Here is a 143,560-nt window from a genome sequence, read left to right as displayed (position 1 = left end):
GTCTCGGCATGGTGATCACATAGGCTCTACCATAAGAATACTTTAATCAAATTGGTGATTTGTTTCACTGTGAGGGCGACGAGACATAAATGTTTAGACATTGGATGCAGCAGCTGGGTTGCCCCTTTACTTTTCCTACCGTCTCAGTCTTTCTTTAACCTTCTCTGCTGGTGTTGCAGGTTCGATCAGCCATCGCCGTTCAAGGAAGCCTGAGAAGTCCATCAGGGGATAGTACAAGAGACAGAGATAGTGAAAAAATAGAGAAATGCATGCAAAGAAATTGAAGGTTATAAATAGAATCATACGATCGTCAAATAGTCGCAGCACAGAAGGAGGCTATTCGGTCCATCGAGCCCGTGCCGGCTCATTGAAAGAGCAATCCAGTTAGTCACATTCCCCCGCTCCTTCCCGATAGCCTTGCATTTTTATCCCTTCAAGTACTTATCCATTTCCTTTTTGAAAGCCACGATTGAATCTGCTTCCACCATCCTTTCAGGCAGCGCATTCCAGATTGTAACCACTCGCTCGGTAATGAAGTGTTTCCCCATGTCGCCTTTGGTTCTTTTGCCAATCACCTTAAATCTGTGTCCTCTGGTTCTCGACCCTTCCGCCAATTGGAATAGTTTCTCTTTATTAACTTAATCTGAACCCTTCATGATTTTGAACACTTCTATCAAATCTCCTCTTAACGTTCTCTGCTCGAAGGTGAACAACCCTAGCACGGGGTAAATGCGGTCAATTAGCTTCAATTCATTTATTTGAGCATTAAACAGCTCTTCAAACATTATGTGACATTATGGTAGCTTGGCCTCGCGGTCGAATTTGTTCCATCAATTTTCTATGGAGGCGTGGGTTTGAATCCCACTGCTGTTAGAATTTCTGGCAATGTTTATTTTGACCTGTTCACAGAAAACCCGATTGTCGTGCGATGGAGCGGAGGATGTGAAAGAAGCTGACAGTGAAAGTGCAGATATTATTTTCATCACGGGGACAAGACACGTTTCCACAGGTAAGGACATCTCACCTTAATATTCTATCCAGCAGCTTGGGGCAGGTGATCAGAGTGGCCGGGCTCTCGCGGCGCAATCAGTCAGTGCGCGGTCCTAATATGACGGTCCAGGATCGGGAAATGCCGAGGTTGTTATTCGAGTCTCACCTAGATCAACCAATCCTTTTGCTTGTGAACATTTCGACCGGAGTTGAACGTCCAATTGGTGTGTTCCAAAATGCATCGACTTATTTGTATTGCCATGTGGTTTCTCCGGCCTACGCTGTTGCAATAGCAGATGAGATGTTTAGTGTTATTCGTTTACAGGAGGGAGACTGCGGAATTGGAGCCACAAACTATGATTTCGGTCCATTCACAAATTATGGGATTTAGCTTGAGCTTTAAACCAGCGTGTTTGACCGCTGCCGCGATACTTTCCATCTTGCGATCTTCAGGAGCTACTTTTACGGCAATAGAATTAATGCAAACAAGAATTCTACCCCTCAAGCACCAATGCTCGCACGGCAGCAGGATGCATGTGTCCAGTTAGAAATCTGTCTGAAGGAACATGCAGTCTGACAGAACCGAAGTTCAGCAGATTGACTTTTGCAGTGAACAGATGATGAGCCTCCTTCTTGAGAGTGTTTCGCCAATCCAGCTCAGAGTGGATTAAGCATTATACTTCCGGTGGGACTGGAGTCACTTGTGTAAGAGGAAGTGGAGGGTGTTATTTCCCTTCCTTGACGAACATTAATGGTGATGTTGCGGTTTTGCTGCAAAGTTTTACTTTTCAGCACCGAAATCGCTAGTTTTAACAGCAGGTCAACATCGTAAGCCTTTGGGAAAATGAGGGCTCGTCCGGGATCTCTCGCATATTTCAATCAACAAACCCGAATCGAGAATAAAACCCCGAGACCATCGAGCCTGCTGAAAAAAATAGCACCAAGTAGCGATACGTGAGGGTGAGTTTCTGAGTATCAGCCCCCACTTTCCCCAAATCTCCTTTAAAGTACAGGAAATAAAAATGTGTCCGTACATGAGTGAAAAGTTATGAAGTTAATTTCTTCTTTGTTGGGTTTTGTTTCGCGTTTCCGAAGCTGTTATAGGTGATTGGGGACGGTTAATGAGTTAACAGGTGTTAGGGTGCAGATACTCCGGTGTAAAGGTGCAGATACTCCGGTGTATGGGTGCAAATACTCGGATTTAAGGGTGCAGATACTCGGATGTAAGGATTTGTTGCCGCGACTGAAATGCGGCTTCGAACTGTTGTTATTGTCCGATGATGTGCAGATGCCGGTGATGGACTGGGGTGGACAAATGTAAGGAATATTACAACACCAGGTTATAGTCCAACAAATTTATTTTAAAATCACAAGCTTTCGGAGATTATCCCCTTCGTCAGGTGAATGAGTGAAAAGGTTCTCAAAACGCGTATCTTATACTAGGCTGGGACAGCATCACACCAATCAAAAGGTGTCGTTGTTATTCAAACAGGCCAGTCACGGAGAACAGCACGTCCCAGTACACTGGATATACATTGTGTCAATTACACAGACAGACGAAAAGAAACCCAAATGGCAGAGAGAGAGAGAGAGGAAATATTAAAAACATAATTTTTTTCCCCTTTTTGCTGGTGGGGTTACGTGTAGCGTGACATGAACCCAAGATCCCGGTTGAGGCCGTCCTCATGGGTGCGGAACTTGGCTATCAACTTCTGCTCGACGATTTTGCGTTGTCGTGTGTCTCGAAGGCCGCCTTGGAGAACGCTAACCCGAAGATCAGTGGCTGAATGTCCTTGACTGCTAAAGTGTTCCCCGACAGGAGGGAACCCTCCTGTCTGGCGATTGTTGCGCGGTGTCCATTCATCCGTTGTCGCAGTGTCTGCAAGGTCTCGCCAATGTACCATGCTCTGGGGCATCCTTTCCTGCAACGTATGAGGTAGACAACGTTGGCCGAGTCACAGGAGTATGAACCATGTACCTGGTGGGTGGTGTCCTCTCGTGTGATGGTGGTATCCGTGTCGATGATCTGGCATGTCTTGCAGAGGTTGCCGTGGCAGGGTTGTGTGGCGTCGTGGATGCTGTTCTCCTGAAAACTGGGTAACTTGCTGCGAACGATGGTCTGTTTGAGGTTGGGTAGCTGTTTAAAGGCGAGTAGTGGAGGCGTGGGGATGGCCTTAGCGAGTTGTTCGTCGTCATCGATGACATGTTGAAGGTTGAGGAGAACATGGCGTAGTTTCTCCGGTTCGGGGAAGTACTGGACGACGAAGGGTACTCTGTTGGTTGCGTCCCGTGTTTGTCTTCTGAGGAGGTCTATGCCATTCTTCGTTGTGGCCCGTCGGAACTGTCGATCGATGAGTCGAGCGTCATATCCCGTTCTTACGAGGGCGTCTTTCAGCGTCTGTCGGTGTCCATCGCGTTCCTCCTCGTCTGAGCAGATCCTGTGTATTCGTAGGGCCTGTCCATACGTTTTGAAAGGGATGCTAATAACGGCTGGTTAGCTTGCTTCTTTCAAATATGCTATAATGTCGTGATCGCGGGTTTGATTCCCGTATGGGCTGATAAGGAGCTTTGTTTTGGGTTTTAGTAACTTTTAAAATCCAAGCTTCACGAACAGGCCAACAGAAAAATTCACGGGGACAGTTATTTGAATAACATCCATTGTAACTTTAACCCTGGGCCGGAGAAACACGTCTTTCTTTTTATTCTTTTTATATAAGCATCACACTCATATATACGCACCCACAGTTCATATATAAACATCGGACCCACATATACACTCCCACAGTTTATGAAACAGCAGCACACTAAAACTTAGACACTGAGTTTATAGGAGGGAGATCGGTTCCCACCGCCGCTCGAGCTCCCGGAGTGGCAGAGGCGGAAGCAGCGGGAGCGGAACAACCTCTGGATCTCATCGTTAACACAGGCAGGTAGATCGCCCAGTGAAATTGCATCGCACTTGGGTATGAGGAAGGGTAATCGTTTCTGAGAAGGAATCAGGGAGTCTAATATCTTCTTAGCTGGCGATCCGAAGGGGCAAGGGGATCTCAGAGAGGGGAAGGGATTGTCAGAGAGTATCAGAGTGTAAGGGGATCTCAGATCGGGGAAGGGATTGTCAGAGAGTATCAGAGTGTAAGGGGATCTCAGATAGTGGAAGGGATTGTCAGAGAGTATCAGAGTGTAAGGGGATCTCATAGTGGGCAAGGGAGTGTCAGAGGGTACCAGAGAGTGTAAGATGGCTCAGGGCGTATGATAATGGATTGTCTGAGGATATCGGAGAAGATGAGGAGCTCAGGGAGAATCGAAGAGGGCAAGGCGGGGGGCGGGATATCAGAGAGGCGAATTGATCCAGAATTGTCATCTTGTAAATATTACATTTTCTAAACATTAACACATCTAATAACAGCAAAAAATGAAGCCGATTGAACCGATGATCTGCCGTGTCCCATGTGGAGAGATTGAGAAGGTAGAATCGGGAGGGAGTGGATATTTGGCAACGCTCACGGTTTCTTTTCACACAGCTCAGTGTTGTGTGTTATATAACTGGAGATAACTGAGTGTGATAATAATTGTGTGTTTATATAACTGAACCAGAGATAAGAGGTTGCACTTTGAACCTTTTATCAGCCAGTTTGAGAAATAAAACACAAAACGCCCAAAAGTTTCATCCGCAGTTCAAGATCAAAAGTCGAGGGCAGAATGAGGCGCCTTCCTGAAATTTGAGAACTCGGGAAGCAGACTTTACAGCAAGGTTCTGTTTATTGTGAAAAAGCAAATCAAACATTCATTCCGGAACGAGCCAGAATCCGAACAGCTGAAAAAGCAACGGTTACCCGTGATTTGAACACGCAGCCTTCTGGTGACGCAATAAGTAATGCACATAGAAGCAGGAAGTCAATATGTGGGCAAAACTGCGGCAAATAGAGTTCAATGTGTGGGAGAGCGAGGTCATCCACTTTAAATCTAAGAAAGATCAATCAGAGTATTTTCTAAATGGTGAAAAACTGGGAACTGTGGAGGAACAGAGAGATTTCGAGGTCGGTGTACAGAAACCGCTGCCAGCCAGCGTACAGGTACAAAAATTAATTAACAGCCGAATGTGCCGTTAGTACGGCCGGTTAGCTCACTTGCATTGAGTATAACGTAATGTCATGATCACGGATTTGATTCTTGTAATTTACTTTAATTATTTCGGGTTTTTGTAACTTTTAAAATCGAAGCTTTACCAAAAAAACCACAGACAGATTCGCGGGGACAGTTTTTTGAATAACATCCATTGTAACTTTGCCCCTGGGCAGGATAAACACGTCTTTCTTTTTATTTGTCTTTCTCCGATTTGCAGATAAACGTTTAACTCGCGATCTGTTCCCATTAATGATCATCAGCAGCAACAGACAGACAGAGCGGGTCTAGGCATCAATTTCGAACAAATGAAACAAATCAAATAGTCCCCCGGCACCGAGAGAGACAAAACCAAGAGAAAAAGGCAGAAGATATTCGAGAAATAAAAGCCAAATACAGACGATATAAATATTTCCCATCCTTGATGTCTCTCTATTCCATCCCTAATCCTTCATTGGCCGGTATGAAATTTCACTGCAAATAAATGCGACAATCGAAGCAAGGAAGAAGAAACTAAACAACCAAAAATTGCCGAAACTCGGGATTTAACCAAGAACCTTAACGCTCTCCCAACTGGGCTATTTCGGCTCCACAGCTACACTTTACTTTATGACATTGTCTTGAAAGAAGATATAACCCCAGAAGGAATTGCCTTTCCTGTTCATTCTGCAATTCATAATAAAAACACCGCACTCATATATACACACCCACAGTTCATATATAAACATCGCACTCATATATACACACCCACAGTTCATATATAAACATCGCACTCATATATACTCACCCACAGTTCATATAGAAACACCGCACTCATATATACATACCCACAGTTCATATATAAACCTTGCATTAATATATGCACACCCACAGTTCATATACCACATCTCACTCATATATACACACCCACAGTTCATATATAAATATCACACTCATATATACACTCACACAGTTTATAAAACAACAACGCACTCATACATCCACACCCAGTTTATAGGAGGGACATCGGTACCGACTGCCAATAGAGCTCTCGGAGTGGGAGAGACGGAAGCAACAGCGACCGAACAAATTCTGGATCTGAATCTTAAGTCAGGCCGGCAGATCCACCTGTGAAGATGCACCGCATTTTGATAGCAGGGACGGTAATTGGTTCTGAGAAGGCCTCAGGGCGTCTAATCGCTTCTTCGTGGCGGTCCACTGGGGCAAGGGACAGTCAGAGGGCATCAGAGAGCGTAACGGGGCTCAGAGTGGGAAAGGGGCAGTCAGAGGTTATCAGAGAGTATGTTGAGATCTCACAGAGGGGAAGGACTGCCAGAGGGTATCAGAGAGTGTCAGGACGCTCAGGGCGTATCAGTGGGTGAGGGGCACTCAGCGGGTATCAGAGAGTGTAAATGGCGCTGACAAGGTTCAAAGAGGATAATGGACTCTCTGAGGGTATCAGAGAAGATGAGGAGATCAGGGAGAATCAAAGAGGGTAAGGTGGGCTCAGGAGGTATCAGAGAGGCGAATGGATCCAGAGTTCGCATCTTCTAAATATTACACTTTCAAACTATCAACATTTTTAATAACAGCAAAAATGAAGCCGATTGAAACGGTATCTGCCGTGTCCCATGTGGAGGGAATGAGAAGGTCGAATCGGGAGGGACTGGATATTTGGCAACGCTCACGGTTTCCTTTCACACAGCTCAGTGTTGCGTCTGTTTTTTAATTGGATTTCATCAACTGGAGATCAGAATCTTTCATCACCCACTGTGAAAAATAGAACACAAAGCATCCAATGCGTGGCTTGAACTCACGACCACTGAGCTAAACGAGTTATCGTGCTTTACCGACTGAGCGAGCCATACCAGTAACAGTGTTTTTTCCCAACCTATTATTGCAGAGAGGCAGGTGGTGACGTTGCTGCAGGGGTTCAGTTTGTCCGACAATCTCAGGGTGGCTGCCTCTGAACGCCCGCTTTTCATTCTGGAGTCAGTCTGATGTCATATAACAGTCATTCAGCCCCGCGCTGAGCAGTATAGGAACATCGGGACAAGAGAAGACCATTCAGCCCCTCGAACCTGCTGCCCCATTCAATTAGATCATGAGATGATCTGCAACTCAACTCTGTTTCCCCGCCTTCGACTCATACCCCTTGGTAAACGAACCGAAGAAAGATCGATCAATATCAGACTTGAAAATTTGAATTGAGCCACAATCCACATCGTTTGGGATGAGAGAGTTCCAGCTTTCGGCCGTATTTTGTTTCCTAAAATGATTCCTGATTTCTTGCCTGATTAGTCCAGCTCCAATTTCATTTTGGATTCGGCCAACAGAGAGAGAGAGAGAGAAAAAGGCCGCCTTAACCGGAGATTGATCCTTTAACGATCTCTCACAAATCAACTGAAATCTGTCGGAATGTGAATACCTTTTTATATTTCCAAAATAAAGGGAATGTCATTGTGGAAACGTTCTGGTGTGGCTCACTGCAGAAATATCCAAGTCAGGATAAACAAGCTCGCCTGCAACCTTCGGAACTTGTCTGTCAAGAAGTATTCCGATTTCCTTCAAGCCAATCTCGGTTGTTTTAGATATTTTTCAGATGCCTGTTATCTGACCGCAGATTAAATGGTGGAAAATCAGACGCACACAGCTGGAAATGTTTATGGTATAGTAGACTCGAACATTTTCCCTACTGCTGATGTTTGGCCAGCCTGTCTGTAGTTCCCCGTTTTCTCTCTCCCTCCTTTTTTAAATAGTGGGATTACATTTGCCACCCTCCGATCTGCAGGAACTATTCCATAATCTATAGAATTTTGGAAGACAACAACTAATGCATCCACTGTTTCCAAGGCTACCTGATTTACTGCTCTGGGATGCAGATTATCGGGCCCTGGTGATTTATCGGCTTTCAGTAATTTATTGGCGGGGGAAAAGGACTAGCTGGATTGCTCTTGCGTAGAGCAGGTGCGGACTTGATGGGCCGAATGGCCTCCTTCCATGCTGTAACTGTTCTATATTTCTATGATTCCATGTGCTTTTAGTCTGAGTGACTCATTTTCTGCCAGCCTCCTTCTGTGCCTTAAATTTTCGATGATTCCGTTTCTACTCTTTGTTTTCTGTCCGTTAACCAATCCTCTATCCATGCTAATGTATTACCCCCAATCCTATGAGCCCTAATCTTGAGCAACAACCTCTTACATGGCACCTTATCGAATGCCTTTTGAAAATCCAAATATACTACATTCACTCGTTCCCACTGATCAACCCTGCTAGTTGCACCCTCAATAAACTCTAATGGATAGCATACACGATTTCACCCGGATAAAGCCGTGTTAATTCTGCCGAATCATATTGTGATTTCCTATCTGCCCTGTTGCTGCACCTTTAAAAATAGATTCCAGCATTTTCTCTGCTACTGATGTCAGGGTAACTGGCCCATAGTTCCCTGTTTTACCTCTGGATAGGAGACGCCTGGACCTGTGTAGGAGCCGTTTGTGTCTGTGTAGGAACAGTCTGGTCTGTTTAGGACCTGTCTGGGTCTGTGTCGGATCTCTAAAGGTCTGTGTTGGAGATGTCTATGTCAGTATATGTGCTCTCTTGGTCTCTGTAGGAGCCGTCTGGGTCTTTGTGGGAGCTCTCTGTGTCTGTGTAAGAGCTGTCTGGGGCTGTGTTGGAGCCGTCTGTGTCTGTGTAAGAGCTATCCGGGTCCGTGTAGGAGCCGACTGTGCCTGAGTGAGAGACGCCTGTGTCTGTGTAGAATCTCCATAGTTCTGTGTTGAAGCTGTATAATTCTACATGTCTGCTGCCTGGGTGTGTGGGGGAGTTGCCTGGGGCTGTGTGTCGTTTGTCTGGGTCTGTGTAGGAGGTATGAGGGCATGTCTAGGAGTTTCATCGGTCTGCTTGGGAGCTCCATAGGCCTGAGTAGGAGCTGTCTGGGTCTGCGTAAGTGTTGTCTGGGTCTGGGTGTCAGCTGTCTGTGCCTGAGTGCCTGTTGGATAGGTTTGTGTAGGAGCTCTCTGCGATTGGGTATGAATTGTTTGGGGCTGGGTAGGTGCTGTTTCCGACTGTGTAGGAGCTCACTGGGTCTGTGTCATGTTTGTCTGGGTCTGTGTTGGAGTGCCAGGGAATGAGTAGGATTACATAGAATGTACAGCACAGCACAGACTCCGGCCATTTGGCCCAACAAGTCCATGCCAGATCTGTCTGGGTCTGTGGAGGAGCCATGTGGGTATGTTTCGGAGCAGTCTGGATCTGCGTAGGAGCTCGGTGCGTCTGTGTACTAGTGCCTGTATCTGTCAAACGAGCTGAATGGGCCCTTTAAAGCAACTGAATGGGTTTGTGCAGGAGGTGTCAGGTTCTGGTCAGAACTGTCTGCGAACGGCTAGGAGCTTTCAGAGACTGGCTAGGATTTGTCTGGGCCTGGGTAGGAGCTATCTGCGTCTGCTTGGGAGTTGTTTGTGTCTAGGTAGGTGCTATCTAGGTCTTCATAAGAGCTGCCTGGGTCTGGATGAGACCTGTCTGCGCCTGGGTAGGAGATACCTGCGTCTGTGGAGGAGTTGTCTGTGTTTTGGTAGGAAATGTCTCGGTAGGAGATGTCTGCGTTAGGTGCTATCTAGGTCTTCATAATAGCTGTCTGGGTCTGGATGAGACCTGTCTGCGCCTGGGTAGGAGATACCTGCGTCTGTGGAGGAGTTGTCTGCGTTTTGGTAGGAGATGTCTCGGTAGGAGACGTCTGCGTTTGGTTGGAACAGACTGTGTCTGAGTAGGAGGTGTCTGCGTCTTGATAGGACATGTCTACATTTCAGTAAGATGTGACTGCCTCTCGGTAGGACATATCAGTGTTTGTGGTGGAGATGTCTGGGTATCCTTAGGAGGTATCTGGTTCTGTGTAAGATCTCCATACATCTGTGTCGGATCTCCATATGTCTTTAAATGAGCTGTGGGGTCTGGGTGGCAGTTGTCTGGGTCTGTGTCGCAGTTGTCTAGGTCTAGGTGACAGTTGCCTGGGCTTGGGCCAGAGCTGTCTGGCTCTGTGTAGGATCTCCATAGGTCATTGTAAGATCTCCATAATTCTGTGTAGGACCAGTCTGGATCTGTGTAGGAACTGAATGGGTCTGTCTCGACCAGTCTGCAGCCTTTGATACGGTTGACCACACCATCCTCCTCAAACGTCTCTCCGATGTCGTCCAGCTGGGTGGGACTGTGTAGGAGTCATCTGGGTAAGCTTAGGAGCAGTTTGGATCTGTGTAGGATCTCGCAGCGTCTGTGTAGGAGTGCTCGTGTCTGTTTATGAGCTAAATGGGTCTGTCTCGACCAGTCTGCAGCCTATGACACGGCGAACCACACCATCTTCCTCCAACGCCTCTCCTCCATCGTCCAGCTGGGTGGGACTGCGCTCGCCTAGTTCCATTCTTATCTATTCAGTCGTAGCCATAGAATCACCAGCAATGATTTCTCTTCCAGCTCTGGCACCATTACTTCTGGAGTCCCACCAGGATCTATCCTTGGCCCCCGTCTATTTCTCCCTCACATGCTGCCCCTCAGCGACATCATCCGTAAACACATCAGATTCCACATGTACGCTGATGAAACCCAGCTCGACTTCACCACCACCTCTCTCGACCCCTTCACTGTCTTTGATTTGTCACAATGCTTGTCCGACCTCCAGTACTGGATGAGCAAAAATTTCCTCCAACTCAATATTGGTAATACTGAAGCCATTGGCTTTGGTCCCTGCCACAAACTCCGTTCCCTGGAAACCGGCACTATCCTTCTCCTTGTCCACTCTCTGAGGCTGAGCCAGACTGTTCGCAACCTTGGCGTCCTATTTGACGCTGAAATGAGCTTCCGACCACATATTCACTCCAGCACCCAGGCCACCAACTTCCACCTCAGTAACATCGTCCGTTTCCACCCCTGCGTCAGTTGATCTGCTGCTGAAACCTCATCCATGCCTTTACAGGGTGGATAAAGGGGAACCAGTGGACGTAGTGTATTTGGACATCCAGAAGGCATTCGACAAGGTGCCACATAAAAGATTATTGCTCAAGATAAAGAATCATTCGATTGGGGGTAATATTCTGGCATGGGTGGAGGATTGGTTATCTAACAGGAAGCAGAGAGTTGGGATAAATGGTACATTCTCGGACTGGCAACCTGTAGCCAGTGGTGTTCCGCAGTGGTCGGTGCTGGGTCCTCAACTCTTTATAATCTATATTAACGATTTGGAGGAGGGGAACGAGTGTAACATATCAAAGTTTGCAGATGATACAAAGATGGGAGGGAAAATAGAGAGTGAGGAGGACATAAAAAACCTACAAGGTGATATAGACAGGCTGGGTGAGTGGGCGGAGATTTGGCAGATGCAATACAATATTGGAAAATGTGAGGTTATGCACTTTGGCAGGAGAAATCGGAGAGCGAGTTATTATCTTAATGTTGAGCAACTGGAAAGTACTGCAGTACAAAGGGATCTGGGGGTCCCAGTGCAAGAAAATCAAAAATTTAGTTTGCAGGTGCAGCAGGTGATCAAGAAGGCAAACGGAATGTTGGCTTTTATTGCTAGGGGGATAGAATATAAAAACAGGGAGGTATTGCTGCAGTTATATAAGATATTGGTGAGACCGCACCTGGAATACTGCATACAGTTTTGGTCTCCATACTTAAGAAAATACATACTTGCTCTCGAGGCAGTACAAAGATGGTTTACTCGGTTAATCCCGGGGATGAGGGGGTGGACATATGAGGAGAGGTTGAGTAGATTGGGACTCTACTAATTGGAGTTCAGAAGAATGAGAGGCGATCTTATTGAAACATATAAGATTGTGAAGGGGCTTGATCGGGTGGATGCGGTAAGGATGTTGCCAAGGATGGGTGAAACTAGAACTAGGGGGCATAATCTTAGAATAAGGGGCTGATCTTTCAAAACTGAGATGAGGAGAAACTTCTTCACTCAGCGGGTGGTAGTTCTGTGGAATTTGCTGCTCCAGGAAGCTGTGGAAGCTACATCATTAAATAAATTTAAAACAGAAATAGACAGTTTCCTAGAAGTAAAGGGAATTAGGGGTTACGGGGAGCGGGCAGGCAATTGGACATGAATTTAGATTTTAGGTTAGGATCAGATCAGCCATGATCTTATTGAATGGCGGAGCAGGCTCGAGGGGCCGATTGGCCGACTCCTGCTCCTATTTCTTATGTTCTTATGTTACCTCCAGAGTTGATAATTCCAATGGTCTGCTGTCGGGCTACCCATCTTCCACCCTTCATATACTTGAATTCATCCAAAACTCTGCTGCCTGCATGTTAACTCGGACCATGTCCCGTTCTACCATCACTCCTGTGCTCGCTAACTAACATTGGCTCCAGTTCCGGGAACGCCTCGATTTTAAAATTCTCATCCTTGTGTTGAAATCCCTCCATGGCCTCGCCCTTATCTCTTTAACTTCCTGCAGCCCAACAACCCTCAGAGATCACTGTGTTCCTCTAATTCTTGCCTCTTCCATATCCCTGATTTTAATCGCCCCACCATTGGTGCCTGTGCCTTCAACTATCTCAGCCCTGATCTCTGGAATTCCCTCCCTAAACCTCTCTGCCTCTTTTCCTCTTTCTCCTCTTTGGAGACGCTCCTTACAACCTCCCTCTTTGATCAAGCTTTTGGTCACCTGTTCTAATATCTCCTTATGTGGCTCGGTGTCAAATTATGTTTGTTAATCGCTCCTGCAAAGCGCCTAGAGACGTTTTACTACCTTAAAGGAGCTATATAAATGCAAGTTGTTTTTTTGTTGTTGCGTCAGAATATATCGGGTTCTGTGAGAGTGAATCAATATATAAAGGGGTACAATGGGCTATAGACATTCAGGAAGTCGCCAGAATGTTACCGGGGTCTGTGAGAGTGGGTTATTATATAAAGGGGTACAATGGGCTATAGACATTCATGGAATCACCAGAATGTGTCATCATTTACAGGGGTCTGTGAGAGTGTGTTAATATATAAAGGGGTACTAAGGGCTGTAGGTATTCTGAGAGCCTCTGTATTGTGTCGGTATGTACGCGGATCTGTGAGAGCGGGTTAATATATAAAGGGGTATCAAGGACTGTCGACATTCAGGGAATCCCCAGATTGTGTCAGTATGTTCAGGGGTCTGTGAGAGTGAGTCGATATTTGCAGCGGTACCAGGGACTATAGACATTCAAGATGTACCCAGATTATGTCAGCATTTATCGGGGTCTGTGGGAGTGATTCAATATTTACAGGCATACTAGACAGCAAACATATTTATACAGTCCACAGATTGCGTCAGGAATCGCAGTAGCCGAACAATATTTTTCGAAATATCCAGAGCCTTTATCATTGTCTGTAGGAATATTCGCAGGGAAATCCATAGACTATGCGAATATTTACAGTAGAATCCAAAGACAGTGCCATTTTTTGCAGGTAGATCCAGAGACTGTCCCAATGTTTACAAGAGGGTCCATAGGCTTGCCGATATTGACAGGGTATCGAGAGATTGTAAAAATATTCACGGGATGATCTCCAAAATGAATGGTAGAATAGTTCAGTTTCCATCTCAGTGTAAGCTCAACCCTTGAGAATTGGTTAGAAACTCTCTGAAACTAAACGATTTCACTCGGAAATAATCTGCAATTTGTAAATGAAGCTGCTCTGGCTTCACATCCGTGCTGTCAGACTGCGGGTCTCATAGTTTCGGTTCTTTCAAACATTTATTAAAATAATATACTGGGCTTTGGGCATTCTATCTGTGTAATATTTGGTTAAATATATGTTGTGATATAAAAATTGTTGGATTTAAAGTTATTAACTGAATCTGTTTGTTCAGCGAGTGTAATTAATATCAGTCTCCATGGGCCCTAATTGTGTCATTGAAGTGTTTCTCTCTGCTATAAATAATCGACTTCTTTCAACATGTTCTCCCATAGTGTCAGTTGGAGCATAACCTCCGGCACGAACAGAGATCAGCGGCTCTACAGAAAGGGAAAGCATAGATCGGAATCGAAGAGCAATAGATTGGAATGTTACAACAATGGGTCGGAATCTGAGAATAATAGATTGGAATGTTACAACAATGGGTCGGAATCTGAGAATAATAGATTGGAATATTACAACAATGGGTCGGAATCTGAGAACAATAGATTGGAATATTACAACAATGGGTCGGAATCTTAGAACCATAGATTGGTCTAGTCCATTCTGGGTTTTTCAATATCTGCATGACGATTATGATTCAATATCAATAGAGTGGTGGATATTTTATGCGCTTATGGGGATAAAAGTAATTTATTATCCTCTCCTCGTTGCTGTTGGTGTTCCTGGTAAGTCTCTGTATCCAGTTATTAATTCTATGAAACATTTTTCTCTTTATTACTGTTCTTGTCATTCCCTGTCCAACACTCGCTGCTGTTGGTGCGCCTGGTAAGTATCCATATCGAGCTTAATATTTAGAGGCGGTACCCGCGATGGGAGATATATTGATACGGGGAACAGGAGTGGGAAATATATAAACGCAGGTTTTCTGAATGTGAGATTTAAGTTACAATGTGTCCTTGGGGTGTGTAAGTATTTACAGGGGATCCAGAGATGGTGCTAATATTTACAGGGGTTCCAGAGACGGCACGAATGTTTACAGGAAATTCATAGATAGTACAAATATTTACAGGTGATCCAGAGGCGGTACTAATATTTACAGAGGGTCCAGAGGCGGCACGAATATTACAGGAGATACAGAGATAGCATAAATATTTACAGGGGATCCCGAGATGGTGATTATATTTGCAGGGGATCCAGAGGCGGCGCTAATATCTACAGGGAATCCATAGATGGTACTAATATCTACAGGGAATCCATAGATGGTACTAATATCTACAGGGAATCCATAGATGGTACTAATATTTACAGGGGATCCAGAGATGGTAGTAATATTTACAGGGGATCCAGTGACGTTACTAATATTTACAAGGGATCCAGCGACGGTACTATTATCTACACGGGATCCACAGACGACACGAATATTTACAGGGGTTCAAGAGACAGCACTACAATTGACAGAGAATCCAGAGGTGTTACTCATATTTACATTGGGTCCAGAGACGGTACTAATATTTACATTGGGTCCAAAGATGATACTAATATTTACAGAAAGATATAGAGAATGTATTAATATTTACTGGCGATGCAGAGTCAGAACTAATATTTACAGTTGATCCAGAGGCAGTAATAATAATTGCAGTGGGATCAAGATATAGTACTAATATTTACAGGGGATCCAGAGATGGTACTAATATTTAAAGGGGATCAAGAGAAAGTACTGTTATTTACAGGGGATCCAGAGATGGTACTAATATTTAAAGGGGATCAAGAGACAGTACTGTTATTTACAGGGGATCCAGAGATGGTGCTAATTTTAACAGGAGATCCAGAGACACTACTAATATTTAGAGAGGATCTAGAAATGGTGCTAATGTTTACAGGAATCCAGAGACGGTACTAATATTTACAGGAACCCAGAGATGGTGCTAATATTTACAGGGGATCCAAAGATGGCACCAATATTTACAGGAATCCAGAGACGGTACTAATATGTACAGGAATCCAGAGACGGTACTAATATGTACAGGAATCCAGAGACGGCACTAATATTTACAGGAATCCAGAGACGGCACGAATATTTACAGGGGATCAAGAGAAGGCACTAATATTTACAGGAATCCAGAGACGGCACTAATATTTACAGGGGGTCAAGAGAAGGCACTAATATTTACAGGAATCCAGAGACGGCACTAATATTTACAGGGGGTCAAGAGAAGGCACTAATATTTACAGGGGGTCCGAGCCTGATGAATAATTTCCTTGTTTATTTCTCTTCCTTACAGTTAACTTATTGACGATTCTGATCATGTCTCGGGGAAAGTGCGGTCTCTCGAAATGTGTCACTCGCTACCTGGTGGCGATGGCAGAGGCGGATCTACTGGTCGTTATCACCGATCTGATACTCAGGCAGATTCCGATTGCTTATATGTTTCACTTTCAGTTCGTGAAACGGTCCATTCCTGTGTGTAATATCCACGCCGTCCTGCTTTTCGCAGCCACAGACTGTTCTGTCTGGTTCACCGTCACTTTCACCTTTGATCGATTTGTGGCCATTTGCTGCCAAAAGCTGAAAACTAAATATTGCACGGAAAGAACGGCGGCTGTGGTTCTCGGAACCGTGACTGTACTGAGCTGTTTGAAGAATATTTTCTGGTACTTTATGTTCACGGGTCGGTATATGCTTGTCAATGAACCCTGGTTTTGTGATGTAACACTCAATTTTCTGTATTCACGTGTGTGGGCAGCAATCGAACTCCTTTATTATATCCTCACTCCGGGGGTCCCATTTGTTCTGATTCTACTGCTCAATGCCTTAACCGTCAGGCACATCTTAGTGGCCAGCAGAGCCCGCACGAGACTCAGAGGCAACAGCAGTGGGGAGAATCCCAGAGACCCAGAGATGGAGAACAGAAGGAAGTCCATCATTTTACTGTTTGTTATCTCAGGAAACTTTATACTGTTTTGGGCGCTGTATATGGTGTTTTCTATATGCAACCGGATATATTATTTAGGGTATTCTTCTGTATATCTACATTCCTTTGTACAAGAAATAGGACTCATGCTTCAGCTTCTGAGTTGCTGCACGAACACTTGTATTTATGCCGTGACACAGACTAAATTTAGAGAGCAGTTGAAGAATGTGGTGAAATATCCCTTTACTGTGATTGTTAATTTCATTAAATAATTGGAAGATGTGAAGCAGAGTCAGTGCTTTGCCATACGGTGTCTGAATCTCTCTACCAGGCTACGGCACTGCAAACACTGTATATTCTGCAATCAGAGAATCGTTTATCAACTGAGGCTATTTGTACAGCATTTTACAGCGTTTCTCAGTTAACATCTGGGAACACAGGAACATAGGAACAGGAGTAGGCCATTCAGCCCCTCGTGCCTGCTCCGCCATTTGATAAGATCATGGCTGATCTGTGACCTAACTCCATATACCCGCCTTTGGCCCATATCCTTTAATACTTTTGGTTGCAAAAAGTTATCTATCACAGATTTAAATTTGGTAATTGAGCTAGTATCAATTGCCGTTTGCGGAAGAGAGTTCCAAACTTCTTTTTCTAATCTCGCTCCTGAAAGGTCTGGCTCTAATTTTTGGACTGTGCCCCCTACTCCTGGAATCCCCAACCAGCGGAAATAGTTTCTCTCTATCCACCCTCTCTGTTCCCCTTAATATCTTATAAACTTCGATCAGATCACTCCTTAACCTTCTAAACTCTAGAGAATACAACCCGAATTTGTGTAATCTCTCCTCGTAACTTAACCATTGAAGTCCGGGTATCAAGCAAGTACAAGTTGTAAAATATCAAGTGGCAACTAAATGCACCAAATGAGTTACTATATTGGAGAAATTTAAGGTCATAAAATAAACAAGCATACAAGGTTGTTAATGAGGCGGGATGTAGAGGAGATGCTGGGAATGTGGGTGCCGGTGACCAGTGTGTAAATGGTGCGGGAGGTAAAGGAGATCCCGGGATAGTAGGTACCGGTAAACAGGTTTATAATGGGGCGGGAGATAGAGCAGATCCCGGGAGTGTAGGTGCCGGTGACCAGTGTGTTAATGGGGTGGTGAGGGGGGAGGTAGAGGAGATCCCGGGAGTGTAGGTGCCGGTGACCAGTGTGTTAGTTGGGGGTGGGGGGGGAGGGCGGAGGTAGAGGAGATCCCGGGACTGTAGGTGCCGCTGATCAGTGAGTTAATGGGGTTGGGGGGGGGGGGGAGGTTAGAGGAGATCCCGGGACTGTAGGTGCCGCTGATCAGTGTGTTAATGGGGTGGTGGGGGGTAGAGGAGATCCCAGGAAATTAGGTGCCGGTGATCAATGTGTTAATGTTGCTGGAGGTAGAGGAGAACCCGGAACTGTCGGTGCCGCTGATCAATGCGTTAATGGGACGGGAGATAGAGGACGTCATGGGAATGTAATATCCGGTGACCAAGAGTGTTAATGGGGCTGGTGTTTGAGGAGATCCTGGGACTGCAGGTGCCGGTGAGAAAGGGTTTCCTAACTTCACTCCTGAAAGTCCTGACTCGTGTTTAGGCGATGTTCGCCGAGTCCTAAAAACCCCACCGAGCGGAAATATTTTCTCTCTATCTATCCCATCAGTTCCTCTTAATATCTTGAAAGCTTCGATCAAATCAGCACATGATCTACTAAATTCCCGGGAATACAACCCTAGTTTGTGTAATCTCTCCTCGTAATTTAACCCTTGGAGTCCAGGTATCATTCTAGTTAATCTACAGTGCAATCTCTTCATGGCCAATATATCTTTCCTAAGGTGCGGTGCCCAGAACTGAACACAGTACTCCAGGTGTGGTCTAACCAGAGCTTTGTGTAGCTGTAGCATAATGTCTATCCCCTTGTATTCTAGTCCTGTAGATATGAAGGCCAGCATTGCATTAGCCTCTTTGATTATTTTCTGTACCTGACCATGACGTTTTAATTATCTATGTACATGGCCTCTAACTACCTTTGGAACTCCACAGTTTTGAGCTTTTCACCATTTCGAAAGTATTCTGTTCCAATTTTTTTAGGTCCAAAGTGGATGACCTCACTCTTGCCTAAATTGAAATCCATTTGCCACTGTTTAACCCATTCATTAATTATATTACTGTCTCTCTGTAATGTTATGCTTCCATCTACACTGCCAGCAATGCTGTCAATCTTGTTGTCATCGGCAAACTTCGATACGTGGCTTTCTATCTCGTTATCCAATATCAACGAGATGGACTAAATTGGAGTAAATTCACATTCGGCTTCAACCTCCTCGTCATCTTGAGACATTTTATTGACTTCACCTGTGTTGTGCATTGGAAACTTCTGCAGTCTGTCCTCTGGAGCTCAAACATGCTCTGGATATAATTCAATTCTACCAACAGCAACACCGAAAAGATGTCAGAAGCCAATTGGTGACTTTCCACTAAAAGCAGTGAAACTCCAGGGCTCGTTCGGGATTGGACCTGCGACCTCTAGCATATTAATTAATATTACCCCCTAAACGAGAATCAAACCCCTAGACGAACGGGCCGCTGAAACTTAAGTTGTGCAGCCAGTGTAAAGGTTCGGTGCCTCCCACAGCCGCTCGGCCATTCTTTCAGTCCTCTTCTGTCCATCCAATCTCGTTTTCTATTCCGGTGTAGAGCAATATCAAGTTGTACATTAACTATTTCCAGTCACGAATATAAGTCCCACTTTACCAAATTGGTTTCGACTGTACGACTTGAATTATGACGTAAGACGTTTCAGAATTAGTTGCTCTGAAACCACATTGCTTGGGAGGAGACTGAGAGATGTAGATCAACAGCGGGAACTTGGAGTGCATGTCCACTGATCCCTGAAGGTAGCAGGACAGGTAAATAAGGTGATTAAGAAGGCATACAGGACACTCTCCTTTATTAGCCGAGGCATAGAATATAAGAACAAGGAGGTATGATGGAACTGTATGAAACACTAGTTAGGCCACAGTTAGAGTACTGCGTACAGTTCTGATCACCACATTATAGGAAAGATGTGATTGCACTAGAGAGGGTAAAGAGGAGATTTACGACGATGTTGCCAGGGCTGGAGATTTATAGCTATGAGGATTGTATGGATAGGGTGGGGTCGTTTTCTTTGTAACCGAGGACGATGAGGGGAGATTTAATTGAGGTGTATATAATTATGACGGGCCTAGATAGAGTGGATCGGAAGCTCGTATTTCCTTTAGCAGAGAGGTCAATAATCAGGGGGCATAGAATTAATTTAATTGGTAGAAGGAGTAGAGGATAGCGCAGGAGAAATTTTTCAACCCAGAAGATAGTGGGGTTCTGTAACTCACTGTCTGAATGGGTGGTAGAGGCAGAAACCCTCATCGTTTTGAAAAAAAAACTTGAAGATCCGTAACCTACAAGACTACGGACCAAACGCTGGAATGTGGGATGAGGCTAGATACCTGTTCTTTTTCGGCCGGCACAGAAATGATGGGCCGAAGGGCCTCCTTCGGTGGCATTAATTTCCATGATTGTATGATTCAATGATATGATTGCCGTCTGTCTCGGCATCGTGATAATATACAATCTACCATAAGTATACTTTAATCAAATTGGTGCTTTCTTTCACTGTGAGAGCGAAGAGACATAAGTGTGTCGACAATAGCTGCAGCAGCTGGGTTGCACTTTTACTTTTCCTACCGTCTCAATCTTTCTTTAACCTTCTCTGCTCGTTTTACAGGTTCGATCAGCAGTCGCCGTTCAAGGAAGCCTGAGAAGTCCATCAGGGGACAAAACAAGAGACAGAGACAGGGAGAGATAGAGAAATGCATGTCAAGAAAATAAAGAGTATAAATACCATCATAAAATGATTACAGCACTGAAGGAAGCTATTCGGCCCATCGAGCCCATGCCAGCAATCAAGTTAGTCCCATTCTCCCGCTCCTTCCTGGTAGCCCTGCATATTTTTCCCTTCAACTATTTATCAAATTCCTTTTTGAAAGCCACGATTTAATCTGCTTCCACTATCCTTTCAGGCAGCGCATTCCAGATTTTAACTACTTGCCGGGTAAAAAAGTGTTTCCTCATGTCGCCGTTGGTTCTTTTGCCAATCACCGCAAATCTGTGTCCTCTGGTTCTCGACCATTCCACCAATAAGAACAGTTTCTCTTTAATTTAATTTATTTACTTTATCTAAACCCTTCATGATTTTGAACACTTCTATCAAATCTCCTCTTAACATTCTCTGCTCTAAGGTGAACAACCCCAGCACGGGGTAAATGCGGTCAATCAGCTTCAATTCATTTATTTGAGCATTAAACAACTCTTTAAACGTTACTGTGACATTATGGTAGCGCGGCCTCGCGGTCTTATGTGATCCATCAAATTTCTATGGAGGAGTGGATTTGAATCCAACTGCTATTAGAAATTCTGCCAATGTTTATTTTGACCTGTTCACAAAAAACCCGGTTGTCGTGTGATGGAGCAGAGGATGTGAAAGAAGCTGAAAGTGAAAGTGCAGATATTATTTTCATTATGGGGACAGGACACGTTTCCACAGGTAAGGACACCTCACCTTAATATTCTTTCCAGCAGAGTGGGACAGGTGATCAGAGTGACCGGGCTCTCGCGGCGCAGTCAGTGAGCGGTCCTTATGTGACACACAGCGTCGGGAAATGGCGAGGTTGTTATTCGAGTCTCACCTAGATCAACCAATCCTTTTCCTTGTGAAATTTTCCACCAAAGTTGAAGGTACAATTGCTGTGTTCCAAAATTCATCTACTTATTTGTGTTGCCATGAGGTTCCTCCGGGCTACCCTGTTGCAATAGCAGATGAGATGTTTACTGTAATTCGGTTACAGGAGGGAGGCTGCGGGATTGGAGCCACGCACTATGATTTTGATCCAACTACAAATTATGGAATTTAGCTTGAGCTTTAAACCAGCGCGTTAGACCGCTGCCACGATACTTTCAATCTTGCGATCTTCAGGAGCTATTTTTACAGGAATAGAATTACTGCAAACAAGAATTCTACCCCTCAAGCACCAATGCTCGCACGGCAGCAGGATGCATGTGTCCAGTTGGAAACCTGTCTGAAGGAACATTCAGTCTGACAGAGCCGGAAGTTCAGCAGATTGACTTTTGCAGTGAACAGATGATGAGCCTCCTTCTTGAGAGTGTTTCGCCAATCCAGCTCAGAGTGGATTAAGCATTATAAATTCGCGTGGGACTGGAGCCACTTGTGTAAGAGGAAGTGGAGGGGGTTATTTCCCTTCCTTGACGAACATTAATGATGCTGTTGCGGTTTTGCTGCAAAGTTTTACTTTCCAGCACCGAAATCGCTAGTTTTAACAGCAGGTCAACATCGTAAGCCTTGGGGAAAATGAGGGCTCGTCCGGGATCTCTCGCATATTTCAATCAGCAAACCCGAATCGAGAATAAGACCCCGAGACCAACGAGCCTTCTGAAAAAAATAGCACCAAGTAGCGATACGTGAGGGAGAGTTTCTGAGTATCAGCGCCCACTTTCCCCAAATCTCCTTTGAAGTACAGGAAATAAAAATGTGTCCGTATATGTGTTGGGATTTGTTTAGCTGTTTTTGGTGACTGGGGACGGTTAATGAGTTAATGGGTGTAAGGGTGTGATACTCCGATGTATGGGTGCAGATACTCGGATTTAAGGGTGCAGATACTCGGATGGAAGGATTTGCTGCCTCGACTGAAATGCGGCTTAGAACTGTTGTTATTATCCAAGGCAGCGCTGCAGGATCCTTTCATGATCTCTCACAAATCAACTGAAACCCTTTGGAATGTGAATACAATTTTGCGTTTCCAAAATAAAGGGAGTGACATTCATTGTGGAAACAGTCTGGTTTCAGAGTGAAGCGGCTCTCCTGCAACCTTCGGACCTTGTCTGTCAAGAAGAATTCTGATTTCCTTGAAGCCAATCAGAGGTTAAATGGTGGAAGATCAGCCGATCTCAGCTGGCGATCGAAACCGGGCATTTCTTTTGCAGCCAAAGCACACAATGGAAACCAGGAAATGCGAGACCATGAATCTTAAGGTAGAAGTTCCCCTCGCGCCTTTGGGCGGACTCGAACTAATATTTTTTCTGCGAATAGCCGAACGCGCGAACCGATTGCGCTACAGAAAAGCATTACGTTTACTTTTGAACCACTAATTCAAAGAGCTAAAAATTCTGGTTGCGGCGATCAATATAACATCTCTGTACTATCAGTTTAATTTTCCAAAATAAAGTGTGTGAAGTTTTCACGAGTGAAAATCTGTGCTGTATTATTTCTCAACATTAAACTCACCTTGCCATTAAACACCTGTATGTTGGAAGACTCGGTCCCCTCGTGGTCGAGACGATTGATTTATCGAGCTGTGATTCGCCATTCTTCATTCTTTCCCAGTCATATTCGGCTTTGCTGAAAATGTGATGAGTTGACATGAGCAGGTCCAACGAGCTCTGACACGACACTGTCTCTACAAAGTTGTCTCTTGCACTAACATTCAGGCGGGCGGCAGTTTTCACTCTTAAACCAGTAACTATGATGTTAAGAAAAAAAAAAGAGGCTGAGAAATACTCGATTTCAGCGCGATGACACTAGGTCAGAGTAAAATTCAGTTAATGCGATTGCCGAGTGGCGAGAGGGTGGATTTGGAACTCCTGTGCGGCTGCACTGCGAGTTGTCCAGATCCGCTTGGAGCGATAGTCCCTTCAATTCATAATTTACAGGGAAAGTTTGATTTCACGTTTCTTTTCTCTGGTGCTTAGTGAGATTTCAAAAGTTGAAAACGACCCGTGCTTACCCCAAATGCGCCACTTGCACGCTGACGGATACAAGGCGGTCACACTCTGGTTCATTGAGATGAAAACCGAGAACGATTTCACGGTCGAATGCAAAGGCGAACAAAACTCATTCAAGGAAAGCGCAGGTCATTGAGGTGGCTTTAAAGTTCAGAATGTTTGCACTGAACTTCTTCCCAAAGCGTTTGAGATTCACTGGGAGCGATTTGGGGACTTCTTTACCCTCTTTGCAAAAGTTCCATCCGCAGTTCAAGGTCAAAAATCGAGGGCAGATTGAGAAGCCTCCCTGAAATTTGGGAACTAGGGAAGCAGACTTTAGAGCAAGGTTCTGTTTATTGTGAAAAAGCAGATAAAACATTCATTCCGGAACGATCTAGAATCAAATCAACTCGAAAAGCAACTCTTACCACGGCGTGATTTGAACACGCAGCCTTCTGGTGGAGCAGTGAGTAATGTAGATAGAAGCAGGAAGTTGAAAAGTGTGAATTGACAGATTCAGTTAGTGGGAAAAACTGCGGCAAATAGAGTTCAATGTGGGGAGAGCGAGGTCATCCACTTTAAATCTGAGAAAGGTAAATCAGAGTATTTTCTAAATGGTGAGAAACTAGGAACTGTGGAGGAGCAGAGAGATTTCGGGGCCCATGTACAGAAATCACTTCAAACGAGCGTACATGTAAAAAAAAGATTTAAAATGATGCATGGGATGTTCGTAATGGCTGGTCAGCTTGCTTAATTAATACATGCCATGGGAGGGAAAGTAGAGAGTGAGGAGGACATAAAAAACCTGCAAGGGGATATAGACAGGCTGGGTGAGTGGGCGGAGATTTGGCAGATGCAATATAATATTGGAAAATGTGAGGTTATGCACTTTGGCAGGAAAAATCAGAGAGCAAGTTATTTTCTTAATGGCGAGAGACTGGAAAGTACTGCAGTACAAAGGGATCTGGGGGTCCTCGTGCAAGAAAATCAAAAAGTTGGTATGCAGGTGCAGCAGGTGATCAAGAAAGCCAACGGAATGTTGGCTTTTATTGCTAGGGGGATAGAATATAAAAACAGGGAGGTATTGCTGCAGTTATATAAGGTATTGGTGAGACTGCACCTGGAATACTGCATACAGTTTTGGTGTCCACACTTAAGAAAAGACATACTTGCTCTCGAGGCAGTACAAAGAAGGTTAACTCGGTTAATCCCGGGGATGAGGGGGTGGACATATGAGGAGAGGTTGAGTAGATTGGGACTCTACTCATTGGAGTTCAGAAGAATGAGAGGCGATCTTATTGAAACATATAAGATTGTGAAGGGTCTTGATCGGGTGGATGCGGTAACGATGTTCCCAAAGATGGGTGAAACTAGAACTAGGGGGCATAATCTTAGAATAAGGGGCTGCTCTTTCAAAACTGAGATGAGGAGAAACTTCTTCACTCAGAGAGTGGTAGGTCTGTGGAATTTGCTGCCCCAGGAAGCTGTGGAAGCTACATCATTAGATAAATTTAAAACAGAAATAGACAGTTTTCTAGAAGTAAAGGGAATTAGGGGTTATGGGGAGCGGGAAGAAAATTAGACCTGAAGCTGAGTTCGGATCGGTCAATCCCCTGTGGGTGGCGGAGAGGGCCCAGGGGCTGAGTGGCCGGGACCTGCTCCTACTTCTTGTGTTCCTTAGATTTGTGGTTGGGATCAGATCAGCCATGATCTTATTGAATGGCGGAGCAGGCTCGAGGGGCCGATTGGCCTACTCCTGCTCCTATTTCTTATGTTCTTATGTTCTTATAATGTCGTGATCGTGGGTTTCCTTCCTGAATGGCTATGTTTTGGGTTTCGTAACTTTTAAAATTCAAGCTTCACAAACAGGTCCAACGACAAATTCACGGGGGCAGTTTTATTGAATAACATCCATTGTAACTTTGCCCATGGGCCGGAGAAACACGTCTTTCTTTTTATTTGTCTTTCTCCGGTTTGCAGATAAACATTTAACTCGCGGCCTGTTCCCATTAATGATCATCAGCAGCAACAGACAGACAGAGAGGGTCTGACTGTCCCGAAATGTGGAAAAGGGATCAGTTTAGGACAAATGCATCAAATCAAATAGTCACCCGGCACCGAGAGAGAAAAAAACAAGAGGAAAAGTCAAAAGGTAACAGAGAAATAAAAACCAAATAAAGAGGACATAAATATTTCCCATCCTTGATGTCTCTCTGTTCCATCTCCAATCCTTCAGTGGCGGGAATAATATTTCACTGTCAATAAATGTGAGAATCGACCCAAAGAAGAAGAAACTAAATGATCAAAAACTGCCAAACACTGGATTGGAACAAAGACCTTTAAATTTTCAGTTTAATGCAACCGCGACTGAGCTATTTGGACACCAAAGCAAATGCAACTTTTCGCCATTGCCTTGCAAGAAAATACAACACCCGGGATGCCTTCACCCTCCTGTTCATTACCGCACTTAATATATAAACATCGCACTCTTATATACACACCCACAGTTCATATAAAACATCGCACTCAAATTTACACACCCACAGTTCATATATACGCAGCACACTTATATACACACCCACAGTTCATATATAAATATCGCACTCATATATACACACCCACAGTTCATAAATAAACATCGCACTCATATATATCTCCCCACTATCCATATATAGACATCGCACTCATATATACATACCCACAGTTCATATATAAACATCACACCCATATATACACTCCCACAGTTTATGAAACACCAGCGCACTAAAACTTAGACACTGAGTTTATAGGAGGGAGATCGGTTCCCACCGCCGCTAGAGCTCTCGGAGTGGCAGAGGCGCAAGCAGCGGGAGCCGAACAACCTCTGGATCTCATCGTTAACACAGGCAGGTAGATCGACCTGTGAAATTGCATCGCACTTGGGTATGAGGAAGGGTAATGGGTTCTGAGAAGGCAGCAGGGAGTCTAATGGCTTCCTAGTGGCGTTCCGGGGGGCAAGAGGAACCCAGAGAGGGGAAGGGGCTATCAGAGGGTGTCAGAGAGTGTAACGGGATCTCAGGGAGGGGAAGGGACTGTCAGAGAGTATCAGAGAGTGTAAGAGGATCTCAGAGACGGGAAGGGAGTGTCATAGGGCATCAGAGAGTGTAAGGGGATCTCAGAGGGGGCAAGGGAGTGTCAGAGGGTATCAGAGAGTGTAAGTGGGTCACAGAGAGGGCAAGGGAGTGTCAGAGGGTATCATAGAGTGTCAGAAGGCTCAGGGCGTATGAGAACATAAAGGGTGCTGAAAAGGTTCAAAGAGGATAATGGATTCTCTGAGGATATCGGAGAAGATAAGGAGCTCAGGGAGAATCGAAGAGGGCAAGGGGGTGGGCGGTGCTCAGGAGGTATCAGAGAGGCGAATTGATCCAGAATTGTCATCTTCTAAATATTACATTTTCCAACCATCAACACATTTGATAACAGCAAAAAATGAAGCCGATTGAACCGATGATCTGCCGTGTGCCATGCGAAGGGAATGAGAAGGTAGAATCGGGAGGGAGTGGATATTTGGCAAGGCTCACGGTTTCGTTTCACACAGCTCAGTGTTGTGTATTTATATAACTGGAGATAACTGAGTTTGATAATATTTGTGTGTTTATCTCACTGAACCAGAGATAAGAGGTTGCACTTTGAACCTTTTACCACCAAGTTTGAAAAAAAAAACACAAAACGCCCAACGTGGGGCTCGAACCCACGACCCTGAGATTAAGAGTCTCATGCTCTACCGACTGAGCTAGCCGGGCCGGGTTGAATGTTGTGCCCCATCATAATATTGCATAGAGGCAGCTGTGAGCTTTGCTGCAGGGGTTCAGTTTGTCCGACAATCCGACAATCCCAGGGAACTTCCTTCAGAACACTCGCTTTTCATTCTGGAATCAGTCTCATGCCTTTTACCTGTCATGCTGATCCGCGCCGAGCAGGATAGGAATAGCGGGACAAGAGAAGACCAATTAGCCCCTCGAACGTGCTGTCCCATTCAATTGGATCATGAGGTGGTCTGTAACTCAACTCGATTTCCCCGCCTTGGACACATATCCCTTGGGACCCGAACCGAAAAAAGATCTATCAATATCAGTAATGAAAATTTGAATTGAGACAGGATCCACATCCTTTTGGCCGAGAGATTTCCAGATTTCGGCCGTATTTTTTTTGCTAAGGTGATTCCTGATTTCATGGCTCATTAATCTTGCTCCAATTTCAAGATGAAGCTCCGTCATTCTGGATTCCGCCAACAGAGAGAGAGGAAAAAAAGGCTAAAAGGCCGCTTTACGCGGAGATTGAACGAAGGATCTCTGGATTTTAATTCCAATGCTACCCCATCTGAACTATTTCTGTTTTCTGCACATGCAATGTTTTATTTTTCTATGAAAATCACATAAACGTCGATGCGATTTCCCTCTCCGTTAACAGAGCACTTCGGAGGAATGGGAGCAAACAAACCGTGGATCTCTCCTTAACAAAGATTGGTAGATCCACATGTGGAATTAAATCGCACTTGGGTAGCAGAGAGGTTAATGGCTCCTGAGAATGAATCGGGGAGTCGAAGTGTTTCTTAGTGTCGATCCGGTGGAGCAACGGGATTCCAGAGGCTATAAGGGAATCAAAGGGCTTCTCAGGGGTTATAAATGGGTATGAGGCTACGAGGTATCAAAGAGTTTACGGCACTCTCAGAAGTTATCAGAGAGGGCAAGGGACTGCCGGATGTTATTAGGGAGAGTCAGGGTGTATCAGTGGGTAAGGGGCATTCCGAGCGTATCAGGGAATGTAAAGGGCACGGAGGAGGTATCAAGATAACAGAGAGGGAGAGAAAAGGGTCCTGAAACCCGGGATTGAACCCTTTAGATCTTCAGTCTGACTGAGCTTTTTCGGTGCTCTGGACACACCGGCAATTCACGTGAGGGTCTGTTAAATTTGCAATAAAACTCTTCCCACAATCGCATCATCTAAACCTCCACCCAGGACTTTCAATGGTGCAAGTTTGATGAACTTCTGCTACTTTTTAATTTGTTCTCAGCAGCAACTGTGCACATCCTTTATTTGGCCCATGACATGGCATCTAGAAGAAAATGTCGATTGCAGCTTCAGTGAAGCGGAGGACGCTTTGCACTCGTGAAATATCATAAGCGAAAGAGACGGTTTGAGCGAGGTGACACCAGGCCAGAGTATTTGGAACTTCTGTGCGGTTGCACTGCGACTTTCACAGATCTGCTTGGAGCGACATTCTCTTGAATTCATCACCGACAGGGACAATTTGATTCTCAGTTCCGGTTTTCTCCTGCTGCGCTTCTGAGATAAAAGAAAACGAATCGATGAAATCAACCTGAACCTCGTCACGGACACGCGACAGACTCAAAGTTCAGCACAACTCCAATCTGTTTCAGTGGGAAATTGTCTCCCAGGGTTGGACAGTAATGCGCTGTCTGAGACTGCATTCGCTGCTTTCCGCCGGCAGCGGGTGATTGGAGAGAGCGGAGCCGGAGAATGTTGCTGCTGTCACGGCCTCACTCACTCGGGGAGCTGGGTAACAGCGAAAAACTGATGGATTTGTTGCTGAGGCAAAAATGCGGCTAAGAGCTACGTTTGTTAACTGAGGGAGCGCTTCAGGATCCTTCAACGATTTCTCACAAATAAACTGAAACCTGTCGGAAGGTGAACAGCATTTCACTTTTATCGTGAGCCCTCCATTTTCAACCTTGTCCTTCAAGCCATTCTCGGTTTTTTGGACATTGTTCAGACACCTGTCATCCGAACGCAGATTAAATGGCGGAAGATCAGCTGGCAACGTTGACGGCATATTTTCATGCCAACAGAACACACATCCGAAACGCGAAACAACGAATGTTCAGGTAAAAGCTCCTCATTGTCCCCGGGTGGGCTCGAACCACCAACCTTTCAGTTAACAGCCTAACGCGCGAAACAATTGCGCCACAGAAACACGACGGTTGGTTGGTTGGTTGAACAACTAATTCACCGAGCGAACGTTTCAGATTGCAGCGATCAATGGAACAGCAGTCTCGATATCTATTACAATTTCGAAAATAATTTTAATTGGGTGCACAATGTACTCTTGCAAAATTCAAATACACAAGAAAGAATCGCTCCCAATCTGCAACTAAAATTCTGCTACATTGCAGAACCACCCATTTATACTCGACTTTATTTACATGTATCTCCCCATCTCTCCCTGTCTCTTGTCTCCAATTTGTCCCCTGATGGACTTCTCAGGCTTCCTGGAACGGTAAAGGCTGATCAAACCTGCAACACCAGCAGCGAAAGGAAATGAAAAAAAAGACAGAAACGTTAGGAAAAGTAAAGGTGCAACCCAGCTGATAAATTCGTAGCTAATGTCTACACATTTATATCTCTTCGTCCTCACAGTGAAAGAAAAAAGCAATGCAAGTAAAGTATACTTATGGCAGCTTGTATACTCTGATGATGCCGAGACAGATGCCAACGCAGCTTCAAATTAATTAAATCTGAAAAGTAATATTTGAAAAAACAAGTCGTACATTGGAAACGAATTTAGTAAAGAGAGGCTAATATTAGTGATTGGAAATAGTTAGTGCACAACTTGATATTGCTGTCGACAGGAACAGAAAACGAGATTGGGTGGACAGAAGCGGTTGGAAAGGATAGCCGATCGGCTGAAGACTATGGTGAAATTTTAGACCGGCTGCAGGGCTTTCCAGCAAGCGGCTCGTTAGTCTAGGGGTATGATTCTCGCTTTGGGCGTTTTTCCAATGGAATATGCGAGAGGTCGCGGGTTCAAATCCCGGACGAGCCCTGTTATCTCACTGCTTTTTAGTGAAAAGTCACCAATTGGATTCTGACATCTTTGCAGTTGTTCGAATTGAATTATATTTGAGCTCCAGAGGACAAAGTGCAGAAGTTTCCAAGGCGCAACACACACGGAGTAAATAAAATGTCTCAAGATGATGTGGAGATTGAAGCTGAATGTGAATTTACCCCAATTTAGGCGGTCTCATTGATATTAGATGACGGGATCGAGAACCACATATCCAAGTTTGCCGATGACACAAAGATAGACAGAATTATAAGCAGTTTGGATGGAAGAATGAGATTACAGAGAGATATCACTAGATTAAGTGAATGGGCAAATGGATTTCAACGTAAGCAAGTTTGAGGCCGTCCACTTTGGACCTCAAAAAGATAGATCAGAAAACATATTAATGGTTGTTACTCCAAAAAATTGACCACATGACATTTTGTACGGATTCGCTTGTTTCTCAAGTCTGCCAAACTTTTAAAAGTTACCAAAATATTGCAATAGGAATCTTATGGCCCGTACGGGGATCGAACCCGCGAACTTGGCGTTATTAGCACCACGCTCTAACCAACTGAGCGAACCGGCTATATATGCATCTTAGCTTTATGGGCTTAACCGCGTGTTGGGTTGTTTGTGTTTATTTTTACACCATCTGACAGGGTTTCACAACGAATATTTAATAAATCACATCACTTAAACATTGTTACTTGTTTCTGTATATACTGTCGAGGATGTAGATCAAAATTAACAAACAAAGAGCACTTTAATGTAACAAATTAAATTCCGATCAATATTATTTTACCAACAATGAACAGCCCATCCATAAAACACTGCCCCGCAAGAAAACCTGTGGGCAGGACCCTGAGCTACTGTGAAAATGATATCACCGCAACGTGATTCGATCACGCTGCGTTTTGACGTTGAGTCAGATGTCTGTCTGTCCATCCGTCTGATTGGGTCTCTGCCTTATTCTCAGGCCAGGCTTTTTGTTTGCTGGCTGCAGGCCTCGCTCCCCGACTGACTGAACAACTACCGGGCCGTGTGTCAGAATCAATGACTGTGACTGACTGTCTGCCCATTTATGGCCACATTTCTGAGTTCCTGCCATCGCTCTGTGTCGCAGGCCTGTCTCTGTCCCTTCGGATCACAACACACCCACAAGCTTCACGACTGAACGCAGGTTTGGTCAGTCTGTCCTCGCAGGTCCTTCGGAAGCTAATGATTTTGAACTGAATTATTTTTCCTGAGTGACTTGTGAAGTTTTGTTCAGTGATATGTTTGCGAAAGAGAACGGAGGAAATAGTTAGTGTGCAACTCGACATTTCTCTACATCGGAATAGAAAACGTGATTGGATGGATAGAAGAGGTCTGAAAGGATGGCCGATCGGCTGTTGGTGGCACCGAATTCTGCAGTGGCTGCAGTGGTTCATTACCGGTAATGAAAATGAGGTAATATACTACCACAAGCTGCCGGTGCAAATCGTTCAATTTCCCAAACTTGACCCACCGAATCAAATGAAGCTCCTGGGAAAGCTACAAGACAACGCCGGTCTATCGGGCATCGTTTGAAGCAACTGGCAGTTTAAAGTGGCATCTACAGCCATGCAAGTACTGCCATGTGCCGCTGCGATCGCCGAGTGGTTGAAGCGTTAAATTCAAGATCAAATGGAGTTTTCCTTCGCAGGTTTGATTTCTGCTCGCTGAATTATTGTTTAAAGATCCGTTCAATGCTCAAATGAATGAACTGGATCTAACTCACTTCATTTATCTCTCTCAGAGCATGAGAGATACTCGAACGTGGCCGGCGCTTTTAATTGGGTGCCCAATGTACTCTTGCGAAATTCAAATACACAAGAAAGAATCTTGCCCAATCTGCAACTAAAATTCTGCTACTTTGCAGAACCACCCATTTATAAGCGACTTTATTTAGATGAATCTCACTATCTCTCCTTGTCTCTTGTCTCGATGTTGTCCCCTGATGGACTTCTCAGGCTTCCTGGAACGGTAAAGGCTGATCGAACCTGCAATACCAGCAGGGAAAGGTAAAGAAAAAAAAGATTGAGGCGGTCGGAAAAGTAAAGGTGCAACCCAGCTGATAAATTCGTAGCTAATGTCTCCACATTTTTGTCACTTCGCCCTCACAGTGAAAGGAAACAGCAATGTGAGTAAAATATACTTGTGGAAGCTTGTATACTCTGACGATGCCGAGACAGATGCCAATGGAGCTTCAGATTAACTAATTCTGAAAAGTATTATTTGAAGAAACAAGTCGGACATTGTAAACGAATTTAGTAAAAAGAGGCTAATATTGGTGACTGGAAATAGGTAGTGTACAACTTGATATTGCTGCAAATAGGAATAGAAAACGAGATTGGGTGGACAGAAGCGGTTGGAAAGGATAGCCGATCGGCTGAAGACTATGGTGAAATTTTAGACCGGCTGCAGGGCTTCCTAACAAGCGGCTCGTTGGTCTAGGGGTATGATTCTCGCTTTGGGCGTTTTTCTATTGGAATATGCGAGAGGTCCCGGGTTCAAATCCCGGTCGAGCCCTGTTGTCTCACTGCTTTTTCGTGAAAAGTCACCAATTGGATTCTGACATCTTTGCAGTTGTTCGAATTGAATGATATTTGAGCTCCAGAGGACAAAGTGCAGAAGTTTCCAAGGCGCAACACACACGGAGTCAATAAAATGTCTCAAGATGATGTGGAGATTGAAGCTGAATGTGAATTTGCCCCAATTTAGGCGGTCTCATTGATATTAGATGACGGGATCGAGAACCACATATCCAAGTTTGCCGATGACACAAAGATAGACAGAATTATAAGCAGTTTGGATGGAAGAATGAGATTACAGAGAGATATCACGAGATTAAGTGAATGGGCAAAACTGCGGCAAATGGATTTCAACGTGAGCAAATTTGAGGCCGTCCACTTTGGACCTCAAAAAGATAGATCAGAAAATATATTAATGGATGTTACTCCAAAAAATTGACCACATGACATTTTGTGTGGATTCGCTTGTTTCTCAAGTCTGCCAAACTTTTAAAAGTTACCAAAATATTGCAACAGGAACCTTATGGCCCGTACGGGGATCGAACCCGCGACCTTGGGGTTATTAGCACGACGCTCTAACCAACTGAGCTAACCGGCCATGTATACATCTTAGCTTTATGGGCTTACCCGCGTGTTGGGTAGTTTGTGTTTATTTTTACACCATCTGACAGTGTTTCACAACGAATATTGAATAAATCACATCCCGTAAACATTGTTACTTGTTTCTGTATATACTGTCGAGGATGTAGATCAAAATTAACAAACAAAGAGCACTTTAATGTAACAAATTAAATTCCGATCAATATTATTTTACCAACAATGAACAGCCCATCCATAAAACACTGCCCCGCTATAAAACCTGTGGGCAGGACCCTGAGCTACTGTGAAAATGATATCACCGCAACGTGATTCGATCACGCTGCGTTTTTACGTTGTGTCAGATGTCTGTATGTCTATCCGTCTGATTGGGTCTCTGCCTTATTCTCAGGCCAGGCTTTTTGTTTGCTGGCTGCAGGCCTCGCTCCCCGACTGACTGAACAACTACCGGGCCGTGTGTCAGAATCAATGACTGTGACTGACTGTCTGCCCATTTATGGCCACATTTCTGAGTTCCTGCCATCGCTCTGTGTCGCAGGCCTGTCTCTGTCCCTTCGGATCACAACACACCCACAAGCTTCACGACTGAACGCAGGTTTGGTCAGTCTGTCCTCGCAGGTCCTTCGGAAGCTAATGATTTTGAACTGAATTATTTTTCCTGAGTGACTTGTGAAGTTTTGTTCAGTGATATGTTTGCGAAAGAGAACGGAGGAAATAGTTAGTGTGCAACTCGACATTTCTCTACATCGGAATAGAAAACGTGATTGGATGAATAGAAGAGATCTGAAAGGATGGCCGATCGGCTGTGGGTGGCACCGAATTCTGCAGTGGCTGCACTGGTTCATTACCGGTAATGAAAATGAGGTAATATACTACCACAAGCTGCCGCTGAAAATCATTCAATTTCCCAAACTTGACCCACCGAATCAAATGAAGCTGCTGGGAAAGCTACAAGACAACGCCGGTTTATCGGGCATCGTTTGAAGCAACTGGCAGTTTAAAGTGGCATCGACAGCCATGCAAGTACTGCCACGTGCCGCTGCGATCGCCGAGTGGTTGAAGCGTTAAATTCAAGATCAAATGGAGTTTTCCTTCGCAGGTTTGATTTCTGCTCGCTGAATTATTGTTTAAAGATCCGTTCAATGCTCAAATGAATGAACTGGATCTAACTCACTTCATTTATGTCTCTCAGTGCATGAGAGACACTCGAGCGTGGCCGGGGCTTTTAATTGGGTGCCCAATGTACTCTTGCAAAATTCAAATACACAAGAAAGAATCTTGCCCAATCTGCAACTAAAATTCTGCTACTTTGCAGAACCACCCATTTATAAGCGACTTTATTTAGATGAATCTCACTATCTCTCCTTGTCTCTTGTCTCGATGTTGTCCCCTGATGGACTTCTCAGGCTTCCTGAAACGGTAAAGGCTGATCGAACCTGCAACACCAGCAGGGAAAGGTGAAGGAAAAAAAAGATTGAGACGGTCGGAAAAGTAAAGGTGCAACCCAGCTGATAAATTCGTAGCTAATGTCTCCACATTTTTGTCTCTTCGCCCTCACAGTGAAAGGAAACAGCAATGTGAGTAAAATATACTTATGGTAGCTTGTATACTCTGACGATGCCGAGACAGATGCCAATGCAGCTTCAGATTAACTAATTCTGAAAAGTATTATTTGAAGAAACAAGTCGTACATTGTAAACGAATTTAGTAAAGAGAGGCTAATATTGGTGACTGGAAATAGGTAGTGTACAACTTGATATTGCTGCAAATAGGAATAGAAAACGAGATTGGGTGGACAGAAGCGGTTGGAAAGGATAGCCGATCGGCTGAAGACTATGGTGAAATTTTAGACCGGCTGCAGGGCTTGCTAGCAAGCGGCTCGTTGGTCTAGGGGTCTGATTCTCGCTTTGGGCGTTTTTCTAATTCAATATGCGAGAGATCTCGGGTTCAAATCCCGGACGAGCCCTGTTATCTCACTGCTTTTTAGTGAAAAGTCACCAATTGGATTCTGACATCTTTGCAGTTGTTCGAATTGAATTATATTTGAGCTCCAGAGGACAAAGTGCAGAAGTTTCCAAGGCGCAACACACACGGAGTAAATAAAATGTCTCAAGATGATGTGGAGATTGAAGCTGAATGTGAATTTACCCCAATTTCGGCGGTCTCATTGATATTAGATGACGGGATCGAGAACCACATATCCAAGTTTGCCGATGACACAAAGATAGACAGAATTATAAGCAGTTTGGATGGAAGAATGAGATTACAGAGAGATATTACTAGATTAAGTGAATGGGCAAAACTGCGGCAAATGGATTTCAACGTGAGCAAATTTGAGGCCGTCCACTTTGGACCTCAAAAAGATAGATCAGAAAACATATTAATGGATGTTACTCCAAAAAATTGACCACATGACATTTTGTGTGGATTCGCTTGTTTCTCAAGTCTGCCAAACTTTTAAAAGTTACCAAAATATTGCAATAGGAACCTTATGGCCCGTACGGGGATCGAACCCGCGACCTTGGGGTTATTAGCACGACGCTCTAACCAACTGAGCTAACCGGCCATGTATACATCTTAGCTTTATGGGCTTACCCGCGTGTTGGGGAGTTTGTGTTTATTTTTACACCATCTGACAGTGTTTCACAACGAATATTGAATAAATCACATCCCGTAAACATTGTTACTTGTTTCTGTATATACTGTAGAGGATGTAGATCAAAATTAACAAACAAAGAGCACTTTAATGTAACAAATTAAATTCCGATCAATATTATTTTACCAACAATGAACAGCCCATCCATAAAACACTGCCCCGCAAGAAAACCTGTGGGCAGGACCCTGAGCTACAGTGAAAATGATATCACCGCAACGTGATTCGATCACGCTGCGTTTTGACGTTGTGTCAGATGTCTGTCTGTCTATCCGTCTGATTGGGTCTCTGCCTTATTCTCAGGCCAGGTTTTTTGTTTGCTGGCTGCAGGCCTCGCTCCCCGACTGACTGAACAACTACCGGGCCGTGTGTCAGAATCAATGACTGTGACTGACTGTCTGCCCATTTATGGCCACATTTCTGAGTTCCTGCCATCGCTCTGTGTCGCAGGCCTGTCTCTGTCCCTTCGGATCACAACACACCCACAAGCTTCACGACTGAACGCAGGTTTGGTCAGTCTGTCCTCGCAGGTCCTTCGGAAGCTAATGATTTTGAACTGAATTATTTTTCCTGAGTGACTTGTGAAGTTTTGTTCAGTGATATGTTTGCGAAAGAGAACGGAGGAAATAGTTAGTGTGCAACTCGACATTTCTCTACATCGGAATAGAAAACGTGATTGGATGGATAGAAGAGATCTGAAAGGATGGCCGATCGGCTGTGGGTGGCACCGAATTCTGCAGTGGCTGCACTGGTTCATTACCGGTCATGAAAATGAGGTAATATACTACCACAAGCTGCCGCTGAAAATCATTCAATTTCCCAAACTTGACCCACCGAATCAAATGAAGCTGCTGGGAAAGCTACAAGACAACGCCGGTCTATCGGGCATCGTTTGAAGCAACTGGCAGTTTAAAGTGGCATCTACAGCCATGCAAGTACTGCCATGTGCCGCTGCGATCGCCGAGTGGTTGAAGCGTTAAATTCAAGATCAAATGGAGTTTTCCTTCGCAGGTTTGATTTCTGCTCGCTGAATTATTGTTTAAAGATCCGTTCAATGCTCAAATGAATGAACTGGATCTAACTCACTTCATTTATCTCTCTCAGAGCATGAGAGATACTCGAACGTGGCCGGCGCTTTTAATTGGGTGCCCAATGTACTCTTGCGAAATTCAAATACACAAGAAAGAATCTTGCCCAATCTGCAACTAAAATTCTGCTACTTTGCAGAACCACCCATTTATAAGCGACTTTATTTAGATGAATCTCACTATCTCTCCTTGTCTCTTGTCTCGATGTTGTCCCCTGATGGACTTCTCAGGCTTCCTGGAACGGTAAAGGCTGATCGAACCTGCAATACCAGCAGGGAAAGGTAAAGAAAAAAAAGATTGAGGCGGTCGGAAAAGTAAAGGTGCAACCCAGCTGATAAATTCGTAGCTAATGTCTCCACATTTTTGTCACTTCGCCCTCACAGTGAAAGGAAACAGCAATGTGAGTAAAATATGCTTGTGGAAGCTTGTATACTCTGACGATGCCGAGACAGATGCCAATGGAGCTTCAGATTAACTAATTCTGAAAAGTATTATTTGAAGAAACAAGTCGGACATTGTAAACGAATTTAGTAAAAAGAGGCTAATATTGGTGACTGGAAATAGGTAGTGTACAACTTGATATTGCTGCAAATAGGAATAGAAAACGAGATTGGGTGGACAGAAGCGGTTGGAAAGGATAGCCGATCGGCTGAAGACTATGGTGAAATTTTAGACCGGCTGCAGGGCTTCCTAACAAGCGGCTCGTTGGTCTAGGGGTATGATTCTCGCTTTGGGCGTTTTTCTATTGGAATATGCGAGAGGTCCCGGGTTCAAATCCCGGTCGAGCCCTGTTGTCTCACTGCTTTTTCGTGAAAAGTCACCAATTGGATTCTGACATCTTTGCAGTTGTTCGAATTGAATGATATTTGAGCTCCAGAGGACAAAGTGCAGAAGTTTCCAAGGCGCAACACACACGGAGTCAATAAAATGTCTCAAGATGATGTGGAGATTGAAGCTGAATGTGAATTTGCCCCAATTTAGGCGGTCTCATTGATATTAGATGACGGGATCGAGAACCACATATCCAAGTTTGCCGATGACACAAAGATAGACAGAATTATAAGCAGTGTGGATGGAAGAATGAGATTACAGAGAGATATTACTAGATTAAGTGAATGGGCAAAACTGCGGCAAATGGATTTCAACGTAAGCAAGTTTGAGGCCGTCCACTTTGGACCTCAAAAAGATAGATCAGAAAACATATTAATGGATGTTACTCCAAAAAATTGACCTCATGACATTTTGTGTGGATTCGCTTGTTTCTCAAGTCTGCCAAACTTTTAAAAGTTACCAAAATGTTGCAATTGGAACCATATGGCCCGTACGGGAATCGAACCCGCGACCTTGGCGTTATTAGCACCACGCTCTAACCAACTGAGCTAACCGGCCATGTAGACATCTTAGCTTTATGGGCTTACCCGCGTGTTGGGTAGTTTGTGTTTATTTTTACACCAGCTGACAGGGTTTTGCAACGAATATTGAATAAACCACATCCCTTAAACATTGTTACTTGTTTCTGTATATACTGTCGAGGAAGTAGATCAAAATTAACAAACAAAGAGCACTTTAATGTAACAGATTAAATTCCGATCAATATTATTTTACTAACAATCCACAGCCCATCCATAAAACACTGCCCCGCTATAAAACCTGTGGGCAGGACCCTGAGCTGCTGTGAAAATGATATCACCGCAACGTGATTCGATCACGCTGCGTTTTGACGTTGAGTCAGATGTCTGTCTGTCTATCTGTCTGTCTGTTTATCCGTCTGATTGGGTCTCGGCCTTATTCGCAGGCCTCGCTCCCCGACTGACTGAACAACTCCCGGGCCGTGTGTCAGAATCAATGACTGTGACTGACTGTCTGCCCATTTATGGCCACATTTTTGAGTTCCTGCCTTCGCTCTATGTCGCAGGCCTGTCTCTGTACCTTAGGATCACAACACACCCACAAGCTTCACGACTGAACGCAGGTTTGGACAGTCTGTCCTCGCAGGTCCTTCGGAAGCGAATGATTTTGAACTGAATTATTTTTCCTGAGTGACTTGTGAAGTTTGGTTCAGTGATATGTTTGCGAAAGAGAACGGAGGAAATAGTTAGTGTGCAACTCGACATTTCTCTACATCGGAATAGAAAACGTGATTGGATGGATATAAGAGGTCTGAAAGGATGGCCGATCGGCTGTGGGTGGCACCGAATTCTGCAGTGGCTGCAGTCGTTCATTACCGGTAATGAAAATGAGGTAATATACTACCACAAGCTGCCGGTGAAAATCATTCAATTTCCCAAACTTGACCCACCGAATCAAATGAAGCTGCTGGGAAAGCGACAAGACAACGCCGGTCTATCGGGCATCGTTTGAAGCAACTGGCAGTTTAAAGTAGCATCTACAGCCATTTAAGTACTGCCATGTGCCGCTGCGATCGCCGAGTGGTTGAAGCGTTAAATTCAAGATCAAATGGAGTTTTCCTTCGCAGGTTTGATTTCTGCTCGCTGAATTATTGTTGAAAGATCCGTTCAATGCTCAAATGAATGAACTGGATCTAACTCACTTCATTTATCTCCCTCAGAGCATGAGAGATACTCGAGCGTGGCCGGCGCTTTTAATTGGGTGCCCAATGTACTCTTGCAAAATTCAAATACACAAGAAAGAATCTTGCCCAATCTGCAACTAAAATTCTGTTACTTTGCAGAACCACCCATTTATAAGCGACTTTATTTACATGAATCTCTCTATCTCTCCTTGTCTCTTGTCTCTATGTTGTCCCCTGATGGACTTCTCAGGCTTCCTGGAACGGTAAAGGCTGATCTAACCTGCAACACCAGCAGGGAAAGGTAAAGGAAAAATAGACTGAGACGGTCGGAAAAGTAAAGGTGCAACCCACCTGATAAATTCGTAGCTAATGACTCCACATTTTTGTCTCTTCGCCCTCACAGTGAAAGAAAACAGCAATCTGAGTAAAATATACTTATGATAGCTTGTGCACTCTGACGATGCCGAGACAGATGCCAACGTAGCTTCAGATTAACTAATTCTGAAAAGTATTATTTGAAAAAAAAAGTCGTACATTGTAAACGAATTTAGTAAAGAGAGGCTAATATTGGTGACTGGAAATAGGTAGTGTACAACTTGATATTGCTGTCTGCAGGAATATAAAACGAGATTGGGTGGACAGAAGCGGTTGGAAAGGATAGCCGATCGGCTGAAGACTATGGTGAAATTTTAGACCGGCTGCAGGGCTTTCTAACAAGCGGCTCGTTGGTCTAGGGGTATGATTCTCGCTTTGGGCGTTTTTCTAATGGAATATGCGAGAGGTCCCGGGTTCAAATCCCGGACAAGCCATGTTATCTCACTGCTTTTTAGTGAAAAGTCACCAATTCGATTCTGACATCTTTGCAGTTGTTCGAATTGAATCATATTTGAGTTCCAGAGGACAAAGTGCAGAAGTTTCCAAGGCGCAACACACACGGAGTAAATAAAATGTCTCAAGATGATGTGGAGATTGAAGCTGAATGTGAATTTACCCCAATTTCGGCGGTCTCATTGATATTAGATGACGGGATCGAGAACCACATATCCAAGTTTGCCGATGACACAAAGATCGACAGAATTATAAGCAGTGTGGATGGAAGAATGAGATTACAGCGAGATATTACTGGATTAAGTGAATGGGCAAAACTGCGGCAAATGGATTTCAACGTAAGCAAGTTTGAGGCCGTCCACGTTGGACCTCAAAAAGATAGATCAGAAAACATATTAATGGATGTTACTCCAAAAAATTGACCACATGACATTTTGTGTGGATTCGCTTGTTTCTCAAGTCTGCCAAACTTTTAAAAGTTACCAAAGTATTGCAATAGGAATCTTATGGCCCGTACGGGGATCGAACCCGCGACCTTGGCGTTATTAGCACCACGCTCTAACCAACTGAGCTAACCGGCCATGTAGACATCTTAGCTTTATGGGCTTACCCGCGTGTTGGGTAGTTTGTGTTTATTTTTACACCAGCTGACAGGGTTTTACAACGAATATTGAATAAACCACATCCCTTAAACATTGTTACTTGTTTCTGTATATACTGTCGAGGATGTAGATCAAAATTAACAAACAAAGAGCACTTTAATGTAACAAATTAAATTCCGATCAATATTATTTTACTAACAATCAACAGCCCATCCATAAAACACTGCCCCGCTATAAAACCTGTGGGCAGGACCCTGAGCTGCTGTGAAAATGATATCACCGCAACGTGATTCGATCACGCTGCGTTTTGACGTTGAGTCAGATGTCTGTCTGTCTGTATGGTCCTTGATCAGAGCAGGGCTCCTACTGCCCGTTTAATGTTTACATGCCTGTAGAAGACTTTTGGATTCCCTTTTATATTGGCCGCCAGTCTATTCTCATACTCTCTCTTTGCCCCTCCTATTTCCTTTTTCACTTCCCCTCTGAACTTTCTATATTCAGCCTGGTGAATGAATGAATGAAAAACATGTTGGATTTCCGTCAGCCGGAAACAGAAAGTTATTGGTTGATTCATGGCGAATTGAACAACTGTTCGTCTTTTTACTTAGTTGAATGATTTTTGCGAAATTAATACAGCAAACTATTTTGTAAAAGTTAATTTCCTGAAGGAGAACCGGCCCGTCTCCCAGCACTGAGAACATTTGTTGACGGCAACTATCTTCCGAGCATTTCCTATAACTGTTTGCACAGCAGCGTTTCCGTAGTGTAGTGGCTATCACGTTCGCCTCACACGCGAAAGGTCCCCGGTTCGAAACCGGGCGGAAACATTTTCAAAACGTTATCGACTAAAAATCAATAAATATGAAAAAACGCAAGAATTCACTCTGTGGTGAAATATGAATAAAATAAAAAACCGGTATATTTTCCTTTCTCTGTTCAGTTCGACACACACTCAAACATTACACAGATACCGAATATGTCTCTCCTTCACTCCAGTTTCCTGCCCTGCACTGTGCAGAATTTCCCTCTCAAAGCTCCTCATTGCGACTGGTTTTAGTTGATTTGTGAGAGACCATGAAAGGACCCTGAAGAGCGGCCTCGGTTAATAACAACAGTTCGAAACAGCATTGCAGCCGCGGCAACAAACACATCAGTTTTTCGAAGTTCGATGTTCCCCAGCTCCCGGATTGAGTGCGGCCACGACAGCAACGACATTCAGGCCGCCTGTCCGGCCCCGCTCCCTCCAATCACAGGTTGCTGTCGGAAAGCTGCAAATGCCGCCTCAGACAGCGCAATACTGCCCATCCCTGGGGGACAATATACCACCGAAGCTTTCACCACACATTGCAGGCATCATCTGTCCCGCAGTGTTCTTGCTTCGCTGCAAACACAGAACTTGCCAGCTGTTTCAATGTTTATTGTCTGAACAAGGATTTGAACTCTGCACACTCAAATCACTAGCCGCTTATAGAAGTCTGATAGTCCACCGACTGAGCTCCCCAGACTCAATATTACAAAAAGATCCATTATACAGATTTATGGTAGGACTCTGAATTATCCCTCGTTGACGTCGAACTGGGGTGAAATCCCTTTTATAAAATTCTCAGTAACGTGTTGAGGAGAATCCTTGTTTCTGTTGAACATGATGTAAGAAACAGACAGCGAATTCGTGAGTTTACAATTCTTCCTGTTTGTGCCAAATGTCGTGTCATTCGTTTGCACCAATTAAAATAACACTTCACCCAGTGGCTCAAAAGCTAATCTTGTCCCACACGGGAGTTAGAAAAGGCCTCTCGATCTATCAGCATCTTATCATCTGTAAGCTGAATAATTTCACCCGTTACACAGTGACATCAGGCAGAATATTTCCCTTCCAAATTTTCCCCACACGAAACTTCCAACCGATGAATATCGGCTTCACGAAAAGAAGAATTGTGTGTTTGGTTCTTCAGATTTAAAGATTTCGTACCGGCCCCTTTGCGGCATCAGCTGACGCTAATCGCCCCCTCTCCCACCGTAAACAAGTAAACTCGCACCTACTGTTGTAAGACGGGAGTCTAGAGGAACCGAAGGGCCCACATGGGAACACTAAGAAGCAGATGCGTGACGGAACATACCAGTTGTACCTTGAACTCCGGTCAAAATGTTCGGAGTAAAATGTTCGTCTGTTCTCGGTGAGGCTGAAACTCACAACCTGGGCATTTCTGAAGCTGATAAAAGTGCCGCACGCTGACCGCTTGCTCTACAAGAGCTTTGAGATCTTTCTCCGATTTCTCCAAGAAGCCTCCAATCAAGATGCGCTTCGATAAATATCCGCAGTGACCTTTAAAAGCCGTGGAATCTGAAACAAAACCCCAGACGATAAGAGCCTTTAATTATATTATTATTAACTTAGGGACAATTTTTGATGGTACTTTAAGGAGGATTTGGGGAAAGTGTGAGACGAAATTGGGAAACTCTCCCTGGGCTGTCGTTGATTGAAGAGATGGGCGTTATTTCATTTGAAAACCGAGGCTCGGAACTTTCTGATGGAGAAGTGTGACAGAAGATTGTGGTTAGTGGGAGTTGCCGGTGAGATCGAGACGAGAGGGAGAAAAGTCAAAGTCACAGCTGTGACATCTCTAGTGCTCTGCTTATCTGTAATATTTAAAAAGTAATGTACAGTACAGAGCAAGCCGATTTGGTATCGGTTATCAAAAATACTATAAGACACGTGGTCAAACGCGGATTTGTGAAGAGGGAACGGATTTAACCGCCAGAGCGAAATCATTCCACATGAATCTGAAGCGTCTTGCGGAAAACGGCAGCGCGAACTGTTATGTTCGTGTCATGACTTGAAAGACCCTCGAATTACCGACAGTATCTTTGAACGAGTTGTGTCAGCAAAACCGTGATTGAAGCCGCTTTGCATTTGTCAAACGTGTTGGTGACGATATTGGGATTGATAAAGGTCGATATCAAATATTTGAAATATCACCATACGTCATGACCCGAAAATCGACTGTAAAATCGAGTTTTTCCTGTAAGTCGTGAATTGAAGGGAAAGGCGCACCAATCAGATCAGAGATAATGTATAAAACTTGATATCAACCACCAGGTTTCCCCTTTTTTCGGCGTTTAAAACAATCTGTGTTGTTACTGGTTTATTGATATCAGTGAGTCACCGATTTTAAACTAGCTGAGGGTCTAAACCTGAGGTAAGAGCCTGGGATAGACAAGAGATTCTTCAATGTATCAAGTTAAATTACACTGATACTTCCAACACTGTACATCACATCCCTTAAACATTGTTACCTGTTACTATATAAAACTGTTGAGGGTGGAAACGGGAAATAACGGAAAAAACCTTCATTGTATCCAACTTATTAATATTATTATTATACAAACAATGTACAGCCCATCCCATAAAAAAACTCAATGCTAAACCAGTCGTCAGTCCCAGAGCCGCTGTGCCCGTGATGTGATTTACATCCGATTCTGACTGACTTAGTATTGGACGCGCTCCCGTCAACAGAAAACGGTTGTGGCCTGATTCATAAGAGAAAAATGAGGACCGACCTCCGCATAAGCTGTCTTCATAATTTAACCATTTTAGCCCCGGTATCATTCTGGTGAATCTGCGCTGCACCCCCTCCAAGGCCAACATTTCCTTCCTGAGATGTGGTGCCCAGAACTGAATGCAATACTTTAAATTGGTTCTCAGCAGGGATTTATATCTGTCACACACTTCCCCCCTTTGAATATCGGCTTCCCTGAAATAAAGGCCAACATCCCATGAGACATTTAAATTAATTTTTCTCCCATTCCACTGGCTTTGAGCGATTTCTGTACTTGGACCCCTGAATATCTCTGCTCCTCCACATTCCTAGCTTCTCACCATTTAGAAAATACTCTGATCTATCTTGCTTCGGTCCAAAGTAAATGAGCTCACACTTGCCCATTTTGAAAGTTTGAACAGACTGGGGCTCTTCTGTATAGAAAAGAGATGACTCGGGGGTGACCTGATCTAGGACTTTAAGATTATGCAAGGGTTTGATAGGTTAGACGTAGATAAGGTGTTTGCACTTGCGGAGGTGAGGACTCCAAATCATTGGAGCCATGAACATCAGGTATTCACTGTTTAATTCAATATGGCATTCAAGAGGAACACATTCACCCAGAGAGTGGTTAGAATGTGCAATTCGCTCCCACAAGGAGTAGTTTAGGCGAATAGCATGGATTCGTTTACGGCGAAGCGAGATAAACACATGGAGGAGAAAGGAATATAAGGGTTTGCTCATACGGTTAGATGAAGAGGGGATGCCGGAGGCGTGTCTTCAGCATAAACACCGGCATAATCTATTTGGGCCGAATTGCCTGTTTCCGTGATGTACATTCTTTGTAATTCTATGTAACTCCATCTGCCACAATTTTGCCAACTCACTTAATCTTTCAATTTCCCTTTGCAACTTTATGCTTCCATTTACATGACTCACCGTGACACCTGACTTGGTGTCAGCGACAAACGTGGATATACGGCAGTCTATTCCGTCGTCTACGTCATTTATACACAGGGTCTCTGTCTCCCACCTTCTAACCAACTCCCTACCCGTTTCAATAGGTTGCTTTAAATTCTACGCACTCCCATTTATGTTAACAGTATCTCCTGTAGTTCCTTAACGAATCCCTCTGGAATTCAATATTATATAACACCCATAGACACTCCATTATCTACCACATTACATATATCTTCAAAAAGTTCAACTAGCTTTGTTGGACTTGACTTACCCTTTACAAATCCATGCTGGTTCTGTCTGATTACTTCATATTTGTCCAAGTGCTCAGGCATTCTTTCCCTAATAATGGATACTGGTAACTTCCCCACAACAGACGTCAGACTAATGGGTCTATAATTTCCAACTTCATCTCTGCTACCCATCCTAAATAATGGGGTGACATTGACAATGTTTCAATCAAAGGAACAATTCCTGAATCAAGAGAGTTTGAACGATCATGACTAAAACATGTGCCATTTCCTCGCCTATTCCTCTTAGTCACCTCGGGTGGTAACGATCAGGTCCTGGAGATTTGTCTATCTTTATTCTAATTATTTTCTCCATTGCCATGATTTTACTTATACTGAATCCCCATGATTTATTTACAGTTGTCCTCGGGTCTCTGGTATGTTAGCTTCATTTTGTTCTGTGAAGTAAATATTTCGCAATTCTGCCATTTCCTGATATTCAATTACAATATCACCTCCAACTGTCTTTAAGGGGCTCACATTACTCTTAGTCACCCTTCTTTCTCTTAAAGTACTGGTAAAAACCTTGATTGTTGTCCTCATTTTCCCTCAAAGGTTTTTCTCTTTTCCCTGATTGTTCCTCTTCCGGTTTTTAGTTTCAGCACCGCAATAAATAATACTTCGCTCTAAAGTTCGGCTCAATAGTTCTTTACTGTCAGAGAGAGAATTGTCTGATCCCCGAATTTAGTTGATATAACAAACACAAGCACACATAATCATCGGTGTATCAACGCACTGATGGATACACAAAGATAAACACAGCGAGAAATGTAGGAAGTATCGGGATGCACAGGTGAACGGACAAGCGAAATCGACAAAATAAAACGGTCTGAACCCCGAACAGACAATAACGTGTCGTTGATAGATGTTAGTGAGAGGAGGTGTGGGCAGTACACAATCAATTGGCGCTGTGGCTTAGTTGGTTAAAGCATCTGTCTTGCAAACAGGCGATCCTGGGTTCAATTCCCAGCAGTGCCTTATACAACATATTATTTTTACCTAATTTGTGAATTAAGCGACAAAATAACACTGTGGTGTTTGTACTTGTTCAGGTTTCAGGCGGAAACAGATATCAAGATGACTGCTCAAAAACGCCCTTTCATTATTCAGACAGAACTCTCATAGAATGTGTCTGTAACACGTTCATTTGAGGACACGTTCTTCTTTCCAGTCTCGTTGGGGTCGGGGGATAATTCACGATTTGAAGTTTAAACCCGGAAGTAGTCCTAATTTGGACCGAGATTTGTGATCTTGACCTGCGGTACAAACGTTTGCAAACTTGAAAATGAAAGCCCGAAATCACTCCACCTGAATCCCCGGGCCCGAATAAAATATATCCCAGGATGTTAATAGAAGCAAGGAAGGAAATAGCGGAGGCTCTGACCATCGTTTTCCAATCCTCCCTGGTTACAGGTGTGATGCCGGAGGATTGGAGGACCGCTAAAGATGTACCGTTGTTTAAAAGGGAGAAAGGGGTAGATCGAGTAATTTGTGGCCAGTCAGCCTAACCTCGGTCAGACTGAAGGTATTCCATTAAATCTACACTGTACTTCCTCCACAGCCAATACTGGGAGGAGGGAACTGTTGGCTGACAAGCCTCAGCTACACCAGGAGAGGGAGACTGACCCACGCTCTATCTTATTTCTGGGATGTGCTTCTTTTGAAAAAAAAGGTGAGTATCTCTGTACCTTTAAACTCGCTGTCTCACTGCACGTGTATTTAAAGTGTATCGTAGGACGGTGTGTGAGTGTCTCTGTACCTTTAAACTCGCTGTCTCACTGCACGTGTATTTAAAGTGTATCGTAGGACGGTGTGTGAGTGTCTCTGTACCTTTAAACCCTCTGGCTCTCTACACAGGTATTGACAGTGTATTGTAGGACGATGTGAGTGTCTTTCTACCTTTAAATTCTCTGTTTCACTGCACAGCATTGACAGTGTATTGTAGGATGGTGTGAATGGGATGAGGGTCTGTGGGGCGAAGTGTAGCCGATTGGGAGCAGCGCCCGTTTGCGGGCTGAGTATTGCACGCTTGATTTTCTCGCTCCCTTATTTCTTTCTCTCTTTCTTTCTTTCATCGCCTTATATCCTATCCTTTCTTTCACTCTCTTTTCATTTCTATTATTTCATTCTTTTTCTTTCTGCCTCCAGCACCTTTGTCTGTGTCCTGTCTTTGTTCTCTCATGTTTCTCTGCTGAAAGATCCATAATTCAGACCCGCCGCTTCTTCCAGATTTTTTTCCTTCCACAATCATGGTCTATTTCATTGACACTTTTCTGCGGCTTTGCCTACTCTAACACTCACTTTCACAGTCTTACACCTTTAAGTTTGCACTGCATCGACCGCTGTTTCTCGGGGGCACATGTCCCGTTCGCATCAATGTCCATTTGTGCCTTGAAACCAGTCGATACACTTCCATCTGCTCCAGAGACAAGCTCAAAGAAAGCAGGGCTGGCATTCGGAAGGACAGCGGCATACTTTTCCGTGAAATTTCCATGGGGTATCTTGTGATACGCGGGATGTTAACTGAAGAACTGAGTTTTGTTTTCATGGTCGTTGGCGCTTTTCCCCGAGCAGCTGATGTGCGGGAGAGACGGGCGGCGCTCCACAGCTGCGAATGACGTCTGAAAAGTGCACTTTTGGCAATCTGGGCGGTGCAGGAAGGTCGGAAATGTTCCGCTTGATCTTAATAGGTCTGTGGAAATGTCCGATTGAAAAGGAATGAGGAGAAATGAAAAGAGCGGCAATGGTGAAAGGGTGTCGATTACAGGAGGTTGACCATGAGCGAAAGGTCCTTTGAATGTCCGGCGCGGAGGGTATTTTGTTCGGAAACGGCAGACTTTAAAGCGCGTGAGGAAAGTGAAGTGCGAGCTGCGTCCTTGGGTCAAATTGGGTGTTTTCAGGAAAACAGCCATTGTGAAATCACAAAAATGAAAACAGAAAATGCTGAAAACGCTGAGCAGGTCAGGCAGCACCTGTGGTGAAAGAACCAGAGGAAACGTTTCAGCTCTATGACCTGAATCATCAGAACTGAAGGATTTGCCATGTGCGTGAGTAACTTCGCTGTCTCAGATGCTGGCTTCCATCTCTGAATTATGTGAGCTTGAATCTTACTGCTGCCATAATTTGTAGAGTTTTTCATTTTGGCCGCCTCACCAAAAACCCTTCTTTAATAAGATGTGCTTTTCCGCATTGCTGGTTTACACCTGTTTGCACAATTCAGCAAAGTCTGGATTGCCACCCAACTGTTTCTTAGACGGAGGTGTTGGGACTGTCAGGTGTGATCGAGGTGAAGTATCAATCAAAGTGCACAATGGCGGCCTGGTGAACCGAGTAACTCTTATAGTCAGCATAATATAAAAGATATGTACCATAATTATGAATTTCTTCTTTGCATCACAGTAGCATTTATTATCAGGGAATGTACATGAGCAGGTCGATTTACGTCACGCTCCGTTCGCTTCGCATCGCCTCCCACAAATAGAATAGAATCATAGAAAGGTCACAGCACGAAAAGAGGCCATTCGGCACATCGAGTCCGTGCCGGCTGTCTGCAAGTTCAATCCAGATAGACCCACTCCCCCACCCGATCCCTGTAGCCCTGTATTTTCTTTCGTTTCAAATACTTATCCAGTTCCTTATTGAAGACCATGATTGAATCTGCCTCCATCACCCTCTCGGGCGGTACATTCCAGATCCTAAACACTGGCTGTGTAGAAAAGTTTTTCCTCATGTCACCTTTGGTTCATTTGCAACACACCTGAACTCGATGTTCTCTGGTCCTTGAACCTTCCGACAATAGGAACAGTTTCTCTCGATCGACTCTGTCTGGATCCTTCATGATTTTGAACACCTCCATCAAATCTCCTCGGAACCGTCTCTGTTCCAAGCAGAACAACCCCGGCTTCTCCAATCTATCCATGAAACTTATGCCCCTCATCCCTGGAATCTTTACAGTAAATCTCTTCTGTGGGGATTCGTTATTAACATCGCCGAATCCCCCACCATCAACAGAACTGTCGTTACCATTAACCGGAAACTTAACTGCACCAGCCGCATAAATACTGTGGCTGCAAGTGCAGGTCAGAGGCTGGATATTCTGCGCCAAGTGACTCACCTTCTAATTCCCTAAAGCCGTTCAACCATCTACAAGGCGCCATTTGAGTGAGTTGGAATACTCGTGTGATGGTCATCGACCTGAAAAGTTAACTCTGTCTCGATGAATAAAGACCTGCTGAGGAGATACACATTTACAGTTTTTATTTCAGTATTTTCATTTTGAATAAAGGGGCTTTCGCGTATTTTTGCATGTGACGAGGTGGCCGAGAGGTTAAGGCGATGGACTGCTAATCCATTGTGCTCTGCACGCGTGGGTTAGAATCCCATTCTCGTCGTTATTGTGTTTAAGTTTCGTTTCACTCATTCAGTCCACCCAGAAGGTTTAGTGAAAGTCCCATCCTTCTCGAAACGGCAGACGGAGTATTTTGCATTGTTTGCTGAAATCAGCAACAGTTCCTTCCAGGAAGGTGTTGAGATTGTCAGGTCGCGAAATATCAGATTGCACATTGGTGTCATTGTAAAAAGAGTGAATCTTATGGTCAACGTATGTACCATAATTATGATTAGGTCCGGATCATTTCGTGTCTGTGTCTGTTTAAAAGGGATGTGCTGTAAGTCCCGGATCATTCTGTGTTCGTTTGAACCGATTTTCTTGATCCCTTTTTCCTTCTGAACTGAAATGACGATCCTCTCTCGAGAAGAATTTTCACCGCCTGCTTCGGGCAACTGGGAGGAAAAATAACTAATACTGATGAGACCAAGTTCATTCTGCTGGGCTTCCATTCCAATCTCCGCACTCTATCCCCCATTCAGTCCCACCCCCGCCTGGACATTATAATCTGCGATATTCATAAGCGAATGGAGAAGCCGAATATCACGTTATAATTTTCTTGGTTGCTCAACACTGAATAGCTTCAATTGCAATGATTCAGAAGGTAATCATAGAATCATAGAATCTTACAGCACAGAAGGAGGCCATTCGACCGTCGTGCCAGTGTCGGCTTTTTCGAAGACCTGTCCAAATTAAACTCACACCCCAGATTTTTCCCCATAACACTGCAAATTAGTCCTCTTCAATTATGTCCAATTGCCTTTTGAATGATCCTATGGAATCTGCTTCCACCATCCTTTCAGGAAGTGCGTTCCTGATCTTAACAACCCTCTGTGTGAAAATAATTTTCCTCAATACCGCTCTAGTTCTTTTCCCAATTATTTTAAATCTGCCAGACGGAAACAGTTTCTCCCTACTTGCTCTTTCAAAACCCCTCACTATTTTGAATATCTCTTTTGGGTCTCCCGTTAACCATCTCTGCTGTAAGGAGAACAATCCCAGCTTCTCCAATCTCTCCACATAACTGAAGTCCCCCATCACTGGTATCATCCAGGCCAACCTGCTCTGAATCCTCTTCACTGTCTTTTCATCCAAAAGTGTGGTGCCCAGATCTGTACAATATACTTCAGCTGAGGACGAAACAATGATTTGTAAGGATTAGTATGATTTCATTTTTTTGTATTCAATGCCCCTATTTACAAAGCCAAATATCCCATACGCTTTCTTAACCGCCTTATCAACTTAACCTGTTTTATGTATATGAACTCCCAGGTCCCTCTGCACTTGGAACCCCCCATAAATTGTTCAATTTAGATTATACTGCTTCTCCATGTTGTTCATCCAAAAGTACATCACTTCACACTGATCGGCGTTAAATCTGTCACGTGACCGCCCATTTCACAAGTCTGTCTGTGTCCTCCTGAAGTCTGCTATTATCTTGCTCATTACTTACTACGTTGCCAACTTTTATATCATCCGCAAACTTCGAAATTGTACCCCCTATTCCCACATCCAAGTCATTTATATATAACAAGAAAAGCAATAGTCCTAATACCGACCCCTGGGGGATTTCATTGCATATTTCTCCCCAGTCAGAAAAACATCCGTTCACCACTAATCTCTGCCTCCTATCCCTCAGCCAATTACTTGCCCACGTTAACACTGGCCCTTTAATCCCACGTGCTTCTAGTTTTCGAATAAGTCTGTTACGTGTTAATTTCTAAAATGTGTCCTGAAAATAACTGTAATTTTATTGTTTAGCAATGAGAATACAGATATTAAGACCGAGTGATAGATCGGGTTGATTACCAATACCCCAAGGTGACGGGACCCGAGCATGGGAAATCCCATCTGGGTTTATATTTTCCGGAAACGGAGAAAGAAAATAGCAAAACTCATCCCGTCGAAATCCAACAATTGGACGAAGATCCGACAGCCTTTTCCCATCCCGGGTTTCCAGACCTGGCCGTTGAAGGAAGCCTGATAAGTCCATTAGGGAGCAACACCGAAAGTGAAGAAACGCAGACAGAGATAGAGAGATGCATGCAAAGAAAAATCGTATAAATCTCCAATTCTGTGATTGAGCAGAATTTAAGCTGCAGCTTCAAGGAAATTCGTCGAATGTCGTGAAATATTAGAGGTGAACATCGGGCTGGATTATAACTTTATTTCTGAAAAAAGTAAACACTGCCTGGTAACTACAGCTCTTATTTATTTGACCATTTTACAGTGGCGGTGTGAAGTGATTTCGAATCTCAGTGAATTTCAAGACCATGCTTGACCCACTCGTTTGGTCACCCACAGGTAGCACGCGGTTGTAGACTGCGCAGGCTCATCACAGGAACTCTGCCAGACTGCATGTTCCAGACTTGTATCCAACGCTACACGTGCAGCCTGCAGCCGTGTGTGGATTGGTGGTTCAGTGTAGACGGGAAACCAGGGGTTTGGTTCCAGGCCAATGCAGCTTCCTTTACCTTTTGTATCTGTACCCATGAGATCGCCTGAATTGGGATAAATTCATGTGCCGGCTTCAATCTGCACAACTTCTTGAAAGATTATCTTCATTTCGTCGACTTGTCTTTCGTGGACATACCCTCTGCATTCTCTCCTCTGGTGTTCAAACATGTTCGGCTGGAGATAAGTCAAACCTGCCTTCTGCACTTACTTCAAAGATGTGAGAAGCCAATTGGTGGTTTTTGACGAAAAATGGTGACGCAAGGGGGCTCATACCGGGATTTGAGCCAGTGAAACTCCCTGAGCGAGAATCAGATCCAAAGTCCAACTGGTAACAGAGCCGTGCAGCCACTGTAAAATTTCGCTGCCATGCAGCCGATCCGCCATCATTTCAGAACACCATGGCCATCCAAACTCGCTTTCTTGTACGATATACGATGTAGAGCAATATCAGGTTCTACACTAATTATATCAGATCAACAACATTAGTCTCTCTTTATCAAATTTGTTTTGAATGTACGACTTGTATTATCAAGTAACACTTTACAGAATGAATTACTCTGAAACGACATTGTCGTCTGTCTCGGCATCGTCGTAGTTTACACTCCACCAGAAGTACACTTCACTCAAATTGCTGCTTTCATTCACCATGAGAACGAAGAGCCACGAATGTGGAAACATTAGCTACGAATTTATCAGCTGGGTTGCACCTTTCCTTTTCCTACTTCCTCAGTCTTTTTATTCTTTACCCTTCTCTGCTATTGTTGCAGGTTAGATCAGCCATCGCCGTTCAAGGAAGCCTGAGAAGTCCATCGGGGACAATACAGAGAGAGACAAGAGACAGAGACAGGGAGAGAAAGAGAGATGCATGCAAAGAAATTAAAGAGTATAAATGTCAGGTTTTTCAAACTAGCAGAATTTATGTTACAGATTGGGAGAGATTCCTTCTTGCGTCTTGAAATCTTGCAAGAGAAGATTGGACACAAGTTAAAAGCACCGGCCTCGCTGGAGAATCTCTCATTCTGGGAGAGAGATAAATGCGGTCAATTAACTCCAATTAATCTATTTCAGCACTGAAGGGATCTTTAAACAGTAGCTCTGCGATCAGAATTCAAACCTGGGCAGGAAAACCTCAATTGAATTTTGAGTCCAACGCTTCAAACACTCGGCCACCGCAGCTGTAAACGGCATGTTCATTCAGATCGGATTCCAAATGGACACATGCTGCTGTTACAAACGCGCGCATTGATGGTGCTTGGGGTCGAATTCTTACTTGTTACGCTGGAGACCTTGGTTCGATTGCCAATACAATGCAGGATCATTCTGTAACAATGAGGAGCTGAAGAACAAAAGTATACTATTTCGCCCCTCGAGCCTTATGCGCAATTCAGTGAGATCCTGGTTGATATGTAACCTAACTGCATATTATCGCCTCAGCCCCATGTCCCTTAATGCCTTTGGTTAACAAAAATCTATCAATTTCAGTTTTAAAATTAACAATTGAGCTCGCATCAACTGCCGTTTGCGGAAGAGAGTTCCAAACTTCTACCTCCCTTTGCTTGCAGAAGTGTTTCCCAACTTCACTCCTGAAAGTCCTGACACTAATATTTAGGCTGCTTCCCCGAGTCCGAGACACGCTAACGGGCGGAAATGTTTTTTTTTTCTATTTACCCCATCAGTTCCCCTTAATATTTTGAAATGTTCGATCAAATCAGCACTTAATCGACTGAATTCGAGGAAAACCCGAGTTTATGTAATCTCTCCGCATAATTTTAACTGTGGAGTCCAGGCAACATTCTAGTAAATCGACGCTGCACTCCCTTCATAGCCAATATATCCTTCCTAAGGTGCGTTGCCCAGAACTGAAGGCAATACTCCAGGTCTGGTCTCACCAGAGCTTTGTATAACTGTATCATAATACTTATCCCCTTGAATCTAGTCCTCTGGATATAAAGACCAACATTCCATTAACCTTTTTGATTATTTTTTGTACCTGTCCATGACAGTTTAATGATGCATATTCATGGACCCCAAAGTCTTTTTGGACCTCCACTGTTTCGAGCTTTTCACCATTTAGAAAGTACTCTGATTTATCCTTTTCGGTCCAAAGTAGATGACCTCACACTTGACGAAATTCATATCGATTTGCCACAATTTTGCACATTCATTTTTTATATTAATGCCGCTCTGTAATTTTATGCTTTCATCTGCACTGCTTGCAATGCTGCCCATCTTAGTGTCATCGGCAAACTTGGATATGTGGCTTTCTATCCCGTCATCTAATATCCGCCTGAATTGGGAAAAATCCAAATTCAGTTTCAATCTCCTCATCATCTTGAGACATTTTATTTGCTTCATGTGTATTGCGTCGACGAAACTTCGGCATTCAGTCCACTGGAGCTCAAACATCCTCCGGATATAATTCAGTTCCACCAACAGCAAAACTGAAAAGATGTGAGAAGACAATTGGTGACTTTTCACCAATTGTCTCAACACATACGGCCTCGTCCGGGACTTGAACCCGGGACGTTTCGCATATCACTCAATGAAACTCCCTAAGCGAGAATCATACCCCTAGACAAACGAAACGCTGTTACTTTAGTTGTGCAGCCAGTGTAAAAGTTGGTTGCGTCTCACAGCCGATCGCCCATCCTTTCAGACCACTTCGATCCATTCAATCTCGTTTTCTGTTCGGGTGGACAGCAATATCAAGTTGTGCACCAACTATCTCCATTCACCAATATTAGTCTCCCTTTACCAAATTGCTTTCGAGTGCACGACTTGAGATATCAAGTAAGACGTTTCAGATTTAGTTGCTCTTAAAATACATTGCTTGTGAGGATACTCAGAGTCGTGTCGATTTATGGCACGCTCTGTTCCCTTTGCATTGCAACCAACACATAGAATTGAATCATAGAAAGCTTACAGCACGGAAAGAGGCCATTCGCGCCATCGAGTCCGTGCGAGATCTCTGCAAGAGCAATCCAGCTGGAACCATTCCCCCGCCTTTCCCCGAAACCCTACATTTTTTTTCCTTTCAAGTACTGATCCAGCTCACCTTTGAAGGCCATGATTGAATTTGCCTCCATCACACCCTCGGGCAGTGCATTGAGATCCGAACCTCTCGCTGTGTAAAAAAGTTTTTCCTCATGTCACCTTTGGTTATTTTGCCAATCACTTTAAATCTATGTCCTCTGGTTCTTGACCCTTCCGCCAATGGGAACAGTTTCTCTCCATCTTCCATGCCGAGATCCTTCATGATTTTGAATACCTCTATCAAATCTCTACAAAACCGTCTCTGTTCCAAGGAGAACAACCTCAGATTCTCCGGCCGATCCACGTAAGTAAAGTCCCTTATCCCTGGAATTATGATAGTATTTTTTTCTGCACCCCCTCGAAGGCCTTCACATCTTTCCTGAAGTGCGGTGTCCCGAACCCCACACAAAATTTCAGTTGTGTTCGAACCAGTGTGTTATAAAGTTTCATCCTGACTTCTATACTTTTGTACTTTTGCACTCAAGACATCTATTTCTAAAGCCCAGGATCCCGTATGCTTTTTAACCGCTTTCTCAACCTGCCCTGCCACATTCAACGATTTGTACACATAAACACCTCTTTGTTCCTCTACCGCTTTTACATTTGTGCCCTGGAGTTTATTTTGCCTCTCCTCGTTTTTCCGACCGAAATGTATCACTTCGCATTTTTTTTGCGTTAAATTTCATCTGACCCGTCTCCGCCCATGCCACCAGCATGTCTATATCATTTGAAGTTCATCGCTATCCTTATCATTTTTTACGACTCTTCCAAGTTTTGTTTCATTTGCAAATGTTGAAATTGTGCTCTGTGCACTCAAGTCCAAGTCATTAATATATAAAAGAAAAGCAGTGGTCCCAGCAATGATCCCTGGGGAACACCACTGTACAACTCTCTCCAGTTCGAAAAACAACCGTTCACCAGTAATCTGTTTCCTTCTGTTCGTCAATTCTGCATTTATGTTGTTTCTGCCCCGTTTATTCCATGGGCCGCAATCTTGATCAGAAGCAGACCATGCGGCACTTCAGCAAACACCTTTTGAAAGTCCTCATACACCACATCAACCAAATTGCCCTCATCTATCCTCTCTGTTACCTCATCAAAAAACTCTAACAGGCCTGTTAACCACAATTTGCCTTTAACAAATCCGTGCTGCCTTTCCCTAATCAATCCACCCTCGTCCAAGTGGCTGTTAATTCTGTCCCGGGTTATCGTTTCGAAACGTTTCCCCACCACTGAGGTTAAACTGACTGACCTATAGTTGCTGGGTTTAATCGTACACCCTTTTTTGGACAAGGGTGTAATCTTTGTAACTTTCCAGTCCTCTGGCACCACACACATATCTCAGGATGTTGGTAGATTATGGCCAGTACCTCTGCAATTTGCACCCTTACTTCCCTCAGCAACCGAGCATGCATCCCATCCGGACGTGGTGGCTTATCTACTTTAAGTACAGCCAGCCGTTCAAGTGCCTCTTCTTTATCAATTTTTAGACAATCCAGTATCTCAACGATAACTTCCTTTGCTGAGAATCTGTCTTCTTGGTAAAGACAGATGCAAAGTACTCATTTGGTACCAAGGCCATCCCCTCTGCCTCCATGAGTAGATCTCCTTTGTCGTGCCTAATCGGCCTCACCCCTCCTCTGACTACCCGTTTACTGTTTGCATGCCTGTCGAAGTCTCTTGGGTTCCCTTTTATGTTGGCCGTCAGTCTATAGTCATAATTCTCCTTGCCTCTCATTTCCTTTTTCACTTCCCCACTGAACTCCCTAAATTCGGCCTGGTGAATGAGCGGATAAAAAAAGTAAGCAATTCTTTCAGCCGGAAACAGAAAGTTACTGGATGATCAATGGCGATTTGAACAAATATTCGTCTTTTTTACAGAGTTGAATGAGTTTTGCGAAATTAATACAGTGAACTAACACAATAAAGTTCAATTCCTGATCGGAAACCGCCTCAGACAGCGCATTACTGCCCATCCCTGGGAAACAAGATACTGTCGAAACTTTGACAACACATCGCAGGTCCCCCTGCAAAGACACAGCTTGCCAGCTGTTCCGAAATTTGGAGCCTGGACATGGAGTTAAACGCTGGACCTTCAGCTCATTACCCACTTTAAAAGTCTGATACTCTACCGACTGAGCTACCCAGGCTCGATACTACATAAGCTCCCATCGTACATATTCATGGGAGATCTCTGAATTAACCCTGCAGCCGTCGAGCAAGGGTGAGGACCGTTTGATAAAATTCTCAGCAACGTGTTGAGGAGAATCCTTGTTTCTGTTGAACAAGATGTAAGAAACATGAACAGTGAACTCGTGAGTTTACAATTCTTCTTGTTTGTGCCAAATGTCTTGTCATTCGTTAGCAGCAATTAAAATAACACTTTACCCACCGGCTCAAAAGCTGAACTTGTCCCACACGGGAGCTGGAAACGGCCTCTCGACCTTTCAGCGTATTAACATCTGTGAGCTGAATAATTTCACCCGTTACACAGTGAAACCAGGCAGCATATTTTTCTTCCAAATTTTCCCCACACGAAACTTCCAACCGATCAAAATCGGCTTAAAGAAAATAATTGTTTGTTTGGTTCTTTAGATTTAAAGATCTTGTACCGGCCCCTTTGCCATATGAGCTGCCGCTAAAAGCCCCCTCTCCCCCTTTGAACAAGTAAACTGGCACTTGCTATTGAAAGACGGTAGGCCAGAGGAACCCAAGTGCCCACATGGGAAAACTAAGAAGCCGATTGTTGACCTCCATACGTTTGTCCCACAAGGGCGTGTTGTAAAAACGACTGGTTGTTAACAAGATGCGTTATGGAAGATACCATTTGTACCTTGAACTCCGATCAAAATGTTCAGAGAAAAAGGTTTGATTGTTTTAGAAGACGCTCGAACTCACAACCTGGTCATTTCTGGAGCCCATACTGCTATAAATAAGTAACGCACGCTTAACAATTGTACAATACGAGAGCAGCGAACAACCGACAGCATCAGCGCTCCTGCCAAACAGCTTTATTTTCGGTCTCTCAATTATCACTTCGAGATCTTTCTCAAACAGAAGCCTCCAATCAAGATGCGCTTCGTTAAATAACAATTCCTAAATCAAGAGAGTTTTGATCGATCATGACTAAAGTGTGTACAATTTCCTCACCTGTTCCATTTCATCCCCTGGGGTGGAAACCATCAGGTCCTGGAGATTTGTCGATCTTTCGCCTCCTCTTTTTCTCCATTGCCATTATTTTACTTTTACTGAATCCCCTTGATTTATTAACAGTTTTCCTCGTGTCTCTGGTATGTTAGCGTCATCCATTTCTGTGACGAGCGATGCAAAGTAAAAAATTAGCAACTCTGCCATTTCCTGATTTTCAATTACAATATCACCTCCATCTGTCTTTAAGCAGCCCACATTACTCTCAGCCTCCCTTCTTTCTCTTAATATACTCGTAAAAACCTTGAGAGTTGTCCACATTTTCCCTCACAAGTTTTTCTCCTTTTCCCTTTTTGCTCCTCTTACGCTTTTTTTTAGTTTCAGCACCACAATAAACAACACTCCGCTGTAAAGTTCGGCTCAATAGTTCTCCAATGTCAGAGCGAGAATTCTCTGAAGCCCTGATTTATTTAATGTCACAAATACAATCACACATAATCATCCATTTATCAACGCACTGAAGGATACACAAAGATAAACACAGCGAGAAATGCAGTCAGTGTCGGGATGCACAGGTGAACGGACAAGCGAAATGGACAGAGATAAAACGGCCTGAACCCCCAACAGTGAAGTGTCGCTGATAGATATTAGTGAGGAGGTGGGGGCACCCTGTCATCAATTGGCGCTGTGGCTTAGTTGGTTAAAGCATCTGTTTAGTAAACAGGAGATCCTGGGTTCAACTCCCAGCAGCGCCTTGTGCAGCTCATTACTTTACCTAATTTATGCAATAAAGCGACAAAATAACAATGTGGTGTTCGTGTTTGTTCAGGTTTCAGGAGGAAACGGATAACAGAATGACTGTTCAAAAACGCCCTTTCATTCCACAGACAGACCTCTCAGAGAATGTGTCTGCAACAGGTTAATGAAAGGACACGTTCTTGTTTCTGGGCTCGTTGGGATCGGGGTATAATTCACGATTTGAGGTTCAAAGCCGGACGTCGTCCGAATTTGGACCAAGACTTGTGATCTTGACCTGCCGGACAAACGTTTGCAAAGAGGAAAAAGAAGTCCTCAAATCGCTCGACCTGAATCTGCAGGCCCAGATTAAATATATCCCAGGATGTTAACAGAAGCAAGGAAGGAAATAGCGGAGGCTCTGACCATCATTTTCCAATCCACCCTGGCAAAAGGTGTCGTGCAGGAGGATTTGAGGATTGCTAACGTTGTACCATTGTTGAAAAAGGGAGACAGGGATAGATCGAGTAAATACAGGCCAGTCGGCCTGAACTCGAGCTGAAGTATGAATCGTCATTTAGAAAGGCACGGATTAATCAAGGACAGTCAGCGTGGATTTGTTAAGGGATGGTCGTTTGAATTGAATTACTTGAGGAGGTATCAAGGAGGATCGATGAGGGTATCGCGATTGATGAAATCAACATGGATTTTAACGAGGCTTTTGACAAAGTCCTACAGGGCAGATTTGTCAAAAATGTAAAAGCCCATTGGATGCAAAGGACATTGGCAAGTTGAATCCAAAATTGGCTGAGTAGCAGGAAGCAAGCGGTTGTGGTCGACGGGTGCTTTTGTGACTGGAAGGCTGTTTCGAGTGGGCTTCCATGCGGCTTCGTACTAGGTCCCTGCTTTTCATGGTACAGATCATTGATTTAGACTGAAATGTAGGGGGCATGATGAAGAAATTTGCAGATGATACAAAAAATGTTCCTGTGGTTGAGAGTGAGGAGGAAAGCTGTCGACTGCAGGAAAATATCCATAGAGCAGACAGGTGGAAAGAAAAGTGGCAAATGCAATTCAATCTGAAGAAATGTGAGGTAATGCATTTGGTGGGGGGGGGGGGGCAAAAAGGCAAGGGAGTATATAATAAATATTGCAATTAATTTGCCATTTACACGCCCATTCTGCGAATTTACTAATGTCTTCCTTTATTATTCGCATTTTTCTTTGTATTAACTACAGCTCGCAATTAGGTGTCGTCCCTAAGTTTTGAAATTGTACTTCCGATTCCCGTGTCCAAATCATGAATGTAAATTTTGAACAAAAGTGGTCCCAGCACCGATAAATTGTGAACAACAGTTGTGCCAGCATCGATAAATTGTGAACAACCTTGGTCCCAGCACCAATAAATTGTGAACAGCAGTGGTCCCAGCACCGATAAATTGTGAACAACTGTCGTCCCAGGAATTTATGATCTTGAACTGCAGTTGAAACTTTTGCACAAAAGAAAATAACGTCCCCAAATCGTCTCACGTGAATCTCAAATGCTTTGGGAAGAAGTCCAATAGAAACAATCAGGACTTTAAAGGCACCTCAACGACCTGAACTTTCGTTGAATGAATTGTGTTAGCCATTGCATTCGACCGTAAAATCGCTCTTGACTTTCATCTCACTGAAGCAGAGTGTGGCCGCTTTGCATCTGTGAGCATGTCGGTGGCGTCTTTACATTTGATATTGATCGCTTCCAATTTGTAAAATTTCATCAATCGTCAGGAAAAAGAAACCGAGAATCTAGTTGTCCCTCTAAGTGATGAGCTGAAGGGATTGGTGATCCAAGCAGATCTGGAAAATGCGTGGTGCAATCGGTCAGTAGTTCCAAATCCACCCTCCAGCCACTCGGCAATCATATTGAATGAACTTTACTCTGGCCCAGTGTCGCCGCACTGAAATCGAGTATTTCTCCGGCATGTTTTTCTTCATAGTTGCTGGTTTAAGAGTGAAGACTGGCTGGTTGGATTTTCACTCCAACAAGCTTTAATCATTCATTTTTCACTGACTGTAGACAGTTGTTATATTGGTCGCAGCAATCTCAAAGTTTAGCCCAGTGAATTATTGGTTTAGCAGGTGATCTCTTCACCTGTTCTCGGCGGTGTTATCCGTTAGCGTGAAAGTTTGATTGTTCGAGCCCTTATTTTATTTATCCTCAGGATTCATCGTCTCAAAGTTCCAGGGTTTCAACGCATGTTTTGGAATCAAGAAAATGTACCGGAATCATTGCCAGCTGTGCAGGGCTGATATTCCACCATTTACCCTGCGGTCGGGAATCAGGCACATGAATCATATAAAGGAATGGAACATTGGCTTCACGGTAATTACAATTCTCCTTGACAGACAAGCCCCCGAAAGGCCCGAAGGGAGGCCGCATTCGCAGCAGGAGAGCTGGTTCGCTGTGACATGGAGATTTCTGTAGTGAGTGAGACCAGACTGTTCCTATGTTCAGAGAATAAATTTCACACCCTTTATTTTGGAAAAGCAAAACTGTGGGGATTTTTGTCATAGCCCAATGCCTCTCCTGTTGTATCTGATGTTCCTCGTTGCGTTACTTTCACCTTGATCGGAGAACCAGTTCGGGCGTCCCTGTGATAAACAGCGACAATTGCCAGTTAATGTTAAATTTAACAACGACTCCACTGCGTTTTAAATCCCACTCTTAAGATGCAGTCTATAAAATGAAAAAAAATCATCACATTCAAAGCATAAAATCTTATTAAAGTTTTGACTGTCTCTCGGTAACCACGTCAACATCTCCTTCAGTCTGAAATAGAAAGTTATCGATTGATTCATGGTGATCAAAACAGGGATTCAACGACGAACAGGATTTAATTAGCTTCATGTAATCAATTTTATAAGTTCCTAACTCTTTTTAAAGTTAATTCCCTAACTGGGAATCGAACCTCGCGGCGGTGAGAGGACCGAATTCTCACCACCAGGCCATTGGGGTACTCCCAAGATTGCGCACGAGAGAAAGTGGAAATGATGACATTAGTTTTTCTTTCGCTCTTTCATGATTCATTCAGCTCTGTGTTTATTCTCAGGCCTCTTATCTCTCCCTTCTTTTCAGCTTCTGACTGCGGATATTCCTGTGTCTAAATATGAATAATATAGAACATCTCACAGCCCCGGTATATTTGCTGTTTCTCTGTGCAGTTCTGTGCAAAATCAAACTGTACGCAAATACCGACAGTGCCTCTCTCTCACTCCCCACAGAAGCAGCAGGAGATGTCACTTTAAATTGTCAGTTGCTTCAAACGATTCTCGATGGACCTGCGTGGCCTTGCAGTTTTCCAAGGAGCTGCATTCAGGTTCGTGAATTTTGGAAATGGAAACATGTCCATCAGCAGCTTGTGGTGGTATTTTACCTCACTTTCCATTTCATGTACATGCCTACTTGCACTTGGTGATGTCATTGCCTGAACATCACCTCTGTCGCGATATTATTTCGAACAGAAAATGCCATTTTGTGCGAGCAGTTTGTCTGGCAGGAAAATGACCTGAATTACAAAGGGCCAAGTCGGAAAGGCCGCGTTGCTCTGCTTGTTTGCAGCAACGAATTTTCAGCGTTTCCTTGGGGTTTAGTGTCTAGGATTCGGCGCTTTCATCACCACGGCAATGGTTCGATTGTCGGTCTCAACATCCGCATATTATACACTCTACCATAAGTGTACTGTACTCAAATTGCTGATTTTTTCATTGTGAGGGGAAGAAACATAAACGTGTGGACATTAATTACGAATTCATCAGCTGGGTTGCACCTTTTCTTTTCCTACCGTCTCAGTCTTTCCATCTTTACCCTTCTCTGCTGGTGTTGCAGGTTCCATCATTCTTCGCTGTTCACGATGCCTGAGAAGTCCATCAGGAGAAAACAGGCAAAGTCAAGAGACAGAGATAGGGAGAGATTAAAACATAGAAATAAGTTGTATCAATGTCAACTTCTGCGAACGAGCAGAATTTAGAATGGAGCTTGGGAGAGATTCCTTCACGTGTCTTGCAATTTTGCGAGAGATCATTGGGCTCCGAGTTAAAAGCGTCGTTGGCGATGGAGCACCTCTCTGAGGGAGCGAACAAGGTCCGTTCGTTCAAGTTCATATTAATTTGAACACTGAACAAACATTAAAAAGTAGCGCTGCGAACAGGATTCGAACCTGTGCAGGGAAACCCCATTGGATTTCAAGTCCAACGCCTTAACCACTCGGCCATCGCAGCTGCGAACACCGATGATGCACAGCTATAAATCAGAATGCGGAGGGTTATCACACGAGATCTGTGACACTTTGTTCTCTCAGACAGGTTTCCAACTGGAAACTTCCAGCTTGTTCATGTGCTGACTTTGCTGTCTCGGTGATAGAATTCTCATTAATCACGTGAGAAACCGGGGTTCGATTTCCGGTTCGTTTCGGATTATTTTCATTCTCCATTCATAAGATCGCGTGAATTGTGCAACATTCGCCCTCAGCTTAAATCTGCGCACCATTTGAGACATTTTCCATTCTCCACTTGTGTTGCGTCGAAGCTGGGTTGGAAAATCACATTGCAAGTCCTCCGCCTTCATCATTGGGTCATCGCTGCTGCAAGCGACAAATCCGACACCGCTGCAGAAGAGAATGAAGAAGGTTATGACAGGAGAACTCTGAGACTGTATGTTCTTTTAGACAGGTTTCAAACTGAGCGCATGCCGCCGGCTGCTGTGCGGACTTTGTGATTTCAGTGATCAAATTCTTGCTGTCTGCGCGGGAGGCCCGAGTTCGACCACCGCCCAATAGAGGAGCATTTTTCATTCTCCATTTATGCGATCATGTGAATTCGGATACGTTTACATTAAGCTTCAATTTGAACAGCATCTTGTGACATTTTCCTTTCTCCATGTGTGTTGTCGTCGACAGAACCTCTGCATTCTGTCCTCCATGCACTGGAATTAAGACAATCCTGCCGACTGCACTGCTGACAAGACGTGAGAAGCCAATTAGTGATTTTGAACTAAAAATGGAAACACCGCAGGGCTCGTCCGGGACCTCTCACATAGCAATCAGCAAATCCCCAAAGCGAGAATCATACCCCAAGATCAACGAGCCACTGATAACAGAGGGGTGCAACCAATGCAGAATTCTGTGCCACCCACAGCCGATCGGCCACCATTCTGTCCATCCTATCACTTTTTCTATTCCGATGTACGGCAATGTGAAGACGTACATTAACTATTTCATATCAACAATATTAGCCTCTCTTTACCACATTCGTTTCGAATGTGCGAGTTGTATTATCAAGTGAGACTTTGCAGAATTAATTGCTCTAAAGCTACATTGTTGTCTGTCTCGGCATCCGCAGATTATCCACTCTACCACAAGTATAACAGTGACTACACTTCAAAAATACTTCGTTGGCTGTAAAGCGCTTTGGGACGTCTTGATGTCGTGAAAAGCGCTTTATAAATACAAGACTTTGTTTTTATACTGGGCTAAAAGCACTGATAATTTCACTATGAGGACGAAGAGACATCAATATGTGGACATTGGCTACGAATTCATCATCTGGGTTGGTCCTTTACTTTTCCTACCGTCTCATTCTTTCAATCTTTACCGTTCTCTGCTGGTGTCGCAGGTTCGATGAGCTTGGGCCGTTCAATGAAGCCTGAGAAGTCCATCAGGAGAAAACAGAGCGGGACAGAGACAGGGAGAGATAGAGAGATAAAAGTAAAGAAAATAAGCCTGAATATCAAGTTAGCAGAATTTGAAATGAAGCTTGAGAGAGATGGAATCATACACTCATAGAATCGTTACTGCACAGAAGGAGGCCATTCGGCCCATTGAGCCTGCCCCGGATCTCTTCAAGAGCAATCCAGTTCGGCCCATTTCCCCGTTCTTTCCCTGTCGACCCGCAAATATATTTCATTCAAATACTTGTCCAATTCCTTTTAGAAATTAACGATTAAATCCGCTTCCACCACCCTTTCAGGAGATGCATTCCAGATTATAACTACTCGCTGATTTAAAACGTTTTTACTCATGTCGCCTTTGGTTCTTTTGTCAACCACCGAAAATCTGCGTCCTCTGGTTCTCGACCCTTCCGCCAACGGGAGCAGTTTCTCTTTATTTACTTTATCTAAACCCGTCATGATTTTGAACACTTCCATCAAATCTCCACTCAAACTTCCTGCCCGAAGGAGAACAACCCCAGATTCTGCAGTCTATCCACGTAACTGAAGTCCCTCATCCCTGAAACCATTCCAGTAAATCTTTTCTGCGCCACCTCTCAGGCCTTCACATCCTTCCTAAAGTGCAGTGCTCAGAATTGGACACAATGCTCCAGTTGTGGATTATTGTGAAGTTTCCTTCAAGCACCTTGAAGTTTTGCAAGAGACCATTGGGCTCCCAATTAAAAGGCTCTGCCGCGGTGGAGAATCGCTCTGAGAGAAGGAAATGCGGCCCGTTATCTCCAGTTCATATTTATTTGAGCATTGAACAAAACTTTAAACAATAGCACCGCGAGCAGCATTCCAATGAATCACAGAAAGACCCTGTCGATTTTCAGATGTAACGGCTTAACCACTCGGCCATCACAAGCAGCGAGTGCAAGTAATGCACGGCTGTAAATCAGAATGCGCAAGGTACTCAGAGGAGGTTTGTGAAATTATATGTTGTTTCAAACAGGTTTCCAACTGGACACAGAGAGCACGATGCCATGCAAACGTTGCTGTTTCACTGGTAGAATTTGCACTTTCCACGCGAGGGAACAGGGTTCGTTTTCCCGACCAATTAAGGCGCATTTTTGTTCTGCACCTCTGAGATCGCCTGAATTGGGATAAATTCACCTTCAGTTTCAATCTGCACACCGCCGTGAGATATTTTACTTTCTCCATGTGTGTTGCGTCGATAAACCGGCTGCATTCTGACCTCTGGACCTCAAACATGCTCGAGGATTAAATCAATCCTGCTTTCTGCAACGCTGAAAAGATGTGAGAAAGAAATGAGTGAATCCTCACTGGAAATAGTGAAACAGGAGGGTTCTGGGGTTTGAGCTGGGGACCTCTCACATATCAAACAGTGAAACGGCCAAAATGAAAACCATAATCCGAGAACAAGGAGCCGTCAGTAACACAACCGGACAACCAGTCGAAAATTTCCCTGTTACCCACAACCGATCGCCCATTCATTCAGACCGCTTCTGTCCATCGAATCATAGAATGGTTACAGCACAGAAGGAGGCAATTCGGCTCATCGAGCCTGTGGCGGCTTTTTATAAGAGCCATCCAATTAGTCCCATTCCCCGGCCTTTTCCAGGTGCTCTGTATTTTTCCCCTTGAAATTCCTTTTTTAAGTCACGATTGAATCTGCTTCCAGCACCCTTTCAAGCAGCGCATTCCAGATCAGAACTATTCGCTGCGTCATTAAGTTTTTCCTCATATCGCCTTTTGTTCTTTTGCAATCACCTCAAATCTGTGTCCTCTGGTTCCCGACCATTCCGCCAATTAAAACAGCTTCTCTTTGTTTACTTTATCTAAACTCTTCATGACTTTGAACACTTCTATCAAATCTCCTCTGAACCTTCTCTGCTCTAAGGCGAACAACCCCAGCACTAGGCAAATGCGGTCAAATGGCTTCAATTAATTTGTTTGATCATTAAACAGACCTTTAAAGACAGGCCTTGTTTTGTGGAAGTGTGAGCTCGTGGTTTAAATCGCTGGTTTCAATATTTGGTGCGTTTCTCGATTCTAATTTTACCACTGACAGAATTTCTGCAAATATCCATTTTGACCTGTTCACATAAATCCCGATTGCAGTGCAATGGAGCAGAAGATGTGAAAGAAACTGAAAGTGAAAGTGCAGATATTAGTTTCATCACAGTGACTGGACACGTTTCCACAGGTAATGACCTCTCACCTTCAGATTCTTTCCAGCAGAGTGGGACAGGTGATCAGAGTGACTGGGCTCTCGCGGCGCAATCAGTCCTTATATTAGTTACAGGCTTACGAAATGCCGGGGTTTTTAATTCGCATCTCAGCAAGATCAAACAATCCTTTTCCTTGTGAACATTTCGACCGGAGTTGAAGGTAAAATTGATGTGCTCCAAAATTCATTTAATTATCTGAACTGCCATGTGGTTCCTCCGGACTACGCGGTTGCAAGAGCAGATGAGATGTTTAGTATTACTTGTTTACAGGAGGGAGGCTGCAGTTTTGTAGACACAAACTATGATTTTGATCCATCTTCAAATCGTGGGATTTAACTGGAGCTTTAAACCAGCGCCAGAGGCCGCTCAGCCAGGATACTTTCCATCTTACACTTCAGGAGCTAGTTTTACAGGAATAGAATTACTGCAAGCAAGAATTCTACCCCTGAAGCACCAATGCTCGCACGGCAGCAGGATGCATGTGTCCAGTTAGAAACCTGTCTGAAGGAACATGCATACTGACAGAGCCGGAAGTCCAGCAGATTGACTTTCGGTCTGAGCAGATGATGAGTCTCCTTCTTGAGAGAGTTTCGCCAATCCAGCTCAGAGTGGTTTAACAATCATGAATTCGGGTGTGACTGGAGCCACTTGTGTCAGATGAAGTGTCGGGGGCAGTTTCACATCCTTGACGGACATTAATGATCCTGTTGCGGTTTTGCTGCAAAATTTCACTTCCCAGCTCCCGAACTAAAATGCAACGCCGTTGCAACTCGAATCCACAACCTTTGAATGGCTTATCAAACAAAACAAGTAGAAGTCCAACACACCAGCCGTTGCGTCACAGGGTCAGTTGCCAAAAAAACCCGAATAAAAAGAAAGACGTGTTTCTCCGGTCCAGGGGCAAAGTGACAATGGATGTTATTCAAAAAACTGTCCCCTCGAATCTGTCTTCATTTTTTTTTTGTAAAGCTTCGATTTTAAAAGTTATGAAAAGCCGAAATAAATAAAGTAAATTATAAGAATCGAATCCATGATCATGGCATTACAACACTCTAAGCAACAGAGTTAACCGGCCGTACTGACGGTCCATTAGACATTTTAATTAATTACTGTACCTGTACGCTAGTTGCTAGCGCTTTCTGTACTTGGACCCCTAAATCTCTCTGCTCCTCCACAGTTCCCAGTTTCTCACCATTTAGAAAACATTCTGATTTATCTTTCTTAGATTTAAAGTGGATGACCTCGCTCTCCCCCACATTGAACTATATTTGCCGCAGTTTTGCCCACTCACTGAAACTATCAATTCCCACTTTTCAACTTCCTGCTTCGATCTGCATGACTTGTTGCGTCACCAGAAGGCTGCGTGTTCAAATCACGGGGTAACCGTTACTTTTCGAGCTGATCGGATTCTGGATCGTTCCGGAATGAATATTTCATCTGCTTTTTCTCAATAAACAGAACCTTGCTGTAAAGTCTGCTTCCCTGGTTCTCAAATTTCAGGAAGGCGTCTCATTCTGCCCTCGACTTTTGATCTTGACCTGCGGTTGAAACTTTTGCAAAGAGGGAAAAGAAGTCCCCAAATCGCTCCACGTGAATCTCAAACGCTTTGGGAAGACGTTCAGTTCAAACAATCAGGAATTTAAAGGCACCTCAATGACCTGCACTTTCTTGGAATGAGTTTTGTCCGCCATTGCATTCGACCGTGAAATCGCTCCCGGCTTTCATCTCACTGAAGTGAAGAGTGTGACCGCGTTTCATCTGTCAGAGTGGAAGTGACGAGTTTGGGGTCGGTATGGGTCGTTTACAACTTTTGAAATCTCACCAAGCAGCATAGAAAAAGAAACTTAGAATCAAATTGTCCCTGTCAGTGATGAATTGAAGTGAATATCGCTCCAAGCAGATCTGGACAACTCGCAGTGCAGCCGCACAGGAGTTCCAAATCCACCTTCTCGCCACTCGGCAATCGCATGAACTGAACTTTACTCTGACCCCGTGTCACCGAGCTGCAATCGAGCATTTCTCGGCCACACTTTTTCTGAACATCATAGTTACTGGTTTAAGAGTGAAAACTGCCGTCCGCTTCACTGTAAGTGCAAGAGACAACTTTGTAGACACCGTGTAGTGTCACAGACCTGCTCGTCGGACCTGCTCATTTCATCTCATCTCATTTTCAGTAAACCGGAATATTCCTGGAATGGAGAATGGCGAATCACAGCTCGATAAATCAATCCTCTCGACCACGAGGTGACTGAGTCTTCCAACACACAGGTGTTTAATGGCAAAGTGAGTTTAATGTTCAGGAATAACAGAGCACAGATTTTCACTCGTGCAAACTTCACACACTTTATTTTGGAAAAGTAAACTGATAGCAGAGAGAGGTGATATTAATCGCTGCAACCTGATTTTTTAGCTCGTTGAATCAGTGGTTCAGTACTACACGTGTGCTGTCTCTGTGGCGCAATCGGTTAGCGCGTTCGGCTGTTAACCGAAAGGTTGGTGGTTCGAGCCCACCCAGAGACGGTGGGGTAACTTTTATCTTCATGGTCTCGCATTTCATGGTTTCTGATATTTGTTTTGGCTATAAAACAAATGCCCGCTTTCGATGGCCAGCTGAGGACGGCCGATCTTCCACCATTTAACCTGTGATTGGCTTCGGGGAAATCTGAATTCTTCTTGACAGACAAGGTCCGAAGGTTGCAGGAGAGGCGCTTCACTCTGACATGGATATTTCTGCAGTGAGCGACACCAGACTGTTTCCACAATGAATGTCACTCCCGTTTATTTTGGAAACGCAAAATTGTATTCACATTCCGATGGGTTTCACATTGTATTCACATTCCGATGGGTTTCAGTTGATTTGTGAGAGATCATGAAAGGATCCTGCAGCGCGGCAACAAATCCTTACATCCGAGTATCTGCACCCTTAAATCCGAGTATTTGCACCCTTACACCGGAATATCTGCACCCTGACAACGGAGTATCTGCACCTTTAAATACGAGCATCTTCACCTTTACAGCAGAGTATCTGCACCCTTACAACGGAGTATCTGCACCTTTAAATACGAGGATCTGCACCTTTACAGCAGAGTATCTGCACCCTCACACCGGAGTATCTGCACCCTCACACCGGAGTATCTGCACCCTCACACTGGAGTATCTGCACCGTTGCACCGGAGTATCTGCGCCTTTACAACCATTAACTCATCAATTGTCCCCAATCATCTTTATCAGCGTCAGGAGCCCCAAACAAAACTCAACAGTGAAGAAATTGGCTTTATGATTCTTCACTAATGTACGGACACACTTTTATTTACGGCACTGAAAGGGAGGTTTGGGGAAAGTGGCCGCTGATACTCAGAAACTACTGCTTGTTGCTTTTTCTTTCCAGCGGGCTTGTTGGTATAGGGGTATGATTTTCACTTTGGGTTTGTTGTTTGAAACATGTGAGAGATCCAGGATTCAAATCCCGGTCGAGCCCTCATTTCACGCCCCAACCCACCGAACTTTTGATCTTGAGCTGCTGTTCAAACTGGCAGGGTGTTTGGAGGTATCTCATTGATCTCATGTCCTCTGAATGCATTTTACTAGCAATTACAATTGACCTTGAAACCGCTCTCGGATTTCATCTCGCTGAAGCAGAATGTGGCCGCTTTTTATCTGTCAGCGTGGAGTTGACGAGGTTGTGGTTGATAACCGCGGGCACACCTGTCCGGACATTGGTATTCAGAATGTACAAAATGCTGTCTCAAATATTCTGTTGTCATCCAGGGAGCTCTAGTTTTGCATGCCCAACCTTTCCCCTGGAAAGAATGTGTCCATTCTGCACTAGAAATATCTCCTCACTCAAGGCCTCCCATTGCTCATTTACTGTTTTACCTGCCAATCTTTGATTCCAATCCACCTGGACCCGATCACTTTTCAACTCGCTGAAATTCGCTCTTCCCAGTTGAGTATTTTCATACTTGATTTTTCCTTGCATTGTCCATAACTACACTAAACCTGCTGCAAATGCTCCCCCAGAGAATCATGCTCCACTTGCCCCATTTCTTTCCCCTAAATAAATCCAACACTGCTTCCTTCCTCGTTGGGCTGAAAACATACGGATTAAGAAATTTCTCTTGTACACATTTCAGGAATTGCTCGCGCTCTTTTACTTTTACACTGCTACTTCCCAGTCTATATTCGGATAAATGAAGTTCCCTTTTATCACTACTCTAAAATTATTGCATCTTTCTGCAATTTACCTGCCAATTTGCTCCTCTTTCTCCTTCCCACTATTTGGTCGCCTGTAGAATGCATCCAGCAGCGTAATAGCTCCTCAATTGTTCCTTGATTCTAACCAAAAAGATTCTGCCTTTGAACCCTTAAGCATGGCGACCCTTTCTACCGCTGTAACAGTATTTTTGATCAATAATGCCTGCTCCCCTCTACCCCCTCCCCCCACTTTTTTCCCTGCCTTTCCTGAATACGTTGCAGCCAGGAATATTTAAGTGGCCATTCCTCCGCTTGTTTGAGCCAGGTCTCCATTACTGACACTATAACATAATCCGATGTTACCACTTGTGTCTGCAGCTCACCAACATTATTTACGAAGTGTGTTAAACACAACATCAGGGCATAAGGGTGTTACAAGTTCTATTGCCCAATTAAATGTTCTATGCATTAATGTACGTAGCATAAGAAATAAAACAAGTGAATTAGAAGCGTAAATTCAGCTTATAGTGCATGACGTAGTGCTCATCACTGAGACCTGACTACAAACTTGGCATGACTGGCAGATAAATATTTCAAGTTATAAGCCGTTTAGAAAGGATAGGGACATTGGAAATGGCGGTGGAGTAGCGATATTTAGGAGTGATACTATTACTGCATTAGAAAGAAGAGATATCAGTAAAGGTGAGCACGCAGTAGAAAGGCTTTGCGTAGAAATTAGCAACAGAATAGAATGCAAGACGTTGGTGGAGTTGTTCATAGACTTCCGGACAGCAGTGAAAAAGTAACAGGATACACAGAATCGGAGAGGGTGTTAGGGGTCTGGAACTCACTGTCTGAAAGGGTGGTCGAGGCAGAAAACCTCAACTCATTTAAAAAGTACTTGGATGTGCATCTGAAGTGCCGTAACCTACAGGTCTATGGACCAAGTGTTGGAAAGTGGGATTAAGTTGGTAGCTCTTTTTCGGTCGGTACAGACACGATGGGCTGAATGGCTTCCTTCTGTTCTGTAACTTTCGATGATTCTGTGATCCGTGTGTGGAGGATTCGCTCAATCATCAGACGTGCTGAGCGAGTTCACATCTGATTGCAGGGCTTGGATTCTGCTGTTAATCGCATCCAGGACTGCTGATATTAATAACCCCTATAACTGAGCTGGAGTTTAATATTCTGGATATCTGTTAAATAAATCAGCTTTGTTTTAAACACCTTGTTGTGGATTTTGGTTTTTCCCACCTGAGTGTTTAGCATCACCTGGCGAGAGCTCAGAAAGGACAATCTGGGAGGAGGATCGGCCATTGGGAACAGAACTTCTGCCTGGACACAGTCCTTCAGGGCCACACTGAGAGTGGTAAACGGCACTTTGGTCTTTCCCGTCTCTCTTCACTGACAGCAAAGTCGCCGTCCGGCGTCCAGTCTAAAAATGACTGTGGTAATTATTCTATGAAGATTTAACCTGTTTGTGAGACAGTCCTGAGTCAACTATTTAAGGCAGGCGTTAACTGATTTAAAATAAACCCGATTAAAAGAAATGGGTTCTGAATTGTGATTTCCGTGAAGCCAATGTTTCATTCCTTTAAATGTTTCATGTGCCTGATTTCCGACCACAGGGTAAGTGGTGGAATATCAGCCCTGCGCAGCCGGCTATGATCACGAAACATTTTCTTGCAGACCAAACACACATTGAAACCCTGGAAATTTGAGGCGATGAATCCTTAGGGACAATGAAATAAGGGTTCGAACCATCAAACTTTCTCGCGAAGTGATAGCACCACCGAAACAGACGAAGAGATCACCTGCTAAACCAATAATTTACTGAGCTAAACTTTAAGATTGCAGCCACCAATATAACAGCTGTCTACTGTCAGTTTACTTCTCCAAAATGAATGGTTGAAGCTTGCAGGAGTGAAAATCCAACGAGCTGGTCTTCACTCTTAAACCAGCAACTGTGAAGTTAAGAGAAACGTGCCGGAGAAATACTCGATTTCAGCGCGGTGACACTGGGCCAGTGTAAAGTTCAGTTAATATGATCGCTGAGTGGCGAGAGGGTGGATTTGAAATTCCTGAGCGACCGCACTGTGCATTTTCCAGATCTGCTTGTTGCACCAATCCCTTCAATTCTTCACTTGCAGTGACAATTCGATTTTCGGTTTCTTTTCCCTGAGGCTTGGTGAAATTTTTAAAATTGAAAGAGACCAATATCAAAGCAAACCTCGTCAATGACATGCTCACAGATATAAAGCGGCCAGACTCTGCTTCAATGAGATGAAAGGCCAGACCGGTTTCAAGGTCGAATGCAATTGCAAGCAAAGCTCGTTCAATGAACGTGTAGGTCATTGACGTGCCTTGAAAGGTAGTGATTGTTTGAACTGAATTTCTTCCGAAGGCGTTTGAGATTGAGGTGGTGTGATTTGTGGACTTCTTTTCCCTCTTTGCAAAGTCTGAACCGCAACTAAAGATAACAATTCTCAGGCTAAAATGGGGATTCTCCGGAATATGAACCTCGAATCGAGAATTATACCCCGACCTCAACGAGCCCAGAAACAAAAACTTGTCCTTAGGTTGAGATGTTACGCTCACATTCTATGAGAGGTCAGTCTGTAAAATAAAAGGGCATTTTGAAGAGATATTCTGAGAAGTTCCGTATTGGACCCTGAACAAAGTACAAACACCGCACGCTGTTTTTGCTGGTCAAATTCATTACATATCATAAATTCCACAAAAGCACCACGGGGAGTTGAATCCAGGACCGGAGTTCTTTAACCAACTGAGCCACGGAGCCAATCCACGGGAACGCTTCTCACTTCCTCTCATTAATATCTATGCTACACGTCATATTCTGTTGGGGGTTCAGACTGTTTTATCTTTATCAATTTCATAGAAACATAGAAAATAAGAGCAAAAGTAGATCATTCGGCCCTTCGGGCCTGCTCCGCCATTCAAAATGATAATGGCTGATGTCTAACTCAGCACCCTGTTCCCGCTTTTTCCCCAGATCCCTTGAACATTAAGAAATATATCTATCTCCTTCTTGAATACATCTAATGACTTGGCCTCCACTGCCTGCTGTGGTAGAGAATTCCACAGGTTCACCAGCCTCAGCGAAGAAATTTCTCCTCATCTTGGTTCAAAATGACATACCCCCTATCCTGAGACTGTGACCCCTGGTTCTGGACTCCCCAACCAACGGGAACATCCTCCCTGCATCTAGTCTGTCTAGTCCTGTTGGAATTTTATATGTTTCGATGAGATCACCCCTCATTCTTCTAAACGCTAGTGAATACAGGCCTAGTCATACATCATCCTGCCATCCCAGGAATCAGTCTGGGAAACCTTCATTGCACTCCCTCCATGGCAAGGACATCCTTCCTCAGATATGGAGACCAAAACTGCACACAATACTCCAGATGTGGTCTCACCAAGGTCCTGTACAACTGCAGTAAGACATTCCTGCTCCTGTACTCAAATCCTCTTGAAATGAACGCCAACATACCATTCGCCTTCCTAACTGCTTGCTGCATCTGAATGCTCGCTTTCAGCGACTGGTGTACAAGGACACCCAGGTCTCGTTGCACCTCGCCATTTTCCCAATCTATCACCATTCAGATAATAATCTGCATTTCTGTTTTTACAACCAAAGTGCATAACCTCATTTATCCACGTTATACTGCATCTGCCATGTTCTTGCCCACTCACCCAACTTGTCGAAATCACATTGGACCGCCTCTGCGTCCTCCTCACAGCTCACATTCCACCCCAGGTTTGTGTCATCTGCAAACTTGGAAATGTTACATTATGTTCCATCATCCAAATCATTGATATATATTGTGAACAGCTGGGGCCCCAAGCACTGATCCCTGCGGTACCCCACTGTCACTGCCTGCCACCCGGGAAAAGACCCATTTATTCCTACTCTTTCCTGTCTGTCAAACAATTCTCAATCCATGCCAGTATATTCCCCCTATCCCATGTGCATTAATTTTGCACACTAACCTCTTGTGTGGGACCTTATCAGAAGCCTTCTGAAAATCCAAGTACACCACATCCACTGGTTCACCCCTATCTATTCTACAAGTTACCTCCTCAAAAAAGTCCAGTAGATTTGTTAAGCATAATTTCCCTTTCATAAACCCATGCTGACTTTGTCCAATCCCGTTAATGCCCTCCAAGCGTTCTGTTATCGCATCTTTTAAAATAGACTCGAGCATTTTCCCCACGACTGATGTTAAGCGAACTGATCTTTAATTCCCTGTTTTTTCTTCCTCGTTTTTTCAATAGTGGGGTTACATTTGCCACCCTCCAATCTGTAGGAACCGTTCGAGTCAGTAGAATTTTGGAAGATGATCACCAATGCATGCACGAGTTCCAGGGCCATTTCGTTTCGTACTCTGGGATGTAGATTTTTTAGCCCCATTAATTTCCCGAGCACTTTTTCTTTAAAACTAATCCTGGTTTCCTTCAGTTTCTCCCTCAGTGGACCCTTACTTCCCTAACATTTCTGGAAGGTTGTTTGTGTCCTCCTTTGAAGACAGAACCAAAGTATGTGTTTAATTGTTCTCCCATTTCTTTGTTCCGCAATTGACTGTAAGGGACCTACATTTGTCTTCACTAATCTTTTTCTCTTGACATTTATATAACCTTTTACAGTCAGTTTTTGTGTTGCCGGCTAGTTTACTCATACTCTACTTTTCCCCCTCTTAGTCCACCTTTGCTGAATTCTGAACTGCTCCCAATCCTCAGGCCTGCAGCTTTTTCTGGCAATTTTATATGTCTCCTCTTTGGAACGAATACTAATGGCTAATTTCTTTTGTAAGCCACGGTAGAGCCACCTTTCCTGTTTTATTTTTGTGCCAGACAGGAATTAATAATTGTTATAATTTCTCCACATGTTCTTCATATATTAGCCATTGCCTGTCCACCGTCATCCCTTTTTGTCAAGTTCTCCAATCTATCCTAGCCAACTCACTTTCGTAATTTCCTTCATTTAGATTCAGTACCCTAGTTTCGGATTTAACTACTTCACTCTCCATCTTAATGAGGAATTCTATCATGTAATGGTCGCTCTTCCCCAAGCGAGCCCACACAAGATTGTTAATCAATCCTTTCTCATCGCACAATACCCAATCTAGGATCACCTGTTCGCTAGTTGGTTCATCAATGTATGAGTGTACATGATTTATTTCTAGACTCCAGGAATTCCTCCCCCACTTTATTATTGCTAGTTTGGTTTGACCAAGCTGTATGTAAATTTAAGTCAGATTATGTTTTACCTTTCTTACCTGTGTCTCTAATTTCCTGTTTAATGCCCTCCACTACTGTTTGGGGCCAATAAACAACCCCAACCAACGTTTTCTGCCCCTTGGTGTTAACCCCATCCATACAGATTCCACATTGTGATTTTCCGAGCCAATATCCTTACTCACTATTGCATTGATTTCCTCCTTTACCAATAACGCTACCCCACCTCCTTTCCATTTTTGCCTGTCCTTCCTAAATATTGAATACCCCTGGATGTCTCTATAATCGCAATTATATCATACCCGTTAATATCTATCTCAGCTGTAAATTCATCGACCTTATTGCAAATGATCCGCACATTAACACATTTAGACTGTTCAAGATTGCTAGTCAGCTATTTGTTTATCACCATGTTTTCTCTGCCTGCCACTATTGCTTCTTCCCGTTCTGTCTTGTTTCTATCATTGTTTCCCCCTCCTCCGTCTTCCTGCTCTGGTTCCCATCCCCCTGCCATTCTAGTTTTAACCTTCCCTAACAGCACTAGCAAACAGCCCCCATGAGGACATCGGTCTTGGTCCGGTGTTACCCATCCCATCTTCCGCCGAACCGGTCCCAAAGTCTCAGGAATTTAAATCCCTCCCTCCTACACCATCCCGGTAGCCACGCAATCATCTCGCCTATTCTCCTGTTCCTGTTGCCGGAGAGACCAGCAGCCAGTGGTCGTGCAAGGAGAGAGCCCAACATTCTCCCGGCTTGGCAAACTGGTCAATCGATGCCCTTAGGGAAGAGGCAATTCCAGAGATATGGGCCCAGGCCCAACCCACAGGATCAGAGTTAGAGGCAAGGGAGCTCGTCATTCCTTCCCGACACCATTTTACGACAAACCCACCACAGCTTTGACCCGGATCTCATTCCGAATTGGGGATGTTGCAATTGTTGGCTGCAGCAAAAACAATTCTCAAACCAGACATCAAGTTAACTCACTGCGAAGAGTACAACCCAGCGAGCATTTGGAAGGTAACACGAGACCAGAATCATCAATAACAGGATTTTATTATCCAACAGACACATCTACAGTTCCATGGAGCTGCACTCGGAGCCCACCCTGCGGCCCTGCTCCATTTTCCATACAGCAACAGTCCCGACCAACAGGGCCACGGAGAGCAGCGCTGCCCCAACCGCTAATCCAGGAACACGGAAGGGGGAATCAACAGCAGTATCTGTGGGGAGAAGCCAGGGTTCGATGGGCACCAGTTACTCCATCACGAGACACGGTTGGAGCTCCCTGCTTTACCTTTCTCGTCCTGGTGGATCAGAGCAGCCAATCTCGCCTCACCTTCCAGGAAAAGGATGGGTCCATCAGCGGTCACCAATACCCCAGACTGGTCATCGGCGCTTCTTCGCCTCTCTGGGGCGAAGGAGAGAAAGAGACAAGAGTTCATGGTTAATGATTAAATCTTAATCTGTCTGGAAATCCTGAATCAGATGGCCTCATGCAAAACACATCAGGGCCCTGGGTACCGGACAGAGTTTGGAGATCGCAGTTCCGGCTATAATTCCATCCGGATTCTCAGAAGGACGTGCCAACTGAGCAGAATTCGCAATTGCTGCTGCCACAATGGCCAGTCTGGTCTCCTGGTGAAGGAGACACTGTTTGATGCACTACTTTGACCCGCAGTTTTATGAGACACTCAATTGGACAGGTGTCCGGCCCCGGGACACCCGTTCGGTTCCACCCTGAATTCCAAGTGTCAGAGTGATAGTAAGATGCTGGTTTAATGTTCTCCAAGGCCAAGGGTGGACTATTCCGAACCGGATGTGGAACACACTCGTGCCAACAATTGGAGGATTCTGCTCCTCAGGGGTCGGCAAGTAGGGCAGCTCAGCATCCGGGCAAGTAGCAAGGAACCAAAAATACCTCATTCATCCCAGCTCAAGGATCAGAGCATCCTTCACAATTACTGACCTGGTGCAAGATGTGCTCAGACCCGCTGCCCTAGATTGCTATTCGAATGGAAACCTGCACCGAATGGAAATGGACAAGTTCCCAGACCCGCCAGATTCGGGACATTAACCCTGTGCCCAGTGTTCGGCCTCTTGCTGAGGGAGCCCCATGTACAGATGTCCCACACCCAACCCTCCCCATCAGCGTTTAGTTTCTATTCATATCACAGGTACTTACTGGGGCTGCAGGGAGCCGTGCAGTTCTCTCGAGTGGAAGGGTAGCAAACCTCAGCACTGCAGTGGAAATAAACCTGCAGAGAGACAGTGCAGTATGGTCAATCCCACAGCTCCCAGTTCGGAGATCAATGCTTCTCCAGCCAACCGAAAAACAGGGGCCTGCTCACTTCTTAAGCCCGGGGAGCAGGTGATACAAAGTGACCGGGAAAGAAGCACTGAAGGAAACTCACCTCCCCGGACAGAGCCCGGCCCGAAACTCGGTCCCAGAAAGCGAACGTGCTGACTACAAAACGATTATGGTGAGTTGGGAACAGCAAATGGGAAGCAGCGTTTACCGGGAGGAGGCGGGTTTTGTAGTTATCACCAGCAAAGGGGCACCTGGAACAGAGACAGAGGGGGAGTCACACGGTTACAGGTTTACATCAAACCAATTATACCAGCGTCTGGAATACAATATCAACTTCGAAGGAATATTTCCCCAATCACTAACCCGGACTGAAGTGACGATTTCTGTATTAATCCCCGCCCATGTCGCCCCCTCCCCAATCTCCACACTGCCTCAAGCCCCCTCACTCGATCCCTTACCTCTCCACCAGGAGGTCCCATCGGAGCCCCGAATATGGCTCGGCAGTGGGGGTCGCCCAGCAGTCATTGAGCAGCAGCACAAGGGACGGATCGTTCCGGTTCAGAACACGAACCTCCACAAACACGGGGTCCCGGAGCACACTCAGGATCGGGTAGTCACTGGCCACATACCAGCTCCGGTAACCACCATCTGAAAAGAGAAAAATGAAGGGTGGGCACTATTTGGAGAGAGCCTGAAGTTGGACACTACTATCAGCGAGCACTCGTTACCTCTCGCTATTCTCAGCTCCAGAAGCAGGATCCCGGCCTCAGTGGCTGGCAGTGGTGGAGAAAGGGTGTAAACTCTGGGCTTCACCTGCAGATCAGACTCCTGGCTTCCCTTGTAACTGCACTGGACATGGAGCCTGCAAGAGAACGGACACGGCTGAAGAATTCAGGCACTCACTGTCTCTGCCCGCTGAATGTGCTCCTATTCTCACCTGAAAGGGCTGTCCCGGGTCACCGATCCCAAAGCGCCATCCAAGATCTCAAACTCACCCAACACATCCGTTTCATACAGGATGTTCATGCCGTCCAGCTACAAGAGACAGAAGTCCATCAGTCCCGAACTGAGCCATTGATGGGACTCCCAGCCCACAATACCTACCCGCTGAGTAGCGCCACATTCAGTGACTGCGACCTGAAAGAGCACAGTGTCTTCAGAGGCCACGATCGGATTGCACTCAGCTCCTTCTCCATCCTTCAGATGGACCGTTGTCAGGTTAACAGGAGGCAGCGTCAAATCCTTGGAGATAGCGATGAGGACCTGCCCATCCTTGGTGCAGACTGCAAGAGAGTCAATGAAAGGCGGTTAGTTGTCCCACGGGGAGGGTCAAGGGAACCGTTACAGGGAAGGGGACAAACCCCATCCATGTTTCAGTTTCTATCCCGTCCGCTCATCTGTCTAATGGAAACCAGTTGACCAATTACAGCTCGTCACCACGCTGCTTGGATTTAAATTGCTCGCATCGCCGATAGAAATTAAATATCAAATTCAAATGGTCAGTGGCAGCAGGGGCCGGGGTTCATTCACTCTGCCCCTCCCTCCCCCAACTACCTGGACAATTACACAGGGCAGAATTCAACCAGTGTGAGTCCCAAGTCACCGAGCAACGGTGGAATGATTCTAACTGCAGCTATTGTGTCAAAGGCCGATTAACTATTTCCCTTTCTGTTTGATTACCAGCCCCCAATCCCACAATCAATTATACTCTGCGGGATTAGAGACTCTCAATCACACCACCATTTCCACTCTCCGGACTGGAAAGGTTTGAAATTCCAACTGACGTTGTAGGACAGGAAGGAGAAAGAGGAAACTGTCCAGGGAAACCCCTAGTACAGCTAGATTGCGGGTGAACCTGGAAAGTCCTGGCCCAGAATATAAACGGACTGAGAATACACCCACCTGGAAGACTGTCCAATGAATAGAAACACGGCGGTGCATCCCGGCTCCCCGCATCAAAGCAGCAGCCTCTCTGCACACACTCACTGGCTTCAATTCCCGGAAATCCGCAGTCTTTGCGGTTTTTGGGAGACAGCCAACATTTATCGGCGGGGAAAAGGAGATAGGGCGGCTGAGCTGAACAGATTACAACAAGTAACAAACCAAGAATCCCCGAGCCCTCCATTATAACTAACAAACTCTCCCAGGTAAGTGAGAGGAGAACACCGACTCCCTCTTTTTATCGCAGCGCTGTTAACTGGCAGTAATTGTCTGTTCCAATCAGCATGAGGCACAGTCCGAGGCCCACGGGCTCCGGAACATAAACCAGCATTCGCACGGCTCACACGGAGATGGGCCTGTTTTTAATGGAAGAAAAAAGGTGAGACTGGGTCCAACGACAGCTCCACAATTCGCCCCCGGACTTCTTGTTTGGTTGCATTGAAATTGTTGCTTTTTTCCCCCTTGACACCTTTATTTCTTCATCACAAAATTTAAAGAAACTGGAACCAAATCACATTATTAGTTTCTATTTTGCTTTTTTAGTCACTTTTATTTCTTAGACCCAACGTCACCTTTAATAGTTGATAAAATAAAATAGGCCCCATCTCAGTGTGACCCGTGGGAATGCGGTTTTTTTTTTAATACTAATTAATAAACAGAGTCAAATCAATATGTTATTGTCCAGATACAGTACGGTAGCATTCGTGGTTATGTTACTGAACTTGTAATCTAGCAGGCCTGGACGAATAATCTACGTGTCATAAGTTCAAATTCTGCCACGGCAGCTGGGGAATTTAAATTCAATTCATTAATTAAAATCTGGAATTAAAATACGACTATCAGTAATGGTGGCAATGAAACGACCGGATTGTCATAAATAAAACCCATCTGGTTCACTAATGTCCTTCAGAGAAGGAAACCTGCCGTACTTACCCGGTTGGCCTATGATGTGACTTCAGGCCCACAGCAATGTGGTTGATTCGTAATTGCCCTCTGAAATGGCCTAGCAAGCCATTCAGTTGTAAAAACTCGTTTAAAAAAAGTCATACTCAGAATAAAACTGGACATGAAAAAGGCACCCAAGCCCAGTTGACCCTGCAAAGTCCTCCTCACTAAAATCTGGGGACCAGTGCCAAAATTGGGAGAGCAGTCAAGCAACAGCCTGACATAGCCATACTCACAGAATCATGCCTTTCAGCAGAGGTCCGTGACTCTTCCATCACAATCCCTGGGTATGTGCTGTCCCACTGGCAGGACAGACAAACCAGAGGTGGCGGTGCAGTGATATACAGTCAGGAGGGAATGGCCCTGGCAGTCCTCAACATTGACTCTGGACCAAATGCAAATCTCATGGCATCAGGTCAAACATGAGCAAGGAAACCTCCTGCTTATTACCACCAACTGCCCTCCCTCAACTGATGAATCAGTCCTCCTCCATGTTGAGCACCACTTGGAGAAAGCGCTGAGGGTAGCAAGGGCCACAGAAGGTACTCTGAGTGGGGGACTTCAATGTCCATCACCAAGAGTGGCTCGGTAGCACGACTACTGGCCGAGTCCTGAAGGACAAAGCTGCCAGACTGGGCCTGCAGCAGATGGTGAGCGAACCAACACGAGGGGAAAAATTTACTTGACCTCGTCCTCACAAATCTACCTGTCGGAAATGCATCTGTACATGACAGTATTGGTGGGAGTGACCACCGCACAGTTCTCGTGGAGACGAACTCCCGTTTTCGCACTGAGGACACCATCCAACGTGTTGTGTGAACAGATCGTGGAAGCTCAAAACTTTGCCTCAGATACCTGTTATCTGGGGCAGATTAAATGGTGGAATATCAGCCGCGCTCAGCTGGCAATGTTCACGGTACATTTTCATGCAAACAGAACACACATTCGAAACCTGGAAATGCGAAACAACGAATGTTAAGGTAAAAACTCCCTGTCATCTCCGGGTGGTCTCAAACCAACATTTTCAGTTAACAGCCGAACGCGCTTAACAATTGGACCACAGAGACACGACGTTTGGTTTCCTGAACCACTAATTCACCGAGCTAACGTTTCAGCTTGAAACGATCAATGTAACAGCTGTCTTCCCATCAGTTTACTTTTCAAAATAAAGGGTGTGCAGCTTGCACGAGTGAAAATCGGTGCTGTCTTATTTCTGAACATCAAACTCCCCTTGTCCCTAAATGCCTGTATGTTGGAAGACTCGGTCACCCAGTGGTAGAGAGGGTTGATTTTTCGAGCTGTGATTCACCATTCTCTATTCCAGTAATGTTTCGGTTTGCAGAAAATGAGATGAGATGAAATGAGCAGGTCCAACGAGCAGGTCTGTGACACCACACGGTATCTACAAAGTTGTCTCTTGCACTTACAGTGAAGCGGACGGCAGTTTTCACTCTTAAACCAGTCACTATGATGTTCAGAAAATATGTGGCCGAGAAAGACTTGATTTCAGCCGAGTGACACTGGGCCAGAGTAAAATTGTGATTGTCGAGTGGCGAGAGGGTGGATTTGGAACTCCTGTGCGGCTGCACTGCGCATTGTCCAGATCTGCTTGGAGCGATATTCATTCAATTCATCACTTACAGGGACAGTTTGATTTCAAGTTTCTTTTTTCTGGTGCTTGGTGAGATTTCAAAACTGAAAGCGACCCATACCGACCCCAAACTCGTCACTTACACACTGACAGATACAAGGCGGCCACACTCTTCACTTCAGTGAGATGAAAGCGGAGAGCGATTTCACGGTTGAATGTAATGGCGAAGAAAACTCACCCAAAGAAAGTGCAGCTCATTGAGGTGCCTTTAAATTCCTGATTGTTTGCACTGAACTTCTTCCCAAAGCGTTGGAGATTCAGGTCGAGCGATTTGGGGACTTCTCCCTCTTCGCGAAAGTTTCAACCGCAGTTCGAGATCAAAAGTCGAGGGCAGAATGAGACACCTCCCTGAAACCGGGGAACAAAGAAACCAAACTTTAGAGCAAGGTTCTGTTTGTTGAGAAAAAGAAAATAAAAAAATTATTTTGGAAAGATCCAGAATGCTATCAGCTCAAAAAGCAACTGTTACCCCGGCGGGATTTGAAGACGCAGCCTTCTGGGGGAACAATAAGTAATGCAGATAGAAGCAGGAAGTTGAAAAGTCTGAATTGATAGATTAAGTGAGTGGACAAAACTGCGGCAAATGGAGGTCAATGTGTGGGAGAGCGAAGTCATCCATTTAAATCGATAAAAGATAAATGGTGAGAAGCTGGGAACTGTGGAGGAGCAGAGAGATTTCGGGGTCCGTGCACAGAAACCGCTACCAACCACTATAGGTACAAAAACGATTGAAAATCGTTAATGGGATGTTAGCAACGGTTCGTTCGTTTGCTTAGACGTGTCATAATATCCCGATCGCGGTTTGATTCCTGTATGGGCTGAGAAGGGTCTTTGGTTCGTGTTTATATGACTTTTAAAATCCAAGCTTTACAAACAGATCCACAGACTAAGTCACGGGGACAATTTTTGGAATAACATCCATTGTAGCTTTTACCCCTGGGCCGGAGAAACACGTCTTTCTATTTATTTGTCTTTCTCCGGTTTGCAGAGAAACGTTTAACTCGCGGCCTGTTCCCGTTAATGATCATCAGCAGCAACAGACAGACAGAGCGGGTCTGACCGCCCCGAGATGTGGAAAAGGCATCGGCTTTGGAGAAGTGAATCAAATCAGCTTGACTACTCTAATCCCATATATGACTCTATAATATGGGATTAGAGTAGACAGTGCTGATGGCCGGCGCGGACACGATGGGCCGAAGGGCCTCGATCCGTGCTGTATAACTCTATGACTCTCTAAATCAAATAATCACCCGGCACCGAGAGAGAGAAAACCAAGAGAAAAAGATAGAAGGGAATCGAGAAATAAAAACTAAATCAAGTCGATAGAAATATTTCCCATCCTTGATGTCTCTCTATTCAATCCCCAATCCTTCAGTGGCGGGAATCAAATTTCACTGTAAATAAATGCGAGAATCGACCCAAAGAAGAAGAAACCAAATAACCAAAAACTGCCGAAACCCGGGATTGAATGAACAACCTTTAGATCTTCAGTTTAACGCAATTCCAACTCAGCGATTTTGACCTAACAGCAAATTCAACTTTGCCTCCTTGTCCTGCAAGAAAATATCACCGCCGCGACGCCTTGCTCTTCCTGTTCATTACCGCACTTCATATATAAACATCGCACTCACATATATCCAATCACAGTTCATATATAAACATCGCACTCATATATAAAACCCCACAGTTCGTTTATAAACACCGCACTCATACACGCACCCACAGTTCATATATATTGACATAACAATCAGATCTACACACCTGCAGTTCATATATAAATATCGCACTCATATATAAACACCCAGACTTCACATATAAACATCGTTCTCATATATAAACTCCCACAGTTTATAAATCAGCAGCGCACTCATACATCCACACCCAGTTTATAGGAGGAAGTTCGGTACCGACCGCCGATACAGCTCTCAGAGTGGGAGAGGCGGAAGTAGCAGCGACCGAACAAACTCTGGATCTCATCCTTAAGACAGACCGGTAGATCCACCTGTGAAATTACATCGCATTTGTGCATCAGTGAGGGTAATGGGTTCTTAGTGGCGATCGATCGGGCCAAGGGGATCTCAGAGAGGGGAAGGGACAGTCAGATGGCATCAGAGAGTGTAAGGGGGCTCAGAGAGAGGAAGGGACAGTCAGATGGCATCAGAGCGTGTTTAAGATCTGAGAGAGGGGAAGGACTGCCGAGTATGGGAGAGTGTAAGGGGGCTCAGGACGTATCTGTGTAAGGGGCACTCAGTGGGCATCAGAGCAGGTAAATGGCGCTGACAAGTTTCAAAGAGGATCATGGACTCACTGACGGTATCGGAGAAGGTAAGAGACAGAGCGTATCAGAGAAGATAAGGCGCTCAGGGTGAACCAAGGAGGGTAAGGTGGGCTCAGGAGGTATCAGAGAGGCGAATGGATCCAGAGTTGGCATCTTCTTAATATTACATTTTCTAACCTTCAACATTTTTAATAACGGCAAAAAATGAAGCGGACTGAACCGATAACCTGTCCGTGTCCCATGTGGTGGGAACGAGAAGGTAGAATCAGGAGGGAGTGGATAATTGGCAAGGCTCACGGTTTCCTTTCATACAGCTCAGGGTTGTGTCTTGTGATGTGACTGGAGAAAAGGGGTTGCACTTTGAAACTTTTATCACTCAGTGTGAAAAATAGAACACAAATCGCCCAAAGTGGGGCTCGAACCCACGACCTTAAGATTAAGAGTCTCATGCACTACAGACTGAGCTAGCCGGGCCGACGATCAAAATTCTTCCCATCCTATTATTGCAGAGAGACAGCTGTTGGCTTTGCTGCAGGAGTTCAGTTCGTTCCACAATCACAGTGTATCTCCTTCTGAACACCCGTTTTTTTTTCTGGAGTTAGTCTGATGCCGTCACACTCTTCACTTCAGTGAGATGAAAGCGGAGAGCGATTTCAGGGTCGAATGCAATGACGAACAAAACTCATTCAATGAAAGTGCAGGTCATTGAGGGGCATTTAAAGTCCTGATTGTTTGAACTGAACTTCATCCCAAAGCGTTTGAGATTCACGTGGAGTGATTTGGGGACATCTTTTCCCTCTTTGCAAAAGTTTCAACTGCAGGTCAAGATCAAAAGTCGAGGGCAGAATGAGACGCCTTCCTGAAATTTGAGAACTCGGGAAGCAGACTTTAGAGCAAGGTTCTGTTAATTGTGAAAAAGCAGATAAAACATTAATTCCGGAACGATCCAGAATCCAGCTCTAAAATTAACGGTTACCCATCATTTATACACGCAGCCTTCTGGTGGCACAAGAAGTAATGTCGCTTAAAAACCGGAAGTTGAAAAGTGGGAATTGATAGATGAAGTGAGTGGGCAAAACTGCGGCAAATAGAGTTCAATGTGGGGGAGAGCGCGGTCATGCACTGTAAATCTGAGAAAGATAAATCAGAGTATTTTCTAAAGTGGTGAGAATCTCGGAACTGTGGACGAGCATAGAGATTTAGAGTGCCATGTACAGAAACCGCTACCAGCCAGCGTACAGGTAAAAAAATAATTAAATAACCGAATGTGCCGTTCGTCGGGCCGGTTAGCTCATTTGCATAGAGTATACCGTAATGTCATGATCACGGATTCGATTCTTGTAATTTACTTTATTTATTTCGGGTTTTTGTAACTTTTAAAATCGAAGCTTTACAAAAAAAACCACAGACAAATTCACGGGGACAGTTTTTTTGAATAACATCCATTGCAACTTTGCCCTCGGGTCGGAGAAACAAGTCTTTTTTTGTCTTTCTCCGGTTTGCAGATAAACGTTTAACTCGCGGCCTGTTCCCATTAATGATCATCAGCAGCAACAGACAGACAGAGCGGGTCTGACCGCCCCGAGATGTGGAAAAGGGATCAGTTTAGAACAAATGCATCAAATCAAATATCACCCGGCACGAGAGAGACAAAACCAAGAGAAAAAGGCAGAAGGTAACAGAAATAAAAACTACACAGAGACGATAGAAATATTTCCCATCCTTGATGCCTTTCTATTCCATCCCCAATCCTTCAGTGTCGGGTATCAAATTTTACTAAAAATAAATGCGAGAATCGAAGCAAGGAAGGAGATACTAAACAACCATAAACTGCCGAAACACGGGATTGAACTAAGGACCTTAACACTCTCCCAACTGAGCTATTTCGGATCCACATCCATCGTTTATTTCGTGTTATTGTCGTGGAAGTAAATATAGCCCCAGGAGGAATTGCCCCTCCTGTTCATTCCACAGTTTATATATAAACATTGCACTCATATATACACACCCACAGAGCATATATAAGCATCGCTGTCATACATAAACTCCCAAAGTTTATCAATCAGCAGCGCACTCATAGATCCACACCCAGTTTATAGGAGGAAGATCAGTACCGACTGCCAATAGAGCTCTCAGAGTGGCAGAGGCGGAAGCAACAGCGACCGAACAAATCTGGATCTCATTCTTAACACAGACCGGTAGATCCACCTGTGAAGTTACACTGCACTTTGAAAGCAGGGACGGTAATGTGTTCTGACAAGGCATCGGGGGGTCTAATCGCTTCTTAGTGGCGATCCATTGGGGCAAGGGCATCTCAGAGAGGGGAGCGGGCATTCAGAGGGTATCAGAGAGTATATTGAGATCTCGCAGAGGGGAAGGACTGCCAGAGGGTATCAGAGAGTGTAAGGACGCTCAGGGCGTGTCAGTGGGTGAGGGGCACTCAGCGGGTACCAGAGAGTGTAAAGGGCGCTGATATGGTTCAAAGAGGATCATGGGCTCTCTGAGGATATCACAGAAGATGAGCAGCTCATGGAGAATCAAAGAGGGTAATGTGGGCTCAGGAGGTATCAGAGAGGCGAATGGATCCAGAGTTGGCATCTTCTAAATATTACACTTCCTAACCATCAACATTTTTAATAACAGCAAAAATGAAATCTATTGAAACGGTATCTGTCGTGTCCCATGTGGAGGGAATGAGAAGATAGTACCGGGAGGGGCTGGATATTTGGCAACGCTCACGGTTTCCTTTCACACAGCTCAGTGTTTTGTCTGTTTATATAACTGGATTTCGTGAACTGGAGATAAGAGGTTGCAATTTGAACCTTTCATCACCCACTGTGAAAAATAGAACACAAAACGCCCAAGCTGTGGTTTAAACCCACGACCCTGAGATGAGGAATTTCGTGCTTTACCGACTGATCGAGCCGGGCCAGCGACAGGGCTCCTTCTCATCCTATTATTGCAGAGAGGCAGGTGGTGACGTTGGTGTTGGGGTTCAGTTTGTCCGACAATCCCAAGGTGGCTGAATCTGAACACCCACTTCTCATTCTCGAGTCAATCTGATGCCTTTTACCAGTCGTCCAGCCCCGCGCTGAGCAGGAGAGGAACATCGGGACAGGAGAAGACCATTCAGACCCTCGAACCTGCTGTCTCATTCAATTTGATCATGAGATGATCAGTAATTCATGTCTGTTTCCCCGCCTTGGACTCATATCCCTTGGTAATCGAAACGGAAAAAGATCTATCAATATCAGATTTGAAAATTTGATTTGAGCCACAATCCACATCCTTTGGGATGAGAGATTTCCAGTTTTCGGCTGTATTTTGTTTGCTAAAGTGATTCCTGATTTCTTGCATGAAGAGTCCAGCTCCAATTTCATTTTGGATTCGGCAAACAGAGAGAGAGAAAAAGGCCGCCTTAACCGGAGATTGATCCTTTAACGATCTCTCACAAAGCAACTGAAAACTGTCGGAATGTGAATACCATTTCACTTCTCCAAAATAAAGGGAGTGACATTCATTGTGGAAACAGTCTGATGTCGCTCACTGTAGAAATATCCATGTCAGTGTGATTCAGTCTGAAGGAGCTCGCCTGCAACCTTCGAACCTTCTCTGTCAAGAAGTATTCCGACTTCGTTCAAGCCAATCTCGTTTTTTTGGATATTTTTCAGATGCCTGTTATCCAACCGCAGAATAAATGGTGGAAAATCAGACGCACTAAGCTGGCAATGTTTACGGTACATTTTCTGGCAGATAAGACACACATTCGAACCCAAGAAATGCGAGACAACGAATGTTAAGGTAAAAGGTTGCTCTAGCGTCCCCGGCTGAGTTCGAAGCACCAACTTTTTAGTTGACTGCCAGAACGAGCCAACCAATTGCGCCACAGAGACAGAGTTTGCTATTGCGCAAGGACGAATTCACAGAGCTGACGCTTCAGGTTGCCGCACTCAATGTAACAGCTTTCTTCCAATCAGTTTACTTTTCCAAAATAAAGGGTGTGCAGCTTGCACGAGTGAAAATCTGTGCTGTATTATTTCTGAAAATTAAACTCACCTTGCCATTAAACACCTGCATGTTGAAAGACTCAGTCCCCTCGTAGTAGAGAGGATTGATTTCTGAGCTGTGATTCGCCATTCTCTGTTCCAGTAATATTCAGGTTTGCTGAAAATGAGATGAGATGAATTGAACAGGACAAACCAGCAGGTCTGTGACACTACACGGTGTCTAAAATTAAATTTCACTGCAAATAAATCCGAGAATCGAAGCAAGGACAAAAACAAAAACTGCCGAAACTCGGGATTGAACCAAGGACCTTCAGATCTTCAGTCTAACGCTCTCCCAACTGAGCTATTTCGGCTCTGTACCCAACGATTACTTTGTGTTATTGTCGTGGAAGAAAATATAACCCCAGGAGGAATTGCCCCTCCTGTTCATTCCACAATTCATATATAAACATCGTACTCGTAGAGATACACCCACAGTTCATATATAAACATCGTTGTCATACGTAAACTACCAAAGTTTATAAATCAACAGCGCACTCATACATCCACACCCAGTTTGTGGGAGGAAGATCGGTACCGACCGCCGATCGAGCTCTCAGAGGCGGAAGCAGCAGCGACCGATCAAACTCTTGATCTCATCCTTAACACAGACCGGTAGATCCACCTGTGAAGTTACACCGCACTTTGATAGCAGGGACGGTAATTGCTTCTGAGAAGGCCTCAGGGCGTCTAATCGCTTCTTAGTGGCGATCCATTGTGGCAAGGGCATCTCAGAGAGGGGAAGGTACTATCAGAGGGCATCAGAGAGTGTAAGGGGGCTCAAAGAGGAGAGCGGGCAGTCAGATGGCATCAGAGAGTGTTTTAAGATCTGAGAGAGGGGAAGGACTGCCGAGTATGGGAGAGTGTAAGGCGGCTCAGGGCGCATCTGTGTGAGGGGCAATCAATAGGTATCAGAGCAGGTGAATGGCGCTGACAAGGTTCAAAGTGGATCATGGACTCTCTGAGGTTATCGGAGAAGGTAAGAGACAGAGCGTATCAGCGATGATAAGGAGCGCAGGGAGAATCAAATAGGGTAAGGGGAGATCAGGAGGTCTCAGAGAGGCGAATTGTTCCAGAGTTGGCATCTCCTAAATATTACATTTTCAGACCTTCAACATTTTTAATAACAGCAAAAAATGAATCCGATTGAACCGATAACATGTCCGTGTCCCATGTGGAGGGAACGAGGAGGTCGAATCGGGAGGGAGTGGATATTTGGCAACGCTCACGGTTTCCTTTCACGCAGCTCAGGGTTGTGTCTGGTTCGAATCTGGAGACAAGAGGTTGCACTTTGAAACTTTTATCACACAGTGTGAAAAGTAGAACACATATCGCCCAACGTGGGGCTCGAACCAACGACCCTGAGATTAAGAGTCTCATGCTCTCCCGACTGCTCCTGCCGTGCCGACTGCCGAAATTCTTCCCATCCTATTATTGCAGAGAGACAGCTGTTGGCTTTGCTGCAGGAGTTCAGTTCGTTCCACAATCTCAGGGTATCTGCTTCTGAACACCCGTTTTTTCATTCTGGAGCTCGTCTGATGTCTTCTAGCATTCGTCCAGCCCCGCGCTGAGCAGTATCGGAACATCGGGACAAGAGAAGGCCATTCGGCCCCTCGAACCTGCTGCCCCATTCAATTCGATCATGAGTTGATCTGCAATTCATCTCTGTTTCTCCGCCTTGGACTCATATTCCTTGGTACCCGAATCGAAAAACGATGTCTCAATATCAGATTTCAAATTATGAATTGAGCCACAATCATCATCCTTTGGGATGAGAGAGTTCCAGCTTTCGGCCGTATTTTGTTTGCAAAAGTGATTCCTGATTTCTTGCCTGATTAGTCCAGCTCCAATTTCATTTTGGATTCGGCCAACAAAGAGAGAGAAAAAGGCCGTCTTAACCGGAGATTGATCCTTTAGCGATCTCTCACAAATCAACTGAAACCAGTCGGAATGTGAATACCATTTCACTTTTCCAAAATAAAGGGAGTGACATTCATTGTGGAAACAGTCTGATGTCGCTCACTGCAGAAATATCCATGTCAGTGTGAAGGAGCTCGCTTGCAACCTTCGAACCTTCTCTGTCAAGAAGTATTCCGACTTCGTTCAAGCCAACCTCGTTTTTTTGGATATTTTTCATATGCCTGTTATCCAACCGCAGAATAAATGGTGGAAAATCAGACGCACTCAGCTGGCAATGCTTGCGGTACATTTTCTGGCAGACAAGACACACATTCGAACCCAAGAATTTGCGAGACGATGAATGTTAAGGTAAAAGGTTGCCTTCGTGTCCTCGAACGACCAACTTTTCAGTTCGCAGCGAAACGCGCTAACCAATTGCGCCACAGAAACAGAACTTGCAAATGTTCAAGGACAAATTCATCGAGCTGACGCTTCAGGTTGCCGCACTCAATGTAACAGCTTTCTTCCAATCAGTTTACTTTTCCAAAATAAAATGTGTGCAGCTTGCACGAGTCAAAATCTGTGCTGTATTATTTCTGAAAATTAAACTCACCTTGCCATTAAACACCTGTATGTTGAAAGACTCAGTCCGCTCGTGGAAGAGAGGATTGATTTTTGAGCTGTGATTCGCCATTCTCTGTTCCAGTAATATTCAGGTTTGCGGAAAATGAGATGAGATGAAATGAGCAGGACAAACCAGCAGGTCTGTGACACTACACGGTGTCTACAAAGTTGTCTCTTGCACTTACAGTGAAGTGGACGACAATTTTCACTCTTAAACCAGTAATTATTATGTTAAGAAAAAATGTGGCCGAGAAAGACTCGATTTCAGCGCGGTGACACGGGCCAGAGTGAAGTTCAGTTAATGCGATTGCCGAGTGGCGAGAGGGTGGATTTGTAACTCCTGTGCGGCTGCGCTGCGCATTGTCCAGATCTGTTTGGAGCGATATTCCCTTCAATTCATCACTTACAGGGACAGTTTGATTCTAAGTTTCTTTTCCCCGGTGCTTGGTGAGATTTCAGAAATAAACGCGACCCGTGCTTAACCCAAACTCGTCATTAACACGTTGACCGATACAAGGCGGCCACACTCTCCACTTCAGTGAGATGAAAGCCGACAGCGATTTCTCGTCGATTCCAATGTCGAAAAAAAATCATTCAATGAAAGTGCAGGTCATTGAGGTGCCTTTAAATTCCTGATTGTTTCCACAGAACTTCTTCCCAAAGCGTTTGAGATACACGTGGGGCGATTTGGGGACTTCTTCTCCCTCTTTGCAAAAGTTTCATCCGCAGCACAAGATCAAAAGTCGAGGGCAAAATGAAACGATTTGCTGAAATTTGAGAACCAGAGAACCAGAATTTAGAGCAATGTTATTTTTATTGAGAAAAAGCAGATGAAACATTCATTCCGAACGATACAGAATCCTATCAGCTCTAAAGGCAACGGTTCACCCGTGTTTTGAACACGCAGCCTTCTGGTGACGCAGGAAGAAACGCAGATGGTAGCAGGGAATTGAAAAGTGGGAATTGATAGATTAAGTGTGTGGACAAAACTGTGGCAAATAGTGTTCAATGTGGGGGAGACCGAGGTCATACACTTTAAATCTAAGAAAGATAAATCAGAGTATTTTCTAAATGGTGAGAAACTCGGTGCTGTGGAGGAGCAGAGAGATTTAGGGGTCCAAGTACAGAAATCGCTGCAGGTACAAAAATTTATTAAACAGCCTAATGTGCCGTTGGTACGGCCGGTTAACTCGTTTGCAAATAGTATACTGTAACATAATGATCACGGACTCGATTCTTGTAATTTACTTTATTTATTTCGCGTTTTTGTAACTTTTGAAATCGAAGCTTTAAAAAGAAAATCAACAGAAAAATTCACGGGGACCGTTTTTGAATTACATCCGTTGTAACTTTGCCCCTGGGCAGGATAAACACGTCTTTCTTTTGATTTGTCTTTCTCCAATTTGCAGATAAACGTTTAACTCGCGGCCTGTTCCCATTAATGATCATCAGCAGCAACAGACAGACAGAGCGGGTCTGACCGCCCCGAGATGTGGAAAATGGAACAGTTTCGGACAAATCAAATAGTCACCTGGCACCGAGAGAGACAAAACCAAGAGAAAAAGGCAGAAGGTAACAGTGAAATAACAGCCAAATACAAACGATATAAATAATTCCCATCCTTGATGTCTCTCGATTCAATCCCCAATCCTTCAGTGGCGGGAATTAAATTTCACTGCAAATCAATCCGAGAATCGAAGCAAGGACACAAACAAAAACTGCCGAAACTCGGGATTGAACCAAGGACCTTCAGATCTTCAGTCTAACGCTCTCCCAACTGAGCTATTTCGGCTCTGTACCCAACGATTACTTTGTGTTATTGTCGTGGAAGAAAATATAACCCCAGGAGGAATTGCCCCTCCTGTTCATTCCACAATTCATATATAAACATCGTACTCGTAGAGATACACCCACAGTTCATATATAAACATCGTTGTCATACGTTAGCTACCAAAGTTTATAAATCAACAGCGCAATCATACATCCACACCCAGTTTATGGGAGGAAGATCGGTCCCGACCGCCGATAGAGCTCTCAGAGGCGGAAGCAGCAGCGACCGATCAAACTCTTGATCTCATCCTTAACACAGACCGGTAGATCCACCTGTGAAGTTACACCGCACTTTGATAGCAGGGACGGTAATTGCTTCTGAGAAGGCCTCAGGGCGTCTAATCGCTTCTTAGTGGCGATCCATTGTGGCAAGGGCATCTCAGAGAGGGGAAGGTATTATCAGAGGGCATCAGAGAGTGTAAGGGGGCTCAAAGAGGAGAGCGTGCAGTCAGATGGCATCAGAGAGTGTTTTTAAGATCTGAGAGAGGGGAAGGACTGCCCAGTATGGGAGAGTGTAAGGCGGCTCAGGGCGCATCTGTATAAGGGGCAATCAATAGGTATCAGAGCAGGTGAATGGCGCTGACAAGGTTCAAAGTGAATCATGGACTCTCTGAGGGTATCGGAGAAGGTAAGAGACAGAGCGTATCAGCGATGATAAGGAGCACAGAGAGAATCAAATGGGGTAAGGGGGGATCAGGAGGTATCAGAGAGGCGAATTGTTCCAGCGTTGGCATCTCCTAAATATTACATTTTCTGACCTTCAACATTTTTAATAACAACAAAAAGTGAATCCAATTGAACCGATAACCTGTCCGTGTCCCATGTGGAGGGAACGAGAAGGTAGAATCGATAGGGAGTGGATATTTGGCAACGCTCACGGTTTCCTTTCACACAGCTCAGGGTTGTGTCTTTTTCGAATCTGGGGACAAGAGGTTGCACTTTAAAATTTTTATCACCGAGTGTGAAAAGTAGAACACAAATCGCCCAACGTGGGGCTCGAACCCACGACCCTGAGATTAAGAGTCTCATGCTCTACCGACTGAGCTCGCCGGGCCGACTGCTGAAATTCTTCCCATCTTATCATTGCAGAGAGACAACTGTTGGCTTTGCTGCAGGAGTTCAGTTCGTTCCACAATCTCAGGGTATCGACTTCTGAACACCCGTTTTTTCATTCTGGAGTTAGTCTGATGTCTTTTACCATTCGTCCAGCTCCGCGCTGAGCAGTATCGGAACATCGGGACAAGAGAAGGCCATTCAGCCCCTCGAACCTGCTGCCCCATTCAATTGGATCATGAGTTGATCTGCAATTCATCTCTGTTTCTCCGTCTTGGACTCATATTCCTTGGTACCCGAATCGAAAAACGATCTGTCAATATCAGACTTCAAATTATGAATTGAACCACAATCCACATCCTTTGGGATGAGAGAGTTACAGCTTTCGGCCGTATTTTGTTTGCTAAAGTGATTCCTGATTTCTTGCATGATTAGTCCAGCTCCAATTTCATTTTGGATTCGGCCAACAGAGAGAGAGAAAAAGGCCGTCTTCACCGGAGATTGATCCTTTAGCGATCTCTCACAAATCAACTGAAACCAGTCGGAATGTGAATACCATTTCACTTTTCCAAAATAAAGGGAGTGACATTCATTGTGGAAACAGTCTGATGTCGCTCACTGCAGAAATATCCAAGTCAGTGTGAAGGAGCTCGCTTGCAACCTTCGAACCTTCTCTGTCAAGAAGTATTCCGACTTCGTTCAAGCCAACCTCGTTTTTTTGGATATTTTTCATATGCCTGTTATCCAACCGCAGAATAAATGGTGGAAAATCAGACGCACTCAGCTGGCAATGCTTGCGGTACATTTTCTGGCAGACAAGACACACATTCGAACCCAAGAATTCGCGAGACAATGAATGTTAAGGTAAAAGGTTGCCTTCGTGTCCTCCAACGACCAAATTTTCATTTCGCAGCGAAACGCGCTAACCAATTGCGCCACAGAAACAGAACTTGCAAATGTTCAAGGACGAATTCATCGAGCTGAAGCTTCGGGTTGCCGCACTCAATGTAACAGCTTTCTTCCAATCAGTTTACTTTTCCAAAATAAAATGTGTGCAGCTTGCACGAGTCAAAATCTGTGCTGTATTATTTCTAAAAATTAAACTCACCTTGCCATTAAACACCTGTATGTTGAAAGACTCAGTCCGCTCGTGGAAGAGAGGATTGATTTTTGAGCTGTGATTCGCCATTCTCTGTTCCAGTAATATTCAGGTTTGCGGAAAATGAGATGAGATGAAATGAGCAGGACAAACCAGCAGGTCTGTGACACTACACGGTGTCTCCAAAGTTGTCTATTGCACTTACAGTGAAGTGGACGACAATTTTCACTCTTAAACCAGTAATTATTATGTTAAGAAAAAATGTGGCCGAGAAAGACTCGATTGCAGCGCGGTGACACTGGGCCAGAGTAAAGTTCAGTTCATGAGATTGCCGAGTGGCGAGAGGTTGGATTTGTAACTCCTGTGCGGCTGCGCTGCGCATTGTCCAGATCTGTTTGGAGCGATATTCCCTTCAATTCATCACTTACAGGGACAGTTTGATTCTAAGTTTCTTTTCCCCGGTGCTTGGTGAGATTTCAGAAATAAACGCGACCCGTGCTTAACCCAAACTCGTCACTAACACGTTGACCGATACAAGGCGGCCACACTCTGCACTTCAGTGAGATGAAAGCCGACAGCGATTTCTCGTCGATTCCAATGGCGAAAAAAAGTCATTCAATGAAAGTGCAGGTCATTGAGGTGCCTTTAAATTCCTGATTGTTTGCACAGAACTTCTTCCCAAAGCGTTTGAGATACACGTGGGGCGATTTGGGGACTTCTTCTCCCTCTTTGCAAAAGTTTCATCCGCAGCACAAGATCAAAAGTCGAGGGCAAAATGAAACGATTTGCTCAAATTTGAAATCCAGAGAACCAGAATATAGAGCAAGGTTCTGTTTATTGAGAAAAAGCAGATGAAACATTCATTCCGGAACGATACAGAACCCTATCAGCTCTAAAGGCAACGGTTACCCCGTGTTTTGAACACGCAGCCTTCTGGTGACGCAGGAAGTCACGCAGATGGTAGCAGGAAATTGAAAAGTGGGAATTGATAGATTAAGTGTGTGGACAAAACTGTGGCAAATAGTGTTCAATTTGGGGGAGACCGAGGTCATACACTTTAAATCTAAGAAAGATAAATCAGAGTATTTTCTAAATGGTGAGAAACTCGGTGCTGTGGAGGAGCAGAGAGATTTCGGGGTCCAAGTACAGAAATCGCTGCAGGTACAAAAATTAATTAAACAGCCTAATGTGCCGTTGGTACGACCGGTTAACTCGTTTGCAAAGAGTATACTGTAACATAATGATCACGGACTCGATTCTTGTAATTTACTTTATTTATTTCGCGTTTTTGTAACTTTTGAAATCGAAGCTTTAAAAAGAAAATCAACAGAAAAATTCACGGGGACCGTTTTTGAATTACATCCGTTGTAACTTTGCCCCTGGGCAGGATAAACACGTCTTTCTTTTGATTTGTCTTTCTCCAATTTGCAGATAAACGTTTAACTCGCGGCCTGTTCCCATTAATGATCATCAGCAGCAACAGACAGACAGAGCGGGTCTGACCGCCCCGAGATGTGGAAAATGGAACAGTTTCGGACAAATCAAATAGTCACCTGGCACCGAGAGAGACAAAACCAAGAGAAAAAGGCAGAAGGTAACAGTGAAATAACAGCCAAATACAAACGATATAAATAATTCCCATCCTTGATGTCTCTCTATTCAATCCCCAATCCTTCAGTGGCGGGAATTAAATTTCACTGCAAATAAATCCGAGAATCGAAGCAAGGAAGAAGAAAGTAAACAAACAAAAACTGCCGAAACTCGGGATTGAACCAAGGACCTTCAGATCTTCAGTCTAACGCTCTCCCAACTGAGCTATTTCGGCTCTGTACCCAACGATTACTTTGTGTTATTGTCGTGGAAGAAAACATAACCCCAGGAGGAATTGCCCCTCCTGTTCATTCCACAATTCATATATAAACATCGTACTCGTAGAGATACACCCACAGTTCATATATAAACATCGTTGTCATACGGAAACTACCAAAGTTTATAAATCAACAGCGCACTCATACATCCACACCCAGTTTGTGGGAGGAAGATCGGTACCGACCGCCGATGGAGCTCTCAGAGGCGGAAGCAGCAGCGACCGATCAAACTCTTGATCTCATCCTTAACACAGACCGGTAGATCCACCTGTGAAGTTACACCGCACTTTGATAGCAGGGACGGTAATTGCTTCTGAGAAGGCCTCAGGGCGTCTAATCGCTTCTTAGTGGCGATCCATTGTGGCAAGGGCATCTCAGAGAGGGGAAGGTACTATCAGAGGGCATCAGAGAGTGTAAGGGGGCTCAAAGAGGAGAGCGGGCAGTCAGATGGCATCAGAGAGTGTATTAAGATCTGAGAGAGGGGAAGGACTGCCCAGTATGGGAGAGTGGAAGGCGGCTCAGGGCGCATCTGTGTAAGGGGCAATCAATAGGTATCAGAGCAGGTGAATGGCGCTGACAAGGTTCAAAGTGGATCATGGACTCTCTGAGGTTATCGGAGAAGGTAAGAGACAGAGCGTATCAGCGATGATAAGGAGCGCAGGGAGAATCAAATAGGGTAAGGGGAGATCAGGAGGTCTCAGAGAGGCGAATTGTTCCAGAGTTGGCATCTCCTAAATATTACATTTTCAGACCTTCAACATTTTTAATAACAGCAAAAAATGAATCCGATTGAACCGATAACATGTCCGTGTCCCATGTGGAGGGAACGAGGAGGTCGAATCGGGAGGGAGTGGATATTTGGCAACGCTCACGGTTTCCTTTCACGCAGCTCAGTGTTGTGTCTGGTTCGAATCTGGAGACAAGAGGTTGCACTTTGAAACTTTTATCACACAGTGTGAAAAGTAGAACACAAATCGCCCAACGTGGGGCTCGAACCAACGACCCTGAGATTAAGAGTCTCATGCTCTCCCGACTGCGCTTGCCGTGCCGACTGCCGAAATTCTTCCCATCCGATTATTGCAGAGAGACAGCTGTTGGCTTTGCTGCAGGAGTTCAGTTCGTTCCACAATCTCAGGGTATCTGCTTCTGAACACCCGTTTTTTCATTCTGGAGCTCGTCTGATGTCTTTTACCATTCGTCCAGCCCCGCGCTGAGCAGTATCGGAACATCGGGACAAGAGAAGGCCATTCAGCCCCTCGAACCTTCTGCCCCATTCAATTCGATCATGAGTTGATCTGCAATTCATCTCTGTTTCTCCGCCTTGGACTCATATTCCTTGGTACCCGAATCGAAAAACGATGTCTCAATATCAGATTTCAAATTATGAATTGAGCCACAATCATCATCCTTTGGGATGAGAGAGTTCCAGCCTTCGGCCGTATTTTGTTTGCAAAAGTGATTCCTGATTTCTTGCCTGATTAGTCCAGCTCCAATTTCATTTTGGATTCGGCCAACAAAGAGAGAGAAAAAGGCCGTCTTAACCGGAGATTGTCCTTTTACTATCTCTCACAAATCAACTGAAACCAGTCGGAATGTGAATACCATTTCACTTTTCCAAAATAAAGGGAGTGACATTCATTGTGGAAACAGTCTGATGTCGCTCACTGTAGAAATATCCATGTCAGTGTGATTCAGTCTGAAGGAGCTCGCCTGCAACCTTCGAACCTTCTCTGTCAAGAAGTGTTCCGACTTCGTTCAAGCCAATCTCGGATTTTTTGGATTTTTTCAGATGCCTTTTATCCAACCGCAGAATAAATGGTGGAAAATCAGACGCACTCAGCTGGCAATGTTTGCGGGACATTTTCTGGCAGATAAGACACACATTCGAACCCAAGAAATGCGAGACATGAATGTTAAGGTAAAAGGTTGCCTTTGCGTCCTCTCGTGGGTTCGAACGACCAACTTTTCAGTTAACAGCTAAACGCGCGAACCAATTGCGCCACAGAAACATAACTTGCAAATGTTCAAGGACGAATTCATCGAGCTGAAGCTTCAGGTTGCCACGCTCAATGTAACAGCTTTCTTCCAATCAGTTTACTTTTCCAAAATAAAATGTGTGCAGCTTGCACGAGTGAAAATCTGTGCTGTATATTTTCTGAAAATTAAACTCACCTTGCCATTAAACACCTGTATGTTGAAAGACTCAGTCCGCTCGAGGAAGAGAGGATTGATTTTTGAGCTGTGATTCGCCATTCTCTGTTCCAGTAATATTCAGGTTTGCGGAAAATGAGATGAGATGAGATAAGCAGGACAAACCAGCAGGTCTGTGACACTACACGGTGTCCACAAAGTTGTCTCTTGCACTTACAGTGAAGTGGACGACAATTTTCACTCATAAACTAGAAATTATTATGTGAAGAAAAAATGTGGCCGAGAAAGACTCGATTTCAGCGCGGTGACACTGGGCCAGAGTAAAGTTCAGTTAATGCGATTGCCGAGTGGCGAGAGGGTGGATTTGTAACTCCTGTGCGGCTGCGCTGCGCATTGTCCAGATCTGTTTGGAGCGATATTCACTTCAATTCATCACTTACAGGGACAGTTTGATTCTAAGTTTCTTTTCCCCGGTGCTTGGTGAGATTTCAGAAATAAACGCGACCCGTGCTTAACCCAAACTCGTCACTAACACGTTGACCGATACAAGGCGGCCACACTCTCCACTTCCGTGAGATGAAAGCCGACAGCGATTTCTCGTCGATTCCAATGCGAAAAAAAGTCATTCAATGAAAGTGCAGGTCATTGAGGTGCCTTTAAATTCCTGATTGTTTACACAGAACTTCTTCCTAAAGCGTTTGAGATACACGTGGGGCGATTTGGGGACTTCTTCTCCCTCTTTGCAAAAGTTTCATCCGCAGCACAAGATCAAAAGTCGAGGGCAAAATGAAACGATTTGCTCGAATTTGAGATCCAGAGAACCAGAATATAGAGCAAGGTTCTGTTTATTCAGAAAAAGCAGATGAATCATTCATTCCGGAACGATACAGAATCCTATCAGCTCTAAAGGCAACGGTTACCCCGTGTTTTGAACACGCAGCCTTCTGGTGGCGCAGGAAGTAACGCAGATGGTAGCAGGAAATTGAAAAGTGGGAATTGATAGATTAAGTGTGTGGACAAAACTGTGGCAAATCGTGTTCAATGTGGGGGAGACCGAGGTCATACACTTTAAATCTAAGAAAGATAAATCAGAGTATTTTCTAAATGGTGAGAAACTCGGTGCTGTGGAGGAGCAGAGAGATTTAGGGGTCCAAGTACAGAAATCGCTGCAGGTACAAAAATTAATGAAACAGCCTAATGTGCCGTTGGTACGGCCGGTTAACTCGTTTGCAAAGAGTATACTGTAACATAATGATCACGGACTCGATTCTTGTAATTTACTTTATTTATTTCGCGTTTTTGTAACTTTTGAAATCGAAGCTTTAAAAAGAAAATCCACAGAAAAATTCACGGGGACCGTTTTTGAATTACATCCGTTGTAACTTTGCCCCTGGGCAGGATAAACACGTCTTTCTTTTTATTTGTCTTTCTCCAATTTGCAGATAAACGTTTGACTCGCGGCCTGTTCCCATTAATGATCATCAGCAACAACAGACAGACAGAGCGGGTCTGCCCGTCCCGAGATGTGGAAAATGGATCAGTTTCGGACAAATCAAATAGTCACCTGGCAGCGAGAGAGACAAAACCAAGAGAAAAAGGCAGAAGGTAACAGTGAAATAACAGCCAAATACAAACGATATAAATAATTCCCATCCTTGATGTCTCTCTATTCAATCCCCAATCCTTCAGTGGCGGGAATTAAATTTCACTGCAAATAAATCCGAGAATCGAAGCAAGGAAGAAGAAAGTAAACAAACAAAAACTGCCGAAACTCGGGATTGAACCAAGGACCTTCAAATCTTCAGTCTAACGCTCTCCCAACTGAGCTATTTCGGCTCTATACCCAACGATTACTTTGTGTTATTGTCGTGGAAGAAAATATAACCCCAGGAGGAATTGCCCCTCCTGTTCATTCCACAATTCATATATAAACATCGTACTCGTAGAGATACACCCACATTTCATATATAAACATCGTTGTCATACGTAAACTACCAAAGTTTATAAATCAACAGCGCACTCATACATCCACACCCACTTTGTGGGAGGAAGATCGGTACCGACCGCCGATAGAGCTCTCAGAGGCGGAAGCAGCAGCGACCGATCAAACTCTTGATCTCATCCTTAACACAGACCGGTAGATCCACCTGTGAAGTTACACCGCACTTTGATAGCAGGGACGGTAATTTCTTCTGAGAAGGCCTCAGGGCGTCTAATCGCTTCTTAGTGGCGATCCATTGTGGCAAGGGCATCTCAGAGAGGGGAAGGTACTATCAGAGGGCATCAGAGAGTGTAAGGGGGCTCAAAGAGGAGAGCGGGCAGTCAGATGGCATCAGAGAGTGTTTTAAGATCTGAGAGAGGGGAAGGACTGCCGAGTATGGGAGAGTGTAAGGCGGCTCAGGGCGCATCTGTGTAAGGGGCAATCAATAGGTATCAGAGCAGGTGAATGGCGCTGACAAGGTTCAAAGTGAATCATGGACTCTCTGAGGGTATCGGAGAAGGTAAGAGACAGAGCGTATCAGCGATGATGAGGAGCACAGGGAGAATCAAATGGGGCAAGGGGGGATCAGGAGGTATCAGAGAGGCGAATTGTTCCAGCGTTGGCATCTCCTAAATATTACATTTTCTGACCTTCAACATTTTTAATAACAACAAAAAGTGAATCCAATTGAACCGATAACCTGTCCGTGTCCCATGTGGAGGGAACGAGAAGGTAGAATCGATAGGGAGTGGATATTTGGCAACGCTCACGGTTTCCTTTCACACAGCTCAGGGTTGTGCCTGTTTCGAATCTGGAGACAAGAGGTTGCACTTTAAAAAATTTATCACCGAGTGTGAAAAGTAGAACACAAATCGCCCAACGTGGGGCTCGAGCCCACGACCCTGAGATTAAGAATCTCATGCTCTACCGACTGAGCTAGCCGGGCCGACTGCTGAAATTCTTCCCATCTTATCATTGCAGAGAGACAGCTGTTGGCTTTGCTGCAGGAGTTCAGTTCGTTCCACAATCTCAGGGTATCGACTTCTGAACACCCGTTTTTTCATTCTGGAGTTAGTCTGATGTCTTTTACCATTCGTCCAGCCCCGCGCTGAGCAGCATAGGAACATCGGGACAAGAGAAGGCCATTCAGCCCCTCGAACCTGCTGCCCCATTCAATTCGATCATGAGTTGATCTGCAATTCATCTCTGTTTCTCCGTCTTGGCCTCATATTCCTTGGTACCCGAATCGAAAAACGATCTATCAATATCAGACTTCAAATTATGAATTGAACCACAATCCACATCCTTTGGGATGAGAGAGTTCCAGCTTTCGGACGTATTTTGTTTGCTAAAGTGATTCCTGATTTCTTGCATGATTAGTCCAGTTCGAATTTCATTTTGGATTCGGCCAACAGAGAGAGAGAAAAAGGCCGTCTTAACCGGAGATTGATCCTTTAACGATCTCTCACAAATCAACTGAAACCAGTCGGAATGTGAATACCATTTCACTTTTCCAAAATAAAGGGAGTGACATTCATTGTGGAAACAGTCTGATGTCGCTCACTGCAGAAATATCCATGTCAGTGTGAAGGAGCTCGCTTGCAACCTTCGTACCTTCTCTGTCAAGAAGTATTCCGACTTCGTTCAAGCCAACCTCGTTTTTTTGGATATATTTCATATGCCTGTTATCCAACCGCAGAATAAATGGTGGAAAATCAGACGCACTCAGCTGGCAATGTTTGCGGGACATTTTCTGGCAGACAAGACACACATTCGAACCCAAGAAATGCGAGACATGAACGTTAAGGTAAAAGGTTGCCTTCGTGTCCTCTAACGACCAACTTTTCAGTTCGCAGCGAAACGCGCTAACCAATTGCGCCACAGAAACAGAACTTGCAAATGTTCAAGGACTAATTCATCGAGCTGACGCTTCAGGTTGCCGCACTCAATGTAACAGCTTTCTTCCAATCAGTTTACTTTTCCAAAATAAAATGTGTGCAGCTTGCACGAGTCAAAATCTGTGCTGTATTATTTCTGAAAATTAAACTCACCTTGCCATTAAACACCTGTATGTTGAAAGACTCAGTCCGCTCGTGGAAGAGAGGATTGATTTTTGAGCTGTGATTCGCCATTCTCTGTTCCAGTAATATTCAGGTTTGCGGAAAATGAGATGAGATGAAATGAGCAGGACAAACCAGCAGGTCTGTGACACTACACGGTGTCTACAAAGTTGTCTCTTGCACTTACAGTGAAGTGGACGACAATTTTCACTCTTAAACCAGTAATTATTATGTTAAGAAAAAATGTGGCCGTGAAAGACTCGATTTCAGCGCGGTGACACGGGCCAGAGTAAAGTTCAGTTAATGCGATTGCCGAGTGGCGAGAGGGTGGATTTGTAACTCCTGTGCGGCTGCGCTGCACATTGTCCAGATCTGTTTGGAGCGATATTCCCTTCAATTCATCACTTACAGGGACAGTTTGATTCTAAGTTTCTTTTCCCCGGTGCTTGGTGAGATTTCAGAAATAAACGCGACCCGTGCTTCCCCCAAACTCGTCACTAACACGTTGACCGATACAAGGCGGCCACACTCTCCACTTCCGTGAGATGAAAGCCGACAGCGATTTCTCGTCGATTCCAATGCGAAAAAAAGTCATTCAATGAAAGTGCAGGTCATTGAGGTGCCTTTAAATTCCTGATTGTTTACACAGAACTTCTTCCTAAAGCGTTTGAGATACACGTGGGGCGATTTGGGGACTTCTTCTCCGTCTTTGCAAAAGTTTCATCCGCAGCACAAGATCAAAAGTCGAGGGCAAAATGAAACGATTTGCTCAAATTTGAGATCCAGAGAACCAGAATATAGAGCAAGGTTCTGTTTATTGAGAAAAAGCAGATGAATCATTCATTCCGGAACGATACAGAATCCTATCAGCTCTAAAGGCAACGGTTACCCCGTGTTTTGAACACGCAGCCTTCTGGTGGCGCAGGAAGTAACGCAGATGGTAGCAGGAAATTGAAAAGTGGGAATTGATCGATTAAGTGTGTGGACAAAACTGTGGCAAATCGTGTTCAATGTGGGGGAGACCGAGGTCATACACTTTAAATCTAAGAAAGATAAATCAGAGTATTTTCTAAATGGTGAGAAACTCGGTGCTGTGGAGGAGCAGAGAGATTTAGGGGTCCAAGTACAGAAATCGCTGCAGGTACAAAAATTAATGAAACAGCCTAATGTGCTGTTGGTACGGCCGGTTAACTCGTTTGCAAAGAGTATACTGTAACATAATGATCACGGACTCGATTCTTGTAATTTACTTTATTTATTTCGCGTTTTTGTAACTTTTGAAATCGAAGCTTTAAAAAGAAAATCAACAGAAAAATTCACGGGGACCGTTTTTGAATTACATCCGTTGTAACTTTGCCCCTGGGCAGGATAAACACGTCTTTCTTTTAATTTGTCTTTCTCCAATTTGCAGATAAACGTTTAACTCGCGGCCTGTTCCCATTAATGATCATCAGCAGCAACAGACAGACAGAGCGGGTCTGACCGCCCCGAGATGTGGAAAATGGAACAGTTTCGGACAAATCAAATAGTCACCTGGCACCGAGAGAGACAAAACCAAGAGAAAAAGGCAGAAGGTAACAGTGAAATAACAGCCAAATACAAACGATATAAATAATTCCCATCCTTGATGTCTCTCTATTCAATCCCCAATCCTTCAGTGGCGGGAATTAAATTTCACTGCAAATAAATCCGAGAATCGAAGCAAGGAAGAAGAAAGTAAACAAACAAAAACTGCCGAAACTCGGGATTGAACCAAAGACCTTCAGATCTTCAGTCTAACGCTCTCCCAACTGAGCTATTTCGGCTCTGTACCCAACGATTACTTTGTGTTATTGTCGTGGAAGAAAATATAACCCCAGGAGGAATTGCCCCTCCTGTTCATTCCACAATTCATATATAAACATCGTACTTGTAGAGATACACCCACATTTCATATATAAACATCGTTGTCATACGTAAACTACCAAAGTTTATAAATCAACAGCGCACTCATACATCCACACCCAGTTTGTGGGAGGAAGATCGGTACCGACCGCCGATAGAGCTCTCAGAGGCGGAAGCAGCAGCGACCGATCAAACTCTTGATCTCATCCTTAACACAGACCGGTAGATCCACCTGTGAAGTTACACCGCACTTTGATAGCAGGGACGGTAATTTCTTCTGAGAAGGCCTCAGGGCGTCTAATCGCTTCTTAGTGGCGATCCATTGTGGCAAGGGCATCTCAGAGAGGGGAAGGTACTATCAGAGGGCATCAGAGAGTGTAAGGGGGCTCAAAGAGGAGAGCGGGCAGTCAGATGGCATCAGAGAGTGTTTTAAGATCTGAGAGAGGGGAAGGACTGCCGAGTATGGGAGAGTGTAAGGCGGCTCAGGGCGCATCTGTGTAAGGGGCAATCAATAGGTATCAGAGCAGGTGAATGGCGCTGACAAGGTTCAAAGTGAATCATGGACTCTCTGAGGGTATCGGAGAAGGTAAGAGACAGAGCGTATCAGCGATGATGAGGAGCACAGGGAGAATCAAATGGGGCAAGGGGGGATCAGGAGGTATCAGAGAGGCGAATTGTTCCAGCGTTGGCATCTCCTAAATATTACATTTTCTGACCTTCAACATTTTTAATAACAACAAAAAGTGAATCCAATTGAACCGATAACCTGTCCGTGTCCCATGTGGAGGGAACGAGAAGGTAGAATCGATAGGGAGTGGATATTTGGCAACGCTCACGGTTTCCTTTCACACAGCTCAGGGTTGTGCCTGTTTCGAATCTGGAGACAAGAGGTTGCACTTTAAAAATGTTATCACCGAGTGTGAAAAGTAGAACACAAATCGCCCAACGTGGGGCTCGAGCCCACGACCCTGAGATGAAGAGTCTCATACTCTACCGACTGAGCTAGCCGGGCCGACTGCTGAAATTCTTCCCATCTTATCATTGCAGAGAGACAACTGTTGGCTTTGCTGCAGGAGTTCAGTTCGTTCCACAATCTCAGGGTAGCGACTTCTGAACACCCGTTTTTTCATTCTGGAGTTAGTCTGATGTCTTTTACCATTCGTCCAGCTCCGCGCTGAGCAGTATCGGAACATCGGGACAAGAGAAGGCCATTCAGCCCCTCGAACCTGCTGCCCCATTCAATTAGATCATGAGTTGATCTGCAATTCATCTCTGTTTCTCCGTCTTGGACTCATATTCCTTGGTCCCCGAATCAAAAAACGATCGAGCAATATCAGACTTCAAATTATGAATTGAACCACAATTCACATCCTTTGGGATGAGAGAGTTCCAGCTTTCGGCCGTATTTTGTTTGCTAAAATGATTCCTGATTTCTTGCCTGATTCGTCCAGCTCCAATTTCATTTTGGATTCGGCCAACAGAGAGAGAGAAAAAGTCCGTCTTCACCGGAGATTGATCCTTTAACGATCTCTCACAAATCAACTGAAACCAGTCGGAATGTGAATACCATTTCACTTTTCCAAAATAAAGGGAGTGACATTCATTGTGGAAACAGTCTGATGTCGCTCACTGCAGAAATATCCATGTCAGTGTGAAGGAGCTCGCTTGCAACCTTCGAACCTTCTCTGTCAAGAAGCATTCCGACTTCGTTCAAGCCAACCTCGTTTTTTTGGATATTTTTCATATGCCTGTTATCCAACCGCAGAATAAATGGTGGAAAATCAGACGCACTCAGCTGGCAATGTTTGCGGGACATTTTCTGGCAGACAAGACACACACTTGAACCCAAGAAATGCGAGACAATGAATGTTCAGGTAAAAGTTTGCTTCAGCGTTCTGTCGTGGGTTCGAACAACCAACTTTTCAGTTGGCAGCTCAACGCGCTAACCAATTGCGCCACAGAAACAGAACTTGCAAACGTTCAAGGACTAATTCATCGAGCTGAAGCTTCAGGTTGCCGCACTCAATGTAACAGCTTTCTTCCAATCAGTTTACTTTTCCAAAATAAAGGGTGTGCAGCTTGCACGAGTGAAAATCTGTGCTGTATTATTTCTGAAAATTAAACTCACCTTGCCATTAAACACCTGTATGTTGAAAGACTCAGTCCGCTCGTGGAAGAGAGGATTGATTTTTGAGCTGTGATTCGCCATTCTCTGTTCCAGTAATATTCAGGTTTGCTGAAAATGAGATGAGATGAAATGAGCAGGACAAACCAGCAGGTCTGTGACACTACACAGTGTCTGCAAAGTTGTCTCTTGCACTTACAGTGAAGTGGACGACAATTTTCACTCTTAAACCAGTAATTATTATGTTATGAAAAAATGTGGCCGAGAAAGACTCGATTTCAGCGCGGTGACACTGGGCCAGAGTAACGTTCAGTTAATCCGATTGCCGAGTGGCGAGAGGGTGGATTTGGAACTCCTGTGCGGCTGCGCTGCACATTGTCCAGATCCGTTTGGAGCGATATTCCCTTCAATTCATCACTTACAGGGACAGTTTGATTCTAAGTTTCTTTTCCCCGGTGCTTGGTGAGATTTCAGAAATAAACGCGACCCGTGCTTACCCCAAACTCGTCACTAACACATTGACCGATACAAGGCGGCCACACTCTCCACTTCAGTGAGATGAAAGCAGACAGCGATTTCACGTCGATTCCAATGGCGAAAAAAAGTCATTCAATGAAAGTGCAGGTCATTGAGGTGCCTTTAAATTCCTGATTGTTTACACAGAACTTCTTCCCAAAGCGTTTGAGATACACGTGGGGCGATTTGGGGACTTCTTCTCCGTCTTTGCAAAAGTTTCATCCGCAGCACAAGATCAAAAGTCGAGGGCAAAATGAAACGATTTGCTGAAATTTGAGAACCAGAGAACCAGAATTTAGAGCAAGGTTCTGTTTATTGAGAAAAAGCAGATGAAACATTCATTCCGGAACGATACAGAACCCTATCAGCTCTAAAGGCAACGGTTACCCCGTGTTTTGAACACGCAGCCTTCTGGTGACGCAGGAAGTAGCGCAGATGGTAGCAGGAAATTGAAAAGTGGGAATTGATAGATTAAGTGTGTGGACAAAACTGTGGCAAATAGAGTTCATAGAATCATAGAATCATAGAAGTTACAACATGGAAACAGGCCCTTCGGCCCAACATGTCCATGTCGCCCAGTTTATACCACTAAGCTCGTCCCAATTGCCTGCACTTGGCCCATATCCCTCGATACCCATCTTACCCATGTAACTGTCCAAATGCTTTTTAAAAGACAAAATTGTACCACTCGTTCCAGACACTCACCACCCTTTGAGTGAAAAAATTGCCCCTCTGGACCCTTTTGTATCTCTCCCCTCTCACCTTAAATCTGTGCCCCCTCGTTATAGACTCCCCTACCTTTGGGAAAAGATTTTGACTATCGACCTTATCTATGCCCCTCATTATTTTATAGACTTCTATAAGATCACCCCTTAACCTCCTACTCTCCAGGTAAAAAAGTCCCAGTCTGTCTAACCTCTCCCTGTAATTCAAACCATCAAGTCCCGGTAGCATCCTAGTAAATCTTTTCTGCACTCTTTCTAGTTTAATAATATCCTTTCTATAATAGGGTGACCAGAACTGTACACAGTATTCCAAGTGTGGCCTCACCAATGCCCTGTACAACTTCAACAAGACATCCCAACTCCTGCATTCAATGTTCTGACCAATGAAACCAAGCATGCTGAATGCCTTCTTCACCACCCTATCCACCTGTGACTCCACTTTCAAGGAGCTATGAATCTGTACTCCCAGATCTCTTTGTTCTATAACTCTCCCCAACGCCCTACCATTAACGGAGTAGGTCCTGGCCCGATTCGATCTACCAAAATGCATCACCTCACATTTATCTAAATTAAACTCCATCTGCCATTCATCGGCCCACTGGCCCAATTGATCAAGATCCCGTTGCAATCCTAGATAACCTTCTTCACTGTCCACAATGCCACCAATCTTGGTGTCATCTGCAAACTTACTAACCATGCCTCCTAAATTCTCATCCAAATCATTAATATAAATAACAAATAACAGCGGACCCAGCACCGATCCCTGAGGCACACCGCTGGACACAGGCATCCAGTTTGAAAAACAACCCTCTACAACCACCCTCTGTCTTCTGTCGTCAAGCCAATTTTGTATCCAATGTGGGGAAGACCGAGGTCATACACTTTAAATCTAAGAAAGATAAATCAGAGTATTTTCTAAATGGTGAGAAACTCGGTGCTGTGGAGGAGCAGAGAGATTTAGGGGTCCAAGTGCAGAAATCGCTGCAGGTACAAAAATTAATTAAACAGCCTAATGTGCCGTTGGTACGGCCGGTTAACTCGTTTGCAAAGAGTATACTGTAACATAATGATCACGGACTCGATTCTTGTAATTTACTTTATTTATTTCGCGTTTTTGTAACTTTTGAAATCGAAGCTTTACAAAGAAAATCCACAGAAAAATTCACGGGGTCGGTTTTTTGAATTCCATCCGTTGTAACTTTGCCCCTGGGCAGGATAAACACGTCTTTCTTTTAATTTGTCTTTCTCCAATTTGCAGTTAAACGTTTGACTCGCGGCCTGTTCCCATTAATGATCATCAGCAGCAACAAACAGTCAGAGCGGGTCTGACCGCCCCGAGATGTGGAAAATGGATCAGTTTAGGACAAATCAAATGGTCACCTGGCACCGAGTGAGACAAAACCATGAGAAAAAGGCAGAAGGTAACAAAGAAATAACAGCCAAATACAAACGATATAAATATTTCTCATCCTTGATGTCTCTCTATTCAATCCCAAATCCTTCAGTGGCGGGAATTAAATTTCACTGCAAATAAATGCGAGAATCGAAGCAAGGAAACAACCAAAAACTGCCGAAACTCGGGATTGAACCAAGGACCTTCAGATCTTCAGTCTCACGCTTTCCCAACTGAGCTTTTTCGGCTCTACATTCAACCATTACTTTGTGTTATTGTCGTGGAAGAAAATATAACCCCAGGAGGAATTGCCCCTCCTGTTCATTCCACAATTCATATATAAACATCGCACTCATAGAGATACACCCACAGATCATATATAAACATCGCACTCATAGAGATACACCCACAGTTCATATATAAACATCGTACTCATAGAGATACACCCACAGTTCATATATAAACATCACACTCATAGAGATACACCCACAGTTCATATATAAACATTGCTGTCAAACATGAACCACCAATGTTTATTAATCAACAGCGCACTCATCCATCCACACCCAGTTTATAGGAGGAAGATCGGTACCGACCGCCGATAGAGCTCTCAGAGGCGGAAGCAGCAGCGACCGATCAAACTCTGGATCTCATCCTTAACACAGACCGGTAGATCCACCTGTGAAGTTACACCTCAATTTGATAGCAGGGACGGTAATGGGTCCTGACAAGGCCTCAGGCCGTCGAATCGCTTATTCGTGGTGATCAATTGGGGCAAGGGCATCTCAGAGAGGGGAAGGTACTATCAGAGGGCATCGGAGAGTGGAAGGGGGCTCAGAGAGAGGAAGGGACAGTCAGATGGCATCAGAGAGTGTATTAAGATCTGAGAGAGGGGAAGGACTGCCGAGTATGGGAGAGTGTAAGGGGGCTCAGGGCGCATCTGTGTTAGGGGCAATCAATAGGTATCAGAGCAGGTGAATGGCGCTGACAAGGTTCAAAGTGGATCATGGACTCTCTGAGGGTATCGGAGAAGGTAAGAGACAGAGCGTATCAGAGATGATAAGGAGCACAGGGAGAATCAAATAGGGTAAGGGGGGATCAGGAGGCATCAGAGAGGTGAATTGTTCCAGAGTTGGCATCTCCTCAATATTACATTTTCTGACCTTCAACATTTTTAATAACAGCAAAAAATGAATCCGATTGAACCGATAACCTGTCCGTGTCCCGTGTGGAGGGAACGAGAAGGTAGAATCGGGAGTTTGTGGACATTTGGCAACGCTCACGATTTCATTTCACACAGCTGAGGGTTGTGCCTGGTTTGAATCTGGAGAGAAGAAGTTGCATTTTGAAACTTTTATCACCCAGTGTGAAAAGTAGAACACAAATCGCACAACGTGGGGCTCGAACCCACGACCCTGAGATTAATAGTCTCATGCTCTACCGACTGAGCGAGCCGGGCCGACTGCTGAAATTCTCCCCATCCTATTATTGCAGAAAGACAGCTGTTGGCTTTGCTGCAGGAGTTCAGTTCGTTCCACAATCTCAGGGTATCTACTTCTGAACACCCGTTTTTTCATTCTGGAGTTAGTCTGATGTCTTTTACCATTCGTCCAGTCCCGCGCTGAGCAGTATAGGAACATCGGGACAAGAGAAGGCCATTCAGCCCCTCGAACCTGCTGCCCCATTCAATTCGATCATGAGTTGATCTGCAATTCATCTCTGTTTCTCCGTCTTGGCCTCATATTCCTTGGTACCCGAATCGAAAAACGATCTATCAATCTCAGACTTCAAATTATGAATTGAGCCACAATCCACATCCTTTGGGATGAGAGAGTTCCAGCTTTCGGCCGTATTTTGTTTGCTGAAGTGATTCCTGATTTCTTGCATGATTAGTCCAGCTCCAATTTCATTTTGGATTCGGCCAACAGAGAGAGAGAAAAAGGCCGTCTTCACCGGAGATTGATCCTTTAACGATCTCTCACAAATCAACTGAAACCAGTCGGAATGTGAATACCATTTCACTTTTCCAAAATAAAGGGAGTGACATTCATTGTGGAAACAGTCTGATGTCGCTCACTGCAGAAATATCCATGTCAGTGCGATTCAGTCTGAAGGAGCTCGCCTGCAACCTTCGAACCTTCTCTGTCAAGAAGTATTCCGACTTCGTTCAAGCCAATCTCGTTTTTTTTTGGATATTTTTCAGATGCCTGTTATCCAACCGCAGAATAAATGGTGGAAAATCAGACGCACTCATCTGGCAATGTTTTCGGTACATTTTCTGGCAGACAAGACACACATTCGAACCCAAGATATGCGAGATAATGAATGTTAATGCAAAAGGTTGCTTTGAACCAGCGCCAGAGACCGCTCAGCCATGATACTTTCCATCCTACACTCCAGGAGCTAGTTTTACAGGAATAGAATGACTTCAAGCAACAATTCTGCCCCTCAAGCACCAATGCTGCCACGGCAGCAGGATGCACGTGTCCAGTTAGAAACCTGTCTGAAGGAACATGCAGTCTGACAGAGCCGGAAGTCCAGCAGATTGACTTTCGGTCTGAGCAGATGTTGAGTCTCCTTCTTGAGAGAGTTTCGCCAATCCAGCTCAGAGTGGTTTAACAATCATGAATTCGGGTGTGACTGGAGCCATTTGTGTAAGATGAAGTGTCCGGGGCAGTTTCACATCCTTGACGGACATTAATGATTCTGTTGCGGTTTTGCTGCAAAATTTCACTTCCCAGCTCCCGAACTAAAATCCAACGCCGTTGCAACTCGAATCCACAACCTTTGAATGGCTTATCAAACAAAACAAGTAGAAGTCCAACACACTCGCCATTGCGCCACAGGGTAAGTTGCCAAAAAAACCCGAATAAAAAGAAAGACGTGTTTCTCCGGTCCAGGGGCAAAGTGACAATGGATGTTATTCAAAAAACTGTCCCCTCGAATCTGTCTTTATATATTTTTTTGTAAAGCTTCGATTTTAAAAGTGATTAAAAGCCGAAATCAATAAAGTAAAGTATAACAATCGAATCCGTGATTAAGGCGTTACAACACACTCCAAGCAACTGAGTTAACCGGCCGTACTAACGGTCCATTAGACATTTTAATTAATTTCTGTACCTCTACGCTCGTTGGTAGCGCTTTCTGTACTTGGACCCCTAAATCTCTCTGCTCCTCCACAGTTCCCAGTTTCTCACAATATAGAAAGCATTCTGATTTATCTTTCTTAGATTTAAAGTGGATGACCTCGCTCTCCCCCCCCCCCCCCCCCCATTGAACTATATTTGCCGCAGTTTTGCCCACTCACTGAATCGATCAATTCCCACTTTTCAACTTACTGCTTCTATCTTCATGAATTATTGCGTCACCAGAAGGCTGCGTGTTCAAATCACGGGGTAACCGTTACTTTTCGAGCTGATCAGATTCTGGATCATTCCGGAATGAATATTTTATCTGCTTTTTCTCAATCAACAGAACCTTGCTCTAAAGTCTGCTTCCCTGGTTCTCAAATTTCAGGAAGGCGTCTCATTCAACCCTCGACTATTGATCTTGACCTGCGGTTGAAACTTTTGCAAACAGGGAAAAGAAGTCCCCAAATCGCTCCACGTGAATCTCAAACGCTTTGGGAAGAAGTTCAGTGCAAACAATCAGGAATTTAAAGGCACCTCAATGACCTGCACTTTCTTGGAATGAGTTTTGTTCGCCATTTCATTCGACCGTGAAATCGCTCCCGGCTTTCATCTCACTGAAGTGAAGAGTGTGACCGCGTTCCATCTGTCAGAGTGGAAGTGACGAGTTTGGGGTCGGTGTGGGTCGTTTACAACTTTTGAAATCTCACCAAGCAGCAGAGAAAAAGAAACTTAGAATCAAATTGTCCCTGTCAGTGATGAATTGAAGTGAATATCGCTCCAAGCAGATCTGGACAACTCGCAGTGCAGCCGCACAGGAGTTCCAAATCCACCTTCTCGCCACTCGGCAATCGCATGAACTGAACTTTACTCTGACCCAGTGTCACCGCGCTGAAATCGGGTATTTCTCGGCCACACTTTTTCTTAACATCATGGTTACTGGTTTAAGAGTGAAAACTGCCGTCCGCTTCACTGTAAGTGCAAGAGACAACTTTGTAGACACCGTGTAGTGTCACAGACCTGCTCGTCGGACCTGCTCATTTCATCTCATCTCATTTTCAGCAAACCTGAATATTACTGGAACAGAGAATGGCGAATCACAGCTCGATAAATCAATCCTCTCGACCACGAGGGGACTGAGTCTTCCAACATACAGGTGTTTAATGGCAAAGTGAGTTTAATGTTCAGGAATAATAGAGCACGGATTTTCACTCGTGCAAACTTCACACACTTTATTTTGGAAAAGTAAACTGATAGCAGAGAGAGGTTGTAGTCATCGCTGCAACCTGAATTTTTAGCTCGTTGAATCAGTGGTTCAATAATACTCGTGTGCCGTCTCTGTGGCGCAATCGGTTAGCGCGTTCGGCTGTTAACCGAAAAGTTGTTGCTTCGAGCCCACCCAGGGACGGTTGGGTAACTTTTATCTTCATGGTATCGCATTTCATGGTTTCTGATATTTGTTTTGGCTGCAAAACAAATGCCCGCTTTCGATGGCCAGCTGAGGACGGCCGATCTTCCACCATTTAACCTGTGATTGGCTTCGCCGAAATCAGAATTCTTCTTGACAGACAAGGTCCGAAGGTTGCAGGAGAGGCGCTTCACTCTGACATGGATATTTCTGCAGTGAGCGACACCAGACTGTTTCCACAATGAATGTCACTCCCTTTTATTTTGGAAACGCAAAATTGTATTCACATTCCGATGGGTTTCAGTTGATTTGTGAGAGATCATGAAAGGATCCTGCAGCGCTGCCTTGGATAATAACAGTTCTCAGCCGCATTTCAGTCGCGGCAACAAATCCCTGCATCCGAGTATCTGCACCCTTAAATCCGAGTATTTGCACCCTTACACCGGAATATCTGCACCCTTACAACGGAGTATCTGCACCTTTAAATACGAGCATCTGCACCTTTACAGCAGAGTATCTGCACCCTTACAACGGAGTATCTGCACCTTTAAATACGAGCATCTGCACCTTTACAGCAGAGTATCTGCACCCTTACAACGGAGTATCTGCACCTTTAAATACGAGGATCTGCACCTTTACAGCAGAGTATCTGCACCCTCACACCGGAGTATCTGCACCCTCATACCAGAGTATCTGCACCCTCACACTGGAGTATCTGCACCGTTACACCGGAGTATCTGCGCCTTTACAACCATTAACTCATCAACTGTCCCCAATCATTTTTATCAGCGTCAGGAGCCCTAAACAAAACTCAACAGTGAAGAAATTGGCTTTATGATTCTTCACTAATGTACGGACACACTTTTATTTCCGGTACTTTAAGGGAGGTTTGGGGAAAGTGGCCGCTGATACTCAGAAACTACTGCTTGTTGCTTTTTTTTTTTCCAGCGGGCTCGTTGGTCTAGGGGTATGATTTTCACTTTGGGTTTGTTGTTTGAAACATGTGAGAGATCCATGATTCAGATCCCGGTCGAGCCCTCATTCCCCCCCCCCCCCCCCGAACTTTTGATCTTCAGCTGCTGTTCAAACTGGCAGGGTGTTTGGAGGTATCTCAATGATCTCACGTCCTCTGAATGCATTCTACTTGTAATTGCAATTGACCTTGAAACCGATCTCGGATTTCATCTCACTGAAGCAGAATGTGGCCCCTTTTTATCTGTCAGCGTGGAGGTGACGAGGTTGTGGTTGATAACCGCGGGCACACCTGTCCGGACATTGGTGTTCAGAATGTACAAAATGCTGTCTCAAATACTCTGTTGTCATCCTGGGAGCTCTAGTTTTCCATGCCCAACCTTTCCCCTAGTAAGAATGTGTCCAGTCTGCACTAGAACTATCTCCTCACTCAAGGCCTCCCATTGCTCATTGACTGTTTTACCTGCCAATCTTTGATTCCAATCCACCTGGACCCGATCACTTTTCAACTCGCTGAAATTCGCTCTTCCCAGTTGAGTATTTTCATACTTGATTTTTCCTTGCATTGTCCATAACTACACTAAACCTGCTGCAAATGCTCCCCCACTGAATCATGCTCCACTTGCCCCACTTCTTTCCCCTAAATAAATCCAACACTGCTTCCTTCCTCGTTGGGCTGAAAACATACGGATTAAGAAATTTCTCTTGTACACATTTCAGGAATTGCTCGCCCTCTTTGACTTTTACACTGCTATTTCGCAGTCTATATTCTGATGAATGAAGTTCCCTTTTATCACTACTCTAAAATTATTGCATCTTTCTCCAATTTACCTGCCAATTTGCTCCTCTATCTCCTTCCCACTATTTGGTCCCCCTGTAGAATGCATCCAGCAGCGTAATAGCTCCTCAATTGTTACTTAATTCTAAACAAATAGATTCTGCCTTTGAACCCTTAAGCATGTCAACCCTTTCTACCGCTGTCACAGTATTTTTGATCAATAGTGCCTGCTCCCCTCTAGCCCCGCCCCCCCTCCTTTTTTCCCCTGCCTTTCCTGAATACGTTGTAGCCTGGAATATCGAAGTGGCCACTCCTCCGCTTGTTTGAGCCAGGTCTCCATTATTGACACTGTAACATAATCCCATGTTACCACTTGTGTCTGCAGCTCACCAACCTTATTTACCAAGGATGTTAAACACAACATCAGGGCATAAAGGTCGGACAAGTTCCAATGCCCAATTAAATGTTCTATACACTAATGTACGTAGCATAAGAAATAAAACAAGTGAATTAGAAGCGTAAATTAAGCTTATAGTGCATGACGTAGTGCTCATCACTGAGACCTGACGACAAACTGGGCATGACTGAGATAAATATTTCAAGTTATAAGCCGTTTGGAAAGGATAGGGACATTGGAAAAGGTGGTGGAGTAGCGATATTGATGAGGGATACTATTACTGCATAAGAAAGAAGAGATATCAGTAAAGGTGAGCACGCAGTGGAAAGGCTATGCGTAGAAATGAGTAACAGAATAGAATACAAGAGTTTGGTGGGAGTTGTTTATAGACTTCCGGATAGCAGTGAAAAAGTAACAGGATACACAAAAGCGGACAGGTTGTTAGGGGTTTGGAACTCACTGTCTGAAAGGGTGGTCGAGGCAGAAAACCTCAACTCATTTAAAAAGTACTTGGATGTGCATTTGATGTGCCGTAATCTACAGGGCTATGGACCAAGTGTTGGAAAGTAGGATTAAGTTGGATAGCTCTTTTTCGGCCGGCACAGAAACGATAGGCCGAATGGCTTCCTTCTGTTCTGTAATTTTCTATGATTCCATGATTCCGTGTGTGGGAAGGGATTCACTCAGTCATCACACGTGCTGAGACACCAGGGAGTTCAAAAGTGACTGCAGGAGTTGGATTCTGCTGTTAATCCCATCCAGAACTGAACCATTTTCATTCTGACATTTCGGGTTTGTTTCTTCTGATGTTAATAACCCCTATAACTGGGCTGGAGTTTAATTTTCTGGATATCTGTTGAATAAATCAGCTTTGTTTTAAACATCTTGTTGTAGATTTTGGTCTTTCCCACCTGAGTGTTTAGCATCACCTGACTGGAGCTCAGAAAGGACAATCTGGGGGCAGGATCGTCCGGTGGGAACAAAACTTCAACCTGGACACAGTCCTTCAGGGCCACACTGAGAGGGGCAAACAGCACTTTGGTCTTTCTTGTCTCTGTTCACTGATAGCAAAGTGGCCGTGCGGCATCCAGTCTAAAAATGACTGTGGTAATTATTCTCTGAAGATTTAACCTCTTTGTCTGACAGTCCTGAGTCGACCATTTAAGGCAGGCGTTAACTCATTTAAAATAAACCCGCTTAAAATAAATGGGTTATGAATTGTGATTTCCGTGAAGCCAATGTTCCATTCCTTTATATGATTGATGTGCCTGCTCTCCGACCGCAGGGTAAATGGTGGAATATCAGCCCTGCTCAGCCGGCAATCATCACGGTACATTTTCTTGCAGACAAAACACACATTGAAACCCTGGAGCTTTGAGGTGATGAATCCTTAGGGAAAATAAAATTAGGGCTCAAACCATCAAACCTTCGCGTCAAACAATAGCACCACGAGACAGGTGAAGAATTTACCGACTGAACCAATAATTCACTCAGCTAATCTTTGAGGTTGCAGTGACCAATATAACATTTGTCTACTGTCAGTCCAAAATGAATGATTGAAGCTTGCAGGAGTGAAAATCCAACGAGCCGGTCTTCACTCTTAAATCAGCAACTATGAAGTTAAGAGAAACGTGCCGGATAAATACTCGATTTCAGCGCGGTGACACTGGGCCAGGGTAAAGCTCAGTTAATATGATCGCCCAGTGGCGAGAGGGTGGATTTGGAACTCCTGAGCGATTGCACTGTGCATTTTCCAGATCTGCTTGGAGCACCAATCCCTTCAATTCATCACTTGCAGGGACAATTCGATTCTCGGTTTCTTTTCCCCGATGCTTGGTGAAATTTTAAAATTTGAAAGCGACCAATATCAAAGCGAACCTCGTCACCGACATGCTCACAGATACAAAGCGGACACACTCTGCTTCAGTGAGATGAAAGCCCAGAGCGGTTTCAAGGTCGAATGCAATTGTAAGCAAAGCTCGTTCAATGAAAGTGCAGGTCATTGAGGTGCCTTTGAAGTCCTGATTGTTTGAACTGAACTTCTTCCGAAGGTGCTTGAGATTCAAGTGGAGTGATCTGGGGACTTCTTTCCCCTCTTTGCAAAAGTTTGAACCGCAGGTCAAGATCAAAATTCCCGGGTTAAATTCGGGCTTCGACTCTCGAATCGAGAATTATACCCCGACCTCAACCAGCCCAGAGACAAGAACGTGTCCTTCCATTGACGTGCGACGGTCACATTCCATGAGAGGTCGATCTGAAAATTGAAAGGGCATTTTTGAAGAAACATTTTGATCAATTCTGTGTTGGCTTTCCAAATAAGGACAAACACCACACTGTCTGTTTTCGCATGTCAGATTCACGCAACATCATAAATTACATAAAGGCGCCGCTGAGAGTTGAACCCAGAATCTCCTGTTTATTAGACAAGCGCTTTAACCAACTAAGCCACGGAGCAAATTCCTGGCTGTGGTTTTCACCTCCTCTCATTAATATCTATCAGCCACACGTCACATTTTGTTGGGGGTTCAGACTGTTCCATCTTTGTCTCTTTCGCTTGCCCGTTTCCCTGTGAATCCCGATACTGCCTGCGTTTCAGTCTGTGTTTATCTGTGTGTGTCCATCAGTGCGTTGATACACGGATGGATATGTTTGCTTGTGTTTGTTTGTTACATTAAATAATTTAGAGGATCAGACAATTCTCGCTCTGACACTGAAGAACTAATGAAGCAAATTTCACAGCGAAGTGTTGTTTATCGTGGTGCTGAAATTTTAAAAAAAATCTTAAGAGGTGCAAAAAGGGAAAACGAGAAAAACTTGTGAAGGAAAATACGGACAACTCTCACGGCATTTACAGTGTAAAAAGAGAAACAAGGGTGACTTAGAGTAATGTGGGCCCTTGAAAGACGGATGGGGGCGATATTGTAATTGAAATTCAGGAAATGGCAGACTTGCGAAATACTCACAGAAAAGGATGAGGATAATATCCCAGAGACACGAGGAAAACTGAAATTAAATCAAGGGGATTCAGTGCAAGTAAAATAATGGTAATGGAGAAAGTAATTGGACTAAAGATAAACAAATCTCCAGGACCTGATGGTTACCATCCCAAGGAATTAAAAGGAGTAGGTGAGGAAATTGTACATGCTTCAGTCATGATCGTTCAAAACTCTCTTGAATCAGGAATTGTTCCATGGATTGAAAAATTAGCAATGTCACTCCATTATTTAGGAAGGGGAGGAGAGATAAAATAGAAAATTACAGACCTATTATTCTGGCGTCTGTTGTGGGGAAGTTACCAGTATCTGTTACTAGGGAAAGAATGACTGAGCACTTGGATACACAGGAATTGATCAGAGAGAGCCAGCATGGATTTGTAAAGACGAAGTCAAGTCCAACGAAACTAGTTGAACTTTTTGAAAATATAATAACGTGGTAGATAATGGAGTGTCTATGGGTGTTTATGTGTATTGACTTCCAGAGGCATTCGATAAGGTGCCAGATAAGAGACTGTTAACACAAATGGGAGCACATGGAAATTAAAACAACCCATTGACATGGGTAGGGAGTTGGTTGGGAGGTAGGAGACAGAGAGCAGGGATAATGGATCTGTGCTCAAATTGACAGGATGTGATTAGTGGTGTCCCCCAGGGATCTGAACCGGGGCATCAGCTTTTTACTATATGCATAAATGACGTAGATGAATGAATGAGTGCCGTATATCCAAGTTTGTCGACGGCACCAAGTTAGGAGGCACAGTGAGTGGTGCAGGTCGGAGCATAAAGTTATAAGGGAAATTGATAGATTAAGTGAGTTGGTGAAACTGTGGCAGATGGAGCTTACATAGAATTACATAGAATGTACATCTCAGAAACGGACAATTCGGCCCAACTAGACTCTGCCGATGTCTATGCTGCAGACGAACCTCCTCCAACCCCTCTTCATCTAACCTTATGAGCAAACCCTTATATTCCTTTCTCCTCCATGTGTTTATCTAGCTTCCCCGTAAACGCATCCATGCTATTCGTCTTAACTACTTCTTGATGTAGCGAGTTGCACATTCTAACGAGTCTCTGGGTATATATGGTTCTCTTGAATGCCATATTGGATTATTTAGTGACTATCTTTTATTTATGGCCCCAAGTTTTTGAATCCTCACCACCAAAAGTTCAAACACCTGTTCTGCATCTGACCTATGAAACCTTTGCATAATCTTGCAGTCCCATATCAGGTCACCCCTCAGCCTTCTCTTTCCTATGGAAAAGAGCCCCAGTCTGTTCAATCTTTCAATATGGGGAAGTATGAACTTTGGACCGAAGCCAGATAGGTTAGAATATTTTTCAACTGGTTCGAAGCTAGGAACTGTGTAGGAGGAAAGATGTTTTCGGGTCCAAGTGCAGAAATCACTAAAAGTCAGGGGACATTTACAAAAAATAACCCAAAAGCGAATGGAATGTTGGCCTTTATCTTCAGGGAGTTGGAATTCAAAGGGATGTAAGTTATGTTCCAGTTATATAAACTCTGCTGAGACCACGTTTAAGGTACTGCATTCAGTTCTGAGCACCACACCTCAGGGAGGATGTATTGGCCTTGGAGGGGGTGCAGCGCAGATTCACCAGAATGATACCGGGGCTAAAATAGTTAAGTTATGCGGGACAGGTTGCACAGACAAGGTTTGTATTTCCTTGTGTATAGAAGATTAAGTGATGATGTAATCGAGTTGTTGAAGGTGATTAAATGAGCCAATGGTGTGTGTGTGAGCTGTGAAACAGCTTGAAATACCAATCCTCTCCACCACTGGGGATTGAGTCTTCCAACATACAGGGATTTTCACTCGTGCAAGTTTCATCCACATTTTCTGCTCTTCATTTCTCCGACCTGCTTGTTGCGCCTTTCCCTTCAATTCAGGACTTACAGGAAAAACTCGATTCTGCCGTCAATCTTCGGGTCACGTGGTGAGATTTCAAATAATTGAAATCGACCCTTATCAACCTCAATATCGTCACCTACACGTGTGACGAATGCAAAGCGGCTTCAATCGCGGTTTGGCTGCACAACTCGTTCAAAGACACTGTCGGTAATTGGAGGGTCTTTCAAGTCATGACACGAACATAACAGTTCGCACTGCCGTTTTCCGCAAGACGCTTCAGATTCATGGGGAATGATTTCGGTCTGGCGTTTAAATCCGTTCCCTCTTCACAAATCCGTCTTTGAACCCGGGACTTTTAGTAATAACCACACCGAACTGGTTTGTCCTGTATTTTACATTACTTTCTAAATATTACAGATAAGCAGAGCACTTGAGCTGTCACAGCTGTGACTTTGACTTTTCTCCCTCTCCTCCGGATCTCCCCGTCAACTGCCACTAACCACAATCTTCTGTCAAACTTCTGCATCAGAAAGTTCCGAGCCTCGGTTTTGAAATGAAATAACGCCCATCTCTTCAATCACCGACAGCCCAGAGAGAGTTTCTTAGTTTCAGCTCCCAATTTCCCCAAATCCACAAAGTAGCATCAAAATAATTGTCCTTAAGTTAATAATAATAATATAATTAAAAGTTCTTATCGTCTGGGGTTTTGTTTCAGATGCCACGGCTTTTAAATGTCGCTGCGGATGTTTAACGAATCGCCTCTTGGTTGGAGGCTTCTGTGTGGGAAAGATCACGAAGCGATAATTGAGAGACCGAGGATGAAGCTGTTTGATGGGAGCACTGGTGACACAGACCGTGCGCGGCTCCAGTGGTGCAATCGGTCAGCGCGCGTTATTTCTACAATAATTATACGCTCGAGAAATGCTGGGGTTGTGAACTCCAGCGCCATCAAAAGTAGTTGAACCTTCTCAACATTTTGACTGGAGTTCAAGGTAAAACCGGTTCCATAACACATCGACTTCTTCATGTCCCCATGTGGGCACTGAGGCTCCTCTGGCCTCCCATCTTGCAATAGCAGGTGAGAGTTTATTTGTTTATTGGAGGGAGAGAGGGCGATTGGTGATAGATGAAATGGTAAAGCGGCTGGCACGAGATCTTTAAATCCAAAGAACCAAAAACACAATTCTTCTTTCCGTGAAGCAGGTATTGATCGGTTTGAAGTGTCGTGTAGGGAATATTCGGGAGGCAAATCTGCTGCCTGGTGTCACGGTGTATCGGGTGAAATTATTCAGCTTTCAATTGTTGATCGGCTGAAAGGTCGAGAGGCGTTTTCCAGCTCCCGTGTGGAACAAGTTTAGCTTTTGAGCCATTTTGTGAAGTGTTTTTTTTAATTGGTGCTAACGAATGACAAGACATTTTGTGCAAACAAGAAGAATTGCAAAATCACGAGTTCACTGTCCATGTTTCTTACATCATGTTCAACAGAAACAAGGATTCTCCTCAACACGTTGCTGAAAATTCGACAGAAGGGATATTCCCCCGAATTCGGCTTCGCCAGGGATAATTCAGAGTCCCACCATGAATCTCTATGATGGAAACTAGTTTAGCGGGGCGCCTGGATAGCTCAGTCGGTAGAGCATCAGACTTTTAACACAGGTAATGATCTGAGAGTCCAGGGTTCAAATCCCTGTTCAGGCTAAAAAATTTAAAACAGCTGGCAAGTTCTGCTTTTCCAGCGGACCAACATCAGCGAAAGGAGCAAGAGTTGGCCATTCAATCCCTCGAGCCTGCTCCGCCATTTGATAACGTCATCGCTGATCTTCGACCTCAACTCTCCTTCCCCGGCCAATCCCCATATCCCTTGAGTTCCTTCGTGTCCAAAAATCTATCTGTCACTGTTTTGAATCTATCCAATGGCTCAGCATCCACAGCCCTCTTGGGCAGAAAGTTCCAATGGTTCACAACCCTCTCAGTGAAGAAATTGTTCCTCATCTCTGTCCGAAATGGCCGGCCCCTTATCTTGAGATTATAACCATTAGTTCTAGACTCTCCAGCTAGGGGAAACAGCTTCCAAGGATTTAATCTGTCAGGCCCTCTAAGAATTTAACATGTTTCAATTGGATCATCTCATTATTGCAAACTGCAGAGAATATCGACCCATTCTACTCAATCTCTCCTCACAGGACGACCTTGTCATCCCAGGAATCAATCTAGTGAACCTTTGTTACACCCACGCTCAGGCAAGTGTATCGTTCCGCAGGTAAGGAGATCAAAACTGTACACAGTACTCCAGATGCGGTCCCACCAAAGCCTATATAATTACAGCAAGGCTTCCTTATCTTTGTAATCCAACCACCTCACAATAAAAGCCAACATACCATTTGCTTTCCTAATTGCTTGCTGCATCTGCATGTTAACTTTCTGTGATCCATGTCCAAGCACACAAAAATCCCTCTGAATCAACATTTCTTAATCTCTCACCTTTTAAAATGTATTCTGCTTTTCTATTCTTCCTACCAAAGTCAATAACCTCACATTTCCCCACTTTATACTTCATTTGCCAACTTCTAGCCCACTCGCTTAACCTGTCTGTATCACTTTGCATCCTCTTTGCGTCCTCCTCACAGCTTACTTTCCCACTTAGTTTTGTATCGTCAGCAAACTTGGATACATTACACTCGGTCCCCTCATCTAAGTCATTCATATAGATTGTAAATATCTGAGGCCCAAGCATTGATCTTCACGGCACCCCACTAGTTACAACCTGCCAACCCGAAAATGACCTCTTTATTCCGACTTTCTGTTTTCTGTACGTCAACAAATCCCCAAACCCTTTCATAAACCCATGCTGACTCTGTCCAATCCCGTTAATGCCTTCCAAGTGTTCTGTTATCACATCCTTTATAATGGACTCCAGCATTTTCCCCACTACTGATGTTAGGCTAACTGGTCGGTAGTTCCCTGTTTTTTTCTCTCCCTCCTTTTTTAAATAGTGGGGTTACATTTACCACCCTCCAATCTGGAAGAACTGTTCCAGAGTCTATCGAATTTTGGAAGATGACCACCAATGCATCCATTATTTCCAAGGCCACTTCCTTTAGTACTCTGGGATGTAGATTATCAGGCCCTGGGGATTTGTCAGCTTTTAGCCCCATTAATTTCCCTAGCACTATTTTTTTCCTAATACTGATTTCCTTCAGTTTCTCCCTCTCACTTGACCTTTGGTACCCGAACATTTCCGGGAGGTTATTTGTGTCCTCCTTTGTGAAGACAGAACCAACGTACCTTCTATCTGCACCCTCAAAACCTCTAATAGAGTTGTCATACACGATTTCCCTTTCATAATAGGGTGTTCCATGTGCCTAACCATATTATGATTTTCTAAGTGCCCTCTTACCAAGTCCCTAGCAATAAATTCTCGCAATTTCCCGACTACTATTTTGAGGCTAAATAGCCTGTCGTTCCCTGTTTTCTCTCTTCCTCTTTTCTTGAATAGCGGGGTTACATTTGGTATCTTCCAATCCATGGGGACCTTTCAAGAATCATGGGAACTCTGGAAGATAAAATCAATGCATCCACTATCTCTGCAGCCAACTCTTTTAAAACCCTAGGATGTAGGCCATCAGGGCCAATGAATTTGTCAGCTTTTCGTCCCATTAATTTATCCGGTACTTTTTCATTGCTAATCTTAATTGCTTTACGTTCCTCACTCTCATTAGAACCTTGGTTCCCCAATAGTTCTGGTATGATTTTTGTGTCTTCTACGATGACGACAGATACAAAATACTTGTTTAACGTCTCTGCCATTTTCTTATTCTCCATTGTAAATTCTCCTGTCTCTGCCTCCAAGGGACCCGTGTTTACTTTCGCTAATCACTTCCTTTATACATACTTGTAGAAGCTCTAACAATCCATTTTTATATTTCTTGCTGGTTTACCCTCATTCTATTTTCTCCCATTTTAGCAATTTCTTGGTCATCCTTTGCTGATTTCCAAAACCCTCCTAATCGTACTCTTTTTGGCAAAATTGTAAGGCTCTTTTAACCTAATACTATCATTAATTTCTCCAGTTAACCAAGGTTGCACCACTTTTCCGTTGGAGTTTTTAATCCTCAAACGAATGTAATTTTGTTGAGGAATAATGAATTATTTCTTTAAATGATCGCCATTGCTTATCTGCCATCATATTTTAATCTAATTTCCCAAACTACCTTCGCCAACTCACCCCTCATAACTTCGTCATTGTTTTTGTTTAAATTTAAAACCCTAGTTTCGGACTGAACGACATCACTCTCAAACTCAACATGCAATTCTATCATATTATGATCATTCTTCCCCAGAGAATCATTTACTGTAAGATTACTAATTAATCCAGTCTCATTACACAATACTAGATCTAAAATAGCCTGTTCCCTTGTTGGTTCCTCGACATATTGATCTAGAAAACTGGCTCGAATGCATTCCATCAACATAAAACAGCTTAACTTGATTTGCGAACATGATGTTAGCAGGATGGGATGACGTTTGACTCGAAGACACGGCCAGATCTGCCAGGTGAATTAGATGTTTGCTGCACACACGGAGAATTAATGAAACCAAGACTTCCCTGCAGAGCAAGGAGTTGGAAAGAAAGATGCTGGGCATTGAGAGGCGAAGGATTTTGTATGTTGCAGGGTGAATGGACAAAAGGATCTCAACTCCTTGCTTCTTTTCTATACTGATAAATCTGGACAAAAATCTCATCTCAGTGCTTCCTTCAGATAATGAATGTCTTAATGCTCAACAGATTACCGATCCAAGCCAATTATGTCCTCTCATAGTCTTTTTCCAATCTTGCACAATTTGCTTAGCTTTGAAATTGTACATTTTTTCTCACTGGGATTCAATTTGAAGAAAACGATGCTGTGATCAGCTAGAGTTGTTCAGCAAATGGAGTGCAAGAAGATACATAAAAGGCTAATGATAACAGTGACTGTTCAGACACTGTGAGCTACAGTTAAAGGTCGCCAACATTTAAAGTGTCAGGCAACAGAGCTTTTCCAAATCATGACAGAAATGGCATGATATCTTCATGCAGACTTTGATGAGCGGCACGACTTTGGAACAGGAGGCATTTTACAGAAGGCAAGCAAGTGCATTGTGTATCGCTCTTATGGGGAGCGGTGAAATTGCTCATGTTGATCAGGAGCGAGCTTTCTGCTTAGTCGGGGGAATTTGGTTGGTGCTATTTTGAACAACACAAGGAAAGTCAAGTTTCCTGATCGGGAATCAAACATGGTGCCACGGCGGCGAGAGCGCCGAATCCTCAGCACGAGACCACCAGCGAATCTGCTGCAATTTTCATTCAAGCAAGCAGACCAACGCTGCCTTTCCGACTTGTCCCTTTGAAACTCACGTCACTTTAGCCCCAGACAAGTTGCTCGCATAAAAATGAATTTGCTGTTGGAACATGAAAGACTTGTTCAGACAATGACAGCACCAATTGCGGGTTGGTGGATAAATGAAATGGACAGTGAGGGGAAATATTACCACAAGCTGCTGGTGTAACTGTTTGCATTTCCATTTCCAAAACGCACGCACCGAATCAGTGCAGCTCCTTGGAATGATGCAGGGCAACGCAGGGCTGTCATGTCTCACTTGAAGCAACTGGCACACACAAGATTCTGCCATCACGAGCCATCTCCTTCTGTTTCTGTCACTACTTTATCTCCAGCCTCCTCTGCTCCTCCAGATGCCGGTGAAATAGATGTTCAAAGCAAATACTGCGACTTAACGAGAAAAAACCTTAACTGGAAAGCAGGAGAGCGGGAGAATGATGCTGGGCATTGAGAGACGATGGATTTTGCAGATACCAGGATAAATAGACACAACGACCTCATCTCCCAGCTTCTTCGGATACTGAATATCTTAATGCTCAAGAGATGTTCTCACTGCCCCAGGCCCATTATCTCCAGTCGCATCTCCTACCAATCTTGCATATGATGCTTCGCTTTGAAATTGTGCATTTTTCACAATGAGATTCCATTTGAAGGAAACATTGCTGTGATCAGCTCGTGTTGTCAAGGAGATGGATCACAAGAAGATATATAAAAGGCTAATGATAACAGTGACTGTTCAGACACTGTGAGTTACAGTTAACGGTCGGCAACATTTAAAGTGTCAGGTAATAGATCACAAATGGCAACAAAACTTAACGCAGACTTTGATCAATATCACGACTTTCAAATAGCAGACATTTTATACAAGGCAAGAAAGATTTACAAGGATGTCGCCTGGACTGTAAAATTTTAGCTAAGGGAAAAGATTGGAAATGCTGGGGTTATTTTCTTTGGAACAGGGGAGGCTGAGGGCAGATTTAATGGAGGTGAACAAAATTATGAGGGGCCTAGTGTGGATTGGAAGGACCCATTTCCCTTAGCAGAGAGGTTAATAACCGGGGGCTTTGATTTAAAGTGATTGGTAGGAGGATTAGTGGGCAGCTGAGGAGAAATTCCATCACCCAAGGGTTGTGGGGTCTGGAACTCACTGCCTGAAAGGGTGGTAGAGGCGGACACCTTCATCGCATTTAAAGAGTACGTGGGTATGTACTTGAAGTGCCGTAACCTACAAGGCAACAGACCAAGAGCTGGAAAGTGGGATTAAGCAGGATCGTTGTTTGTCGGCCGGCACTGATACAATGGGCCGAATGACCTCTTTCTATGCCGTAAATTTATTTGATTCCAGGATTCTAACTGACAATAAGCAGCGTAGTTTTTTTATATTCATTCATGGGATGTGGGCGTCGCTGACGAGGCCAGCATTTATTGCCCATCCCAAATCGCCCTTGAGGAGGTGTTGGGTGAGCCGCCTTCATGAACCGCTGCAGTGCGTGTGGTGAAGGTTCTCCCACAGTGCTGTTAGGTAGGGAGTTCCAGGATTTGACCCAGCGACGATGAAGGAACAGCGTTATATTTCCAAGTCGGGATGGTGTGTGACTTTGAGGGGAATGTGCAAGTCCCAGTCTCTCTGTGGTAATCAGCAGGAGGTTTCCTTGCCCATGTTTGACCTGATGCCATGAGATTTCATGGGGTCCGGAGTCCATGTTGAGGACTCCCTGGGCCACTCCCTCCTGGCTGTATATCACTGTACCGCCACCTCTGGTGGGTCTGTCCTGCCGGTGGGATTGGACATACCCACGGATGGTGATGGAAGAGACTGGGACTTTGGCTGAAAGGCATGATTCTGTTCATATGGTTATGTCAGGCTGTTGCTTGACTAGTCTGTGGAACAGCTCTCCCAATTTTGGCACAAGTCCCCAGATGTTAGTGAGGAGGACTTTGCAGGGTAGACTGGGCTTGGTTTGCCTTTGTTGTGTCCAGTGCCTAGTGGTCCGATGCAGGGGCGTCCGTCCGGTTTTATTCTAATTATGACTTTTTTTTTAGCGAGATTGTACAACTGAGTGGCTTGCAAGGCCATTTCAGAGGGCAATTAAGAATCAACCACATTGCTGTGTGTCTGGAGTCACATATAGTTTAGAGGTCATGAGAACGCTACTGAAGAAAAATAACTGCTGGGAACCAAGCAATGTGTCTTAGTAAACCACAGGCGAGGGAAGTTCCAGCTCCAGAGACAGAGTTAGATCACTACAGTGTATAAAAGTGAGGGGAACATGATGTTATGGGCAGTCGGGACTGGAAACACCGGAAATCAAACTCAGGGCGCCTGAGGTTCCATCCAGCGGGATCATCGAATGTACACGGGGGACTTGCATCTTTACTCTGGTACCGTAGAGGAAAGAGAATTTTCTCAAATTTTTGTTACTAAGGCATTAAAGTTGCTGACTCTCAGACTTGTTAATTAATAAGACAATGCATTGGTTAGAACCTTCCACTCCTAAGGCTCCCTGCTCCTCTACTTTAAAACTTTGACCATTTAGTGTACATTTCATCTCATTTTACTTCCTCTCAAAATGTATCACGTCACATTTCTCTGCATTAAACTTCACCTGCCTGTTTCCGAACCTGTGAACGTCACAATGAAGTCACTGACTCCTCTTCACAGTTCCCCACGCTGCCAATTTTGGCGTCATCTAGAGATTTTCACCTTGTGTCGCACATCCCCAAGCTGAGATCATTCTCTGTATTGAGAAGAGCAATGGTCCCAACACTGACCCTGGGGGATATACTGTTTACCTCTGTCCTGTCTGAAGAACATCCATTAACAACTACTCTCTGTTTTCTGCCCTTTACACAACTTCCTATCCACACTGCCGCATTCATTTTAATACCGTGGGTATTAATTTTATCAACAAGCCTCCTGTCCTGCATCTTATCAAACACCTTTTCACAATCCATCTACACAACCTCCGCTACATTCGTTTTATCAGAAGACTCGAGTTATCTCAAATTATCCATGTTGGTTATTCTTAATTAATGTGTTTATCCAAAAAATGTTGAAATGTTTGCTCCACCTCATCTGGTTTCATCTGTTTCAAGCCACAACAGAAAGTTCGAGTTTGCTCCTGGAGCTTAAGATAAATTATTTTTTTACGATGATGCTTCAGACAATGGGGTCATCTGGGCTGAGACCCGCCCATTCGGTGCCGCAACTCACGCCCCTCACACACTCCGATTGGTTGGAGGACCAACTGTTCTCTCATCCCGCCAGTCAATTTACCATAAGACCAAAAGATCATAAGAGATAGGAGCAGGAGTAGGCCATTAGGCCCCTCGAGCCTGCTCCGCCATTTAATGAGATCATGGCTGATCTGATTTTTACCTCAACTCCACTTACCCGCCCTTTCCCCATATCCTTTGACTCCCTTGCGAATCAAAAATTTGTCGAACTCAGCCTTGAATGTATTCAATGACTCAGCCTCCACAGCTTTTTGGGGCAATGAATTCCAAAGAGTCACAACCCTCTGGGAGAAGAAATTCCTCCTCATTTCCGTCTTAAACGGGCGACTTCTTATTCTGAGACTATGCCTCCTAGTTTTAGATTCCCCCATGAGGGGTAACATCCTCTCAGTATCTACCCTGTCGAATCCCCTCAGAATCTTGTATGTTTCAATAAGATCTCCTCTCATTCTTCTAAACTCCAATGAGTATAGACCCAACCTGTTCAATCTTTCCTCATAAGACGGCCCTTCCAGACCAGGAATCAACCGAGTGAACCTTCTCTGAACTGCCTCCAATGCAAGTATGCCCTTCCTTAAATAAGGTCACCAGAACTGTACGCAGTACTCCAGATGTGGTCTCACCAGCACCCTGTACAGTTGTAGCATGACTTCCCTGCTTTAACACTCCAACCCCCTCGAAATAATGGCCAATATTCCGTCTGCCTTCCGGATTACCTGCTGCATTTGTATGTTGACTTTTTATGTTTCATGTACGAGGACACCCAGATTCCTCTGTACCACAGCATTTTGTAGTATTTCTCCATTCAAATAATATTTTGCTTTTTTATTTTTCCTCCCAAAGTGCATGACTTCATATATTCCCACGTTATATTCCATCTACCAAATTTTTGCCCATCCGCTTCACCTTTACAGTCACTTTGTGTCCTTATCGCAACTTGCTTTTCCACCTATCTTTGTATCATCAACAAATTTGGCCACAAGACACTCTGTTCCTTCATCCAAGCCATTATTATACTGTAAAAAGTTGAGGCCCCAGCACTGATCGCTGTGGCACCCCGCTCGTTGCAGGAAATTCCGATAAATTCCTGCTGCTCCTTTTGGTCCGGATATCTCGTTAATCACCATGGCGGGATTAATGGAGAAACTGACGGTTCTGAGGTGCAGTTGGAAAATAAACATTAATTGAACCGGTCAGTTGCAACAATTAATGAAACGAAATTAATACAAGTTACCGAAAAAAATATTTTCTGGATTTCACCAAAGTGTGGGGGGGGGGGGGGCGTCTATGCCGTGTGTTTGTGCCGTTTTAAATGGCACGAAGGGCTGGGCTTTCACTTTATTTCATTATCCTTGATCCAAACGCGCTCCCCCTGCTTCAAATGTTTTTGCTTTTGGTACAGATATTAAAGATAAGCAATGTCGGATATGCCACCCAGCATGCATCGCGGTACAGATTGTGCCCTATCTAAATCTGTGGAGCCCAGCGCGCAGGCGCATTAGTGACTCATGATCAGGCAGTGTTTCCTGAGCATGCGCGGTCAGTCGAGGCTGCGGGAGGATCGCGTTCGGTGCAGGTCAGAGGATCGGAGCAAGAGGCTCAATAAACCCCGGGGCCTGGGTCCGGGCTCAGGCCCAGGCTCAGGCTTCACAAACCCCGAGTGCGGCCCCAGACCCGAATATAAAACAGTGAACATTATCCCCCCCTCACTACCCGCCGGTTTCCGGTTTCTCCCGTTTCGCTCCGGACCAACTCTCAATCAAATGCCGCGGCCCCGCGCATGCGCGGTGTAAACTGGGAATTCTCAGGGAGCGTCTGTAAATGAAGGAGAAATGCTGATCCGTCAGGGAGTGTCCATAAATGAAGGAGAAATGATGGTGGGTCAGGGAAAACCTGTAAATGAAGGAAAAATGGTGATCGGTCAAGGAGCGTCTGTAAATGAAGGAGAAATAGTGATCGGTCATGGAGGATCTGTAAATGAAAGGGAAATAGTGATCGGTCAAGGAGCGTCTAAAAATGAAGGAGAAATAGTGATCGGTCAGGGAGTGTCGAAAAATGAAGGAGAAATAGTGATCGGTCAGGGAGTGTCTGTAAATGAAGGAGAAATGTTGATCGGTCAGGGAGCGTCTGTAAATGAAGGAGAAATAACGATCTCTACACCTTAAGTCATCCAGGGATCTCGAGCTTTGGAGGCCGTTCCTTTCCTCCTCGTGGGAATCTGTCTGCTCTGTACTCAAACCAACTCCTCCTTGAAGGCCTCCCATTGTTCAATTACTGTTCTGCCTGCCAATTTGTGATTCCAATCCACCTGGACAAGATCCCTTTTTAACTCACTAAAATTAGCCCTCCTCCAGTTAGGAATTTTCACATTTGACTGTCCCTTGTCCTTTACCATAACTGTTCTAAACCTAATGAGATTATGATCACTGCTGCCCCACTGAAACATGCTCCACCTGCACCACTTCATTCTCCACACCGAGCCCACTGCTGTTCTCACATTCACTCTCTCACATTGACTCTCTCACCCTCACTCTCACATTCACTCTTTCACACTCTCTCACATTCACTCTCTCACATTCACTCTCTCACATTCGCTCTCTCATATTCACGCTCTCACCCTTTCATTCATGGTTTAGCACCACTGAAAGATGATGCGATGGGTTTGGATTGCAGCTCAGGGAGGAGGGAGAGTTTGTGGGATGGGGATTTATAGCTTGAGGAATAAGAGAGGAAAGAATGTTCCATAGAAACTAGAATTGTCTGTTCTAAATTTGTTTCCTGTACTTACAGTGATAACTTTTATAAACTCCTTTTACAGGGTATTTGAAGGGGTGGATTTGCAGACAGGAAACTCAAACCAAAGACCACGTAAAGATCTGACAGAGTCACTCGATTCATCAGGACGTGAATATCATCGGCCTTTGAATGTGGAAGGAGAAATGTTTGTCTGTTCTGTCTTTGGGAAAAGATTTGAAACATCAGTGTGAGTGGAAAAGCAACGAGACACACACACCCGAGTGAGAGTGTTCCAGTGCACTGACTGTGGAAAGAGCTTTAACCAGTTCCAAAGCCTGAAAAAACATTGCACCATTCAAAGCAGGGAGACACCGTACACGTGTTCTGTGTGTGGACGAGGCTTCGACTGATCGTCCAACCTGGAGAGACACAATGACACCCGCACCATGGAGAAACCGTGGAAATGTGGGGACTGTGGGAAGGGATTCAATTACCCGTCACAGCTGGAAATTCATCGACGCAGTCACACTGGGGAGAGACCGTTCACCTGCTCCGTGTGTAAAAAGAGATTCACTGAGTCATCCAACCTGCTGACACACCAACGAGTTCACACTGATGAGAGGCCATTCTCCTGTTCCGTGTGTAAGAAGAGATTCACTCAGTCATCCACCCTGCTGAGACACCAGCGAGTTCACACTGGGGAGAGGCCGTTCTCCTGCTCTGTGTGTGGGAAGAGATTCACTGAGTCATCCAACCTGCTGAGATACCAGCGAGTTCACACTGATAAGAAACCTTTTAAATGTTCTGACTGTGGGAAGATATATAAAATCAAAAGGAATCTGCTGACACACCAACGTACTCACACTGGGGAGAGACTTTTTAAATGTTCTGATGTGAGAAGGGCTTTAAAAGCACAAATGATCTGCTGAAACACCAACGCACTCACACTGGGGAGAGACTGTTCACCTGCTCCGTGTGTGGGAAGTGATTCACTCAGTCATCCCACCTTCTGAGACGTCAACTTGTTCACGCTATTGAGTGACCTTTTAATTCACTGACTGTGAGAAGAGCTTTAAAAGCAGAAATGAACTGCTGACACATCAAAACATGCTCATTGGGGAGAGACTGTTCACCTGCTCCGTGTGTGGGAAGGGATTCACTCAGTCATCACACGTGCTGAGACAGCAGCGAGTTCACATCTGACTGCAGGGGTTGGATTCTGCTGTTAATCCCATCCAGGACTGAACCATGTTCATTCTGACAGTTGGGGTTTGTTTCTGCTGATGTTAATAACCACTATAACTGGGCTGGAGTTTAATATTCTGGATATCTGTTAAATAAATTAGCTTTACTTTAAACATTTTATTGTTGATGTTGGTCTTTCTCACCTGAGTGTTTCGCATCACCTGGCTGGATCTCAGAAATGACAATCTGGGGGGAGGATCGTCCGGTGGGAACAGAACTTCAGCCTGGACACAGTCCTTCATGGCCACACTGAGAGGGGCAAACGGCACATTGGTCTTTCTCGTCTCTCTTCACTGACAGTAAAGTCGCTGTGCGGGTTCATCGTGCGTGTAAGAAATGTGTCCCAGCCGCTCTCTTTCATGGTTCAGATCTCCTAGGCACGGAACAGAAGGGTCCTTTCCAATGGAGTCAAGAAGGACAATGGTGAATGCTGGAAATGTGTCATCTGTCAAATCTGAGATTGGTGTAAAACTGTGATCGATTCCTGACTGGAAGTGAAACGGCAGGTTTAATTCTCCAGTCTAAAAATAACTGGTAATTATTCTGTGAAGATTTAATTGTTTGTGTGAGAGTCGGTGTCTACCAATTAAGGCAGGCGTTAACTCATTTAAAATAAACCCATTTAAAATCAGTGGGTTAAAGCGTGCAATAAAATAGCAGAAGAGGTAATTCACAAGAGCCTGTTAACTGCTGGTACAATTATACAACAGTCATTTGATCTGTAGGTAAAGAAGGATCTACAGTGTGTTTCCAGAATTCGCTGTTTTATTGATGTCTTTGTGTTAGACACCAGGATAACGAAAGATACTCGACCCGGACCATCCACAGGGTGGGGGCGATCCCGACAGTTACTCTGGGATCACTCCCGCTGCGGAACTCCACCACTGACCCTGCTGAAGGTTGTAGGCTCAAGGAGTGGGGCCTCCATGAGTGGACTGTGAGAAAGCTCGATTTTGGTATCTTGACAAATATATGCCGAGGAACCAGAGGAATCCTTACTAAGGGACCGTCTGGGGTTTTACCTGTCTGTGGAGGTCTTGTGGTGAATGATTCCTGACTCCCCGAACTGTCTTCCATTTAACTCAGGTCAGGCCAGGATGAATTCAGTTCACAGGAGAATTGGGACAAATATCACCCACAATCGAGGGAGACAAAAGCAGCCATTAGAGAAGCTAAGAGATCTTTGGAAAAGAATATGGTGCACAATTGTAATAATAGTAAAAGCTCTTCCAGCTGCGTCAGGAGTCAGAAGACCATGAAAGATGGTTTCCGGCCACTGAAAGGCAGTTCAGGGCCGATTCCCGGGCTATGGCAGAGCTGTTAAATGACTATTTCTCATCAGCCAAAACTCCTGTGGATGATGCTCAGATTCCAGCTGTGGGATGTGCTGTCGACAATCGCATCATAAATTTTAAAATAGAAAGGGATGTGATTTTGGATAAAATATGAAATCTCAAAATGGATTGTGCTCCAGGTCCAGATGATATTCACCCCCGGGTGTTTAAAGAGATGGGACGGGTGCTCTGTGAGCCCCTTGCCTGTATCTTCAACAGCTCAATAGAGTCAGGGATTGTTCCCTGAGATTGGAAGGTAGCTCACGTAGTTCCCATTTTCATTAACGGGGACAAATCAGAGCCGGGGTATGACAGGCCCATCAGTGTGACCTCGATCAGAGGGAAGATGCTTGAAGGGATCCTAAGAGATGCTGTTTATGATCACGGGGAAAGAGAAGGAGCCATTTGAGATACTCAACACGGCTTCTGGGAAAGAAGGTCATGTCTCACAAACTTGGTTGAGTTTTTTGAAGAAGTTACCGGATTAGTGGATGAGGGTAATCCGGTTCACATTGTCTATCTCAGGGGTGCGAAACTCATTTTCTATGGTGTGCCTGATCCGATATCCTGGCACTTGGCCTGGGCCACATTCAACAAAAGTTGTAAACTAGAAATAGATGAAGATGGACTATATTGGTGCTTACTTGCATTTGGGTTTCATTTACTGCTACTGCTGCTCCTGATACCTGGCACCTCTTAGCTTGAACCATTGCATCAACATTTGGAGTAAATGACTGGGCTGAGGCCTGTCTTGGATAAAAACATGAGGACCACTTGTCATTACAGTACTTTGTGCCCCAAACCCGAACCGTGGAAGTGAATTTCACAGTCTCACAACTCCCTACGTAAAGATCTTGATCACTGCTCTGCAACAGATAGCAGGGGTTAAGGGTCGCTACTCAGACTGTACAAGGTGGAATGAGTTGTTCCACAAGGATCGGTTCTGGGATACTGTTCACAATTTACGTAAACGATTTGGACTCGGGAATCGGAAGTACAATTTCAAAATTTACGGGTGACACCAGATTAACGGGGCGGGGGGCTGTGGGTGGGTGGGGTGGGGTATAGATAATATTGATGAAGCTTGCGACCAAATACAAGAAAACATTAATAAACTTGCAAAATGGGTGTATAATTAGCAAATGAATCCAGATGCAGATGTGGGTGAAGTGGAGCATTTTGGTAGCAAGAACAAGGAGGCCGCATGCTACTTGGACAATAAGAGTCTAAATGTCCTTGGTTCCAAAGAAAACAACCCCAGCCTATCCAATCTTTCATCATAGATAAAATTCTCAACTCCTGGCAACGTTGTCGTAAATCTCCTCTGTACCCTTTAATATTTTCTCTCTCTCTCTCTCTGCCATTTGGGTCTCTTTCTCTCTGTCTGTGAAATTGACACAATGTTTATTCAGTGTACTGGGATGTACTGTTCTCCGTGACTGGCCTGTTTGTACAACAACGACACCTTTTGATTGGTGTGATGCTGTCCCAGCCTAATATAAGATATGCGATTTGAGAACCTTTCACTCATTCACCTGACGAAGGGGATAATCTCCGAAAGCTTGTGATTTTAAAATAAAATTGTTGGACTATAACCTGGTGTTGTAAGATTCCTTACATTTGTCCACCCCCGTCCATCACCGGCATCTCCACATCATGGCCCTCTCCAGAGCAATCACATCTTTCCCCTAATGTGGTGACCAGAACTGTACGCAGTACTCGAGCTGTGGCCTTACTAGTGTTTTATGTAGTTGTCAGATAACCTCCCTGCTATTATATCCTATGCCTAGGCTAATAAAGGAAAGTATCCCGAATGTCTTCTTAACCACCTTATCTACCTGTCCTGCTACCTTCAGTGATCTGTGGACATGCACTCCAAGTTCCCGCTCTTCGGCTCCACCTCTCCGTATCCTCCCAAGCAATGTGGTTTCAGAGCAGCTAATTCTGGAACGTCTCACTTGATAATACAAGTCATAAGTCGAAACCAATTTGGTAAAGGGAGACTAATATTGGTGACTGGAAATAGTTAGTGTACAACTTGATATTGCTGCACACCGGAATAGAAAACGAGATTGGATGGACAGAAGAGGTCTGAAAGGATGGCCGAGCGGTTGTCGGAGGTAGTGAACGTTTACACTGGCTGCACAATGAGAGCGGTTCGTTGGTCTCGGGATATGATTCTCGCTTCGGGGGTTTTATTGATTGATGTGCGAGAGGTCCTGGGTTCAAATCGCGGACGAGCCCTGCTGTCTCGCTGCTTTTAGTGAAAAGTCTCCAATTGGCTTCTGACATTTTTCCAGTGTTGCTGTTGGTAGAATTGAATTACACCCAGAGCATGTTTGAGCTCCATCGGACAGAGTTCGGAAGTTTCCATGTCACAACACACGTGAAGTAAATAAAATGTCTCAAGATGATGAGGAGATTGAAGCTGACTGTGAATTTATCTCAATTCAGACGGTCTCATTGATATTGGATGATGGGATCGAGAGCCACATATCCAAGTTTGCTGATGACACCAAGATGGGCAGCATTGTAAGCAGAGTAGATAGAGGCATAAAATTACAGAGAGACAGTAATATAATAAAAGAGTGGGAAAAACTGTGGCAAATGGATTTGAATTGACGCAAGTGTGAGGTCATCCACTTTGGACCTAAAAAGGATAGATCAGAATACGTTCCAAATGGAGAAAAACTCGAAACTGTGGAGTTCCAAAAGGACATAGGGTCCATGTACATAGATCATTAAATATCATGGACAGGTACAGAAAATAATCGAAAAGGCTAATGGAATGCTGGCCTTTATATCTAGAGGACTAGACATTATGCTACAGCTATACAAACCTCTGGACCACACCTGGAGTACTGTGTTCAGTTCTAGCACCGCATCTTTGGAAGGATATATTGGCCGTGAATGGAGTGCAGCGTAGATTTACTAGAATGATACCTGGACTCCAAGGGTTAAATTACGAGGAGAGATTACACAAACTAGGGCTATATTCCCCGAAATTTAGTAGATTAAGGGCTGATTTGATCGAAGTTTTCAAGATATTAATGAGAACTGATGGGGTTGATGGAGAGAAACCATTTCCGCTGGTTGGGGAGTCCAGGATGGGGGGACACGGCCGAAACATTAGATTCAGGACTTTCAGGATTGAAGTTAGGAAATACTTCTATCAGCAAAAGGAGGTGGAAGTTTGAAAATCTTTTTCGCAAACGGCAGTTGATGCGAGCTCAATTGTTGATTTTAAAGCTGAGATTGAAATTATTTTGTTCACCAAAGGGATGAAGGCCCATATATGGAGTTCCGTCACAGATCAGCCATGATCTCATTGAATTGTGGAACAGGCCCGAGGTGCCCAAATGGCCCACTCCTGTTCCGAAGTTCCGCATGTTGCAGAATGTAAAATCTTGCTGCATTGGCCGGGAATCGAACCCGGGTCTCCCGCGTGGCAGGCGAGAATTCTACCCCTGAACCACCAATGCTCATAAAGGCTGCCTTGCTTGTTTCCATTTGAAATGATCTCTGAACGAACATGCCGTTTGCTGTTGGGATGGCCGAGTGATTGAAGCGTTGGTCTCAAAATTCCAATGGTGTTTTTCTCCCTCGATTTGAATTCTGCTCGCAGCGTCACTGTTTAAAGATCTCTTCAATGCTGAAATAGAAAAAATGGAGTTAGTTGACCGCATTTATTTCTCGCTCAGCATGGCAGATATTTCAGCGTGGCCGGTGCTTTTGATTGGGTGCCCAAACTTCTCTTGAAAGAATTCAAGACCCGAGAAGGAATCTCTCCCAATCTGTAACTTAAATTCTGCTAGTTTACAAGACCTGACATTTATACTCTTTATTTTCTTTTCGTGCATCTCTCTATCTCCCCCTGTCTCTGACTCTTGTCTCTCTGTGTTGTCCCCGATGTAATTCTGATCTAAACTGCAAAACCAGCAGAGAAGGGTAAAGAATAAAAAGATTGAGGCGGTTGGACAAGTAAAGGTGGAACTCAGCTGATAAATTCGGAGCTAATGTACCCACATTTATGTCTCTTCGCCCTCATAGTGAATGGAAGCAGCAATTTGAGTGAAATATACTTATGGTGGAGTGTAAACTATGACGATGCCGAGACAGATGACAATGTCGTTTCGGAGCAATTCGTTCTGTAAATTGTTACTTCAAAATACAAGTCGTACATTCAAAACGAATTTGATAAAGAGAGGCTAATATTGTCGATGTGAAATAATTCGTGTAGAACCTAATGTTGCTCTCCATCGTACATCGTACAAGAAAGCGAGATTGGAGGGACAGAGCGTTCTGAAAGGATGGTGGATCGGCTTCAAGGCAGCGAAATTTTACAGTGGCTGCACGGCTCTGTTGCCAGTTGGTCTTTGGGTCTGATTCTCGCTCAGGGAGTTTCACTGGTTCAAGTGCCGGATCAGCCCCGTTGTGTCCCCATTTTTGGTCAAAAATCACCAATTGGCTTCTCACAGCTTTTCAGCGGTTTTGACTTATCTCCAGCAGAGAATGTTTGAGCGCCAGAGGACAGAATGCAGAGGGTTTGTCCACGCAACACACTGAGACGAAATGAAGACAAGTTTTCTAGAAGTTGTACTGACTGAAGCCGGCAAATTAATTTATCCCAACTCAGGCGATCTCACGGGTACAGAATACAAAAGGTAAAGGATGCTGAATTGGACTGGAACCAAATCCCTGATTTCCCACCGGCAGGCGAAGATACTAACACTGAAAGACTAATGCACACACAACTGCAGGCTGCACGTGTAGCGTTGGGTACATGTCCAGAACATGCAGTCTGGCAGAGTTCCCGTGATAACCCTACGCAGTCTGCTCCACTGCCGTGCAGTTCCTGTGGGTTACGTAAGGAGTGGGTCAAACATAGCCGTGTAATTCAATGGGGGGCTTGAAACCACCTCACATCGCCACTGTGAAATGCTCAAATAAATAAGAGCTGTAGTTACCAGGCAGTGTTTACTCCCTCAGAGCATAAAGGGTAATCCAGCCCATTGTTCACCTAAAAGATTTCACGACATGAGACTGAATTTATTTTAACCTGTACTTTAAATTCTGCTCAATCACAGAATTTGGAGATTTATACTATTTTTCTTTGCATGCATCTCTCTATCTCTGTCTGTGTTCCTTCTTTCTCTCTATTTCCCCTGATGGACTTATCAGGCTTCCTTGAACGGCCAGGTCTGGAAACCCGGGATGGGACAAGGCTGTCGGATCTTCAGTCCAGTTGCTTTATTTCGACGGGATGAGCTTTGCTGTTTTTCGTCTCCGCTTTCGGAAAATATAAACCCAGATGGAAATTCCCCTCCTCGGGTCCCGTCACCTCCCGGTAAAGGAAATGAACCCGATCTATCACTCGGTCTTAATATCTGTATTCTCATTGCTTAAGATTAAAATTACGGGGCTACAGCTAGTCTCAGGACACATTTTAGAAATTAACACATAACAGACTTATTCGGAAACGTGGGATTAAAGGGCAGGTGATAACCTGGGCACATAATTGGCGAAAGGGAAGGAGGCAGAGAGTAGTGGTGAACGGATGTTTTTCTGACTGGAGAGAAATATGCAGTGGGATCCCCCGGGGGTCGGTATTAGGACTATTGCTTTTCTTGTTTTTATAAATGACTTGGATGTGGGAATAGGGAGTACGATTTCGAAGTTTGCGGATGATACAAAACTTGGCAACGTAGCAAATAGTGAGGAAGATAGTAGCAGATTTCAGGAGGACATAGACAGACTAGTGAAACGGGAAGTCACGTGACAGATTTAACGCAGATCAGTTTGAAGTGATGCACTTTTGGAAGAAGAACAATTTATGGCTGGTTGCAAGAGCAGAGGGACCTGGGGTGCATATTCACAAAACAGGGCAAGTTGATAAGGCGGTTAAGCAAGCGAAAGGGGTACTTCGCTTTGTAAATAGGACATTGAATATAGAAACAAGGAAGTCATTCTAAACCATTACAAATCATTGGTTAGGCTCAGCTGGAATATATTGTACGGTTCTGGGCACCACACTTTAGAATGAAAAGGCATTGAAGAGGATTCAGAGCAGTTTGACCTGGATAAAACCAGGGTTGAGGAACTTCAGTTATGTGGAGAGATTGGAGAAGCTGGAATTATTCCACTAACAGCAGAGAAGGTTAAGGAGTGAATCTAATGGATGTATTCAAAGTAATGAGGGGTTTTGAAAGATCAAGTAGGTAGGAATTGCTTCCTCTGGCAAGTGGGTCAGTAACCAGAGGTCATAGATTTAAAATAATTGGCAAAAGAACTAGAGGGGAGTTGAGGAGAATTTTAACCGTGAAATTCGGCTTTTCTATTCCCTTATGAATATCGCAGATTATAATGTCCAGGCGGGGTGGGTCTGAATGGGGAACAGAGTGCGGAGATTGGAATGGAAGCTCATCAGAATGAACTTGGTCTCATCAGTTTTTGTTATTTTTCCTACCAGTTGCCCGAAGCAGGCGGTGAACCTTCTTCTCGAGAGAGGATCGTCATTTCAGTTCAGAAGGAAAAAGGTATCAAGAAAATCGGGTGATACAGACACGGAATGATCAGAGACTGACAGCAATTCCCATTTAAACTGACACAGACACGGAATGATCCGGGACTTGCA

The 143,560-nt window shown here is 44.4% G+C and overlaps 1 protein-coding gene and 27 non-coding genes across 28 annotated transcripts; 9 read left to right on the top strand and 19 right to left on the bottom strand.

Annotated features, from left to right (window-relative positions):
* Positions 1-14,219: 14,219 nt before the first annotated feature.
* LOC137335964 (probable G-protein coupled receptor 139) lies at positions 14,220-16,883 on the top strand. The gene is made up of 2 exons (XM_068001470.1): positions 14,220-14,424; positions 15,982-16,883. The coding sequence occupies exons 1-2, from the start codon at positions 14,220-14,222 to the stop codon at positions 16,881-16,883; spliced, it is 1,107 nt and encodes a 368-aa protein (XP_067857571.1).
* Positions 16,884-27,166: 10,283 nt separating this feature from the next.
* Positions 27,167-27,239, bottom strand: trnak-cuu (transfer RNA lysine (anticodon CUU)). The gene has a single exon. It is a non-coding gene; the product is annotated as a tRNA-Lys (tRNA).
* A 3,556-nt stretch (positions 27,240-30,795) lies between these two features.
* On the bottom strand, positions 30,796-30,869 carry trnai-aau (transfer RNA isoleucine (anticodon AAU)). The gene has a single exon. It is a non-coding gene; the product is annotated as a tRNA-Ile (tRNA).
* Positions 30,870-33,359: 2,490 nt separating this feature from the next.
* On the bottom strand, positions 33,360-33,433 carry trnai-aau (transfer RNA isoleucine (anticodon AAU)). Its single transcript has one exon. It is a non-coding gene; the product is annotated as a tRNA-Ile (tRNA).
* A 2,491-nt stretch (positions 33,434-35,924) lies between these two features.
* On the bottom strand, positions 35,925-35,998 carry trnai-aau (transfer RNA isoleucine (anticodon AAU)). The gene has a single exon. It is a non-coding gene; the product is annotated as a tRNA-Ile (tRNA).
* A 2,490-nt stretch (positions 35,999-38,488) lies between these two features.
* Positions 38,489-38,562, bottom strand: trnai-aau (transfer RNA isoleucine (anticodon AAU)). The gene has a single exon. It is a non-coding gene; the product is annotated as a tRNA-Ile (tRNA).
* A 1,863-nt stretch (positions 38,563-40,425) lies between these two features.
* Positions 40,426-40,515, top strand: trnap-ugg (transfer RNA proline (anticodon UGG)). Its single transcript is given in 2 exon segments — positions 40,426-40,461; positions 40,480-40,515. It is a non-coding gene; the product is annotated as a tRNA-Pro (tRNA).
* Positions 40,516-41,041: 526 nt separating this feature from the next.
* trnai-aau (transfer RNA isoleucine (anticodon AAU)) lies at positions 41,042-41,115 on the bottom strand. The gene has a single exon. It is a non-coding gene; the product is annotated as a tRNA-Ile (tRNA).
* Positions 41,116-41,890: 775 nt separating this feature from the next.
* trnav-cac (transfer RNA valine (anticodon CAC)) lies at positions 41,891-41,963 on the top strand. Its single transcript has one exon. It is a non-coding gene; the product is annotated as a tRNA-Val (tRNA).
* Positions 41,964-46,823: 4,860 nt separating this feature from the next.
* Positions 46,824-46,897, top strand: trnaa-ugc (transfer RNA alanine (anticodon UGC)). The gene has a single exon. It is a non-coding gene; the product is annotated as a tRNA-Ala (tRNA).
* Positions 46,898-50,228: 3,331 nt separating this feature from the next.
* Positions 50,229-50,310, top strand: trnas-gcu (transfer RNA serine (anticodon GCU)). Its single transcript has one exon. It is a non-coding gene; the product is annotated as a tRNA-Ser (tRNA).
* A 9,314-nt stretch (positions 50,311-59,624) lies between these two features.
* Positions 59,625-59,698, top strand: trnat-agu (transfer RNA threonine (anticodon AGU)). The gene has a single exon. It is a non-coding gene; the product is annotated as a tRNA-Thr (tRNA).
* Positions 59,699-63,856: 4,158 nt separating this feature from the next.
* trnas-uga (transfer RNA serine (anticodon UGA)) lies at positions 63,857-63,938 on the bottom strand. Its single transcript has one exon. It is a non-coding gene; the product is annotated as a tRNA-Ser (tRNA).
* Positions 63,939-70,065: 6,127 nt separating this feature from the next.
* On the top strand, positions 70,066-70,139 carry trnan-guu (transfer RNA asparagine (anticodon GUU)). The gene has a single exon. It is a non-coding gene; the product is annotated as a tRNA-Asn (tRNA).
* A 16,454-nt stretch (positions 70,140-86,593) lies between these two features.
* Positions 86,594-86,666, bottom strand: trnak-cuu (transfer RNA lysine (anticodon CUU)). The gene has a single exon. It is a non-coding gene; the product is annotated as a tRNA-Lys (tRNA).
* A 3,813-nt stretch (positions 86,667-90,479) lies between these two features.
* On the bottom strand, positions 90,480-90,552 carry trnaf-gaa (transfer RNA phenylalanine (anticodon GAA)). The gene has a single exon. It is a non-coding gene; the product is annotated as a tRNA-Phe (tRNA).
* A 3,928-nt stretch (positions 90,553-94,480) lies between these two features.
* Positions 94,481-94,553, bottom strand: trnaf-gaa (transfer RNA phenylalanine (anticodon GAA)). The gene has a single exon. It is a non-coding gene; the product is annotated as a tRNA-Phe (tRNA).
* A 1,019-nt stretch (positions 94,554-95,572) lies between these two features.
* trnak-cuu (transfer RNA lysine (anticodon CUU)) lies at positions 95,573-95,645 on the bottom strand. The gene has a single exon. It is a non-coding gene; the product is annotated as a tRNA-Lys (tRNA).
* Positions 95,646-98,495: 2,850 nt separating this feature from the next.
* Positions 98,496-98,568, bottom strand: trnaf-gaa (transfer RNA phenylalanine (anticodon GAA)). The gene has a single exon. It is a non-coding gene; the product is annotated as a tRNA-Phe (tRNA).
* Positions 98,569-102,525: 3,957 nt separating this feature from the next.
* Positions 102,526-102,598, bottom strand: trnaf-gaa (transfer RNA phenylalanine (anticodon GAA)). The gene has a single exon. It is a non-coding gene; the product is annotated as a tRNA-Phe (tRNA).
* A 1,018-nt stretch (positions 102,599-103,616) lies between these two features.
* trnak-cuu (transfer RNA lysine (anticodon CUU)) lies at positions 103,617-103,689 on the bottom strand. Its single transcript has one exon. It is a non-coding gene; the product is annotated as a tRNA-Lys (tRNA).
* A 2,846-nt stretch (positions 103,690-106,535) lies between these two features.
* Positions 106,536-106,608, bottom strand: trnaf-gaa (transfer RNA phenylalanine (anticodon GAA)). The gene has a single exon. It is a non-coding gene; the product is annotated as a tRNA-Phe (tRNA).
* Positions 106,609-107,626: 1,018 nt separating this feature from the next.
* Positions 107,627-107,699, bottom strand: trnak-cuu (transfer RNA lysine (anticodon CUU)). The gene has a single exon. It is a non-coding gene; the product is annotated as a tRNA-Lys (tRNA).
* Positions 107,700-111,621: 3,922 nt separating this feature from the next.
* On the bottom strand, positions 111,622-111,694 carry trnaf-gaa (transfer RNA phenylalanine (anticodon GAA)). Its single transcript has one exon. It is a non-coding gene; the product is annotated as a tRNA-Phe (tRNA).
* A 1,138-nt stretch (positions 111,695-112,832) lies between these two features.
* trnan-auu (transfer RNA asparagine (anticodon AUU)) lies at positions 112,833-112,905 on the bottom strand. Its single transcript has one exon. It is a non-coding gene; the product is annotated as a tRNA-Asn (tRNA).
* Positions 112,906-115,908: 3,003 nt separating this feature from the next.
* trnan-guu (transfer RNA asparagine (anticodon GUU)) lies at positions 115,909-115,982 on the top strand. Its single transcript has one exon. It is a non-coding gene; the product is annotated as a tRNA-Asn (tRNA).
* Positions 115,983-124,609: 8,627 nt separating this feature from the next.
* trnak-uuu (transfer RNA lysine (anticodon UUU)) lies at positions 124,610-124,694 on the top strand. The gene is given in 2 exon segments: positions 124,610-124,646; positions 124,659-124,694. It is a non-coding gene; the product is annotated as a tRNA-Lys (tRNA).
* Positions 124,695-140,337: 15,643 nt separating this feature from the next.
* trnag-gcc (transfer RNA glycine (anticodon GCC)) lies at positions 140,338-140,408 on the bottom strand. The gene has a single exon. It is a non-coding gene; the product is annotated as a tRNA-Gly (tRNA).
* Positions 140,409-143,560: the final 3,152 nt, after the last annotated feature.

The sequence above is a fragment of the Heptranchias perlo genome, chromosome 20 (assembly GCF_035084215.1).
Source record: "Heptranchias perlo isolate sHepPer1 chromosome 20, sHepPer1.hap1, whole genome shotgun sequence".
NCBI classification, from domain to species: domain Eukaryota; kingdom Metazoa; phylum Chordata; class Chondrichthyes; order Hexanchiformes; family Hexanchidae; genus Heptranchias; species Heptranchias perlo.
Note: the sequence above shows the minus strand (reverse complement) of the source record. Positions and strands in the feature narration are given on the sequence as shown.

Bases quoted from the DNA above. Each gene is read 5' to 3' on its own strand.
- LOC137335964 (XM_068001470.1), top strand. From the start codon at position 14,220: ATGGGTCGGAATCTGAGAACAATAGATTGGAATATTACAACAATGGGT. The intron at 14,425-15,981 runs GTAAGTCTCTGT...TCTTCCTTACAG, and splicing joins CGTTGCTGTTGGTGTTCCTG to TTAACTTATTGACGATTCTG.